Here is a 117357-nt window from a genome sequence, read left to right as displayed (position 1 = left end):
TCCCCGGCTCAGCCCCGCCGGCAGAGCACGAACTGCGGCTGGAGAGAACTACTCGCATCGCTCCCTGGTGGTCTAGTGGTTAGGATTCGGCGCTCTCACCGCCGCGGCCCGGGTTCGATTCCCGGTCAGGGAAGTTCCCTTTTTGCCGCGCTCTGCCCGCTTTTCCGCCGTTCCCGCCCCCGCCCACCCGGGGCTCCCCCCAGCCACGCAGGACGCGCTGCGGCCGCGGCCCGCGGCGGTGGGGGCGCTGCGTGCGGCCTGCGCAGGCGCGGCCTGGCCCCTCCCCTGCCCGCCGTCGGCGTCGCCGGGTCCCGCTCGGTGTCTGGCGGCGGCGGCGGCGAGGGACCGCGCCGGGACCGGGGCCCGCTCGACGTCGGGAGGAGCCGCCCGCGCCCAGGGGCCGCCCCCGCCCGGGGCTGCCCGGCCCCCGCCTGCCCGCGGGGCGCAGGTGAGCGCGGCGGCGGGGCTGGGCCTCGGCGGGCCCGGCCCCGCGGGTGGAGGCCAAGATGGAGCTGGTGCCGCCGCCGGCGGGGGGGGGCGCCGGGGGCGGGTCGGGGCGCGGAGGAGGAGGAGGAGAAGGGGGCCGGGGGGACGCGCTGCCCCGGGGGGGCTGGGGGTCCCCGCCTGGCAGGGCACGGTGCCTCCCGGGACCCTCCGCCGCGGGGGGGCGGCCCGGCCCCCTCCCACCGCCCACGGGCGCCTTCCCGCGGGGCTGCGGGCTGTGAGCGGGGGGAGGGGAACACCCGACCCCCTGATCCCCCGACCCCCCCCAGGGCCTGGGAAGGTGGATTCTAAATGAAAGTCATTGGCGTTGGTGCGAGCTGCGGCTCGCCGGGAGTGCTGGGGGCACCTGGGTTGGCTTTCCCCCCCTTCCCTTTCCTTACATTGTTCTGCTTAATTTAAAAAAAAAAAAAAATCAATTTGTAACTGCTCAGATTATGATGTGCTTAATGAATGACGTATTAGCGGTGGGAAGTAAATCCAGCCTTTCCAATGAGAAACTTGCACCGGCAGCATAATTCCAGCATAATTCCATGGGTTTGTGCTGTCTCCCTGGATCTGACATTAAGGATGCGGGTCAGGTAGTTCTGGGGGGGATGCAGGGAGGGGGGATGCAGGTGGGGGGGATGCAGGGAGGGGGGATGCAGCGGGACCGAATGCAGGCGGCCGGAGCACGGATCACCGCTAACGCCTCGCTCTTGCTTTGTGCCTGCCCAGCACCTTGGTGCTGTGCACGCAGCGACACGCTGCTGCTGCCTGTATTGCTGGAGCATGTTCCCCGGTGGAGCCCTGTTTCCCCCGGAGAGCAAGGTGAAGCCAGCCGTGCCCAGCGTTTTTATCTTTCCTAGGTTTGCTTTTCTCAGGGTATTCATTTTCCTGCGTGGTAAGATGCTGTTGGCAGGGCTGTGTGTGCTTAATAGTCTCTCTCCTGCGGTAAAGCGTAAAAATCCAGCATAAATTCAGCACATCATCTTGCAGCAGTATGGAATAATACATAATACAGCTCTCCTGGCTGATGGCTGCCTGATGCCCCCGTGCTAGCTTAGCTTAAAGAGACGGGGATGTTATATCTGTGCTTAAATACCGTATTAGTTTGCTGCTGTTGAAGCACAAACTCACAGGCCGCAGTCGCCGTGGCTGGCCGCTGGTGATTCACCTGTTCGGTTGGGTAAATTGAGCCATCGGAACTCCGCACATCGGAAAAGGATTTCCCTTTGGAATGCGTCAGGGTCGTACCTGTTCTAATTCTTCACTAGTAGCAGCCACCTTTAAGTGGAATTCATCATTTTCACCACAATCTCAGTAGAGGCATTTCCAAATTCTAAGGCGTCAGTCGGTTTCAGGCTGCCGAGGATCAGCGTTTGCATTTTGGTTTGCTTTTGTTAGAAAATGAGAGTTCTAATCTGACTAAGAGATCCTGAGAAATAGATGCCAAATTCATCTGCATTAATGAATTAGCTCTAATAATTCAAGTACGCTGTGCTCTGGGAGGGAGAACAGAGGGGAAGCAAAAACTAGAGTGGAAGAGAAATTGACTTTAATATATAGAGCGTAGGATGAAAAGGAGTTTATTTTTATTGAGCAGCTTCCTGTGGTTTTCTGCTGGTGCTCTAAGGACTTTGGAGAAAGTTGTCACGATGCTGGCTGTGTGGGTTCTTGCTTTGTGGATAACCCCCAGTTTAGAGAGGAGACTTCCATTCAAACAGCTTTTTATAAGCATATATAAATGCTTCTTTCCCTCCCTGCTTTATTTCATTTTGGTGATTGTCCGTGGCATTTAAATGAAAGGGGAGGTGCTGCAACGTGGTCATTTTCCTCCTAAATTTTTGATGGATTGATAAATTGCAGGCTGTAGCGCCAAAGTGAAAACAAAGTAGAGATTGTTCAAACTCACAGGGTAGCTGCTGTGTGCCGTATTAACTGTCTTCTACCAGTGAGCATCTGTAAAAAGTAATGTCTTTGTATCATGCTTTGTCCCGTAGCGCAGACCTGATACCTGTGTTGATTATTTTGGAGGAGTATAAAGGCTCTTTCAGCCTTTCCTGCGTGCGAAGCGATGCGCCGGCCGGCCGGTTAGTAGCACGCCATGTTTTGCTGCTGGATCATGGTGTGATGGGGTGGTGTGCTTGGTGGCAGAGGTGGCACTGTCACCGACCTGACCTCAGTCATCACGCTGCCCAGGGTGGTCGGAACCTGCCGGAGACTTGGTCTGCAGCGGGTGGTCGGAGCAGGGATCAAAATCCAGCTGCGTTATGGACAGGCTTTTCTTACTGTGCCACGGGAAGGCATCGGGCACGTCGGCGGTGGCGTTTGGATCTTCACACTTAAGAAAAAATTGGGTAGTGCCAGAATGTGACTTGGGAACCTAGCAGCAGGGATGCTGATTTGAGACCGTTGGCCTCGTTAGCAGGTTACGCTGTTGGGGAGCTGGTGGTCAGCAATGATGCTGTTGGTCATCGTATTTCTACTCTTTATGAGCTTCAAGAAGGATTTTTGTCTGTGTTTAAGTATCTTGACAGTGGATACTAATGGAGGCCTAACTGGATTGCTTAAGAAATCATGTTTTAGCTTAAATGTAAAAGTTGCTGATAGGACTTTTTTTTTTTTTTTAAAAAAATCTATGAATTCAATTGCCAGACTCATCCTCTTTGGGAAAGTGGGCACAATTTCAGACTGGGGGGTGGTTCTGCAAATCCCCACTGTTTATTGAATGACTTGACGTAGAATAACAACGCTCTACCTGGCCTGTGGTAATTGCCCTGTTTCCCTCTTTTGATCCGTTTGCCAGCACCTTCTCTTTTTTTAAGTATCGTTAATGTTAATAACCAGATCAAAATATTTTAATATTTTTTTCAGTCTGGGAAGGGAAGGGGTTGGCAGAACTTTTCTGCAAAGCTTATACGTAGGACTGAGCACTCGTGTCCTCCCCGGAATGTGCAAAATGGCATCTGCCAGCATTTTCACTGCTCTCCGGTCACACACACGTAAGTATGGGGAGTAATTTAAGGTGACTTTTGTACACTGACTGATTTCCTTCACAGTCTGATCTAGAGCCGTGCAAGTCCTCCTTGTTTGGCTTTGCTCTTTGCAGTTCTAGCTGGGGCTCTGCTGCAGCTCTGCTCACAGCCTCCCTTCTCCAGGTTCACCTGCCGAGGTAGGAGATGAAGTGGCACTAGGGAGGGAGGATTGCCTCCGCTGGGGAAGATGTGGCTCTCCTGTTGCTCCCCACTGGTCTGAGGAAAAGGCATTTTCAAGGAGCGGGTGTGTGCAGGTTGGCCAGCCACTTGGTGTCCGTGAGGTGACCCCCAACCTATCAGCAGATGGCACCGAGGGCTGCAGTGGCCAGTCCACGCTCTCAGGAAATGGTTGTGTGGCCACCCGTGCCGTAAGGCAGATGGGTCGTGGCAAAATGCGGAGGGAGGGATGAGGAGCGTGGCTGATGCTGAGGACCAAAGTGGTGCATTGCACTATTATTTTATTTTTACGTGAAAAAGTTATTTTCCTTGTACTCCAATAATTGAAGTAATTTGAATTAAGCAATATTGGTTTAGAAGTGTCCATGTAAATATTTTTTGCATATTTAACTCTAGCTACCTGTGCTGGCCACTCAAAGCTGTTCCACGCATTCAGGGTGACATGGTGACTGACTGGACATGTGCACAGGAAAAGACTTGGATGACGAGGAGGAACTGGAGTGATCATCGTGCACCTGGCCAGCTTTTGCTGTCAGCAGGTTGCCAGTGCTTACAGTCCCTCAATAGCTGTTTGGGAATTCTTACCCTGGTTTTAATGTGGTTTTTATTCTTAGGGGTTTGTTACTATGTCAACTACTATGTCTTGATGCTGGTTGGTTAACCAGTGACCGCTTTTAATCTTGAAAGACAGGAGTTTGAATGGTGCTATACCTTAAGATTTACCTAGAAGTTCAGTTAAAGTGTTTTCTTAATAAAAACATACAAAGCACAGTTGCTAGAAAGTACGTGTTTTAGCTTCAGATGCGCTTTGGTTCCTATTTCAGGCAGTGTAAACTGATACCTAAGAGCTGCACTCCAGAACAAAAGTGCCTCAAAAGATTGTTGGAGTATTTTTAATGAAGTGATGGTAGCTACCAAAAAAGTAAAAGAAAGATTTTTGTGTGCATGGAATAGCTAAATAATAATAATTATTGGTGTTAGATTGCAGGGGGTTTAGTGTGTCGTTAATGTGTAGTTTTTTCTTGGAAGAACGTGAGTAAGATGACTTGAGCATCCACTCACATTGCTTCTGTCCTGGCAGCTTCTCCTTATTGCACTTACCTTGTATCTGCATTGCACTAAAACGTGCCTTCTTCAAGTCCTTTTCTGCCTTCTTCAGTAGTGCTGAAACACTTTCAGTGCCAGCACGTTGTAGGGCCAACTGTACAATTTCAGGGTGGTTTTCTTCCAGGTGCAGGTTTTTTATCCTTTTGTGTGTGCAGTGATAGAAGGAAATGGAAGGTGCGTGGTGTGCAGCAGTGCTCCTGTGCAAATGGAACGAGTCTTCTTGGCCCAAGTTAACTTAAATCAGCAGCTGCTATCTCCTCTTTCATCATCTGGTCAAGGATTTTGTGATGAGAATAGGATTTTTCCCATGAAAAATACTTTTTTACTTTCTTCTTTGTAATATACTTCAGTACCGTGATCTAAACTTTGTTAGGTGAATGGTTGAGCAAAACAAAAAACGCAGTGGCATTCAGTTACTTCTTACCAAAGCACGACAAATTAATCTCTTTTTTGAATTTATTTATTCTTGTGATGTGATACAAGTATGCTTTCATTAACTGGTGTTTATGTGATGGTCTGGTTGCTTCTGACAGATGAATGAGGCAAGTGAGTAGTTCTGTAGATGTGATTGCAACGACAGGCAGTACCTCGTAGCAGTGGGGAGAAGCTGATAGAAGAGCACAAACCGGAGATCCAGGCAGCACCCCACACTTCCCCCCACTTGCCTTCCAGGCTTCCTCTTCCCTCCAAGAATATGTATTTATATATCTCTTAAGAACCGTTTTTTAACTGCTTGCTCTAGGAACACTGACTTACACCATCCTGCTTTTGCTTTTGTCACACGGGACTTCCCAGTCCTGACCAGGTTGCATCTGTGTCTTACTTAAGTTGCGCTACGTTGCGGTGGTAGGGATCCCGGAGCGTTTGTGGCTTTTAAAGAACAATCTGTAGAAGAAGTGAACATATAGGACCTATAGGTTGATAACGTTTTGCAGCGCAGATAGAAAAAGCCCAAAGTTTGCTGATGTCATTGCAGTAGCCAACTACGCAGTTACAAAATTAGGAACTCGCATAGGTTTTCTGTTTGCTTTTCCCCTTTTATGTCTAAATTTTTGGCTGTATTTCAGATGAAAATATTCTTTTCCCTTCCATCTGTCATTACATATTTTATGTCTTAGCAGGATTTTCTGTTACTGTGATGGTAATACCTTAGCAATTTTATTTATGCTCAGAAATAGTTTGTAATTTAGTGTCTTGGTTCCAGTGTGTGGTGCGTAGCACAGGCCACCTCCTAAACTGGGTCAGCCATTACAGAATTTTCCTTAGGAAACTTGTTCCTTGTGGCATGAGGATTTAGGGACACTTACTGGAAAAACATAATGAGGTTTAAAGCTGCTTGTAGAGAGGAGAAGGACTATGGGAGCCCAACTCCAAGGGTGTTTGTGGGCAGTTACCAGTGCCAGTGTCTGCAGTAATCTTGAACGTGCAGGTGCAGGATATTTATCCTACCAGACAAGGTTGCATCAAGTGAGAAGTCTACAATTTCAGCTTGCATCTAGCATTCCTTGATGGTATGCAATTGCAGGAATTTATTTAAAAATGTGTTGAGAGATGTCTTAATTTTTCTGTGCTTCCCTGTAGGTCAGCAGGGAGGTTGGTGGTCCTGCTTCTGATGTTTAGAACTAAGAGAACGGGGGATCAGGGGAAAAAAATGAGCCACGTTAGGATCTTGTTCAGATACCGGAGCGTGGCACTGTGTCTTTGGGAGACATGTGATGTTGTGATACAAGTGGGTAGAAGGGGAATAAAATTAATTGAGTGTTCGTGTGCTTTTGCAAAGGGCATGTGGGATCCTTGTGAAATCGTCTGGTATCTGCACAGGGAATTGAAGCAGTGCTTTTCCTTTTTCTTTTTTTTTTGTTGTTTGTTAAAAGTTCTGCTCTAGTTCAGCTCCATCAGGGACTGGAGTTATCCTGATGCAGTTCCAGGTCAGGCTGATAACTGCTTTGATTTGAAGCAGGCTGATCCCACATACCTCACCTGACTTAAGTACGTGATGCCTGGGGCTGGGCGCCTCGCTGCGTGCTGTGAGCTCTGGAAGGGGGTGAGATGTTGAGTGGTTCGTGGGACCTCGGTGGGAGCAGACACCTGTTTCTTTTCCCTCTTCACCTGCATGGTTTACTTTCGCTGCTTCTAGATCCTGTGTTCTTCCCCGTGCCGCTGGCATCTCCTCACCTGCTCCTCCCTGAGCGGAAGGGAATGGACCATGAAACTGTTGGGTGCCTGCAGTGACCTGTGTCTCGGAAGCCATAACCAGCCAGATTTCCTGTTCTAAATTGTGTTAAAAAAACAGATTCAGTTTCTGTTCAGAGCAGTGAATTGATTTAAGTTCCAGGTTATTTCTGTGTTGCTGTTCTCTGTGAACTTACTATTTTCCATCTCATAAGTAACAAGCTCCATTGTGCAGGGATGCTGCTTCTCTGCATGTGCACGGTCCTGATGTGTGTCTTGAGGAATTACTCTGGTCTGAGTGCTGAAAGAAAAATAGGGTATGAACCATGTGGGTTTTTTTAAGAAAATTTCTTTTATTGTCATTGGGGTTTGGTTTGAGGGATCGCTTGTCAGTCAGTCATTCTTTTGAAGGCCCTAACATTAATGCTGGGAAATAACGTTCTTGCTTTGAGTAGACCATTTTTGTCTCCAAGGAAAATAAACGCATAGCGAACAGAAATATTTTGTCTCAATGGTAATTAGTGAAAATACTTATCTTCCTTAATAACTGTCTCGCTCTTTCTTTTCCTGCAAAGCTCCCAATTCCCATACATGCTCGCTTCATTCTTGTTGCACTTCTAAAAGTTACTTTGGCACAACATTTGCTATTGGCAATTAACTTGGGGAAACCAGGCAAGCAGAGTTAATCAAAAGGTGTTTGGAAGGTGCATAGTTACAATTTCCAAAGCATGCCTTGCTATTTCACCGAGTGGTTTGGATAGCAGGGACAACAATCAACATGGCTTTATTTTTTATTACTGGTCCTAGATGGAATATAAGTTGAGTGAAGTATCTTGGATGAGGAAACCCCAGCATCTTCCATAGTTGTCCTCTAACGTGCAACTCCTTCCCCAGGTTTCCTGCATCTTATCTTAAAATCATGTTTCTTCCAGTGACTTGTTCTGTTGACGTCTTCTGTATGAAGCCCAGTTAGTCCATCTAGTCTAAAAGTTTTCTCTCTATGATGACTTTCACTCTTCCTTCCTTGCTGTTTTGAGGCTGTTTAAATCTGTAGACATATAAAATATCATTTAAAAATAACCCTAAACGAGGAAAAGTGCTATTTTGTGACTATTTCTGTTTCTGCTAAGGGTCTTCAGGGTGGCGTACTCTTGTTTTGGGGAATGTGCGTAAGAATAACACGGGTTTAACATCGCATTGACAGCGTCACATCATGTCTACAGGCAGACTGAAGAGACATCTGTCATGGCCTGGTGTTGGTTGAGATCAGAGGGAGGAATAAAAGTGTCACAGTCACAAAAACCAAGAGTTTTCTGGCTTTGTTCTGAGTTACTACTTTAGGAGGGAAAAAAGACTAAATATGATAATTCTACACACTGAGACGACAAGGCATGTGCATTGGGAATGGCAGGGATTAAATGATGCATCGATATAATAGTGGCCTTCTCAGAGTCCTCTGAAGTGTGATACCAGCCTGAAAACGTAGTTTATAAAATCCATACGTGGTTGGATGTTCTATTTCTTATCCCAGTAATAACGTTAGAAACCTCTGTTGTAATTAAAGTCTGGGACATGGTATTTCCTTAAGTGCCAGGTTTGCAACCAAGTCTGGGGTCTGAAATTCAAGCTGTGGCTTTTCTTGTAACCGCTGGTGAGTTAGTGGGAAAGCCAGTAGGATTAACACCGCTCTCAGTTGCGTTGCTGCCTTATTTCTATATTGTAGGCTGGCTTTTTTTCTTTTTTTCTTTTTTTTTATTTTTTTGTGTTAAGCAGCCACGAAATACCTTTGCCAGATTGAACAGCAGAACTGAGTACACACTTCGTCATGCCATTTGCAGGTTAGATGTGTGCAGAGAGAATGGTGGAAATAAACTAGTGTAAAATAGATCTTTTTGGTGGTGAAACCACACTATTGTTAGAAGGGGCCAAAGAGTTTTATCTCCTGTGAGAAAATAGTGGTTTAAATTAAAACCACTTTTAATCGAGCCCCGTGATTTGTTCGGATGTTTCTAGCCAAATGAGCTGGGTGGAGATGATGTATTGAGCACCTCATGATCCAGACAGACACGAACACACGAGTTCTATACTGGTTGATATAGTCTGAGCGTATGTGGGGATGTAGCTCCATTAGCAGTGCGTTCACAGCGTCGTCATTCAGTGCCATGAAAACTTTAGGTCGCTGGGGAATAACTGTCATCTGTCCCCAGGTGTGTTGTGCTTGGTTTGCTGTGTGTGTGCCTGGGGACGTGGGCTCTGTTGTAGCCGACCTGAGAAAAAACAAAAATCCTTGCCCTGAAGTCATGCCCCTCCGGCATTGCTCGGTCTTCAGAAGAAAAGGAATTTTGTGGTGTTTTCCTGCCTAAACAACAGATAAAAATTTGAGTGGTAGAAGCTGTGCTGGGCAGTTCGGATTTTATCGTGAAAATCTTAAGTCTTAACTGCTTTTACGGGTCTAAGTGCCCATTGCTGGGGATTTGCATGAGGCGGGGATGAAGCTCAGCACCTCCTGCCTCTCAAACCATTTTCTGCAATGTCTGACACAGCCAGTGGGGAGGGATCTGTGGGGTGACGGTGACCTAAGGATGTCTTGCATGTAAAAAATATATATACATACTTCTTGTTTGTAGCCCTTAGTTTAGCAAATCTGTGTTTTTGACCTGCCGTTTCACTTGCAGTTTTTTCAGGTCTGTTCTCCCCCTTCCGTGGTTGATAGTTCCCATCTCCAGGATGGAGAGCTTGAAGGTGCTGGGGCAGTGTTGGCCTTCGTTCGGATGAGGTTGGCCGTGGAATTAATTTTAACTTTTTTTTTACGATTTCTCTGTCAGTTGGCAAATTGACTTCTGGGCAGATGTTCCCTGGGGGGCTGGAGGTGGGCTGCTTGGGGGGGCTGGGCTGCTTGGCGGGGTGCTCACCCCCTCATACGGTGTTCAGGAGGGTTGTGTCCAGACTGTGTAATTTGCAACTGGGGGACCACTTATTCCTGGTGATGTGTGTGGTGGTTTTGTTTGAGTTTTTTGGGTATGTTGGGTTTTTTTTTTTTCTTTCTCTTTTTATCCTTTTTTTTTTTTCTTTTTTTCCTTTTTCCCTTTTTTCTCCCTTTTTTTTTTTTCCTCCTTTTCTTTTTTTTTTCCCTTCTTTTTTGAGGTTTACCTGGCTGGTGGCAGGCAGTACTTGTGTCAGTATTGCAGCTTGCTCCCACTGCTTCCGTTCATGCATAGTCTTGTGATTCTAGGATGGAAAAGAGCATGCATTTTATTGCATTGATTGGGGTGATTATGATTTTAATCAGTAGTTTCTCAAAAGCAGTGGTTTTGGGGGTGTCTTTTTAGCGAAAATGTTATTTTCAAACTTAAAACATATTTTACACCACCAGTTGCTCCGTCTTGGCACATTTTTCTCAGCGGCAGGGCTGCGGGAGCCACTGTCTGTTGTGTTTGTGATGTGTGGCACAGGGAACGGTGACAATTGGTGCCCACCGGCCACCGGGTCGTTATCAAAACTCATTATTTATCGGTGTGCAGGCGCCCTTGCTGGGCAGGGGGGTTGATCCCCAGCACAGCTCCTCTCATTGCTGCTGGCGCTGCTGGAAAGCAGCGTTGGGAAAGGACAAGGAGTGGTGGTTTGGTTTTGGTTGGGGTTTTTTTGGTTGGTTGGTTTTTAGTTTTTGTTTTGTTTGTTTGTTTTTGGGGTTTTTTTTGTTGTTGTTTTTTAACATTTTTGTTAGTATTCAACCTTACCTGAAAAGGCAAATCCGTTGCGCTGGTTTTGCCCTTTTTTTCTTTATAATCTAATAAAAAAGGCTTGAAATGTGTGTTAGAAGCCCATGTTTTCTGTTTTTTATGGGAGGAAATGAAAATGTTATTTTTCTGGCAGTTTCTGTGAGGAAGTGAAATAATGAAACAGTGACGTCTCTTCCCCACTCCTCACAAAAAACTGGGGAAACACAGTTGAGCAATTAGAAGAAAGGATTTTTAGCTATGCTTAAGTTTTAAACTTTGCAAAAGAAAAAAATCTTTGGAGCTAAAGCCTTCACGACTTAACTGAGCGGATACAAGTGCTGCTTGAATAATTGTGCATCGTCTTGGGCTGGGAGGACCCGATCAGATACATGAGGTAAAAGTAAATCAGGGGAAAAAGAATGCTTTTCTGCCTGTAATATTAAATAAATAAGCTTATTTTTGGAGTAAAATCTTGTAGTCTTCAGTAGACTACTCTGTGGAATAGAGAGAAGGGTTCAGACGTTGCAGGGACAGTTCCGTTGGGTGCCGGGTGGTCCTATAAAGCCATTTTTGCTTTCCTGAGCTGGGTGCTTGGTAGGTGCTTGTTTCTAGAAACTTGGCTTTATAAATTCTGCTGTTCAGTTCTGCTCATTTTGCTTTTTTATTCATAACTTTTTAAGAGGATGATTTGTGTGCTTGGTGAGGGAAAAGATAGCTGTTAAAGAGCTGCGTGGCAGAGATGAATAACCTGAAAACACATGGTTTCTCCAAGGGAAGCGCCAGACCTGATCATTTTAGATCAGGTTGAATATATACATGAGTTACCTTCTGCTGTTGGTACAAACTGGTCTTTGTTTTTGTTTTTTTACCCACTAAAAAAATAAACTATCCATTTGAAAGTCATTAACAAAGACCGTTCATGACTGAAACTGCCAAGAGCGTTTATTTGACAACAAAGCTATTCCAGTAATGACGTAGTGTAAAAGAATTTTGCTCTTTGTAAATTTTTTTGCAATTTGTAAAACCATACTTCTACATTATTTAATTATTTTTTTTTTGGGGGGGAGACCCCATTATTTACCTTCTCATCTGCCTCCACATTTGATAGCAGAAGAAGATAGGATTTTTTTTCCCCCCTCCATCTCCTGCTACTGTGTACAAGTGCAGAGGGTAGTCTTCCCCTGCCTGTCCAGTTTAATTTCTGATAAATCTCTTTGCCAACCAACTTGTAATGTGAAGGATGTGTTTAGGTCCGGGAAGATCATTGCACCGTTTTTTTTGCCTCTCGGACTGCTGACACGGCTGTGTTAGATGTACTCTGTAACCTGTATTTGTTCCTTCTTTTCGACCAGGCAGATGCCTGTGCTGCAGCAAGGCGCCGTAGCCTGGTGCTAAAGCTGCTGTGCATTCCTCTGTGTTTATTGTACAGTTACTGTCCGTGCCGCAGAGGACTCGTCCCTACCTACCCAGAGTGGCAAAGCATTTGGGGCAGGCTGTCCAGAGGTCGGTGGTTGCATTTTGACGATTGATCTAAATGCTGATACTTTTTGTCATTTTTTTTTTTGTTCTTGTTGTTTAAAAGCCTTTAGTTGCCTTCTTTACAGGTGTGGTATAATAGTATCAATCCCATTTTTATGTGCGTAAACCAATCTGTTTGTTCAAGACTTCTATATTTTAAAGGTTTAATACTTTGACTATGTTGCTATAGCCATTAACAACAATTTTTTTTTTATTGTTACGGTTTATTCAACCTGCCTTGCACAAATGGCGCTGCGCCTTGCACTGCTGCTTTTGAAGAAGTTTAAGATCCTTCTCTAGAAGAAATAAGTGGCATCAGTGTCACACTACCTGCAACTGAACATTGTGGGGTTTCTGATTTGTTCTAGTGAACTTGCATGCTAGTTACAGCGATGCAAACACTGCATGGATTTATATAGAGAAAGAATTAAGAGTAATAATGAGGCAAGCAAACAGAACTACTGATTTTTCATAAATTTTTAAATAGCTGAGTAAGTAGATGTAGGGTTTTTTCACAGCTATATGCTGTTTGTGACACTTGCACTTTGCCATATAAGCTACCGTATAAACAATAATTTAATTTTGCTGAAGGATTTACGTAGGAGCCATGAAATCCTAAGTAGGGAATCCATTAAAAAAGCCAGGATTTTAGAGAGGTACTCCTGTAGCTGAGGAGAGAGGATAGAAAATGTGAATCTAATACTTTGCTCACCCCCCCCATATTGAATAACTTCTTTAGTAGGTTTGAATCTTACTCTTGTATAGGGTACAAGGTCACAAGTCTTTATAACAGGTTGGTCAATCAGACTTAAATGGCTAAATTTTAATCTGCTAAGCTTATTAGAGAAACAACACTTGTATCCCTGTAGTTAAGTTTCTCACAAGTTTCAGTGTAACCTCTCTTTTGGTTGTTAATGATGCATGTTGCATCAATTTAGGCTTGAATTTAGCAGAGAAGTTGTGTTGTCCCGGATTTAATCTATTTAAAAGCTCTGTGTTTCTATTTATAATAACCAAATTCCTGCTTAAGAGAATTTAATGAAGATTTTAGCATTGCAGTCTTTCACTGTTGGAGACCTGTCTTCTGTTCCCAAGGCACATGAATTTGGCCATAGTAAGGTTCATTTTTTCTGCGTTTGAATTAATTCCCTGGATACTAGTTTAGCTTTACATCAGGGTTTATATGTTAAGACAGAATGTTTTTATTGATATCAAATTTCTCACATGACCTTTAGTAAAAGGCTGCAAACCGAATAGCAAAATTTAGCTAAAAGGCTTTTGTGCTGCAATATTAAAAAAGAAAAAAGCAAGCAACATCAAAACACTCACTCTTGGATGCTTTAATGAGATAGTAAATGTTAGTGCTTCAATTAATAGCTTAAAAATTCCTATTTCAAGACAGCTAGGAGAATGTTCATGAAGAGTGCTTCAAAATAGTAGTAGTCTGAGTGCACTCATTAGCCAGTTTGCTTTACCTTCAGCCCTTTCACATCATTTTTCCAGTGATACATTTTGCAAGTGATGTGAGCAAGTAAGGATGTGAAAGTAAAGACTTGGGACTTTGTTTTGTCTATTGATTATTTTTTTTATTTGCCTTAATTGCAGCATTATTTCTTTAAGTACTTGATAACTATGATATAGCTCATGTACATGATAGAGATGGATTATGAAGCAAGGTATCCTAAAGATATTTTTTGTTAACAACATACGGAGCAGGATGATGACAATTCTGTTAGCAGGATTGTTAAATAAAAATGGTTCTCCTGCATCTGTTGGAGGAGGTCAGGATGGACAGAAGAAAGATACATACTTTTTATCAAAAAGATCTGAGAATGTCTGATTTCTGTAAGGAGAAAGGTAGTATATGTCTCTTGGTTAGAGGAAGAAAAGGTGCTGAGCACTATTTATGGTCGCAGTAATATGGGGAAAATGCACTATTAGCTAAGTGGGATTCAAGTTTGCAGGACAAAAGAGGTTGGAAGAGCTGGGTTTGGTATGAGCAAAATGCTGGTAAGAACAGGCAGACTTCCTGAGCGTATTTCTTCATTTGTGTTACAAAACTTACCACAATTTTAACGTGTTGTTGAATGTAGTTTGCATTTGTGTCACTTTGCTTGCTTTTTATCTTCATCATTCTTTAATCTTTTCTTATCTTCATATTTATATATGTACTCTGTCTCTTTAACCAGTACTTATTCCCTTCCCCAGGTATTTTTTTCCTTTGACTTTTTGTGGTTTTTGGAACCAGGTAACATCTATAAATCTTAATTTTCAATGCTTCTGTTTCTTTTCTGGCATCTATCCTTCATTTTCTCTCCTTTTTTTTGTGTTGTGAATATCGTGTAATAAGGAGGGGAGATATTTACGAGTAATTATAAGCAGGGTATTATGTAGAGCTCTGGGTCAGTGGATCTGGCCTGCTGAATAATGAGATTGGATGGGTAGATCAAAACATTCCTGAGTCACTAAATTAGAATTGCCAGTCGCAATAGAAATTGCACGAGTAAAACCCCCAGAAGATGTGCTGCAGATGGCTGCTGTGCTGGCGGGGAGGATGCGGTGATGAAGAGATGATGTGAACTAGCTGGCGTGGGTTTCTCATCTATTTAGATTTTTATAAGTAGTAGTTTCCTTTGGAATTTATTTTTGTCTTGTTCAGTTATTTCCAGCTCTAAATCAGGCTTTGTGCGGCTAATGAAACTTTGTGTTGGGGTAGCTGGGAGACTGAGGAAAATATTGCTGCTTGCAGCCATGTTAAGATAAAAATACTTTTCTATATATTCTAAGTTCTGTACGTTATTACCTATGTATGCTGTAAAGAATAGACTTTTTTTTCTGATGGAGTTTTGATGAGGCCTGAGCCAGAATCTTGTATTTGAACTATTCGAGGCTTCTATCCCCGCATCATTATATCTTCGTTTACTTCGTGATATGCCAAATGCCGGCTTTAGCAGGATGGCTTATTTTGTCAGAGGTGAGCAAGTACAGTCAAACCTCCAAAGTACATTTGGTCTTTGCTTTCTTGCCCTGTTTCTCTCACAGGTTTCCAGCTGTGTGCAGCGGTAAATGGAGCGCACTGGTGCTGTTTTCTCAGTTCATCAACACTTCTGAAACATCAGTTGCCGTTTGAAACGGAATTAGTGGTAATTTTAAAGATGGTATGAAGGCAGAGATTATTATTGTTGGGGGGGAAAAACAAATGACGATGCGTCTGCTAGCTAGAGATTGAAGGAGAAGTTTTACAGTAAGCGCAGGCACGACTGGCGGACGGGTCTGCGTGCGTCCCTCCTCGTCCCGGTGCGCTGGGAGCCTGGGCTGGAATTCCGACTGCGAGCCCCGCTAATGCCCACGGCTTTCTGAGGGATCACTCTGGAAGTGTTCTTGGAGCTGTGCCTCTGTGATGAAGGGAGCGGCAGGCAGGGCACCTGGAAGCTTCTACAGGTTCACAAAACAGGACATTTCTCACCTGAGCGAGAGCCTGCCCTTGAACATTGCATACGCTCTGTCTGAGTGGGAAAGCTTGAATTCTGCCTGTAGCTGGTGCACTCCCTGCCTTTCATTTTTCAGGAAAAGTCCTTTGATGGTATCTCTCAAATAAACTAAATAGATCCATTAACAGTAAGCCGATTATGTAGTTGTTGGTTGGTTCGTTCTTAGTCATTTATGGGTTTGCTGCTAAGATGAATCAGCTTCTTACAGCTGGCGTAAAACAAATCCTGCGGCCGGCAATGCCAACAGCTTGCTGGGTGTGTTCCCAACATCTCTGTTTGCTGCACCAAACTTGCAAGTTCATGAAAGGCGTACTTTTTAATTGAATGGGGAGTTTACTTCTCAAATGCCTTCGGAGCTTGTTCTTTGGAATCTGTTGAAAGGGTTTGGTTGATGATTAAGCAATGACTTGCCGGGTAAAAGCTGCTCTGAAGTTTATTATTATTATTATTCACGAGCTTCCACTCGTGAAGTTTATTGTTTGGTAATCTAATGCGTAAGTAAGTTTGTGATTAAGCAGGTACAGGATATATCTAACCCATGCCATTAATCAGAAAGGTATTTTAACATGTTGCAGTGATTTTCCCCTAAATGTTCCCATAGGATCATCTAGCATTTCCTAGGCTCCTCTTGCCCATTCATTCTTTTGTTTTCCTGTGGTCGGTGGGCTGGAGCAATCTGTCCTGCTGTGCCTTGGCTGCTGGGAGAGGGGGGCTGTGCTGCTGGGTCATCTCGGGCTCTGTTCCTCCCTGCATGCCGCGGTGAGACTTGTGTCTTCTTTGGGTGATCTCCTTCAGGAAGAGGGAGTGGGGATGGGATAACACTGGGTTTTTCTTGATGGAAATTTGTCCTGGCAAAATGAGCTGGTATTGTTGTGCAGTTTTAAGTTCCACGAACCAGTTCTGCTGCCGGGTGGAGTGGCGTTAGGAACGGCACAGTGGCATTCCGCTGCTGCGTGCTTTTGCACGTCTGCTTCATCTTGGTGGCGGTGCTGTGCATAACTTGTGAAGAAAGGTGCTGTAGCGGCGATACTGTTCTTTCTATTGAAATAAATACATTAAAAAATGACTTTTGAATGTCACAAAGGTGTGTGAGCACCGCGAAGGCGCTCTGGGCTGCGGCATGGGGCGCCCTGTGCCGGAGCCCGGCAGTGTGTCGGGGGAATGCGTCGGTTCATTTTCTGTAGCACGCACTCTCACAACGCTGCAGACTATCAAGGCTTGGAAAACACACTTCTCTTGTTTTAAGTACAGATATTTCACAAATGTCCAAGTTGAAAAAGTCCCAAGTCTTAAACAGATAACGGTTGTTAGAGTTTCTGTGCAGCTCCTATCTTTGAGATAAGTGTGCGTCTTCCACATGGGGAAAGGTTTGGGAAAAGAGGCTGAAGCTGCAGATAAAAGCAGAGAGCCCTTGAATTTATATTTCTAACTTACTTCGACAGCTAATCCATTCTAAAGATAAGTATTTACATTGTGGAGACTTGCTGTAGTATAAAATATTTTGGATCGTGAAAAGACTTGTGTTTTACTCTGGACTTTCATATCAAGGTGGCATTTGAGTGGAAGCATCATGAAAATGCTTAAATGCAGCCTTTAAAACGTGTTCACCAATGGCCCTGAGGGTGTTGGAGGAAGGTGTGTGCCCGCTCAATGCACCCAGACGGCAGTGTGCCCCCACGCTCCTGGTGGCTTCAACACTTACTTGCTTTAAGTGAAAATTCTATATAAGTACGGAAATGAAATAACAAAAATGTAACCTTCTGTCTTTCCTGTCTTTAGTATATTACGAAGGATTGTCAGAATAAAATAACGTGATGATAATTTTGTAATGAGCCCTCAATGTAAGAGCTATTGAACAATTGATTTGCTTTTTTTTTTGTCTTTAGGAGATTCAGTTTTAGAGGTGTGTGGAGGCTGTTACCACTTACCTTAGAGTATTCAAACGACACCAGGTGAGTACTGTATTTTTTTGATTTCTGGTAGCTACTCATTTAAATGTAAAGTAATGCCGAGGAAACGAAGTTCCTTATAAAAATATCTAGTACCTCATGAAGCCAAGCTTAAAAGGACTCGTATTTTTCTTGATAATACAGTCTTTGTTGGTTGGGGTTTTTTCCCCTCTGTCTCCCCTTTAAAAATGATTTTATTTCTTTTTCACCCTTGAAAAATACCAGATTGTGAGATTGACTCTAAATGAATCTGAGACAGACGGACAGGATGCAGAGGCCAGTGGTGTTGCTTTGTTTTGGTGATAAAACAGTATTTACTGAAGTGTTTTCTGGCTTGGTGTTTTTATTTAGACTTTTACTAGTAAATACTGGTTGAGATAGTTCAGTTTAAGATTAATACCTATAGTTATTTTTCTGCACTGGAAATCTTTGAAAAGGTAGTAATCTTAAATTTAATTGGCATTATATTTTACCATGTAGTCAGTAACCAGAAATGCTTCGCCACATACAAATCTTTCCTAAAATACTCCAGCGCTTCCTGAAGTTGTATAATAAAGAATCAACTAGACGTAATTTTTGTTAAGAGCTGGCAAAACATCATTTCCAAACTAGGCTCTTTAATCATCTGCTAATATGCTCTTCAAACCACAATTGCAGAGAGCTTGGCAGTGTTACAGATAGTTTGTGTTGAAGACACTTGCAGGGTTGGTGCCGTGGTGGTGCTGGGCTGTGCTGGGGCAGCAGCCCACCGCTTCTGTCCAACGTGGCTGTGAGTTTGTCTTTCACATGCCTCTTGTTTCTTGTTTGTCCCTTTCGGGGATTTCTCTGTTCTCTGTGTTACTGGCTACGTATGGAAAGACTGGGAAGCCGGTTTGTTCATCTGGTTTCAACCAAACTCGTTTGCAAATGTGCAGTTTGGATAGAGGGTATCCATTGAGGTTAATGACCTGCCGTTATCCCGTGTGCAGTGGGTAAGTATCATTTACTGGGTTAGGAGGTGGCGGATTTTGTCTGTTAAAGCGGGATTTCACTTTTTGGAACAACTGTTGACAGGCAGATTCCCTACATTGCAGATAAACACTTCACTAAAATTGTTGTGAACAGCACGTGTAAAGGTCTGTGCATTGGTGCATGGTGTGATTTATCGCCCCTGCCCTGCCTTTTACAGTAACTTAAACTTAGGAATGTACAGGTATTAAGAACATTTAAAATTCTGGTGAAGATTGGACCCCAGTGTCCTGCTGTAGTAGTATTTTTGAGTTAATATTTTTTAGTTTCCTCTGCCTCTTCTGATTTCCATCAGTGGCACTGAGCAGCCGTAACTCCATTCAAGAGCAGTCAGGTGGGCAGCTGTGCCTTTCTCACAGACGTGGGAAAACGTGCAGAATTAATGGGAAGTGTGAAAAGTGATATTTTAGGCAACTTGGTATTTTAGGGTTTCCAGAGGTTTGTTCACAAAAAATACTTAATGCAGCGAAGTGAAAAGATCCGCTGCTAGGCTGCTTTTGGATGTGAACGACTGAAATTTTGTTGATACCCTGTGTCAAATCAGCCCTGCATCCCTCTGCTGCTACAAGGCGGTTCTGTCCAGCAGGGATGTGATTCGGTGTCGTTAAGAGCGTCTGCTCCCTGCGTGAGTGTTGTCGGTAACCTCCGTGCTCTGTCCTGGCGCACAGCTGGGCATGTTTCCTTGGAAAAACTGGTCCCCCCTCGCTGCCCCCTTCCCGTCCAGTTCTTTGCAGCATCTTGCAGTGGGGTCAGGTGGAGTTCCAGCCCTCCCTCCATGCACCGGGCCTACTGCCACCCTTTTTGGGGTTGGCATTCACTGGGATGTTCTGTGGGTGTTTAATTCCCTAAACTGGCAGAGAACTATTCAGTTCTCTTGGCTGTAATAATAGTTTGCCATTTTAAGGAGTTAAATACAATTTACAAAAGGGACAGCAGACCTGGCAGAAACTAAGATATCACCAGTTTCAGGAAACTTGATAGGCTGCTTTTGGGAAGATAAAAAGAAAATTAGTCTTTCTAAGGTTCAATTTACCATTGATGTATTTAAAACATTAAGGCTGGCTTCCATATATAACCTGTCAGGTTTAATCTAAGTCTTTTCAGCACAGTGGTACCAATTATACTTACCTGGTCATGCTGAAAACTGTTGTGTTTTCTGGTGAAGCTGGCTAATGCAGGATATTCCGGTACACAGGTGGTTAAAAACTGTGCTGTTTAATCCAGGGGATTACCTTTCTTCAGAGCTTTCCAGAGAAACCTCTTCAGGGCATCCTGCTCGGTTAGAATGTGTAGCAGATGGCTTGTTGCTGCTGAACACAACACTTCTTAAAAATACAGAGCCGCTTTCAGTATTGTGAATTAGAGCCACTTGTGAAAACAGTAGGATAGATCATATCCTGGCTTATGAAGCACTCTGAACGTAAAAAACTTTCACCTTTATTCTGTTTCATATTTGAAATGCCAAAGGTTGCATTCCTAGTAATAATACGCTTCTGTTCCCTTAAATAACAAGCTTCCCAGCTGAATTCCCATTACCACCTCGTCTTCCACTCTTCTGCCAAGGGCAGCGTGTCCATTTCATACCCATTTTGAAAAATAAATGCCAACACCCCATTACAGCCAACTTCCAGACAGCCTGAGCTGTTCAGGTTGAAGCGATCAAAGATTGCAGCAGCGTGGACTTTTATTCCTGTGCTTGTCTTTATCCTTGACAGGCAGCCTGCAGACTGATAGATATCACCTGGCTCAAATTGAATTAATTTTTATTTAATAAATTGGCCCTAATTTAACAGTGGAGATGTTATTAAGCAGAACATGGTGTATACCTGTGATCTGCAGCATCTGTGCACCGAGGGCACGTTGGATTGGTGTCGAAGGAAGCTTGTTCTGCTTAAAACAGAGCTACAGGCTTTTAAAGCAACGCAAGTGTTCGTAACACCTTGGAAGCTCCAGGGTGAGGCAACATGCCCTCTTTGGAAGAGCTAAATTAACGTGCCAAATCGCAACTGGGATGCTCCCCCCTGTGACTTCAGATGAATCCCACTGGTCCCTGGTGAGGAGTCGGGACAGACACCCTTCCCGTGGCGGGCGCAGTGCCGGCGTGGTGGGGAGCTGCTGGGGAGGCTGCGGGTGGTGGTGGTGGCGAGGGAGCAGGAGCCGATGCCGGGGCAGCGCCGGAGCAGCCCTGTGTGATTAGCTAGATTACTGGATAGACGTCAGGATCATAGGTCTTTGACCTCAGCACTGGGACTGCTGGGGTGGGGGGGGCTGGGAGCCTGCAGCCAGCTTGACCCGTAGCTGCAGAAGGGAGAAGGCAGAGGGTTGTGCCTGGTGTTTTCCTCCTGGATGGAGGATTTCTTTTCTGACTTTTTGTGGTTTTTTTTTTTTTTTTACTTTTGGTGAATCAGATTGTGCCCAAGTGAATGAGTTGTGTTGTGTCTTGCAGCACTCGGCGATTTTCCTGTTGTAACCAAAGCTTCTGGTAGCTGAGCCGGATCCTTTTGAAAGAAAGGGAAAGATTTCCCTTCCCTACCCGCACATTCACCTGCCAGATTCAGGGTATATTCTGAGTTCTCAGGCAAAGCACCTTTTATTGTTAATAATTTATAGCTTCCTTTTTAGGTAGCTTTTAATTAAACTTACCAGAGCTGCCAAAGACTTTTTGAAGGAAATTGGATGAGTGTTTAGTAGTTTAACCGGCGTATTCCACCTGAAGGAACTGGACTAGTGTCCAGGGTTGGACTGATGTAAAGCTGGGGCGGCCAGATGTGACAGGGTAGTTAACAGTAGGCTCTGATGGAGCAAGACAGTTGTGATGTCTCTGTCCACATCCTTGCCACCTAGTCACACTTGTGGAGGCAGGGAGATACCCGGTGCTGGTACAAACAGAATGGTGCTGTGTGTGATGGTCACACCGGGAACTGGGCAGGGCAGGGTGCGGAGCCTGGGAGCGTTCCTTCCATGGAACCTTTTAAAAGCTGAAGTTACTAACTTTGTTATATAAGATAAAGAGTTAAATTAGAAAAGTCCGGGGCTTTAAATATCTTTTTCAAAGACTACATAATCTGGTGTAGGCTAACTGTAATGACATAATCCAAAAATAGCCAATAGTCCGGGATGCTCATCCTTGCGGCAGTTCTGCAGCTAAAGAATGGCAGATGCTAAGCTGCTCAAGGTGTGAGGGGACACTCCATACCCGCCCCTGGCATGGCACAGGGGACGCCTCTGGGGGCTGGCACGTTGGGTTTGGGAGCAGGGGGTTAATCCATGTTCAAGTAGCGTGATTTTAATTACGGTACATGTCAAATGTTTGATCCGCGCCTTCCGATGAGTGCGGAGGTCTCCTAAGTGGGCGGGCGTCTCCTCTTCCCCAGTGGGATGTACGGGCCTGCTCACCCTGGATTTGTCTAAAGGATTCTGCTTGACTTAGTGTCAGTGGTAAGGTGGGAGGCTGGGGTCTTGGGAGGTGCGTGGAGATTGGGGTTTGGGTTTGGTTTTTTTTTTATTTTAAATGCAACAGCGTGTCTGCAATTGAAAATGCGAATGAAATCATTTACCCCTGTGCAAGCCTGGTGCAAAAAGGCAGCTTCCATGTAATAGCAACCCCTCTGCTGTCAAGTTTCTGTAGGTATTATCACAAGTGAGTTATCTTAATACTATGAAAGAAGATGGAGTAGCTTTAGGGATGTTATGTAGTACGTAGCTGTACCTTAGCTGTTGGTTTGGGGTTTTTGGAAAGAAGAGTGTATACAGTAGTGACTCTGAGGTGCCTGCTGTGCTGGCAATGTAATAGTTGTTTTCACTGATAATTCACTGAGTTTTTGTAACTTTTAAACTTCCACGTGTTAAGAGCCTTTTTTTTACAAAGCACATATAAACCTTACAAAAGATGGATTTTCACATGCAAACTCTGTTTCTAAGGATGATTTGATTAATGAGACCCGTGTTCTTCTTTGTTTAAGCGTTTCTTAATCTTTTTTTGGCAGGGGCCAGTTCTCTCTTCAGGTTAGTTCGAGATGGCAGACCAGAGGCAACGTTCGCTCTCTACCTCTGGGGAATCGTTATACCACGTGCTGGGGTTGGACAAGAATGCCACTTCAGATGATATCAAAAAGTCATACAGGTAAAGGTTCAAGTTTTTACACCTGTTGCCCAAATAGCACAAATAGCTTTAATTAAGCATTCAGCAGATGGGCTGTTTATGTATAGGCTTGCCTTGGTTTGCTTAAACCTTTTGGAAGAAAAACGTGTAAGAAAACCAGGTGAAAATATGGTTGCTTCTTGCGAAAATTGGTGTGAAAACACACCTAGGCTTTGTATGTAAGTGCTGTTAAATATTTACATCTTGCCTCTCTAGTAAGTTAAATTCTCAAATACGCAGTATCATTCTAAAAGGTCTTTAGATAAAGTTGAACAGAGTTTTTAAGTCTGTGATCAGTTAAATTCTCCATGTTACGTAGCCTTGTGTCTGGCTCAGGGACCACAGCTGTGCAGTACTGCCCTTTTGTTCATCACTTCCAATTCTGGCACAGTGAGGTGTAGATTAAAGGTGCAAATAAGGATAAAAACTTGAGTATCAACAATGCCTTTTTTTCTAGAAATGAATTCAAAACTTTTTACTCTGTGTGGAGTTACTATTTTAAAAAAGGATTTTTTTTTTTCTTTTCTGGAAAAGTTAAGACACATGAAGTGGCTTCATACTGACAAATAAACACAACAACAAAGAAAAGGAAGAGTCCTGTAACATTCCCCCTTTCCACATTTCCCCCAAAATTGGCTTAAATGCCATTGTTTCACCTTAAGCACGAGCTAGGGTCCTGCAGACTGTTTGACAAGTGACAATGTATTTAACGTTACACTAGGGGTCAGCAGTAATCTTTACATGAGGATACTCTTCTTTTTCAAAGTTGTTTTCTTTTAGACTTTAACATTTACCAGAACTTTTTCCCTTTCAAAGTTACATTTTAATACTGATGGCAACTGCATGGTGAAATGTATGAATAAACAGGGTGCACGGACTCTCCGAAATTAGCTGTGTCTTCCTAAAACCTTGAAGTGGAAGCTTGAATCTGTAATCCTCAAGCCTTGGCAACTGGAAAATAATTTTACCTTCTTGCAGGGGAAAGACTACAACAGTTTTTCCTTTGGAGGAATGACTCAGTTGGATCCTAGGGTGAAAAGTAGCTGTTTCGTACTTACCTGAACCTTCGTCGAATCTTGTTTCATCAGCTGCTCCTTCACAGAAGTTGGACTGACCGTCTCTTGCTTTCACTCTGTTTGAACATCCTTTGCTGGCCTGGGGAGCATGGGGTTTGTGTACCTGTAGGAAATGGGAAATGAAAAATGGTTTTCTATTGCGCCCAACGGTAGCTAAGCCCTTTCTAGGTTTATACAATTTCCCTCCAATTATAAAATCAGTGATTGTTTCAGTCCTCGCTGAGGCTGTGGCATTAGTGGCAGCCGTGGATGTTATTTACCCGAACAGCATCATTCACAGTTTGAACGTTTCACTCAATTTATTGTTTGACCACTGCAATATACTTGCATGCACATCCAAATGTGTGCTTGCACAAATCTTTATTTTATGTATGTCTGAACATTTCCCTACTGCAAAACTGAGATGCGTAAACATCTGCAGGCTTCTGTGTATTTCTCAAATAGCAGACTGGGGCAGTTTTCTCTAGGAGGACAAATACCTTTTTGGTGGAGGAGTACTCTTGGCATACTGTATTGTTTTTCTACTTGGGAGTACATTTTTTCTGTTTATAAGGAGGTGTTTAGCCACTTATTTCTACTGATTTCTAGAAATAGCCTGGGCTGTGTCAGAACTAGAAAATTTATCAATGCCTAATCTGATCTTTTTGTGCTAGTTCAGAGACCTCTGGGGACTGTAAACTGCTGTCGTTTAGTTCTGAGAGATCTAGCATGATTAAGGGAGGTACGTTGTGATTTCCTGATGTCTCAAAACTCTGAAGCATTTTCTGTTCTAGCAAGCCTTGAACTGAAAAGTACTTTGTTCCTGCACAGGAATTGGCAAATTAACCACAAGTGATTGTCTATTCTATTTTTGTGTTCAGACGCTGCAGATTAGCTGTGGCAGCTTGCTTTTATTTTGTCTTTGGTACTATATACTTAGACTTCTGGTGTGTCTTTTTGCTGTTAGCTTGGTCTTTGCTTTAGCAGGAGCAAAACTTATTGGTGGAAATTGCTGGAAGTAAGGGGTAAAAAAAAAAAAAAAAAAAAAAGAGGAGTACTACTTTTCTTCAATGTCTGTCTGTCTTTTTTCCTTTGGATTTCTGAGGGCCAAATCCAACAGTCTGAAGTCAATCCTGTGAACTAAGCTCGGCACTGCTGCAGCCTTTTGTTATCATCTAAAGGAGAATCATCAGGGAAGTTGAATCACAGATGAAGGAAACCAACTGGAACTTGAAAGTCTGCCTTGAGTGATAGGCTATGGAATTAAAAAAAAATAAATACCAAAAAAACCCAGAAACCCAAATCCCAGTTTTTAATCTATAACCGTCTCTTATTCTTTCTGCAGGAAACTGGCATTGAAATATCATCCTGATAAAAACCCTGATAATCCAGAGGCAGCAGAAAAATTTAAAGAGATCAATAATGCACACGCAATATTGACCGATGCCACAAAGCGAAACATTTATGATAAGTATGGTTCCCTGGGTCTCTATGTGGCAGAGCAGTTTGGTGAAGAAAATGTGAACACATACTTCGTGCTATCCAGCTGGTGGGCAAAGGTAAATAAAAGTGCAAAGACAAGTTATTCTGGATTGGCATTTAAAACTCTTAGAGAGCTCCATTTGATAATTGTGGGTTTTTTTTCTTTTGGAAATTGCTGAATTTCTGACACCTGCTAATTAAGCTTCTCTTACTGTGTGGCAGCTTCTGGTTCAGTGGAATTTTTCTATCTTCTTTCAGTGATACAGGCCTAGTAAGCCAGACTTAGGTTGCTGAAAGAAACTTGGACCTTTCTAGTGGATTTAAAAGTGATGAGGCTTTGGGGTGTATTCTCTTTGTGTTTTCTGCTAAATTTTTGGCAAAATGATTTTGCAAAAGAAGTCCTGACTGTGAACCTGAGCTCACACGGGAGATCTGTTCAGAAGTATGCTTACAAGTATGCTTCCTCAGAGGCTACCCCGAACAAATGCCACTTCTTCAGCGCTTACCCATCCTTGTTGGTTGTGCACGAGAGTGTCAGCACTATACCAAAACTACGCTGCAAGCTCACGTTTCCTCACAAATGTGTGCAAAAAGCTGTTAGAAGGCACTGCATGTGTGCAGGAGGTGTGAGAACTGTTGTACAGATGCCTTCTAGGAATCTGCTGCCAGTACCAAGGAATTACTCCATTTCACTGGACTTGGAGTTATTTTTAAGCGTAATATGCTTCGTTCTTTTTTAAGTAACACATCTTAAAAACACCTCATTTACTCAAAAGTGAAAAAGCCCTCTACGTTGTACGTTACCCGTTTCTCATGCTGAAATTGTCCAGGCTTTTGCGTTTCGGGCTGCTCTGCTTGGAGCGAATGTAATAAGTAAAAGACGGCACGACTGTGAAACTGAAGTATGAAACCTTAACTGCAGCAGCTGGCTTCTTCAGTGACATGACATTGTTCACAGTGCTTTATGGCTGACGAAAATATTTTCCTAGTCTTGGCATTTCATTTCATGGGTTCATTTTTCTAACCTTTACCAGCATTGTCTCCATCTCTCAACTCCCCTGCAGTAAGAGAGTAGTTATATCACTGTGCTGATTTGCCATCTTTAAAACTATTTTTTCCAAACGATTGCACAGGGATCTATATGAAAATTATAAATTTTGCCCGCTGACACTGTGACAAGCCCCTGGCAGACTTGGCTGGCTTCGGGGTGCCTTGCTCACGTATGGGTCGCATCTAACCTCAGTGCCCCGAACCTCGGTGTGGTGAGCCTTGCAGCCGTGCCTGCAGCCTTGGGTGGGATGACGTCCCTGCTGTAGGTACATCACCGCCTGTGTGTCAGCTAGCTGGTGTAAATCTTTTTCGGGGTTATTTTTATGCAAGCTACAATCTGTCCTAAACCGTTGCACCACAGGATTTTAATACAGAGGCACTCCTTAGACCTATATCTTCTTCCAGGTATAGCAGAACAGCCCACTTAAACCTAAACTGTAGGAATTCTTCCAAGTAAACCAGGTTGGCAGTATTCACCTCAGTGTAAAATGTAGCCAGTTTCACACACATTTTTAAAAATATCTTGGTGAGGAACTATAAAACTGTAGCTCGGAAGTTGTGTCTCTGCATTGTTCCACATTTGGTTTCCAGTTTCCCTACCTGAGTGTCACAAACACCGTGGTCCCGCTGCGGTAGGCACAGGTTCTGAATATTTCTTCTGCCTTGTGTCCTCTTGCAGGCCTTGTTCGTGTTCTGCGGGCTCATCACGGGCTGCTATTGCTGTTGCTGTCTGTGCTGCTGCTGTAATTGTTGCTGTGGGAAGTGTAAACCTAAACCTCCTGAAGGGGAAGAGCAGGAATACTACGTTTCTCCAGAGGACTTGGAGGCACAGTTGCAGTCAGATGAAAGGGGTAGGTAGAAACGCTGTGAGCTTTCTGGAATGACCATCGGTCTCGGACTGGGCGCTTGGTTGGGAGCGGCTCTTGTGTAGAGATCAGCGCTGGGCTTGTAGGTGATGGTCAGGGAATAGCGGTGGGACAAGAGTTAGGGGGGTAACGCTGACACCAGGGGTAAGAGTTGCTGAAAACACCCAGAGGGTCTTCACTGAACTTGGTGTGGCTAGCTTCGGAGTGGTTGGTGACCATCGTCTGGCCTCCGTCCCGCAGCGCTGGGTAACGTGCCAGCCAGACCAGTGTGGCTGGGAAAGGGCTCTCACCCAAAGGGTAAGGCTGCTGCCCTGCCAGCTGTCTCTGATACTGGTCTGTTCTGATCTGATCCTCTGATGTATGAGGATGAGGGTACAACGCTGTTCTGATCATTTGACAAACTGGAGAGCCTTGTGGGTGTAAGGGCTACATGTTCCACATGTGGAGTTGAGCCTAATGGTACTGTGTGCAGACTGGAAACCAGTAAATTAACATCATACTCTTAGAGGAGCGTAAAATTACATTATCAGAGTGTTGTAGGGAGATGTAACTTTCTGCTTACCAAAACATACGACGCTGTTTCTTTTCCTTGATGTGCTAAGACTTTTGTCTTCGCTTTCCAGAGGCCTCAGACGCACCTATTGTGATACAGCCAGCATCAGCCACAGAGACAACCCAGCTCACAGCTGACTCTCACCCCAGCTACCACACTGACGGATTTAATTAAGTTAAGGAAACACTGTAATTAGAATGGATAAAAAAAAATACATGGCCAACTCAACACTAGAATCATGAACATTAGACGTAGAGAATGGGGAGGGGGAATAATTCTGCCACAGTAAGAAGGCAGCTTTCCAACCTGCCGAAAATATTTTGTAATCCCTTCAGCCTTTTGTCACCTCTCAGTGTCGTATCTTGATGATACATGAAGTGCTGTAGCATGCAGTATTTAAAGCAGTTTAGCTACGGTCTTATTTGTTTCCTTTCTTTCCCCCCCCCCCCCCCCCCATCTCTTTTTTTTTTTATAGCATGTATGGAGTTATGTTAACTGTCTGTGGTGTAATGTATTGAGTTGTCACAATATCAGTGTGATGGAGACATTCTGCATTTTAAGCAGTGGTACTGGCCTAAAAATGAGATTTAAAAGAAGCCACCGTTCTTCCGTACAGCTGAGCTGTCAAAGACCTTTAAAAGTTTGTGATTTTCACTTGAGTGCAACAAACCAATTCTTTTATTCTTCCTTCGATTCCTGATTGTTATCTAAGCAAGTTTACAAAGCCAAGAACCAAAAAAAATGCCAATCCTGCAGAGCTGGAGTTCTCTCTAATGCTGGTTTTCAGCTTAAATAAATCTACCTTGGAAAAAAAAAAAGGGAGAGTTTCCGATCTTTGAACAGTAAATTGTTGAACAGCTCTTTGTGTGTAAGGTGATCTTCGGTGACAATGTAACCGCAAACTGTAGTTTGCCACAAAAGCAACTGTGAATGGGCTTACTTGGTGGTGGCAGTGGGATTTTAACTTCAAGCACAATTCTGTTTTGGTTTAAGTTCAGCCGTTGTCCTGAAATGCTAAAGACCAAATAGTGCAGCTTTTTTTGAATGCCTGAGAATCTTACAGTGAAACTGGTTAATTGGTTTTCATAAGCAAGTGAGTAAAATGCAGACAGTAGGCAACAGCATAAATGTTTAAAGAAAATAGTGGGGTTTTAAAAACTTGTTCTAAAACCTTGAGGTTTTAATAGACAAATGGGATATTACATGTCTTTTTTTAAAGCTTTTGTAATACACTAGCCCTTTAATTTTCTCATGAAGATGCTTGTGGAGTGCTTAAATGGATTTTTTAAGAACAAAACACCTTTATTTGTGTTTGCTTTGTAGAATTTGCATATTGTCTTGCATTTAGATTTGTTTACACCAGTGTTTTTCTTTTCCTCGGAACAACTGTGGGGAAACCATTGAAAGGTTTCCTGTACTATGTTGAAACCAAATCATATTTGAACACTGCTCTAGAAACTGTGGTTTATTTAAAAAGGCGTTTTAGGTAGCTGCTGAATTGCTGGTATATTTTGTTGTTAATAATCCTGCTTTAGACGATACAGAGTCAGGATCTAGAACAGCTACCAGAGGACCTACACTTGGCACTTTTAATGGTTATTTACAATTTCGTTTTGATCTTTATGGTTTTATATCACAATGCCTCTACTGTGCTTTGTATCCCCCGTCTCCCCTTTCTGTTTTTCACCTGTTTCTGTCGAGAGGCTGTTTACAGCCACTGTGCACTGCTCTCCTGTAAGACCCTGGTGTTACTTTTGAAGGGGTAAAGCCTGGTTGGTCCATAAGAGAACTACCAGAAAAGGAAGGGACTTTCCTGCCAGAGAATTGTTTTGATTATATTTTCACGCTATCTTTGCGCGATTTGAAATGATGGAGCACGTAAAATCTGCTGTGAAACCATGTTAAACGTTCTGGGTAGAACAAAATGTCCTCAGTATGGTCTCAATGTGAAGTGAGGGACATTTGCAAAATCAGGCTTTCCAGTAGCCGTTGGTACGAGCACATGATTGTTGCCTGCATGTGAGCTTGTTGCAAATAAGCTTGCTTTTGTTGCCACATCGGGTTCCGAAAATTCAGAAAGAAATGTTACTTTTAATTCACTGGCTGGATTTCAGCAGCACAGTTAAGTCATTCCTTCCTTGTCAGTCATTGTTTTAGACCTGAAACTTGGTGGTTTACTGGAAGATACTTTTAACTCTTTCAGTCTGGCAAACTCTCATGGGTGGTCTTGACGACAGTCGTGGATGATTTGGCTTGAGGTCCTTCTTCAATTAAAGTCTTTGTTTGACCCCTTGGAATGAAGAGCAATTTTTAAGCTTAAAAAATTAATGTCACATTGGGCGCCCTTGTAGATTTTGCCTGAAGCCTGTTCTTGATGCTGAATTGCATGCTGGAGTATCTGCAGGCTGTGTCCCCTGAAAACTCACTGGTTAAAATCGCCCTTATCTGTGCAAATTAGGTTTTTGGTAAAAAAAATAAAAAGAGTTAGGGATTTTTTGGCTTTGTAGATGAGCATAGTTGATCGGAGTGACTTGGTAGAATGAGGCGGCTGTTGCCCCGCATGCTGTAGTTAGTTACACCGTGTGGCCCCATGTTCATTCAGATGGGTGGCACAAAGTTTTGGTGGTTGCTCCACTGCGGAGCAGCTGTGACCCCTGATGCTCTGGGCTGGTCGTCGGTGTTAATTTGGAATGATATTCTTATTTCATAACCCCTCTGGGCTACTTCCACTGAACTAGGAAGGCTGGCGGGAGGTTGTGGCTCTGTGTAACACCCCTGGAGTCGCTCTGCAGTCTCCTGATGTTGGAACCGAATTGTGGGCAGCAAACGAGAGCCAGAGGCGGTACCACTACCCGTGTTCTGTGCTGTTTGGGAAAAGGTGACATCCAGGATAAATCTGTTGGTTTAGTTCTTTGCTTGGCAAGGGATGAGTTTGAGAGACTGCTTTCCTTTCGGTTGTGTCTGTGGGTGGGGTGTGACTAGGAAATTAGCCTGTGTGCTGTTACGTGCCAGAACGACGTTAGATGCTCCAAGGGAAACTACTCTGAGATCCCCATTACAGGGAATGGTGGGGAAACAATGTTTTTAGATGAATATTCATGGGTTTTGAAACTGCTTTAAGTTCACCCATGTTACTCTTTAATCTCTGTATGTAAGGTTATTGATTAATGCAGTTCTTGAGCTATATAAGAAAGCCATTCAAACGTTGCTGCTTTAAAACAAGAATTGTGTGATAAGTAGGTTAATGCCCTCTTCTTTTTCTGCTCTTGTCGGTAAGGTACAAGAGTATCCCGGGCTGTACCATGAGTTGCACTTCAAAATGGCCAAGTTGAATCCTAGTAAATGCAAAGTCATATTGGAAATAACGGTTAAAAGTCTGGTGCAGAAGATCACTCAGCAGTTCTGAGCTCGGGCGGACGGAGCTGCGCCGTCCTCACTGGAGCTGCAGCAGCGTGGCATTGCCGGCACCACAGCCCGTTACCTGGTTTACATGCAGAATGTTTCCTTCTGAAATCAAACCTGAGCACTGTTGATCTCTGTTCAGCGTGTTGCCAGAATGAAAACTTGAGCTCTGATTTTGTTTGTTTGTTTGTTTGTTTGTTAAAAGTTGTATCATTTTTTACAAGTTGCCTGAGACCTCAGTTTCTGTAGTTTGGCCACTTCCATCTAGCTCATCGAACCTCTTCAGCACCGATTCTCTTGGCGCTTGCGGCTCCTCCTGATGAGGAGGAGTATTGGGGTGAGTGATCTGAAGAGCTTCCTCTGGCTGGTGTTAAGGACCACTGACTTTATTCCTGAGCTGTGTTGCGTGGAGAGCTGTTGGTAGCTTCAGGTGAGGAGCTGCCACAGAGCTGCCGAGTGTGCTCGGGTACCATCCCTCCTGGCCGCGGCGGGGCTGCTGGAGGAGGAGGTGGTGCTGGACCCAGCGCCCGTCCTTCCTTCCCGGGGATGGGGAGATGCCCAGCACACTGTAGTACAACAAATCATACGCTTCACTTGAAGTGAATGAAGGGGCATTGCACCCGTTAAATGCCAGTTTCATTTTGTTAGTGACGTTTGTAGGAAATTCTTAAAATATTTATCTGTATATAAATTTGTTTATGTAAACCTCAGTGGCGTCCGATAGGGTGTAGATTTCTGCTGATCCCACGCAGTGATGTTTTAGAGCCATGTTACCTTTCAGACTTATTTTTAGATTTGTAATATTTTTAAACTGCTTTAGATATTAGTGCTCATAGTGTTCTTACAATGTGACGCTCTGTGAGGTTTGGGTGAGCACAGCCTGCAGTCTGACCAGAAACACCGAGGAGGAAGGCTTGGGCGCACGATGCGGAGAAACACCGCGTCCCGCAGCAGCACCACCATCGGGGGATACAGGTGTCTGACCCCTCCGTGTCAGCCTGCAGACACAGCGGGTGTAAGCAGGGCAGGAGCCTGACGGGGAGGATAGTCCTGTCCCATCCATAAAGCGGTTGTGTGGCGTTGCGTAGAGGGACGCCGGTGTGCTTGGGGGGGTTATATCAGAGCAGGTGTACCACGTGCACTCCTTCAGGGGGGTACCCGCTTGTCTCAGCTAGTGTGTGCCCTTGGTCTGCCCGGTGCCCTTCGGTGTTCTTGACATTTCCAGGTAATTTCGGAAATGTGTTTGTGCCGCAGGTTTTTTGTACCCGACGCAACTGGATATTGGCGTCCTGTTTAACAGACGACTCCTGCAGGGTGGCCAGGGAGGCTTTCACAGCCCCCACCTCATGTTAATAATTCTGGATGCTCTTTAAATACGTGTTAATCTTACAGCACTGAAACGTACCCCCCCCCCAGTACAATTGTTCATAGCGTAAGGTCGGTATAAATTTAACATGCTTAATCATTTGATGCCACTTCTCTGTATTATAGTGGAAATCATCTAGTTTGTAGTGTATCATTACACCAACAACTGCTTAAAATATCTCGGAAGAAATGTAACCGATAGCGAACAAGGTGGCAGGAAAATTGTCAGTGTTCAAGTCCTGCAAGAACTGTGGTCCGCTCCACGTGCTGCGTTGGGAGGCTTACGTGCTGTCTGGGACTTGGCGAGACTGAAATTCCTGTTTCCTTCCAAGAAGACGCATTCTTTACAAGAGGAAACTGCGCGAGGGAAGCTGCCTGTCTTTTGACGTTTGCACAAGCCAAATGCCATAAATCTGGAAGACAAACCTTTGTTTGAAAATCAAATGCCAATGCTTCATGCACAGTTAATTTTGTTGTTAAAAGGATAGACGCTGGGAATTTCTGGTGGTGATATATATATATATATGTATATGTATAGAGGAAGCTGTTATATAAAATGGCCATTCATTCTCAAGTGCTGTTGTCTCCTCTGCTCCCTTTCCCCCCCAGCCAGCCGTGTGGGTGTACTCTTGCCATCTGTGAGCGGTTGCTTGTCATACTTTTCCAAAAATGTACCGATCTACTTGAATTCTGCGAGCTGCCCCGTGTCCCTGGCCCCTCCAGCCGGAGCCAGGCATTGCCTGCTCCAGCTTTCCTTCGGAGGAAGGAAGGGAAACCCAGCGGTAATGAGGGCAGGGGCCGTCTCTGGAATGACTCGGACTCGTGCAGGCTGCTCCGTGGGGTGTTTTAAATGTGGTCGATGTGCTCATCGCTAGAGGTGTGGGAGGACATGTTGATTTGGGGTTCTTTTTCCTTACGCTGCTTTTCATCACGTTGTACTCTCCGAAGTGGGACTCGCTGAGCTCACAGAGCAAGGTCCAAACCCACGCTGTAGGCTTTGGGTTGCAACATCATGTGTGTGTATGTATGTATATATGCACATATGTATATATTTATACAACAGGTGTGCACCTAGTATTTGCTGCTGTTTTTTCTTTGGTGGTAAAACCGTGGAATTTGGCTCAAAGTACTGCTGGGAGCTCTCAGCCAGGCAAGCGGAGGCGTGAGCTGCGTGTGTCCGGAGCTGTGCTTTTCCCTTTCGGCTGCAGGAAAAACCAAACGACACCTGTCAGGCGAAACGACCGGCGAAGGCATCGGTGGAAGGATCCTGTTGTATAAATACAGGGGTGGTACAGGGGGGAGAGCTGTGCTGTTTGAACAGGAGGAGCAACCTGCTGCCAGGGCCTTTCCCCCCGCGCAGCAGTGAGCTCGTGTGCACAGTGCGGCGCGCTTGCGGCGTCTGTGTTGGTCGCTTGACTTACGGTGCTCGTGGGTGGGGCTCAGGCAGGTTTGGAGTTATTGCAAGTCTTAAAAGATGGAGTTAGGTGGTGGTGTGTGTAAAGGCACGACTGGCCAGCGCCTGTGTGAGCACCAAACCCCTTCAGTGCGAGGGGGAAGAGCCACCGCTGGCCCTGCGCGGGCTGTCCTGCGGGGCTGCTCCCCGACACACGGAACGGGGGTTCTGCTTCAGGGCGCAAACGGGGCAGCGCTGCACGCTTGAAGTTGTTGGTGTCCGTCAGGTAGATGAACTCTGAGGTTTGCACATCCCAAACACCGGCTGTGTCCGAGCCCGCCGCCGTCATTCCTCCCTTCCATGTGTCCCCACCTTCGCTCCCCCGCAGCTGGCTGGGGGCAGTTCAGTTTGTGTTGCTGCCGCCATCTGAGGCAGTTTATGTTCATTTTGCATGTGAGCAAGGCCCTGAACTAAGTAATTCATCGTGGGGTTTGGCTGTGTTGGCCTCTTCACAAAGCTTGAGGGAGCTGAGGACGCCAGAAGAGAACACGCTCTGTGTTTGCACTGCACTTCAACTTGGGGGGAGGGGGGGGGGAGCCCATCTTTAAAAAAGAAAAAAAAAATTGTAAAAAAACCAAAACCAAACCCCACCACAATCGAAGTATAAATGCATCTGAAAAACAATTATAATATAGACATATATATATTTTGTTATGTTACTAAAGGACCATACTTTGACTTGTATGTAAGTAGATGTGGCTGTCTGAACTCTGTGGATTGTAACACTCGATACTACTGAACTCCTGTACATACACGCAGTTACGGCAGAAGGAATTATTTTATGTTTTAGCATGGTAATTTGTGTATTGTATGTCTGAATATAAACTAAAATAAAGATTGCTAAGTTATCTGAAACCACTGTTGTAAAATAAATGTTTTCAATGCAGAAAAGTGCATCGGCTTCTTTCCTTGTTACTAGAGGAGGGACCTGCGTGACCGAGGGACGTGGGTAGGTGGGATGTGGGACAGGTCTGTCTCCTGCTGTCCCCGGACGGACACGTCATGGTGCGCGGTGGCTCCCCGGCCATGGATGGGTGCGGGGTCCCTGGGACAGGGGCTGCACGGCTCCTGCTGCCCCCTTGCACCACCGCCGGCTCCCCGCTGTGTTTTGAATGTTAAAGGCCAAAGACCTTTATATGATGCTGGACCGTGGCAGGTATTTGGGGTGTAAGGACAAGTTCCGAGCTGCCAGGTGGTGCGAGGAACCATCCATCACCCGGCCGCGGGGCAGGGGCCGGCCGCTCGGGCTGCATGGTTGCAGCAGGAATGGCCTTTCTTGCAGGTCGCGGTGTTGGGGACGGGGTTTTTCTCCTGGCGTTGCTGGTGGGAGAGACAGAAGCAAAAGGAAAAGATGTGTGAAGGCTGCTACAAGACTCGTCCCCAAGCCCTGCTGGTCGCGGTTGGTGGCTGCCCTTCCTGCATGGTGGCACCAGCAGCTTCTGTCACCCGCACTGGCTTCCCAGGGATCACGCATTCTGGGAAGGTAAATTCTGTGTTTGGTGGAAATCTGCTGGGAGGAGGGAAGGACAAACTCGATGGTTCCAGCTTGGCCTCTGCTCCCTGGCGGGACTTGCCGTGGGCACAGCTGTGGTTGTGCCCAGTCCCCCTCCAGCCGTTGCCCAGCAGGACGGGATCCCGGGGGAGCTGCCTCCCACCTCCCGCCCCTCACACCAAAGCTGGGCCATGTCCCGGAGCCACCACGACAGGGCACCTCAGTGGCCCTGGGCAAGCTGTGCTGACAGCCGAGGATGGGCCCCCATCGCACCGTGCCCTGCGGTGGGTCACCTGTGGCTGGGGACACCCGGCACGGCGTGGGCAGGGCACAGAGGGCAACGCTCCCGCTGGCCGCCTGAGGTTGGACACATCAGCAGAGACCATTCCGGCTGCCTTCTGGGAAAAGGTGTCCCGTCATCGGGCACCTCGTGGCTGCACTGCCCTCGGGGTGCTGGGGGAGCAAGCTGGGGGCTGGCTCTTTAGATAAAATGCCATTTTCTTCTGGTTATGTATTTATTTTATTTTATTTATATTGGGACTTTGGTTACTTTTCATTGATTGTTTCCCCCTTGTAACAAATTAAACCCCTTTACCTGTCGCTTCGGGGTTTGCATCATGGGCCACTTCATCTTCACCCCAACTCGGGACAAGACCTGGTACCCGCCCGTGGCCCTTCGCTGTGGGCAGGCTCCTGCTCTCACCTGCAGCGCAGCGGGGCTGTTTGCTTCCACCGCTGGGACCTGCTGCCGCCTGCGAACCTTCGATTTCCCGTCACTTTGAAATGCTAAAGGCAAACGGCGGCCCCTGGGCCGGCGGCTGAAGGATGCTCTGCCCGTGTGCCAGCAGCTGAGTGATGTCCTACCTCTGCCTGCCTGCCAGCAGCGTGTCCTCAGCTCATCCCGGCCGGCACAACTTGGGAATCACGCTCTTAGGGACTGTGGCAGTGAAGTTCGGCACCACATAGGCCAGCCGGAGAGGCCAGGGAAGCACAGGGTCACCAGGGAGGGTGGCTGGGCAGGGGCGAGGACGCCACGATGTGGAGCCAGGGCTGGAGCGGTCTCTCACTGAAAGCCAGTGTTTGGCTCATGGACTGCCAGCTGCTGTGGCCTCACCTGGAAAAGGCACTGCCGGGCAAAGGAAAATTGCTGCTGGGGCAGAAAATCCCTGGGGAAAGCCAGGCCCGGGCGCAGGGCCTGGGCTGGGCTCACAAAGCCAAGGCAAAGCTGTTCTGTTTGGGCACGTGGTCCTCGCCGGCGTCACTCTGCCGTGGCACCTCTCCCCTGCGCCCATCTTGGCACGGTCCGATCTTTTGATTTCTGTCCTAACCAGTCACCAATCCCTCACTGTCCCCTCCCTGATGTCCCTGGGGTGCCAGAGGTCTTCTCTGTCTGTCCCCAACCCAGTCGGTCACCCAGGGATAGGCTGGCCGTGGGGAGGGGACACCGAGGACCCACAGTTTGCAGTGGGCTCTGTGCACCATCCCAGGACACTTTTCACCCTTCTCTCAGGGGATGCGGCAGAGCAAACACCCCACCACCATGGGCCATGCCCAGGAGCCTTCCCCAAGCCCAGCTCAGCTCCGTCTTGCCCCAGTGCTGCAGCACAGCCCACACCGGCAGCACGGGCACAGCCTGCCGTGGGAACGGCCGCTCTGGGCACGGGGCTGCGTTTGGGGAGGGGGATTGAGGTGCTGGGGGGGTCTGTGCCCCAGTGCACACAGTGTGAGGAGGGAGGGGGCCAGGACCCCTTGGTGGGGGCTGTGATGCTCTTGCTGCTTGATGCAGTCAGGAAATCTCTTAGACGGATGCTCATCTTCCTCCAGGAGCCACAGGCTCAGGCTTCTGTAAACCTTGTCCTGAGCCGCCAGCTGTGGCTCCGAAAGGCGCAGATGTGCTGCGAGGCCAGGACGCGGCGGTTTTTGGAGCCATTCGCGGCAGAGCTGAAGGAGAAAAAGCCCTGGGAGGGCTCTGCGGCTGCAGGACATGCGGCTGCTCCTGCCCCAGCTGGCCGACACCCAGGGATGGGGCCGGATCCCCCGGGCACTGGGAGCCACCAGCATCTGCCAAGCCACTGTCCCCATGCAGTGTCCCAGAGAGAAACGCCCCATACAGCCCCCCTGGGATGGACCCACACACCCAGCTGTCCCCCCACTCGTGTCCCAGGCTGCTCCCTGAGCGCTTGTCCTGCCTTAGGCTGCTGCTGGCAGCCAGCACCCTGCAAGCAGCAGAAATCCTCCTCCTCATCTTCCTCCTGCCAGGTCAGGAGCCTCAGCTGACCCCCATCCTGCTCAGCGAGGTCCCAGCTTTCTGGAGAGGGTTAAAGGTGCTCCTGAGCCGCTCTGGCTGCCCCAGGCTGTGTGCGGTTGCCTCTGGTCTCCGTTACCTTTTTTTCATAATGAGAGAAAATGCACCTTGACAGAAACCCCCACCAGCCCAGCCCAGCCCAGCATGCCACTGCAGTGCATCAGCAGTGCGAGGAGAAGCTCCATGCCATGTAACCACCAGCTTCAGGGAAGATTGAACCTGCTTTGAGACCCAAGGCTGCTCTCCAGGATATTTTTGGTTGTCGGCATCGGAGCCGGTGCTAGCGCAGCCCTGGGAGGATGATGAGGGACCTTCAGGTCCCTGGGGGATGCTGGTGCCTGGCTACATGGGTGATGGCAATGGGCTTGTAGACAGTGGCGATGGGCTCACGGGTGATGCCAATCACTCATGGGTGATGCCAACGGGCTGTGGTGGGACACAGTCACCAATGGCACAGCCCAACCAACTTGAGACCCTCCTGCAGCACTGACCACAAGCCCCTCCGCAGCACGCATGGCCCTGTTCTGGTGCAGAGAGCTGTTTGTGCAACCGCACTTCTTATTGTGCAGCTGATGGTGGGTTTTCACATGTTTTCATGTGAAATGCATGTGTTTTCACATGCATGCATGTGCACACGTGTTCATCCTGTGCTCCCATGGCTGCCGAATGGCGCAGCTTCTGCTTCTCCCACCAGAGAGGCACGAGCTGCACACTCAGAGCACTTTGTGCTTGCACCTTTCATGTAGGGATGCATCTGGGATTGCTCCGGTGGTTTTGGGGAGACCTGGTTTGGGTCCAAGGGTGGTGCTAGGGACTGAGCAGCTCTGGGAGGGGAAGGGGTGCTCGCTACCCATGACTGCTGCAACACTGATATGTCAAAGCATTCCCAAACCCTGTGTCTGCAAAGGGGACAGATCCAGAGGGCTCAAAATCAAGGATACCCCCTGCCCCCACCCCCACCCCAAGAGGGAGCAGAGGAAAGGGTCACCTTTACCAGCCCCACGTAGGATGCAAGAGCACGGCAGGTGCGAGGGCGACTTTAATGCACAACAGCAAGAGCAACACGCAGGACGCAGCAATTGGAACCCCGCTGGGCAAGGGGGGGCTCCCTGGGCACGGCTCCAGCCCCTGGCTGGGCAGCAGCATCCCCCCCTCTGCTCTGCTCTGCCATGGCTGCTCGCTATGGGGTCGGTCTCCTTCATTCCCCCCCACGACCCTCCCTCATTTTCCTATACTCTGCAGCAAGAGCTTATTGCTGAGCGCCTTCTGGGCCAGTCTCTCCTCCCGGGACATCTCCAGGAACTCGCGCAGGAGGTGGAAGGTAAGATCCAGCGAGTTGGGTTTGCCATCTCGCCTCTTGCCGGTTTGCAGCCCCCGTGCGCTGCGGGGGGCCGGGGTGGGCTCTGCCCCACGGGGCTGGCACAGTCTTTGGGGCAGGGGGCCGGCAGCAGGGACCGGGGATGGTGGGGTTCCCGGCCAGGGCTCCCAGATGGGCTGGGGGACCAGGGTCAGCCTGCGGGACGGGCCGCGGGGCCACTGCAGGGGCGAGCAGGTCTCCGAGGGCAGGAAGAGCAGGACGAGGACGGAGGCAGCCGAAATCATCCTGATCCGCATCGCAGCCGCTCCGGGGCCAGATGCCTGCAAGAACCCCCCCACCCCAGCCCCCCGCACCCCTCCGCTGCAGTCAGGGGGCACCCGACAGGCTTCACACCATGGGAGTCCCCCGCCCCAAGGGTAAGACCCCCTGGGGATAGAACCTCCCCGGGACGGGACCCCTACCCCCCACAGATGGAGCCCCCTCCCTCCCCGCAAGTCCCTGGAACAGGACACCCGGGCGCTGGAAACCCCCCCCCCCCAGGTATGGGACACTCCTGCTCCCGAGTGGGACAGCCCTCCCCCCCCCCTTGGACCGGGTCTTCCCCCGAGCATGCGACACCCACAGAAGCTGGGACGGGACCCCCGGGACCTGGGACCCTCCCGGGACCTGGGACCCTCCAACCCCGTCATGAGACCCTCATACCCCCAGGACCGGACATCTCCCGGGGGTTCCCTGTCCTGGGTCCCCGGCCGCGCTCACCGCTCGCCGCCGCTCCGCCCGGCAGGACGCACCGCACCGCGCCGCCCGCCCGCCACCGCGCTATATAGGGGCGGCGGCGGGACTCACGTGACCGCGCTATACCGGGCGGCGCGGGGCCCCGTGACGCGGCGCGGGGTGGCGGGAGCTGTCCGCGGTGCTGAACGGCCGCGGGGGTGGGGGGAGCCCGGCGGACACCGGGACCGTGGGGGGAGGGTCTGGGGGACGGGGGGGGGATCAGGGGGAGTGTCTGGGGGACACGGGGGATCGTGGGGGGAGGGTCTGGGGGGACACGGGGGATCAGGGGGAGTGTCTGGGGGACACGGGGGACCTGGGGGGAGAGTCTGGGATGACATGGAGGATCAGGGGGAGAGTCTGGGGTGGGACACGGGGATCGTGGGGAGGGTCTGGGGGACACAGGGGATGCTGGGGGTAGGGTCTGGGGGACACGGGGGATCGGGGGAGGGTCTGAGGGACACGGGGGACCTGGGGGGAGAGTCTGGGATGACATGGAGGATCAGGGGGAGAGTCTGGGGTGGAACACGGGGACTGTGGGGAGGGTCTGGGGGACACCGGGGGTCGTGAGGGGTGAGTCTGGGGGACACAGGGGATTGGGGGGGGAGTTTAGGGTGACATGGAGTACCAGGGGAGAGTCTAAGGGGAACATGGGGGATCATGGGGCGTGGGTGTCTGGGGGGACATGGGGATCACAGGAGGAGAGTCTGGGGTGACACAGGGATCCGGGGGGTGCAAGGGTAGGAGTCTGGTGGGGGATGCGGGGTTCATGGGCATTTGGAGAGAATCTGGGGGTACACAGGGTATGGTGGGGTGAGGGAGGTGTTTTGGAGCTATCGGGGGGGGGCATGGGGGGTGGGAGGTGTGCAGGGTGTGTAAGCAAGTGGGCACAGATGGTTCAAGGGGGTTTCTCTGTGTGTCAGAGGGGTGGGGGTGTTCAGGAGATAAGGGGGTTCCAGGAGGGGTCAGAGGGGGTGTGTGGGGGTGTGTGTGTGTGGGTGTGTGTGCATAACAGACCCACCGTGTACAACGATGGTGCAACAGGACCAAACCCTCGTTCCCACATCCCACTGGGACGTGTTTCCAAGCACTCTGCCACAAATCCACACTCAGTCCCCTGGAAACCCCCACGGAGCCCCCCACCCCCCGCAGGGCCATGCATGCCATGTGGGGTACACGCATGGGATCAGCCCGGAGCTCTGCACCACTTTGTTTCGCAGGGAAGGTTTTCCCCACTGGTGACTGCAGCTCCTTTGGAAGTTGCCCAGCAAAGCCAGCCCCGACACCTTCCCCAGCATCTCCGAGTGATTCATCCAGTGTTGTGCAGATGAAAACTTCACTTCAGAAGCGTAAATGTGTTTCTGGAGCACCTTTGGTGAAGCAAAAAAGGCACGCTCCTTCCCTGGCCTGATCGCCCAGCAGACGCACACCTCTGGGTGCAAATCGGGGTCCAAGGGATTCATGCATGTGATTCATTTGCCTTTTCCTCCCTCCCTGCTGGAGCTTTCATTATTCAGCACTTGGAGCTCAGCAATCACTTCATCTTGCAAAAGTGCTGCTGTCTCTAAAACTAAAATTCCCTCATGAGAAATAAACATTTCAAGAGAAGGGGAAAAAAACAAAGCAACCCACATTAAATAGAACTTGAATGAATAGCAAGAACCCCACGTCCTCCCACAGGTCAAGAGCCACCCAAAAAACATAGGCTTTGCTGCTTTCTGGAGGGTCACTGGAAAGGGTGAAGGGGATTTGGTGGGGGGAGGTGAGCTGGGGGTCCCCCCACACCCTCTCAACTCCTAGCAGAAGCAAAGTGGCCTTCGGGCAGGCAGGAGCGGGTAGCATCTGCCTCCCACTTGCTTTGTGTGTGGTGTATTTTGTAAGTCCTTTTCTTTACTGAATCATCGAGAACAGCTGTAATTTCCAGCGCTCCACCTGAGCCTGCTTTTCCCTCTGTGCCCCAAAGCCTGACCCCGTGCCGCAGCTGTGCCAGGCACTGAGCCGGTCCCCGCCGCGCTGCAGGAGCCCTCGGATGCGGGCTCCTGCTGCCCTGCCCACGGTTCCCTGGGCATCTGCCCAACCTGCTGGGAGCTGTGGGCAAATGTGACCCCCCAAATCCCATCAGGAGAGGGGAATGGCTCCACCAGTGACAGGAGCCCTGGCCCCGGGGAGTGCCAGCACAGGGGAATGGAGCTGACTTGTGGGGGTCCTGGTATGGTTTTAAGTCTTCTTGAAGCTGGGTCAGGACTTAGCGCATGCTGGTGCTGCCCTGCCAACCCAGCTGCTCCCCTGCCTGCCTGGTGCTCCCCTGCCTGTCCAGCTGATCTCTGTCATGGGGCAGCATTGGTATAACACATGCAAGTGAATCTGCAGCTTATTTTTACACAGGTCAAGCACGAGGATAAGTGACCCCAGATGTCTCAGAGCTGCGGGAGTTGAGGTGGCAGAGCCAGGCACCGACAGCCAGGGAGCCCTCGGTCTTAGGGGCAGCCCATGGCCGGGGGTCCCAACAGCAGCGATTTTGGCTGCCCCCTGCAAGTGGGGCTGGGCTCTCTCTGCAAAACTCTTTTTGCCCCATGTCCTAGGGCTGCTCTGCAGAAACAGCACTCAGGAGGGCCAGGGGCTTCAGGGGCAGAGCTGCAGCAGGAGGGGCTGATGCCTGGAACGTCACCCGTGGGGCTTTGGGGCCACCCTGGCTCGGGAGAAGCGAGCCAGCGGCTCTGGGCAGAGAGAGCTGCTCCTGCACTGACAACCTCACAGCCAGGTGCAGACATGGGGAGATGCAGCTCCGTTCATCTGTGACCCCCACGGCCAGCACTAGGACTGCTAATGCTTTAGACCATTTTTTCTTTCAGTTCATGTGCTTTAGGATTAGTCATTTAATTGTAGAAAAGTCAGTGAATCCAACAAGTGCGTTTTGTCCTTGTGTTTTATTTAGGAAGCTCAACTTGGAAATTTTTTTTAAAAATAATATCTTTTTTCCTGCTCCCTTCATAAATTACTGACACATTCAGCACTGAAGGGCCCCGCATGCTGCCTGGGGATTTATTATCGTCACTTTTAGGGATGTCACTGTCTCTTCCTTTAGTCAGGAGTGCGAGGAGCGACGTGTTAATGATGCTTTCAAGGATGCCAAATTCACCCCTCAGCTGCGCTCATTGGCTCGCAGAGGCATGGATCCGGCGGCCTCGCAGCTGGTGGGAGTCAGAGAGGTTCCTAATTAGGCGCTTTTAACTCTCAGAGCCTTCTGTCTCGTGAACAGCAAGTTGCACGCGGCAGCTGCTGTTTCACCGACCATGACAGCTTTGGAACTAAAGCGTGGCCGAACTTCCAGCAGCTTCTCCTAGGGAATGGGTAGGATTTGCCGGCCACTTTCCTCCCTTTGCTCCTTGGGGGCTGGCAGGCACCCACCCCAGTCCTTCCCCACCGTCACAAACAGCCGTGCTAGGGCTCATGCGTGTATCGGGGAAAGGCGGCAGACCAAGCTGTGGTGCCCCTCTGCTCCCCGCCGTGCATCCCCATGTGGCAGGTGGAGGGGGTGGCTGTGGGGTGTTGGTGGGGGCCAGCGCTGCCCATCCTTGCTCTGGAGAAGACATCTCATGGGCTGACGAACCTGAGATTGACCCTTATGTTTCACCATTCTCAGGTTAGACAGTCCTCGAGGTGCCCCTCGCTTGGGCAGCCACTGAACCCCATGCCTTGTGCCCTGTACCCCATGTCCTGTGCCCCACGCCATGTGCTCACCCAGACCCCCCAGCCTCTGAGCAATTTGGAAGACAAAGCAGAGAAGCAGCCCCTTGGTTCTGCCTTCCCACAGTGGCACTTCAGCTCCTTTCCAGCCCGGCTCAGCCCCTGGACTCTCCATGGAGCAGCCCCTTCCCAAAGGGATGCTGGTGGGAGTTTTTCCCCTGGAGCCACCTTGATGCACGGGGTCAAGGCTGTTGAAGAGGGAAAGGGGTGTCTGGCAGGGCTGAACCCCTGCCTGCACACTGCCTGAGCTGGGCTGGCAGCTTGCTCCCCATGCTTTCACCTTCATTTTTGTTCCTGCCATTGCACATTGCTGGGGTGGCTCACAGCAGCATCCAGGACTCCTTCTGGGCTCGGCATCCCAAAGCAGGTGCTAGAGGAGCAGCAGGAGGGATATGTCCCCAGGCTGGGGACGTGCAGCCATGGGCCAGCTGAATGGCCGCGTCCATGGGTTTAACAGCCAGCAGTGGATATTCTCGTCTGTGTTCACAGGCGGCATTGTGACTCTGATTTTATGGTGGGGTTGCCTGTGGGACCTACCCGATCCTCCTAACATCCCCAGCCAGCTGGCCCTGCATGCTCCCATGGGGGCTTTGAGTTACTTGATCAAGCCAAACTGCTGCAGCACATGGGCATCTCCTGATTCAGACTGAACCAGCCAAAGGCCTTTGCTCCTGTCAGGAACTGGTTGCGGCCCTGCAGGTTTTTGCAGCTGCAGAAGGCAGGCAGGAGGGCTCATGCCATGCATACAAGACTTGGAGCCGGGCCCCTCTCCAGCCACCGATGCAAATGGCAGGAGGTGCCCAGGGCCTCTCGGAGTGTGAGTTGCATCATGCAGGGACCCAGGGAGAGTGGTCGGTGCGAACCAGCTCCAGTCAAGCCACATGCATGGGCTCAGCGAGGTTGGGAAGAAGCAGGGATAGTCACGGCCTTCACCGCTGAGCGTGGGACCCCGTGCCGTGCTCCTGAGCAGCCTGGGATGCACAGGGTCCCATGCTCAGCGGTGGAGGAAAACTTCCCTCTCTACCTTGATGGGAGCAGGGAGGAGGGTAGCCATGTGAATGCAGGCCCTTTGAAATCCTGGCCCTACTTCTCTCCTGTGTGGAATCTTTTTTTTTTTTTTCAAAGAAAGGAGGTGCATGCCTGGGTGCACTGCAGCCATTGGTAAGCACATGATGGGGGCTGTACAGAGCGGGAAAGCTGCACACCTGCTTGAACAGGCATCGGCTGCATTTCAACATGCGTAATGAGTTGGGAACAGCCCAGCTCGCCTGGTGCAGAGGTTTGCATCTGGCTGTGTGGGGCAGAGCACTGGGCTCCATGAGCTGAGCTGAAATCACCCAGTGCCACTGTTAAATGGGGACATGGCAGCTCAGGGATGCAGTGCCCAGGGTTGGGAATGTGCAGAACCACATATGGGGCTGCAGGGGACCGAAAAGGTTGGGCTCAGGATGGGTCTGAGCTTGGCACGGGCTGTGTGGTTAACTCTGCCTTAACGATTTTTGAGAGCTGCCTGTTCCTGGGAACACCACTAATGGAGAGTCTGCCTGCACCCCAGGAAATTCTCTAGCACCTCATTATCTTCAAATAATCTTCACTCCTAATGCACTTCCCTTGCTGTGTTTCCTTGGGCCATCAGCATCCGAGAGAGGGAAGACAGCTGTCCTTCCCCTCCGCAGCAGCCGCTGCCGTGGTTGCAGACGGCAGCACCCATGCAAGCAGCAGGAGCGTCAGGGTGTGCTTCTGCAGGGTCTGCCCTGGATTTGGAATCTCAGTAACACAAAAATCTTCTGCCCATCTCTGCAGGTGACAGGGTGGGTTTTTTTGGTTTGGCTTCCTAATACTATGGGATGGAAAATTGCTTCTCTGATGATAGGGATGTCTGGCTGCTGTATCTGGCAGCCTCACGGCAGAGTGATTTGCCGTAAGTGTGGAAAAATGAATGTTAAAAGCTCATCAAGTAAGATGAGTGAACTAACTACAAAGACAAAGGGAAGGATTTTTTAAGATCGGCACTGACAAGCTCCGTGCAAGATGTGAGCGGGCCTAGAAAGCTGTCAGAAAAAGGCACAGAGCAATCTGTGATCCATTTTCAACCCCTTTCGGGATTTCTTGCTTTGTTTGGATCCTAACACATTCCCACGTGTATGGTATGGACTGAGCCAGGTGCACCTCTAGGTACCCCATACTCAGCCAAGACTATTTCAACAGAATGATTCTGGATTTGCCCAGGAGCAAAGGAAAGAAAAATCTTTCAGGCAAGAACTAAGGGAACTGCAGAGCCACAGCACAGCTTTAGCTTCTCAAATGCCTGTGTTGGAAATCTGTGATGGGCTGTTTTTAGGGGTTTGGGGTTTTTTTAAGCTTTACATGATAGGCTTGCAAAGACAAAAAAAAAAAGAGGAAAAGCCAAACAGAATTAGTTTCTCCAAGCAAGGTTAATTTTTAGTAAGTTTGGGACAGAGCAATGAAGCAGCGGTAAACTGCTCCCAGCATCCCCCATTGCAAGAGGGAGCTGAGCAGAAACGCAGTAAGGCCTTCTAAGAATAATTAGAAATCATTTCTGCAGAAGGGAGAAAAAGAAGACGCAGGGCAGCACCTGCCTTACCTGCAAACCCACGCTGTCCCCGGGGAGGCGAGGCAGAAGCCAGCTCCCCTGCGCCAGCTGCCTGGCCCCTCTCGCCTGCTCTCCTCCACCCTGCCACCCCCATGCTGGCTTTTATGGCCTTTCGTGTCACTCGGCTGAGTTGAGCCGGGCTACAGCGAATTGCCGCACTTTCTGCTGGCTTCCTGTTTGTTCATCGCGAGCGTCTGTGGTAAAATTTCCATTACACGATGGACAGACAGGGCGGCAAAGAGAAGTGAAGCAAAAAAAAACCCCAACAAAAACCCAACCAAAAACCCAACCCAACTCTGCGTTTTAGTGGTTCTCTTGACTCATTTGAAAATGAGAAAGTGCCCGGCCCCTGTTAGATAGAGAGGGTGGTGAGGAGGGATGCTGTGGCTGCGGGAGCTGCAGAGCATCCTCCAGTGTCTGGGTCCACCCTGGGCATGAAGCTACTCTGCTTTCCACTCTCTGTGCCCCTGAGGGGATGGAGAGGTCTAATTCCTCAGTTCAACAAGCAGAAGACCCTCATTTCCACCCAACCCACCAAAAAAGTGTGTTTCCTAAATGCTGCCTCTGAATGAAGCCTGAGCACAGGCAAAGCTCTGTCCTGCTCTGACCAAGGGCTGTGGCGTATGTCTACATCCCCCTCTACCCTAAAGCCACACCAGCTGAGGTGGCAGAGGCCAAACCCAGAGTGGAGAGCAGCCTCTGCACCTCACGGCTTTAAAGAGAGCAGATCTGGAAGAGGAGTGATTGATTTTGATCTTTCATTTATCCTTGGTGTGCCCGAAAGAGCCATTTTGGTTGTAGAACAGAGGAGAGCAAAGGATAAGGCGGAACACTGCCTGCCATGAAAATGGGGATGCTACCAAAGGGTGCAGGTGCACCTGAGGCAGTGTCCCTTGGTCTGGAGGGGCACAGCACATTTCTGTGGAGCTGGAGCAGTGCGTGTATAAGGCAGGACACACAGCTGTGGGGCAAGCTGCGCTCCTCGCTGCCTCTGCAAAGGGTGGTTTCCATCGGCCACTGCAGAGTCTCTGACAGCTCCTGGTGTGCTCCAGCCTGTGTTTCTCCCTCAGCCCCACCAGTGCCCTGGGCTGCCCCTGTCTCACTCTGCTCGGTGCTGAGCCCTGCTTTTGAGGGTGTAAAGAACCCCATGTCCTGGTTTCTGAGCTGAAATGGGGCTGCAGAGGTAAGCAATGGTGGTGGTGGAGAGGGTCAGTCTGGTGGCTCAAGGACCTGGGTTGGGTTCACCATCTTCTTCAGTGCCCCTTTCCAGGAAACGCTGCGTGATGGCAGAGGGGTTGTGGAGCTGCAGCCCAGCTCTTTCCAAGCTCCGTGTGACAGTGCCATGTTACCCCTGGGAAAAGCTGCGACACTGGGAGCTCGCTGTAGCCTTGGTGTAGGTATCTGCACAGGATCTCTTTGGTGGGAACTATCTGCAAAACCTCCTCGGCTGCAGCGTGCAGCGTGTGTGTCCCTCTGCACCAGCAAAGGCAACGATGAGTGCAGGAAATGCCTCAGTACCAGCACCAGTGGTATTTGAAGGGTATATTTATAAATATGAATAAATAAATATATATATTTATATTTATATATATTTATAAATACATATAAATATACCAGCTGGCCATTTGAAGGGTATATTTAGCCAACCAAGTCACATCCTTCAAACTGGGCTCAGAGTGGAGGTCCTGGTGCCAGAGTGGCTCCCAGGTGCAACAGGCCCAGGGTCCTGCTGCAACGAGTGGAGATCTCCTCCTTGTCCCTGGCTCGGGCTTGCCTGTTCCCGAGGGATGGATGCCTGCAGGGAGGCTGTGAGCCCATCTCCTTCCCTGCATGCTCTGCCTTTCCAGTCTCACTGCTCAGGGCTCTTGTTTTCCTCCCTGTTTGTGTCACAGGGGGTTACCTCAGCCCGGGCTGCTCAGGGACTAGGCGATACCTGTAATGAACTCATCAGTGTGGCCCAGTGAGCTTGGAGAGGCTGCACTGCTCAAACCCTCCTTGTCTCTTACCGCTGCTGTTGTTTGCATGAGAAAAGAAGGAAGGGGGGCACTTGCATATTCTTCTGTTTTTTTCTTGCACTTAATTAAAAGCAGAAAAGGAATACTCATGATCCAAGATGTCTTCCTCTGCTCTGACTGTGTGTGTTTTAACACCTGTGCTTTCCCCGGAGCACAGCTATTTAGTGCCCGAACTCAGCAGTGGTGGGATGCACAGCAGGTCCTAGCAGGGCAGAGACCTCTGCCCTTGGTGTGAGCCGACCTGCTCCTACCCAGCAGGGAATCTTGCATCTGCAGCCCGCACCCATGGGTGCTCCATACTGAACCTACCCTTCCCCAGCACAGCTTGTGGTGCTACAGAGAAAACATGACAGTCACTTAAATAGCGCGACTCTCAGTAGCTGTCTGTCTTCCCAGCTATGGTGTGCGAGTGTGCTGCTGCTTTTGTACCTAAGACTGCAAGGTGTCATTAGCACAACAATATTTTTTCCCATTAATTAATTAAAACAATTGTTTCAGCAAGGAAGACAGGCAAAATAGCACAATTTTGCAAATGTATTTGCTGAGCACTGGGAAATGAAACAGTATTTGATAAACTGCTGAAGCCCTTGCTGCTGCTTCTCAGGGATGTTGCACTGAGTTTCAAGGTGTATGTAATTTTACTGGCTAACGAGCCATGTAAGACACTAGGGATAAGGCTTAGAAAAGAAAGCCAGATGAGCTTGGACCGGCTGCTAAAAGCCACCAGATGCACGCTGCAAAACTCTCGTGCCTGCCGTTAACCAGACCCCTGCTCCACCCAGCCTGCTGCGGCCAGAGCCCCAGGCGTGTGGTGTGGGGCAGCCCCCGGCCAGCGGTCGGTATGGCTCTGCCATGGTGGCTTGGCCACAGCAGAAATGTAGTGCAGATCATTTCAGCCCCCAGATGTTGCTCTCCACCTGCACAAAGCCACTGAGAATGGCAGGGCAGCTGCAGAGCCCTGCTCCAACCAGGACTGAGACATCTGTAGCCCTGGGCTTGTGAAGGACTCCCAAAACAAGGAGAAGGTTCCCGAAGTGCTGCACTGTAAAATCCTGATGGCTGGAAGCTTGAGCTGCAGCCATTTTTTTCAAATCTTACATCGGAGATCTAGGGCATATTTTTTCAAAGAAACACAATTCCTAGTTTGACATTGCGGACAGTTGCATGTCGCGTCTTTCTCCTGCGCTTTGGATCATTTTATTGAACTCTTTCCCAGCCCTTTCTCTTCTTGTTGCAATTGTTCCGTTTGGCCAGAGGGGTCAAAAAAAGCGTATGTTTTTTTGAGGTCAAATAAAGTCTTCTAAATGTCTCTGATTTTTATATATGTCTCTGTGGTGAGCGAGCTTGACCAAGGATTGCTTTCAGCAACAGGCAGTGTGAATTTAACTTAAGGTTTCGGTGAAAAATTTTCCAGTGGCCTCAGGTAAACACGTTAGCATATAACGTGTCGGATGTATTGTCTGATCACCGGCCTCAAATACTCCTCATACAACATTTCCATTGCTGTTTTGATAAAAACTTCTGAAAGAACGCCTCTGTTAGCAGAGCAGTGTTTGCAATGCGAGCCTCACCAGCAGTTAGTTGCAACACATTTTCTCGTTTATAACACGCAGAAATTAAGCATTTTTTTTTTACAGTTGGCCAAGATGGTACCCTGCAGAGCTGCAGGCTGGAGATGCCAGGTCCGGAGAGCTGTGGCACGCTGCTCTGCCCAGATCCAGGTGCTGCGGGGTAGCAGCAAGGCTGCTGCTTGTGCTCGTCGGTGCAGCCCACTCCTGCAATGAATGCCAAGTTCTCAGATGAGTGGTGGGGCAAGCATGCACGTTTCAGCCCACAAGTTCTGCCTCTTTCTGTACAAATAGGAAACAAACGGTAGCAAGCTCAAAAGGAAAATGAGTCGTTTGTTCTGACCCGATTGATCACAGCATTGCTTTCCAGCCCCAAGCCCTGGAGATGCCTCAGGCAGTTACCTTTGGCTGGTGACAATGACATATTTCATCTGTTTTCAAAGAAAACCAAGCCCATCTGCAGCAGAAAGAGAAAATACAACCTGAAAGCTCTCCTCTCAGGTGCTCCTGCCTCAAAATGAATGTGTTTTCTCTTTGATGGTCAAGCAGATATCATTCTCGGCTTTTTGTGTTTTTTGGTGTGTTTTTTTTAACCGCTTCCATCTATTTTTAGTGACAAGGAGGTGGTGTTGAAGAGCCTCTGCTGCTGGTCAGATCAGCTGTGGTTTGGTTGCTCTAGACGCTGGGCAGGAAGCAAAGCAAAGCCGGCCCAGGCACTGTGGGCACTGCAGGCACCGCGGGCTCTGCTGGGGCTGGCGGTCCTGCAGCAGGGGGGAAGGACCCCCATGATGGCTGATGGCGGGGGGCTGCAGCCAGGTTTGCAGGCACCTTGCAACAGCAATAAATCAAACACCTTTGGGAAGTTTTTTCGGTTATTTTAACAGGGGAGCTGGAAGTGTGGCGTTGCCCTGGTGTGTAATGAGAAAAAAGGGATTTTTTTCCCCCCTTTTCCCCTGTATCCCTGTGTTTCAGAAGGCTGTGGCTGCTGCAGGGGTGGCCGTCCTGCAAGCTGTCCCTGCTGCTGGTCAACAGAGGCGTGAGCTGGGGCTGCAGCAGTGCTTGCCTCTCCCAGCTGTGCCTGGGAAGCATGGTGCTTGCGGCTCAACAAACCACGACATTTTCTTCTTTTTCCGCTTAATTAAAATGGTGTGACCCTCGCAGGGCTGTTTGGGCTAGCAAGGAGGGCTGCAGTGGTGGTGCGGGCAGCACTGGCTGCCCTGCTGTGGTGTAACCTCATGGTCGGGGCTGCCTAAGAAAGCCTTAGATCGGTATCTTGGCAAAAAAAAAGTGGTTTTTTTGTTCTCGCTCTCACCGCCCCAGCACGATTGGCCAGCATGGCCGGCACTGGGGTGCACATGTGTGTCCCGGCCAGGAGGGCAGGGCGGCAGAGGCGGGGAGGGCAGCCACCTGCCTCCCACGCAGTGTTTCCGACGTGGGATGTGGCATGTTTGCTGCCAGCAGTTTGTCACAAACAAAAGAAATTAAATTTTATAGCGCTGGTAATAACAGGGTGGGAGACAGGGGCCTGGAGGATGCTCCGGACCGTGGCCACGGAAGGCTGAGAGGATCCAAGATGGTGCCGTGACCTGGGCATGAGGGAAATGGCAGCGGTGACGAGGCCACCTCCGGTGGAGGCCACCAGCCACAGCTGTTTGCTGCTTAGTTTACCATCGTCACCTCAAGTAGGGCGCAGAGGAGGGGAGGGGAAGGCGCCATGTTTTCAAGCGGCGGGAGCAGCACAGTGTGGGCACATGGCTGGTTTGCTGAGGTAAAATATGGCTGTGGTGGCATAACCTGGGTTAGCCAGTGTGAAATGTGGATGTGCTGAGGGAAATGTGGATCTATTGAGGGAAAATGTGGATCTGCTGTGGGAAAGTGTACATCTTCTGAGGCAAAATGGGCATCTACTAAGGAAAAATGCACATTTACTGAGGAAAAAATGCAATCTAGGACAAAAGTGGATGTACTGAGGAAAAATGTGGATCTGCAGAGGGAAAGTACAGGTCTTCTGAGGCAAAATAGGGATCTACTTGGGAAAGATGCAGATCTGCTGAGGGAAAATGTGGATCTGAGGAAAAATGTGAACCTGCTGAGGAAAAAAGCAGATGTTCTGGGGAAAATTATGGAAGTACTGGGTTAAAAGCAAAAGTTCCCCTGGATGCAAAGTCCCAGAGACCTGTGGGCTGCGTGGTCCCTGTGGCCATGCCCATGGGACAGGATATGGGTCACTTGGACCTTAATGTGGTGGCAAGGAGAGCCGTGCCATGCTCTGCCGTGCCAGCCACTGGCCATGGGTGCTGGGGACTGCCTGGGTACGTGGGTGGCATTCAGCAGCCTGGAAGTGCTGCAAAACAAGACGTGGCAGTCTGAGGTTCTGGTGATGCCTCCTCCTTCCCACACCCTTCGCACCAGGTTTTGTCTTGCCCTCCTGTGGCTGAGTATCCCACGGCTGCTGTCTATGCCTGTCGCAGGCTCACTGAGGCCATGGGTGCAGAACACCCTCTGATGGTGGTGGGTCACAGCCCCATTGCACCCAGAACTTCTCCACCCACATGCCTCCCTGGGCCACTTCCTACATGTTACCCATCGAAGGCTGTATCCACCGTGTTTCAGGGAGTCTGGGTGTGTGGATTGGGATGAAGGATGTTGGGAAAAAAGAGATGCTTTGCCCTCCCATCCCCCCAAGGAAGTGTTGTGGGATCTTCATTCCTATGGTGGACCCTGGGGGCAAACCCTGCTCAAGACACACACATGATCTCGTGTCCCTCAAGGAGGCCAATGGCACTGCTTAAACAAGGTCTGCTGGGGTTTTGTACATGAAGGATGACGGTTGCATTCATTCATGGGGTTGAGCATGGTCTAGAAAAAAGACATCAGGCTCCTCCAGCACCAAGCTCTTGTGCCAGCGGCTGCAGCCCAGGGGAAGGGCTGTGGGTGCAGACATGCTCCTCCATGGGCCTGGTGATGCTGCTGTCCCTTGTCCCACCACTGCTCACCTGGTGCCCCAGCCAAAACCCCCTATGTCTGCCTATCCTGTGTTTGTGCTTATGAGCTCTCCTTCCACCTACGCAAGGAACTATTTTTAGCAGACACTAATCAAGTGTCAGTGCTGGCTCCGAGCGTGGCTTTCAAGCCGAGGGCTCATGCTTTGGCCAAGCACTTGCAGGAACTCGGGCATGTGTTTTCTTTTAAATTTAGTTGAGAATTTATACAACATGCCGCAGAGCGGTGGCAGTTATTTTGGGCTCATCACACCTGAGCCCACACTGAGTTATCACCAGGCGACTCTCCACTTCAGCAAGGGCCTGACAGAACATCCCCCTCCCAGCCCCACTCCCCTTGCCGCCGGCAGTGCCTGCCTGCCTTGCCTAACCCCTCAGAAGCCAGGTCCAAGCCAGGGATGCCCAGCTGAGGGGTAGGTTTGCTCCTCCTGGCCCATCTCCAGCACAAGGATGTTGCATTGGTACTTTGAATCATGCAGGAATGGAAAATACTCTGTGCTCATCCACAGGATCACAGTCTCCCCTGACTAAATCCACCTCGTGGGACTGGCCAGCTCCCCTTCCGCTGAGGTTACTCTAGCCTGCTAACAGCTTCCTGGAGACGGTTACGAGCCCCGCTGCTCACCACATCTCGAGCCGCTCTGATTCAGCCAGAGCAAGCTGGTGTTTGGGTGAGCTATGTTTCACTTCAGCGCTGAACTGAAACAGTGGCTTGGTGCTTTTAAAGCTAAAGCATGGCATGATCTGAGCTGAACTTCAGCTTCTTTGCAGACATGAAGAACTGCCTCTCCTGTGGTACCAACCTTCACCGGGATCTAGAGCATGGTATTGCCTCCCCAGCGCATGGCAGCAAGAGCAGGGAGCTGGGGAATGGAGGCAGTGTGTTTTTCTCCTGCTCACAGCCCTGTTGCAGGCAGGAGACTCTGGTTTGAGTGGTGTTATCCTAGCCTTGCAGAGAGGCTGCAGGCTGATCTCTGTCCCCACCAGCTCCCACGGGGTGAAGGCTCCCTCCCTGCCTCGGTAGCGTTAGACAGAGCAAGCGCGTCCTGTAGGGTAGGCTCTCCCTGGGGTGTAAGAGCTTCAGTGTTCAGCAAAGAGAAACACGGACCAGCTGCCTGTAACCAGCACAAAGATGGAGCCATAAAAACTGCTCCATGGCTGTAGCATCAGCCGCTCCTCAACAGCAGGGTCTCGACCTCCCACCACCACTCACAGCATGTCCCTTCCCAGGGCAGCAATCCCAAAGGGTGGCAAAACCTTCTGGGCACCAGTGGGAAGTGACAAAAGAATGGCTCCATTCAAGAAAACCAGAGAAAAATTTATTATTTTCCTTTATAAAATATCTCCAATAAGTTATATAGGCAAATATTTAAATTAAAATAAATTAACTCCACTCTACGCTGGGACATGCGACTGTCCACAATGTCAAACTAGGATTTGTGTTTCTTTGAAAAAATATGCCCTAGATCTCCAATGTAAGGTTTGAAAAAAATATCTATGCTTGGTGAGGAGGAAGAAGAAATCTGCAATGGACAGAAGGGGTTAAGGTGCGGTGCTGAAGCTGCCTGGTGCCAGCGGCATCTCCACATCTAAGTGCTAAGAGCGTCTTCATCATCGCTCCAGTCCGGAGGAGCATCTGTCCCGAAGTACCGATCACCAAAGTTCCCTGCGGGGAGAAAGAGAGAGAAGCAGTCACAGCTCTGCAGGGAGCCCTGGGACTGTTCTCCAGCCTGCCCTGGCCCCAGCAGGCACGGAAACCAAAGCAGGTTTATCTGACAGATTGAACAGCACTAAAACTCATGTAGCAGCAGATCTGGAGCAGCCTGGAGGCTGTTTTAGCACCCTGTGGCAGGGGTGTCTCCTGGCATAGCAGAGGTGAAGACAGAAGAACATAGTGAGCTTGTTTGGGATGAGCTTGTTTAAGGTGGCAGCTTAGGGAATGAGGTGAGCACGGGTCTGCTCCAGATGTCCCAGCTCAGCTTGTCCAGGTGGGGCTGGAGGAGGCTCACGGCATGTGGCATGGCTCCCTCTGCCAACAAGGCTATGGCTGCCCGACAGCTCTCAGAGCGTGTGTGTTGATCCCAACAACCATGCAGCAGCAGGACCCAAGAGAAAGGCACTGTGTCCCTGGGTGAAATAGCAACAGACCTGAGCTGCTGCTGACAACCAGGGCTGGTGTGTGGGCCAGAAGCACCAAAATTCCCCCTGCAACAGGTCCTTCCTACCCAGATACTCACCGATGCCAGGGATTATCCGGAAAAGGTCATTCACCTTCTTGTCCACAGCTGTGGTGATGATCTTCACCCGGGGGAAAGCATAGGCGACAGAGTGGACACCCATCTCCGCCATAAGCAAGGACAGGAGGAAGATCTTGTCTTCTGGGACATCATGATCCTGCAGGAAAGACACAGAGACAGCCCGGGGTCAGGGTATCCAAGACTTGTTATGGCCCGTTCCTCCAGGGAGCAGCACTCCAAGCACTCCCTTCCTGGAGCCACTTTTTCTCCTCTCCTCTCTGTGGCCAGCTGGGGTTACTGGGCACAGGACCAAGACACCAACTAAATCCAGGCTGTTGCTACACAAGGAAGGGGTGACTTTGTCAGTGCGTGGTTACAGAGTCACCCCAGCTTGTGCTGTCTCCCATGACGCTCTCTTTCACAAGGAGGAGCCGGTTTCAGCACAGAGCCCCTCAGCATGGCTGTGGCTGGTGTTTGGCATGTTACTTGCGAGCAAACCACCCGTCCTCTGCAGCGTGCCCGACATCCTCCGTACCAGCAGCACCCTCACTGCCATCATGGCTGCCGCGCCTGTGGAGACCGTGCAGTCCATCAGGATGACGTGGTCTTCGCTGATGTCCTTCGGCAGCCGCAGGTAGTGGAGCTGGGCAGGGGAAGAGAGATCAGCTCAGAAGCTGCAGATTGAAGGTGAATGGAGCAACCAGCGCCCTTCTCTTAGAGAGGTGAAGGATCTTTCATGCATCTCTATCTCTGGGACCCCAGCTGTCAGCTTGGAGCCAGGCACTGGTGCAAACACTTGGGACAGCAAACCAGTCCCTGCATGCACAAACATGCTGGCAAAGCCCACTTCAGAAGCTTTCAAAGCACTCACTCCCTGCCAAGACCAGCTCTCAGATCACTGAAGAGCTCTCAGGAAATACCTGAGTCACCCCCTGCATGCAGGCTAACACCAGGAGATGCCCTCAGCAGGCCAGGGCCCCGGGCTTTACCTCTGGCTCGCCTGTGTTGCAGTTCGTCTGGATGAGGATGGTCCCGATGCGGACATCCTTGCACACTGCTCGCAGCGCTGGCTCCATGGTCTCCCCCGCTCGCAGGATGGACACCCCGGTGATCTGCAGCACACAGCAAGGGTGAATGGGAAGACACATGGCAGGAGGTACGCGCCACCCCAGTACGGCACTGGGTCTCGACAGTGGCAGACTCTAATGGGTAACCCCCAAGTGCATCCCTTCCAGAAAGGTTGTGCTGCTCCCAGTCTGAGCTGTCTCCCTCAGTGGGAGGGCAACAGTGGCACATTGCTGAGGACACCCTTGGCTGCCTGTCCCCATGCTATAGGGTGTCATATTCACGAGAGCAGGTGCCAAATCCAGGCCTGATGGAAACCCTGAGAAGCCAGGATGTCCTGCCCCTGCACCCACAGGGCTTACAGTGTAACCCCATGGGGCAGGTCTGAATAGTACTTTTTGCTTCCACTTACTTGCTTCCCGCTGTATGTCCTCCCTTCGTAGTCCTGTCCCTGAGGGGTCTGCACTGTGCAACTCTACAATGTAGAACCATGTGAGAAGCATTACCAGGAGCTCTGATGCAGCTCTCAGGGGTGCCCTGGCACCAGGGAGCCAGCCAGCTGCGGGCTGCTCTGGACCATTGGAACATGAGGCTGGACAAAGAGCTGTCATGCAGGGCCAGGCCATTCCTCCATGGCCTCAGGGAGCCCTGCCCCTTTTTATAGAATCACAGAATCGTAGAATCATTAAGGTTGGAAAAGACTTTAAGATCACTGAGTCCAACTGTTAACCCAGGACTGCCAAGTCCACCATTAAACCATGTCCCTAAGCACCGCATCTACACATTTCTATGGAATCACAGGAGAATCTAGGAGGAAAGGGCTGATACATGGGGAAGGTTGGAGGAGCAGCACCAGGACCGTGCTGGCTCCCTGGCAGTTACAGGTTAGCAATCGGAGAGGAAACACAGCGCCCACTGCCCACCCTCCCAGCTACACCCCTGAACCCACCTGGAACGGGAGCAAGGAGAGCGCGTGCTCAATCAGCAACCGCATCAGCCTCTTGGAGTAGAAAATGAACTCATCCCTACTGGTCTCCTTGTTTCTGGAGGGGAGGGAAAAGCAATGTAAGCTGTGGACCAAAATGTACCCCAGGAGATGCTAACAGAGGTCAGAGGTTGCATGCAGGAGGGCAGCCCCTGCCCCTGTCTGGCTCTCAGCACCTTGTTTGCACAGAGGCCACTGGCTGAACCTGGAATTGTGGTGGCAGTTTTAAGGTAAAAAGCAGAAAAATTCTGGCAAGACCAGGGAGCACTTACAGCACAGCTCCTCTGCACATGGCCCACTACTGTCTGCCCTCTCCCATGTCCCCAAGCCACGAGGACAGGCACAAGTAAGATTCGGGACTCCAAAGCAAGCTGAGCTCACCCCAGCCATCAGCCAAGCCCCATCCCACCCCAGGAGGCTGCAGCGATGGGGGCTTTACCTGATGATGGTGTGCATGCCCCTCACCTGAGGGGTGCTCTTCAGCACACTGAGGGTCTGAGGAAGGGGGTGGCACTGGTGCGCAGAGGCCAGGGCGGCCCTGAAAACCAAACACATGGTCAGCAGGTCTCTGGGCAAGGCTGCCCAAAGGCTGGTGCACAGTACATGGCCGAAGCCATCCTCCCAGATGTCACCTCACACTGCAAACGCACACCAAGGCCATCCAGCCAAGCCCAACAAGCGGCCAGCCCTGCCCAGTCCCCTGCGATGGCAAAGGGACCTGCTCCCACGAACGGGGCAGGCAGCGGGTGGTCGGTAGAGCCAGCAGGACCTCGCAGCCCAAGGACAGGCGCTTCCCTTCCCAGGCAGCTGACCCATGGTTGGCTCATCTTGGTTTCGGCTGGTTGGGAAGAAAGCGGAAAATAAAATCAAAACCTTCTCCAGAGTCTTGTGGTGGATCCTGAACTGATGGGGTGAGGAGGAGCTGTTGTGGTTGCCTCTGTCCTACAAGTCAAGTCACTGTCCCCATTCAGGGATAGTCAGATCGACACCAAATTGGGAACAGCTTCAAGACTTTTATGGCTGAACAGGACTGGCTTGTGTGACTCATCTCAACATAACTAATAGGGTTGGGAGCTATTCTTGGATCAAGGGAACACCATTCATGGGGAAGTGCACAATGGAGCCCCATTAGTCACCTCTCTCTTTGACAGCGGCAGTAATGAGATGAAGGTCACATCTATTTGGCTTCCATAAGGCTGGGCAGGATGGACAAGCAACTTTGTCTGGGAGGAGGGCTGGGGTCCGAAAGCCACACATCAGATCACACACATGCCAGCAGCTGCATCCCAGTCAGAGAGATGTTGGGGAGGAGGAGAAGAGAGCAAACAAACAAAAGCTCCAGGTGATTAAGATTTCAAATCAAGCAGAAACCTGCATTAATTGCACACACAGAGGCACACAAGCGGAGAAGACAGAAGATGACTGGGTAGGAATGGAGGAGGGCAGAGCTAGATGACTTGAGGCCTCCATCCATGTAGCCATCTCCTGGTCTTGGCTGACCAACACCAAATGAGACATTCCCAAGGCCTGTGGGTACTTAAGGGCTCCTTCTGGTTTTTGCCAGCTCCAGTCTGGCATAGCAGCAAAGGGAACACTCCTGAATCCGAGACAGCTGGTGCCCACGTGGAGTGTGTGGGATGGGTTGTGCTCCCAGTGCAGGCTTGCCCGCTGCTGGCAGAGCCTGGCTGGGCTGGGGCCGAGCCCAGCGTGTCCCGCTGCCCGCAGACCCCACCGCCTGTTTGGGACAAGCAGCCCTCAAGGCCCTGGACCTGTTGTCAGTGAAGCGAGCTCACTCTGTTAGTCACTGCTGCTTGGGTTGGCTGCCTTTGGAGATGCTCCCACGCTGGGGCTGTGCTGCTGGCAGCCCCAGCAGCTCTGCCCCCACAGCCCCCCGCCTCCTTTCTCCTGCCAGACCTGGCCTGGGGACAGATCCTGGGGGCACAGCCCCACCTAAAACCCTCCTGGCCCCAGGGGTGCAGACCCACATGGTAGGTGAGCACCTGAGCCCTGCCTTTGGCAGACGCTGGTGCCCACACAGGGGCTGCCTGCTTGCCTGCTTCTCGGGGGGCAGAGATCAGCCCCCCAGCACAGAGTCACACACCCTCTCACGGCCCCAGTTGGGTTTGCCAAGGTGACAAACTGCTGTCGCCCAAACCAGAGGAGCTGTGGTGGCCGTACAGTCATAGCCCACAGGGCTGTCTCCTACACACCACAGCCCACCCAGGGGCACAGGCCTGAGCTTGGCACGGCACCTTTCCCCTCTGTCACCACCAGGTCCGCCTCACAGCATCCCACCATGCCAGAGGGATGGGCAGCCGCTCTCCTGCCCTGCTCTCCATGACGCTTCAGGTGAGATGAGGTGTGACCTGGCTCCCGCTCCCTGCCGCAGATGCCAGTGAGTGCTCCTACCTCCGAGAGCAGCCCTGTGTGCCTGGGAACACCACCCCTGCACCCCGAGCTGTCAACAGACCTCCGGGAAATGCTGTCAGCATTTTGTCACCGAGCTTTCCGCACCTTTCCTGTGACACCCGCGCAGGGGCTGGTGCTCAGCGCAGGGATGGGAAGGTCTGGATGCCACCCCACTCGGCCCCTGTTCCTGATGGCAGAGAAGCCACTGAATGCTGTCAGGTCCCCATGGTGCTTTCTGGGGGAACTGCGGCAAGTCCCATCTTTGGGATCGGTATGAACATGCTTTCCCAAGCCCCCTCACCCCGGTTGGGTATGCACAGCCCCAGCAAAGCAGGACCCTGTGAGCTGCCTGCTCAAAGGCCCCCAGTCTGGGTTAGTAACGCAGCTCACCCTGCACAACCCTCGCCCCCATTCCCCAGCGTTAGTGTCACAACCAAAACACTGCCATTAGCATGTCTCCTCACATATCCCAGCGCAGCTTCCTCTGGTCACCAGGTGGGAGGGATGTTCAGGGGAGACAAGACAAGGAAACATGAGAGTTTAAGGGGAGAGGGACAAACATGACATGAAACAAAGGAAAAAGCACTGTCATTAGTCAAAGGGGGAAAAAAAGCGCCCAAATTGATCTATGGCTCCGAGATGTGCCCAGTGTGTGGGCCACCACTACACAGACCCCAGCACACCTCCCTCAGGGACCAAGCCATGTCACTGCCACACTCCACAGCACCGGCTCCACTCCTGGCTCCACGGGGAGAAAGCTCCATCTGATCTCACCGCCCCAGAGCCACAGCAGAGACACTGTCCCATCCCTGTCCCAGGTGGTACCACGCTGCAACGCCAGCTGCAGCTCTCAGAGCCCAGAGGAAACGCGCAGCTCTCGCCCAGTGCTCTGCTGCAATCCCAGAGCAAGCACAAAGTGTTCAAGGTCAAGCTTGCAAAACCTTCATCCAACCTGCCCTGCATGCAAACTGCTTGTGGGCTCACAGGGGTGTCCACCTCCTGGCACACTGGAGGGATGATCTGCTCAAGCCTCGGAGAGTCTGGAAAGCCGAGAGCGCTGGGAACACGGGGAGAAACCCAGCTCTGAACTGAACATCACTGCCCGACGGGAAGAGCTTCCTTCCCCCCAGTTCACCTGGACCTGCCCTCAGATCACCATCCCTCGGAGAGGGGCTGCAGGCTGAAGACGAGTGAAGAGCTCAGCTTCTCCAGCAGCTGCCCGGCCACAGCCACGTCACCTGCGGTGGAACCCCTTGCCCATCTCTGCCGGGAGGGACAGAGCGAGCAGGGCTCTGCTGGCTGCGAGCAAGGCTTCCTGTCCCTCCCCCTGCCAGGCAGGACCGCGACGGAAAATTCAGACAGGCAGCCATGAGCACGTCAAGAAAACGTCTCATTTTGGAAACTTATTTTTTTGCCCCCTAGAACAAAAGCGTTAAAGGAAAAAAAAAAAAAAGAAGAAAAAAAAAAAGAAGAAGAAAGAGAGAGAAAGAAAAAGAGGAAGGGGTGACCATCTCTCAGGAAGGCTTCAGGGAACATCCTCAGCTCTTTGTTGAGCATGCTATCAAGCAGGAAGCAGACAAGAAACATCCAGCTACAAAGGAGCTAATGCAGTCAAGGCATTTCAAACACGTACAGCAGCTGGCTTTCATGGCTGACATTTCAAACAAGGGCTATTAAACTGCGCCACGGGTTGATATTTAAAGACACAATTGGCAAAGGGCATGCCAAGATGATCGAGACCTTGGGGGTGGGGAATACTGATTAGTGAAGGGAATCAGCTGAAAAGAACACTGGCTCCAAGAGCTGGGCTGGCTTCTGAAATCGCATGGCAGAAGGGATGGAAACCAGGCTCAGCTGAGAGCACTGTGCCTTGGTGGGCATGGGCTCACCGGTCTGGCTCCTGCTGCTGGGCTCGAGGAGAAATACTCACCTGGGCACGCATGGGAAAGGAGTGCCTGTATGTAATTACATGCCCAGCACACACACCATTAAACACGTGGGAAGCAGGACAGGAAATATTCCAACTGCAAGGACGCTAAGGTCTGACCTGTGCTGAGGGAATACAGAGGAAGGCAATGATGCTCCTCAGCAGCCAGGAGGAAAACAAGGCTTTCAGGTCCAGGGAATGGCACCAATTTCTTTAAACTCCTCAGAATTCACCCATTTGATCAGCTGAGAACTGGGGAGAAGCACTCCTTGCCTGTCCCAGCCACCTGCTAGGTCAGGAAAGGCAGCCCAGGGCCAGCCTGGAGCACAAGAGCCAGAAAAGCATCTCGGACTGGGGCCAGATCTAAGCATCCAGGTTTCATTCTACCAGCTACAAAGGCCTCATTGCGTCCCTACGGCCGCCAAAAGGCAGTGACATCAGAACAACAACTGTGACATTTAGATGAAGCCATTCAAGACAAGCGCATAGGGAACTGTTTTAGATGAAAAGCTCCGTATTTGCCAAGCGCATCTCACTTGACATGTGTGTCTCTGTCCACCTCGCTCCTCTTGTGAGTGCAGAGCCACAGAGGAGCTGATGGGAAACTGCCGCAGCAGTAAGAAGCACTGGGACACCAGGAGCGTAAACAGATTTTTTTCCAGGAAACTTTTTCCAGACTTTCTGGCAAAGGCATAAATGGGAACCATGAGCCTTAAACAGAACATAAAAATGTCTGTGGCTGTGGTCATCATGGAGTTATTTCTGGAGGTCAGAGTTATCTTTCTAAACACGCTATCATAAAACTACTCACACTTTCCTGACGTGTTATTAAATACCTGATTTTTAAGGTTCACAAAAGGATCGCCTGTACTGAGTACTACTTTGATTAGAGTGAGAATCACTGGAGAGAAAGGAAATTTTATACATGTGTATACTTATATACATACACATGGACATATATACATACACACAGACATTAGTCTACTCTCTAATGTTACTCCCGTAATTTTTTAAACCAACAGACTTCTCTCCATGCTAAAGAGCACCTTCCCACCTGGACCTCCAGACACACAGGAAAGCTTATGCTGTCTGTATGGAAATGTCAGGCCCCATGGTATTAAACAAGCAAATGGAAATAAAATAGAACATCCAGCGCCTAGTCTAGGAAATGAATGGCTTCAGCAGAAATAAGTAAAGCAGATCCTTTTCCCTGCTCATCTTAGGTATTTTAAAAGCTTGTTGTATGTCAAATGTAAATTTTAGGGTTGCTTGCATTAAGTGTCTCCACGCAATGATGGAGAACTAAATGAAAACCCATTTGCAGTAATGCATCCCTTCTGCTTCCTACAAAAACACCTAGAAACTTAGCTGGCTGCTTAATGGAAGCACCAGCGCTAAAGTCCCATCTGGATCCACATACTGGAGAGGTGAAGGTAATCAGCATACACTTTATAGCATCCACCTGCAGGTACTGAGAAATTAGAAATCCTGCTGGATTAGGGTATAAGTATTTTCTTGGTCCCCAGGCAGTTGCTGTGTGGCCTTTAGATACCACAGGAAGGCAGGCACCTCCCGCCACGCCAAAGCTGCTGCGCTCCTGGGGGCCATCAGGCTTGCAGCCGAGAGCCTCTGCATGCTGCAAGGGATCCAGGGCTCCCACCACCCTCCAGCCACTTTGGTTAATCAAATAATAGGTGTTTAATGATGTTTCATCATCAGGGATGGAGAGTGGCTCTGAGCAACTGTTCACCTTAGAGGATGAAGGGATATAAACCCCAGGATGCAAAGCCTCCCCTCTTGCAGATATTGGAGGTCCCCAGCTAACAAACCTGGTCCTGCCCCAGCTTCAGGGGTCTGAGCTCAAGCTGGTGGTACCCTCACAGGATGAACACATCCCTGGGGAGCAGCAATGTCCCTGCTGGTCCCAGTGCCAAGGACAAGGTGGCCTTTTGTCAGCTTCGAGTGTGATGAGGCCATGTGCTCTGCGAGCTGTCGGTCTCAACTGCAGGTCAGGGTTAGGCCAAGCAGTGCCTGGCATTGGAAATGCCTCGGGCTGCACAGACAGGACAGAGTTAGGGGCTCTTACCTGACACTGAGTTCACGCTGCGGCAGCAACACAAAGACACAATGCAACCGGTATTAAGCATTGTCAACACCAGGGTCGTTTCAAGATAAAAAAAAAGGAAAAACAGGAATATTTTCCTGCATTCACATGTAGCCTTTTCCCCTTCTTCCCCTCCCCAGGTAAATGAAAGCCCACCCAAGCCAACCCCTCGCCTGGCTCTCAGCGATGCCCTGGGGAGGAGCTGCCGTGTTTGCTCACTGCATCATCCAGCTGTGAGCTCTCCTGGCCAGATCCCAAGGGCTGGGAGAAAGAGCCATCTCCCTCCTCCTGGCCTGTGCCCTGCGGCTGCATGCCCTCCTGAGCCCGGTGCTAGCGACAGTGCCAGGGCTCTGATCCGTTCTCCTGTGACCTAGGGGTTAGAAACCAACTTCCCAACCTGCCAGAGCTTGGGGCTGTAAATCTGGGCAGCAGGAAAGCCCTGACTGCTGCCTGCAGCCCTGCGGAGAGCAGGGTGCTCTGGGAGGGGGAACCTGCCAAGTCACCTTTGCTTAAAAGCGGTCCCTCCTAAGCAAGCATAGGTGGCACGATGCTATCGTGTGCCAGCTCATAGCCAGGGCTGAGTGGCTCCTGCCACCTGGGAGCTCAGAAAGGCCTGCAGGAATCGAGCCTTTTACTTTCAGGTGCATCCATCCCCAGGTCATGATCCTTCCACCTCCCAGGACATCACTCTGAGCATCTCCACAACTTAACCATCAAAGCTACAAACGTGGGGCAGGAGGAGGCTGTGCTGCTCAAGGAACAGCAACACACAACAGCATCATTTGGTCACTGGCTCAAACCACTGGTCAGGACTGGCCCAGGACACCCAGAAGACTTCGTTAAAGCTGGTGATGGGGAAGGGATGGAGCATGTGCCTGGAATTGGGGCTCAGCCTGCGCATCAAACATAAGACTTTGGTTTTTGAAACCCACGGGCTGCATCCAACACAGAAGTGGAAAAACGGGCTCTGGACAGAAAAGCCTGTGCAGCAGTGCCTGCAAAGGGGTGAAAAGGAGAAGCCAGAGCCAGAGAGCTGAAGTACTGCAGGGTCTGGAGCTGCAGGCAGGGAGGACACACCACAGATCACTGCAGGATGGTTGGTTTGTCCCCAGAAGACTTGCTCTCCCAGGGAGGGAAGGAAGCTGCTACTGGACCACAGCTTGCAGAGGAGCCTCGTGCTAACCTGAGCACAGAGATAAGGCAGTCTCCCTCACTGGAATGGAGGGAGAGCCCTGCAGCTCACACCCCTGGAGCACGGAGGGAAGCCAGGCTATTCCCACCTTGGCACCCAGAGCCTCCTGCAATGCCACCGCTGTGCAGGCAAGGCTGACCCCACCATTAACACCCAGAGGACCAGGGAGCTCTTACCTCTTCCAGCTGGCTGTGGACGTGCTGAACAATCAGGTCAATAGCCACTGTGTTTCCGCTCCCTGGAGTGAACCAGAAGCGAAAGACAGCCTGGTCAGGACCACAGTGCTAGCAGCGCCTGAAACAATCCTTCCCCACGCTCCCTGCCATGTTCAGAAACACACCGTACCCCTGCTTCCCCAAACAGCCCTTTCCTAGCAAAGCAGGAGACATTCCCGCTTTTATTAAATTCTTATTTAGTATTCTATTATTGAGCATCTACAAGTTGCCTCTAGCTTTTAAATTGCTAAGCTGCAGGAGCCGGTAGGGCAGGAGATGGGTTAAGGGGAAGTGCAGACTTTCCCCTAGGAACCTGCTTTTGGCCCGTGTTTGCAGATACTCAGCTAGAGGGACCTTTGCTTTGGCACGGGACAGCCACTCTGTCCTCATCAGCTGGAGGGCAGTGGGACTGGCCAGCAGAGCTGAGGGTGGAGGGACAGGGTCTCTGAGGTCCCACTAAGGACTGAGCCCCGCGGCAGCTTGAGGCAGCCCTGGGCAGGTACCTCGGGGGACGACGATGTCGGCCAGTCGCATGGTGGGCTGGATGTACTGGTCGAAGGCGGGCTTGACGAACTTGTTATACTGCTTGATGACACCCTCAATGTCACGACCACGCTCACTGATGTCCCTGCGCAGGCGACGCACCAAGCGGATGTCCGAGTCTGTGTCCACAAATATCTTCAGATCAAGGAGCTGAAACGTGAGGGGAGGGCACAAACCCCACTGGGTCAGGTGTATAACTCAAACCGACCTTCTCCAGCCACGAGAGAAGCTGAGCCCTGTGCACAGCACACCACCAGTTTAGCAGAGCTCGGCTCAGCTCTGCTTCGGCCTGGAGGGAGCTTTTCCTCCGCAGCCCCTGAACTTGAACCTGGCTGGCACTGCAGATGCTGCAGCCAGTCCCTTGCTGACACCATGCCCCTTACTCTCATGCCCCTGGAGGCCTGTCCTGCTCCAAACCCTGTCTCCACTTCTGTGCAGCTCCAACACTTTGTCTGGATGTTATTTAAGAGTGAGGAGGAGCCAAAGGAAGTTAATGCCACGACGCAGATGAACAGGTTTAACCCAGGAGCACCGGCTTGTTAACGCTGGAAGGGAGCCAAGCACAGCAGGTCAGCTCATGACACTGCCCCGAACTGCCCCAGACAAGAGCAGGGATGCTCAGGGAAACTCCAGGGGGATCTACCCAGCTGTCCACTGGAGGTCACCGTTGCTCCAGGAAAATGCAACCCAAATGCTCGCTTGGCAGGGAAAGAAACTTTCTAGACCGAGCTCGAAGTTTCTGCATGGCTCACTCCCTCCCATAGCATTTTTCATGTATCCAAATAATTCCCAAGAAAGCCTCAACACTAGGAACACCAGGCTTTGCGCAGTCAAATGACAGCAGACTTTCCTTCTGGCTGCGCAAGCTGTGGCATGTAGCGTGGAGGTGGCTATTTCTAGTCATATTTATGCAACACAACTGCCAGGGACCAGGTCACCACTGGGCTCCTCGTTCCTGGGAATGAATGGCTGAGATCAAGGTCCCTCATGAAACGCCTGATCTCCGCCAGGGGCTCCTCCCTTGCTGCTACAAAAATCTGGACTATTTCTTCCACACGGCGAAGTGCTGCAGCAGCCACTGTAACCTGGAGAAGGTCACCCCCCTGCTGCTGAACCTCAGAAGAAAGCACGCTCCCACCATCTCCTCGCGCTGGCTATGGGGGTGGAGGGCTGGTTTGTAGAGGCGATGCTGAAGCACTGCTGGAGGACAGGGTCCCATCCAGCGCTGCACAGGAGCCCCAGGGCACCCGGGAGTCTCTCTCTGTGCTGTGACATAAGGCTGCAGAAGAGGGGATTGCAGCACTCACACCTGTTGGGCTTCACCAGAACTGATTCTAAGCCCTTCCTCACCTTCAGGAGCTCCTTGTCTGCGAATGCCATGATGCCTTCAAAGATAATCACGTTGGCGCCATACAGGGTTTTCTGTGGAGTCAAAATGGATGGGGTTAGACACAGAACATGTTCATCTCGGGGAATCTCTCTGGGTTGTTAGTGACTGCAGCAGCTCAGCCTAAAAATGTGTCCTGAGCCAGTCACGGAGCAGAGGGCAACTGCATGAGTCTGACTGCAAAAGACAGAGGCTGCAGAGGTCTAACTGGCACCCTCCTCTCCTGCCTTGGCAGTCTCCCCACCCTGAGTCCCACCCTTCTCAGTGTCCCGTACCCATTCCTTCTTCCGGCTGTGGGTGGTAAAGTCATAGATGGGGATCTTCACGCTCTTGCCTTGCTTCAGCTTCTTCAAGGTGGCAATGATGAGGTCAAAGTCGAAGGCATCGGGGTGGTCAAAGTTGAAGTCATTGCTGGCTGCCTGCTCCTGCTGCTGCTTGGTCAACACCTGTGCACAGAGAAAAAGTTTGTGCACACAGCCGTCACCACCAGCAGCATTCCCTCACCACTGCCCTGCTCAGCAACCTCTGCCCCTGCTCCAAGAACCATCTGAAGGGGAAACCATGAGGCCATCACTAGATCCACGCTGCGTTTTCCCATCAGGGGGTTATGCCAAGGACATGGCAGCCCCAGGAGCCTGGCCAGGATGACACACAGCCTCACCTTGTAGAAGGAGTCCATGGACAGCAGAACCACCCAAGGGACATCAAGAGCCTCAATGATCATGGTGGCCACTGTGGTCTTCCCAGAAGCGCTGCCTCCTCCCAGGCCTGCCAGGGAAAAGGGGATGAAGTCACCAATCCCACAATCTGCCTTTCTAGCCACAGGCTAGAGCCCCGGTCCTGCTCTGTTACACTAAATTGGAGGGACCTCCCAAGAGGGAGATCAATAGGCACTACAAGAGCAAGATTACCCTTGAAAATGTCAAATGGCATGAACTGTAACTGCCAGCAATGCGCACAGCAAAAGTGGGAAACCCATCGTTAGATGGCTGTGTAACAAGGGGAGAGCTGACATGAGAACCAGCCTAGACTAAATCCCTGGGAACTCGTGACAACACAGACAACAAAAGTTGAGGGAACAACAAGCAAAGACTGCGGTCTGCTCAGTGCCTGCTATAATCGATCACCCCCATCTGCAACCTCTGAGCTTCTGCCCGACCCTACAGCCTGCCCAGCATTGGTGACTCTCCCTGCTCCTGGCCAGGCTGAGCAACTCACAGCTTGGAGTCTGGAGCCAACCTCAAGTTTCCAAAGAGGCTGTGGGGCAGGATCCCCCCAGCATCCCCTGGAGAGCCGTGGGGCAGGCAGCATCGACACTGCCTGCGCTAGCCTGCGCCAGCTGAAGTGCAGAGGTGGGACAGAGCCCGGACATGCGCTGCCTCTGCCTACCTATCACGAAGGCCTCTTTGGACTGCGTCCCATGCTCGTTGTACCATGGTGGCCGGCCAGCTGTGTAGATGGTCCTCTTGCTGGTCCGCAGCAGAGGTGGCTCGGACTTGCACTGGCTAGTGGTCCGTTTTCGGGGTGGCTTGGTGGAGCCCACTGCAGGGTACAGCCGGTCTAAGGATTCGGCACTGCTGTTGCTGGGGATGGGGAGAGGAAGGAGCTCAGTTACTGGTGGTGGGGAAGGGCCAGCGTCCCTGGTGCGTGGGAGTGGGGCCTCTGGGGGATCCCACACTGTACAGGTGGGGGATGCAATGGAAAAGAGGGAGAGACAACCACAGCCCTGCTGCGGCACTACCAGCACCCACACCTCTGTGACCCCAGGCAGTGGCCAACATCAAGGAATTCTCCCGCAGGACCAATTTTAATCTGGAAAAGGTGTAACACAGGCATCGCTTCCCACACACCTACTGCTTGGGGAATGTCTGCATTACACAAACACGCCAGTGAGCTCTGGAGCACTGAGGGGAATTACTACAGAGGGCAATAACCTGTCCTAACGTGCAGAGGGACCTTGCTGGTGGATGGAAGCCAAACACAGGGGCTACAGCTCAACCGCCCTTGTTCCCCCACGCACAATCCCCTTCCTCTCCCCACTCTGAGCGCTCCGCTCCCACCCAAACTTCTAGTTCTCCCACCCTTTAGGCCTGAAGCCCCTGGGGACAAGCCAGGCCAGAGCCCAGCAGCCAAGCCGTTTGCATCTGCTCTGTGGTGCAGCCGAGCGGAGCACGCCAGAGCCCCGTAGCTGCTAAATGCCTCTCTCTTATCTCCCCTCCTGCCGCAGCCCTGGGGAGGGAGAGGAACAAACCACCCTCTGGAGCCCTTTGCGAGCAGCGCTGGAGGTGATAAGTGGCCCCTGGCCAGGAGATAAGCCGCAGCCGCGCTGCTCGGCCAGCACAGGGATGGGGGAGGATTATTTATACCAGCTCCTGCTCCTCCCCGCTAGCTGTTTCGCTGCCTCGGGAGAGATGTCTCCTCCCTGTGAGAAGGTGCAAAGGGCTCTCCCTGCTCATTCTTGCTTCTCTCCCTAGCCGTGAACCAGGCTGGAAATGAAACCTCTGCAAGGTCAGAGAGCCCTGGGCACTGAACGCTCCAAACACGGCACCGTTTGGTACAGCCCAGCCGAGCTGGTGGGGCTTTCCTCCCTCTCTGTTATTTTTTGCTCTTGAAAGGGCTTAAACTGCAGGGCTTTACAGATTTTGGCTTGATTTTAAGCTGTTTTGGTATGAAGACTAATTCCCTTCCTTCCCCTAGCCCTTTTTAGAACAATTTAGATAAAGATCAAAATATGAGACCGACCATCTGTACGTAAAGCGTCCCAGCAAACCTCCTCCCAAGCACAGCGGGATGCCCCTGGCACACCATCTCTACCTCCAGCACTGGCACATCCCTGTGGAGCCGGCAACAAGACAGCAATTTGCCTGGCTTTGCTGGACCCCTTAGCGAAAGGTGGGCTGCAGCCTCTGCCCCTGTGCCCGGTCATCTCACACCGATGCTGACCTACACGTGGGCACCTACAGAGCCACCCCGCAAGAGCCACTAACACGCCATCCCTTGCATGAGCCCATCGGCACGCAGGGCTGGCATCGAGCACCGCCGGCCTCCAGCTCACCCGAGAGCCATAAACACCCCAACCACTGCTTTTAAAAAGCAACATCAGGAGGTGAGACCCATCGGGAAAGTCTTCTGGGGTTTCTTTCTGTGCAAGGATGGCTCCTTCCACCAGAGAAGCTGGAGAAGCAAACCCAGATGGGGTATTTCGGTCGCCTCTCCCACCAGTGATGCTGCAGCAATTAGCCACCGCGTGCTATTCCCAGAGCTAGGCTGACATCAGCCGACAGTGCCGGTGCATAAACAAAGTCATTTTGGCTTGATAAAAGCAGAGATGACAAAAACACAGTTGTTTACCAGAAAATAAAACGGTTCCTTTCATCTATGTCCCAGCCCCTCTCCCGGGACTGCGGTTACTCGCGAGCCATGCTGCTGGCACTGCTGCTGAGGGCCGCTCAGCTGGCTTTCCTCTGGGGATGCACACCCATCTCCATGTGACAGGCAAGTTTTTCAGGATGCTCTGCTCCTTGGTGGAACGCAGTAACTTTGGTGTAACCAAGCTCTCCTGTGCCAGCCTCCGCCCACAGATCCGCGCACTGTGATGCTGACCGAGGCCACGATTCCCAAAGCGATTCAGAGTTGGGCAAAACTCTGGGTTTTGGAGCTGGAGTGAGATGCTGACCTCTGCAAGGTCCGCTTGCTGCTGCCTTCGATCAGCACCAACATGACCCAGCTCCTGGCAGGGACAGGGATGTTAGGACCATGATGACTCTGGCTGTGCCCAGAATTACAGGCTGTGGTCAGAGCTGACATCCCACTTTCCCATGTGTCACCCGTCCGTTCCCTGGGGTGCCTGCAGGACACCAAGTGTGCTGGCACAGAGGGAACCCACCCTGGGCACTGCCGTGGGATGCAGGGACACACACAGGGATGCAGCAGCAGTGCAGGGCTGGCCCTTGGTGAGAAGGAGAGCTCTCCCCTCCACGCATCTGGGGCCACTCAGATGCAGCACTTGAATCCTGTTCCAAGAGTTGGCCTGCTTTGCCTCTTTTCATCCAAATACTTCTGGATTTTCACCTAAATCCTGTTTCTATAGATATCTATCTATACCGTCTGTATCTACACAAGAAGTAGATACTCTACACCTCCTAAATCAATGTTTCCCATGATTTATTTCCAATAAGCACAGCCGTGGGGAGGGCTGTGGGGCTGTCCTGGAGTTCTGCAAAGGTCATGCATTTTCTCCTAATGTTACACTTCAAGATCTGTAGATGTTTTCCGTTGCTGCCTTTGCCAGGAAGGGCCTGTCCTCCCCTCTGAAGGAACGGCTGATCCCAGCCCTCTCACAGCCATCTCACTTGGCCATTTCTTCCTACCACTTTTTAAAAATTCCATGCAGCAGCAACAAAGCCCATGCAATGCCCCTACCCACAAGGCAAGGCCCCCAGAGGAACGGGACTCTGTTTATTGCCAAAGTTAATGCCACTGCTCCAACCAAAGGATGTTCTTGCCCCACGCAGACCTGCCTCAGCCTTCCCAAGCACAGCGCACCCGTTGGGTTTCAGGGGCACGATGCCATAGTAAGGTGAATATGAAAAAAAACATTGCCCTGGGCTTGGTAACCCCTCTCCTGCAAAGCCTTCCTGGAGGGCTCGGCTGCCACCAGCTCCCCGCACACTGTCCCCAGCTTTTGGGGATGCGTTGCCTTCCCCACAGCCAGTGCTGGAGCCTGCCTGCGCCCCTCCACCAGGAGGAAGCCTGACACCGCAGGGATGCCCGGCGCTGGGGGCTGCTCCCCGAAGGAGCTCGCCAGCCTCGCAGATGCAGTGGCACAAATGAAGGAAGTGTTTTACTCCCACTTACCCCAAGCACAGCTTTACTGGGGTGAGAGGGGGACCCCTCTCCCTTCCCCACCGCCGCTCCCATCCCTGTGCCCTCTGTGCTAAGGCTCTGCATCCTGCAGCCCTCTGGGACCCCCGACCATCCCGGATCCGTGCTGGGCTGGGAGGGGAAAAGCAGCAGGTCCCAACAGCTCCCACAGCCAGCAAGGAAAAACGGGAAAGCCCCCAACCTGAACCTGGAAGCAAAAAGGAGAGCACATCCTCAGCCCTGGCCCTGTAAACTACACGCCGACTAAGCACCCGCCCTGCACATCCCCACGCCAAGCCCCCCACAGCCTGCCAAACGGCGCCAGGCTGGCTTCATCCCATGGCCCAAGGGAAGCTGATCTTTCCCCCAGCTGCTCCCTGCACTTTTGAAGCCCTCAGCTGGCTGCGAGCTGGGGACTGGGACCGGGGGACCAGGACCAGGGCTAGCGAGGGCTTGCTCCAGCAAGCCCACGGACTGAAAGCAAACAGGTGAAAAAAAAGTAAAAACCCACCCAAAACCAAAGGAAAGGAGGAACTCACCTCCCATCCGGCCCGAGGGCCCAGCAGCCTGATATACGGACGCTGGAGAAGGCCGGGGGACTGCTCATGGCCACCCCGCCACGGAGCAGGAGGTGATGCCGGGTGTCACCCCCTGTCCCTGCCCGTGCGTCAGCTCCTGTCCCCCAACTTCCCAGTGCTACCGAGGCAAGGGGGCAGCTGTGCCAGCGGGGCTCCCTGGGCGAATCTCAGTGCAAGGAGCCATGCATGGGAGTGTGTCCCCTGGCACAGGGACGGTGGGCTCCCAGGGGGACAGGGAGATGCAGACCCCCTACCGCAGCAGATCCCGGGGGGCTCCGGGCTGGAAGCTGGAGGAAGGAGAAAAGAGCGCTGCCAAGGAAGCGTCTTTTGCTGGGAGCTGTGGAGCGGTCAGCACGCATAAGAGGATAGCTTAAGCTAGAGATTACGTTCATTACCTGATATTAATAGCACTGGCTTGATTAAAGAAAAAGCGGGGGGGTTGGGGGGGCGAAGTGACACCTCCCCTCACCGCCCCCTGTGCAGGCAATAAACACTGGCCCCCTGCGCCTCTGCTCCCTGGGACGGGGGCTTGCTCTGCTGCCTCGGAGGCGGGGGGCTCGCCAGGGCAGCAGGGAGGGCAGCTCTGCCGCCCACCTGGTAAGTGTGCGGCCGTGAGCACCGGTGAGCTCCAGCACCGGTGGGGAGGGGGCTTCAGGGGGGCAGGAGGGGACGGCCGCGGGGCAGGGATGGAGGGGGTACCCAGCCAGAACGCTTTCAGCCGATGGAGCCGGCTGGGGCTTGGGGCTGGGGTGCTGCTGGCCGTGCCAGGGGTTTTGGTGTGGGACTCACCCCCTCCCTTAGCACCCAGCGGTGGGAGGTCTCGCCGCGAGCCCCCCGGTGCTCAGCTCCCCTGGGAAGAGTTGCCCCTTGCCGTCCCCTCAGCCCTGGAATAAACAAGTGGATGAAACTCAACACCCCGGGGCTGCGGGAGGCTAAGAATAACGTCCCTGCCTGCTCGGCCCTGCGATCTGTGCTCTCAGCCCTCCCCTGCCAGCTGCCCGCTGCCCCCCCGGCCATTCCCGCTCCTCTCCCAGTGCCAGGCTCGCCAGGGAGGGCAGGGAGCCCGGGCACCCAGCACCCCGCAGCCCTGTGAGGAAGCCAAGCAGCAGCCAAAGGGCAGGACACCTGGCGAGGGGTGGGAGATGGCCGGTAGGTTGGCAGAGGGGGTCCCAGGCGGCCCTGGAGCACAGAGGGCAGAGCGGCACCCACCGTGCAGCAGGTGGCTGGTGTGGAAGGGAGGAGGTAGCAGAGGGCACACCAAAACGCCAGGACTCTGCCAGGGATACGGCCCATCACAACCAGGTCCCGCTGCCACCGAACGAGCCCCCAGCCCAGCCTGGCACTGCAAGATGAGAGTTCAGCTTTGGCACACCCACCTCCGACGGGGTCCAGGGAGGATGCTCACCCCACGCTTAGCATCAAGCAGGGCTGAACGCCTGGCAATGGGGCCAGAGATGGGGAGAAGATCCCTTCCTCCTCCTCCCTGAACACCAGGGCTATTCCAGGGACACCTGCTGCATCCTGGCATCCTCAGCAAACCCCGGCTGAACACTGGGCATGGCCACAGCAGCCCCCTCCTGCTCCTGTCCAGCAACGGGACCCACAGGACAGCATCACCCTGGAACGTGTCTTGAGTGACTACAGCACTGACGGGAACCAGGGACAAGGGACTGGTCCCCAGACGGGGCCCACAAGAGGAGGGTTTCAGAGGTGACCCGTCCCCAGTTCGAGCTGCAGCTGCCGCCCCAGCAATGCCAGGGAAGTGAGCGATGATCAAAGGAACCGTTGCCATCCTGTGATTCCAGCACGGACTCCCCTTTCTCCACAAAAGCTCTTTCAGAAGTTTAAAAATAAAATTCTCTTCCGCAGCAATTTCTATTCTTTCTCATTAAAGAAGCAAAAAAGAAAAGGGACAAGGAACTTGGCAGCGAGGAGCCCTTGCCCTCGCCAAGGTGACGTTGCTCCTTATCGCACGCTCCCCGGTGCCTTTTTTCCTGCCTTTGTTTAAAACATCCAAGCGACGGGAGCAACTCTCCCAGCCGCTCACCTGACATCCCAGGTGGGACAGGAATCGCCCGCAGCGGCTCTGAACCCCGGCAGCAACCGAGCCTTCCTCCCAGTACGTGCTCCTCCACAAATCCCCTCCGCTTCCCAACTCCCAGTTTCTGAGCTCTTGCACAAGCCAAAACTCCTGGGGTTTGGACTTTTTTCCTTCCAGATGATTTTTAAGCACAAATCCCTCCTCTGTAATTGCAGCCTGGATTTAAAATTGGGAGAAATAGGGGTGCAGGCGCAAAGGCTGGGGTGCCCTTTCCCTTCCAGCGACGGAAAGCTGCTCAGTGGGTTTTCCTTGGGATTTAAGGATGGAAACCGAATTGCATGTGGCTTTTCCACGTTTGGGTGCTGTAACTTGAATATTGTCACTGGATCTGTGTAAAAGCCCAGGACACGCCAAACCCACAGCAAAGGGGTGTCTGGCCCTGTGGGAGAGGGTCCCTTGCCCAGCTCCCACCCCTGCGGGCAGCACCCATGGGTGCACAGAGTCCAAACCTGCCTCGCTCCACCTTTGTTGGGCCAGACCCATGCGTGCCCTTCACCTCCTACTGCACCTTTTAACTTAAGCCGAAAGCGGACGCGCTGCAACAGCCTGGTGGTGCAACAGCCACGTGGGGCCCAGCGCCAGGACTCCCTGGCCAGGGACCAGGTGGGCAGCCCAGGCCGGGGGATGAGTATCGTGCAGGGAGTGCACAAGGAAAGGCTTCAGGAGTCCCAAAGCCTTGGAATGAAGGGACCCACCCAAGGGATGGAGGAACCTGCACAAAGGATGGAGGAACCCATCCAAGGGTGGAAGAACCTATGAGGAACCCATCCAAGGGATGGAGGAACCTGTCCAAGGCATGGAGGAACTTGCCCAAGGGATGGGGGAACCTATGAAAAACCTGCCCAAGGGATGGAGTAACCCATCCAAGGGATGGAGAAACTTGCTCAAGGGATGGAGGAACCTATGAGAAACCTGCCCAAGGGATGGAGCAACCTATCCAAGGGATGGAGGAACCTATGAGAAACCTGCCCAAGGGATGAAGCAACCCATCCAAGGGATGGAGGAACCTATGAGAAACCTGCCCAAGGGATGGAGGAACTTGCCCAAGGGATGGAGTAACCTATAAGAAACCTGCTCAAGGGATGGAGAAACATACAAGAAACCTGCCCAAGGGATGGAGCAATGCTCGCAAGGGACGGAGGAGCCTGCCGGGATGGAGGAACCCGCCTGCCACCCCACTACCAGCAGCTCCAGGTGTGCCAGGACGCTGCCCAGCGGCCCCACCACGCCGTGCCCACGCCGTGCTCCTCTTGCAGCCCCATCAAACATCGCCCCTGGCCCTCCCCAGCCTGGCACCCAGCTCTCCCACTGCCCCACCCCGGCCAGAGCTGCCACCAGGCACCCCGGGCCGCCGGCACACAGGCTGCTCTTCCTGCTCCGTGAAGGACCCCGATTCCCCAGGAGAAAAAACATTTCCCTCTTCAAACCCGATTATCTCGCTGCTGTTTGCCCGGCGCGAGGGCCTAACGAGCCAGCCCCACCGCTCCACGCGGGAAGGGGGTTCAACACCCCCATTCCGCATCTCCTGCCCGGCCAGCGTCACCAGCGGCAGCTCCTTCCTCCCCTGCTCATCCTCACCCTCGCAGCTGCCTCACACGAAGGCGTCACCATCGCCGCCCGCATTCAGCTGCCGAAACAGGCGGGTTGGTTCGGCATTGACTCGGTTGGTGCCACGGGGATGCCGGGGTGCCGGGGACTGCCCCCCCCCCCCCCCCCCAAGGGATGCTCGCACCCCTGCAACCATTTGCCACATCAGCAGTGCTCTGGTGATGCTCTGGGGCTAATTCCCGGGTTTTTGGCGTTTGGGAGCGGTCGTGCTCCTCCATGCCTGAGTGTTGCGCTGGAAAAAGTGGGAAATAGTGGGAAAAAGCTGAGTGTGGGGGGAAAAAAAAAATAAATTCCCGAGTGGGTTTTTTGGGGGAGTAAATTTGTAGGTTTTGCTTGCCGGTGCTGATGTATGTGCCGGCTGGGTCGCAAACGGGCGCTGCGGTGCCTGTGCTGCGAATCGAGGGTGAAAAACAAAAGGGAAAAATAAAAGAAAACGAAGAAATTTCAAAAAAAAAAAAAAAAAAAAAAGAGGAAATAAAAAAAAAGGGGGGGTAAAGAAATTAAAAAAAATACGAATGAGGAAGAAAGCTAGTTTGGAAAAATGATGGGATGAAGGGTGATGCTGCGCGGTGGGATGCAGGAGTGTCGCTTGCTGCGGGGAGGGGGGGGAAGCAAAGGGATTTTGGGGGGGGAAAGGAAGGAGCGATGGGATCGGGAGGCCCCACTCGCGGAAGTGGCTTCGTGGGACGGGACCGGCACCGCAACGCCCCGGAGCCGCCGGTCCCGGCGGCTCCGGGGCGTTGCGGTGCCGGTCCCGTCCCCGGGGGTGGGGGTGTTGTAACGGGGGGGGGGGGGTCTTACCTGTCGTGCGGCTCCGCCGGAGCCCCCTCGGCCACCGGGGCCGCGGCCATGGTGCTGCCGGGGAGCGGCGGGGGCGGGCGGGGAAGCGGCGGGGGCGGCGCTGCCGCGGGGCTCCCCGGGACTTGTAGTGCGGGGGGCGGGGCGGGGGGAGGAGGAGGGGAGGGGGTGCCGGGGGGGCAGGTGGGTGCTGGGGGGTATGAGTGGGTGCTGTGGGTGCGGGGGGGGCAGGTGGGTGCTGTGGGGGAAGATGGGTGCTGTGGGGGCAGGTGGGTGCTGTGGGGTGAAGATGGGTGCTGTGGGGTGCTGTGGGTGCTGTGGGGGCAGGTGGGTGCTGTGGGTGCAGGTGGGTGCAAATGGGTGCTGTGGGGGGCAGATGGGTGATGTGGGTGCAGGTGGATGCTGGGGGGGGCAGGTGGGTGCTGGGGGGCAGGTGGGTGCTGTGGGGTGCAGATGGGTGCTGTGGGGTGCTGTGGGTGCTGTGGGTATGGGTGGGTGCTTTGGGGTGCAGGTGGATGCTGTGGGTGCAGATGGGTGCTGTGGGGTGCAGGTGGGTGTTGCAGGGACAGGTGGATGCTGTGGGGGGCAAATGGGTGCTGTAGGGTATGAGTGGCTGCTGTGGGGTGCAGGTGGGTGCTGTGGGGCACAAGCGGGTGCTTTAGGGTGCAGATGGGTGCTGTGGGGTGTAGGTGGGTGCTGTAGGCCTGAATGTGTGCTGGGGGGGGCAGATGTGTGCAGATGGCACGGGAGGGTGCTGTGAGCACGGGGGGTGCTGTGGGGCAGCTGCCCAGGAGCACCCATGCCCAGGAGCCAAGGGGTGCAACACCCAGCGCCCCACACCCCGCAGAGCTGGGGGGCTGCGGGTGGCCCCGGGCTGTGCAGCAGCCCCTGGGTGTGGGGAGCGCAGAGGTGGGGGGTCCCGGCACCCCGGGTAGCAGCAGCGTCTGGATTTACTGGGCATCACGCTCCCTTCTCGCTCCTGGGGTCCCCCGGGGCTGGGGTTTGGGGGGGCCGGGGGTTGGGGGCCTGGGCAAGCGCCGCTCCCACGGTCCCCATCAGGCCCTGGGGATCCCAGCCCACCCCTCGGGAAACGCGGGGTTCACGGGGTGACCGGGCCACCGGCCTCAATCCGGTGCTTACATGGGGTCGACGCCAAAAAAGACATCAGGAAGCGGAGCAGGATTCATTCCCACGCTGGGGTGGCCGGGGGGGCCGGGTCCCACAGAGCTCCCCAGAGAGGGGAGGGCCCGTGCTGGATGCGGCCCCTGGGGCTGGGGGCTGCTGGGGGGCATGGGCGCCTCGGGGGGGATTTTTGCTGTGAGAGTGGGGGCGGCCGAGCATCACCGGGGACCCCGCGCCCCATCCCCACACCCGGCTGTGCCGCCGGGAGGGCTCCTCGGCCACCACCAGCCCCCCCCCCCCCCCGGGGGGAAGGACAAACCTGGAACCCTCCCACCGAACTGCAAAATAACGATGATAATAGTAATAATAAAAAATCAATAAACATTTATTCGATACAGCTGTTTTTAATACATACAGTACATCGAGTTACCCCTCCGCGGTGCTCAGCGGCGCAGCTCTCCGCGCTGCTGGTACAGTACTCTCCAACTGAGGATTTGTCAATGATTAACAAAAGAACAGATCGTCACAAATCGGGAGTTTATTATAAGATAGTTTACTGTTAAAACAATTTTATTTTTTTTGCAAATAAACACTTTTTAATATATATATTTATATATTTATATATATGGTTACAAGTGATAAATTGAAAATTCTTTTTTTTTTTCTTTTTTTCCATTGTAATTTTTTTTTCCCCAAAATACACTTATGCACTAATAACTGGCATCGATGAGAAACATTCGGATATGCCGTGGGATGGGTGTCACGAGGAGAGAAAGAAAAGAACAAAACGCTCCCAACATCCGTGGGTGCGAGGGTGCTCTGGGCTGCCCCCCCCGCTGGGGCTGGCCATGCCCTGCGGTGCCGGGGGGTTCGCCCACCCGCGCAGCCCCCCACCATCCCAGCCTCGGGGACGGCTCCACGAGGCTCTGCCGTGGGCTTGCAGCCCACCTGCCCCGACCCCATGGAGGTTTAGCCCTTTCCTCAGGGATGTGGCCAACAGGGCGGTGGGTTTCTGCAGCGGTGGAGGCGTGGGGGCCGTGGGGGCCGTGGGGCCATGGTGTCATGGTCCCCGGGGTGCTGTGGGGGCAGATGCCAGTGGGGGACGCAGTTGTAGGAACCCCCCCCACAGCCTCCACTGTGCCCCGAGCCCCCCTGCACTCCCTTTTACCTACCATGAGCACCCCAAGCCCCCCTGGGCAATGGGCTGGGACTGGGGGTGCCACCGTGCCGCAGACCCCTGCCCCCCACTCCCCTTCACGGGGCTTTACATGAACCGTAGGTTATTCCCCGCTGCCGCAGGGGGTGCCCTGCAGCTTGGGCCCATGGCGGGGCAGGGGGTGCCAGGCCCGGGGGTCCCACGCTGCCCAAGTCCCCGTGGGAGAGGGGACGGCAGGGGAGAGGGCACGCTTGTCCCCTGTCTCGCCCCCCCCCCCATTAAGGTGAGCTGCTCCCCTGGCCGCCGCCTCGCTGGGAGCACCTGAGCCAGCACAACCCGCCGGGCTCCGGCGATGCCACCCCGGTGCCGCGGGGCAGGCAGCTGCCCGTACCCCCGGCATCGCCCCGGAGCCTTCCCGGAACAGGCAGAGAGGAAAGGATGGCTCATGGAGAAGGCGGCAGTGGGAGAACGGATTCCTCTCTGAGTGATGACTAGTAGGGGAAAAATACTTTTTAAAAGGAGGGAAAAAAAAAAAACCCTGAAGATTTCACTTTTTCATAAAAATTTCCATGTGCCCAAGGTGCTGCTGTCACATCTCCCAGCTCTGAGGGTGATGGGGGACAGCCCCCGCACCGGGACTGCCGTGCCCACCGCCCTGAGCCCACCACCTGCCCCGAGCCCCCAGACTGTCCCCGTGGTCCCCTCCGGGATGGTGTCACCCCCGCGAGGCCACCGTGGCTGTCCCCACTCCTCCCAGGACACGTGTGTGCCGCTGCTCCCGTTACTGGAGCGGTAGGATGGGGTTTGAGCTGGACCCCACGACGACCCCCAAGCCAGCCCTTCCCCAGGTCTCGCCCACCCCCAGCAGCCCGTGGCCGAGCTCCTGCACCGGGGCTTGCCCCCAGCACAGAGCACAGTGCTGCCTGAGAGTTTAATCAATGAGAAGCCGATTAATCGCATGTTAATGAGAACTGAGCCCCGTGCTGTCCCCGAGGAGAGGCAGCGGGGATCGTAAGGTCAATGCCCAAAGCGGCAGCCCAGGCCACCCGCATCCCCCCTCCCCGGGCCAGGGCACGGAGCTTTGCCAGGGGCTTTCCCCCACGGTGGGACATGATTTCAGGATCCAGTGGCTCCCTCTGTCCCTCTGTGGCCATTTTGGTGCTGAACTCTGTGCCGGGTCCCCAGCTCTGCCTGCTCCACACCTCCTGCCGCTGCCTACACCCCCCTGCCAGCCATGGCACGTCCCCCGCGCCACCCGAGCCCACCTAAGGCGTGGGGTCCCTCCTCACCAGCCCCCAGCGGCTATTGCTTCGGCCGGTGCCATCCCACAGGCTCAGCACAGCAGGATGCCATCGCCCAGGACAGTGTCCCTGCCATGACATCTGGGAACGCAGGTCCTACAGTTCCTGGAGCTCTCCACCCTTCCCCAGGGAGGCAGGATTTGCACCGGTGACACCACCAAAACAAAGATCGGTGACACGATCAAAACAAAGATTGGATGAAGCGCCAGCAGCGAACCGGCAGCGACTGATTGAGCGTTCTCACTAACTGCTTCCAAGCCCGGCACAACCAGCAGCCCCCAGGCGGGTCCCTCACCCCCAGCCCGTGGCCAGCTGGCGGCTGAGCACACCGGGCGATGCCAACGGTGGCACCCGGCTGCCGGGAGCCATGGCCGGAGCAGCAGCACCCACTCCCCGAGAAGCTGCCCTGGCTTTGGACACCGCTGTCCCCTCCCTCCCTCCGGGGCTGTCATAACCTGCCAGCGGAGAAGGACATTAATTATTACTGAGCGGCAACTTGGAGCAGGGAAACGATACTGAACCTGCAGCGGGCGGTGAAGAGCAGTGAAGGAAACCGAGGGTTGAGGTTTTAATTGATAAAAGTAAAAGCAGAAGCTCTCCTCCCCCCGATGCCACCTTCCCAGCTCTGCACAGGATAAAAAAAATTGAGTTAAGGTTTTCTGCTCTGTTACTGAGAGAAAACATGCCTGTTTCCCAAGGACCGAGGTAGCCTGGTTTTTGTCTGGAGACAAGACATATCCCGGTCTGGGGATGGCTCCCTCCAGGCCGGAGCGAGGTGTGACGACGGGATTAGTACAGGTGCAAAGAAAAGCCCGGTGCAGGAGAACAAGCAAGGGACAGCGACAGCGCACCATGCAGGGACGCTCTGTCCCCCCAGGGAGATGGGCACAGGCTTGGATGCATCTTGGGGGAGGCGAGGCTCACCCCGTGGCGGGTCCCAGCCTGGAAGGACAAGGTGAGTGCAAGGTGCCTGAGCAGCGGCTGGGACTCACCCGAAAGCAGGACCCATGATTGTCACTTGATGCTGCCCACCGTCCCCGCTACACACCTCCTGCGGCCACAGCGGGGTGACCAAACCCCACTGCTCCTTCCTGGGCAACCAGCACCTTTGGGACGGGGCATGAAGGGGACCCTGAATCTGCCAAGTGGACCCCCCGGTGCCGGTCAGGCGGCTCAACAGCTGCTGGCTCACCCTGACCCCGCGCTGCCATCGCAGCATTGCCGCTGCTCCGTCTCCATTTGCAAAGACAACTCGAGCACCGAGGCACCGCTCCCCCACCGCACCCCCTCCCCGCGGTCTCACCGGGATGCTCCCCGGTGCTCACAGCATGCCAACGACTTTCGGTTAAACCCTCCGACCTGACCCACCCTACGGCAACCCCCTCTCCCACTGACTCCCGGGGTGCTCACACCCCCCGGCCCTCGCAGCCGCAGCCATCTCGGGGCGATGCTTCGCCAGCCCTGGCCACGCTCCCTGCCCGCTCCTCTGCCTGCACCTGGCACCGCCGAGACAAATCCCTGCACCAAGCCGGCCGCAACGCCAACACACCACGGGCCCGTCCCTGCCGAAGCAAGTCTCCTCTCTGCCCCAGGCCGCGGGGAAAGCGCTACCAGATGCCCCACAGCATCCGCTGCCAGACCCTGCTGTCCCCCTGCCCCTGCCTGGCCGCTTGCTCGGTTCAAACATCTTTGGAAACATCACCCTGGGAGCAGGGATGCAGGCGCTGCCCGCACCAGGAGGCTGGACCCACCGGAGGCTGCCCGCACAGGTGGCAGCGCAGGTGCAGACAGCCCCCCGCCCCGGCACACAGCCGCGGAGAGACCCCGGCCCGGGGTCCCACTGCTATTGCACTTTTCTTTCGCTCAAGCGTCACCAGTTTGGCGCAGGGGCTATGACAGGGGGTCACGGGCAGGGCAGGGGGGACAGCAGGGTCCTGCCGGGCAGGGGCGCGGGCAGAGGGGTATGTACAGGGGCAGGGGGTGCAGAACGGCCCAGCTTGCTTGATCCTGTTTGTTTTCCAGTGTGAAACAAGGTCCGTAACTTGTTTAAAGTGGTTAATTGGTAGTTTCAGTCTCTTTTTTTTTTTTTTTTTTTTTTTTGTAAAAAGGGGGTGAGTGGAGGGTGGGGGGGTGGGGGGGATGGGGGAGGACAGAAAACCAGGAGAGACCCCCACCCTGTTACCCTGGGCTGTAAACGAATCCTCGGAGATGAGTCTCTGAGCTGCTCATTTCTCAGGCATCTTACTGGCTCCTCCCTTCCGCTGGCTCGGGGGCTTGGGGACACGCTCATCCCCATCGGGGCTGCCTCGGGGGCCTTCCCAGTGCTCAAGGGTTTTCTTGTGATTAGTCTTTGCTGCCACGCTCTCTTTGCCCTTCGGGGACATTTCTGGAGGCCTCTCTTTGGGTTTCCTCCCCCTTTTCTTCCCGCTTGTGCTTTTCTTTTTCTCCTCTTTGCTGGAAGAAAGCTGTTCCCTGCTTTTCTTTTTCCGGCTGGCCTCTGCAGAGGTTCGGAACCAGTTCTGTGTCCGCAGGGTGACACGGGGGTTAGTGACCATCCTGGGTCCACGCACCAGCACCGGCACGCACAACCCATGCCCGAGCCTGGACCACCCCATGCCCTGCTAGCATCACCTCCCTGAGGGCAAGCTGGCCAGCTGCAACCAGCCTGGAGGTGTTGGGGACCCAAAGGGGGACAGGGAAGTCCCCCACAAGGCTGCCACCGTATTGCTGATGCTGCTGGGAGCTGCTGCGCTCCGCGCTTGGCAGACAGAGATGAATGGAGCAGAGCAGCCCAAGGATGGGCGACTTGGAGCAGGGACCAGCCCAGACCAGCCCCAGCTGCTTCCTTACCTCCGAGTGAGCCTTGATGATGTGGTACTTGACCCCGCTCTCTGAGCTGAACTCCTTCTGGCACAGGAGGCAGCGGTACTTGCCCACTGAGTGGTCCCCCTGCAAGACAGAAAGAGCATCCTCCTGCAGCCCCAAGCAGAGCTGAAAACGCCCTGGAGGGGTGGCTCCCCCCACCCTGCTCCCCCCTGTGAAGGGACGTTGATGCAACAGAAAATAAATGCTCGTTTCTAAACCACCAGATCTCTGCCGGCCCTTGGTTCCAGGCCAGGAACTCACAACTGCATCTTCTGCTCTGAATTTCAGCCCGCGCCGGTTGTGTCACAGCAATGTTGGTGGCGCTGGCTGTCGCTGCACTGGGCCAGGCATCAAAGCGCTGGGTCCTACGAGCTCGGAGGGCGGCGAGCGGCAGGTTTTGCTGCCTGTGCATCCCCAGCACCGGCTGGTACGTTACCACTGACACCGTGTGTGTTCCCGGGCATGTGGGAGGCTGATGGGGCCAATTGCCCCATTTCTTCACTGTCAGATTTGTGATCTCCTGAGAATGAACCACCACCTAATTTATGTCCAACAGACTCACCTAATTTTCCTTTAACGCTGTCAAAGAGACGCAGCAACTGCTGGATTTCTGTCATTAGAGCCCTTGTGGGGATGACTGATCTCCTGGCTCTGCCACAGTTCACGGCACAGGGGAGATAATGTGCTCTCTACTGATGAGGGGTTTATGGATGGGCCCCTCCAGGCGATATATATGCTCCCTGGGAATTTCTCCATAGCTGGCTCCATGCTGTAAATCTGGAGTTAGACAGATTTTTCATTTCGGGAACAGGCAGGATGCAGGCAGGCCCGGGCCGGCTGCAGGTTGGCTTCAGAAATACTCATGCAAAAATCACCTCGGTGCATCAATCCCCGCTGAGGACAGGGTGCTGCCTGGGAGCATCCTCCGCTTTCAGTAAGGCTTGATGTGTTTCAACCAATCCTGCAGGATTTTACAGCAGAAATCACAGGCCAGCTCTGGAGGGGCTGTGATTTACGCCAGACTTGGTGGTGCACGTGTCCGTGGCCGAACTAAATCCTCTGTAAGGGCAAGAGCCCCGCTGATGGCTGTGCCGGCGGGACACAAAGCAGCAAACTCCCCCAGTGCCGATCCCCAACACTCAGTCCCGGCTACGCCAGACTTGCCGGACCTGGAGGGTGCAGCTCTGCGGTTAAAAAAAATGCTCGTGCAATTGCCCAGCTGCTTTCTGAGCACAGAACCAGCCAGAAAATGGCTCCGTTTTCTCTCAGAGACCGTTTGCTGGTGGGCTGCCTGGTGCTGCACGCTTTGCAAAGGAACTGCCCTAGTCTCCTGTGTTTGCACTTTTATCCTGCATAAATACAGCTTCTTCTGCCGGATCTCTGCAGCCTATTTTCTAAATGATCTCATTAAGGCTTGATGTTCCAGCTAGTGTTGGAGGAGCGCGGGAGTTTGTGTTTTTAATAACCACGGGGTATGTATTGGAGCTGCCTCCTGGAAGCTCCATTCAATGGAAGCTGCAGCTGGAAACGTTTCAGGGTATAAAGCTTTACCAGCTCTTACTCAGTTCCAATTTGAGGGACCTACGCTGAGCTCCCAATGCCTCCCCCGTGGCAGCTGCAGGCCACCAGAGCTCACTGCAGCCAGCAGTGTTGACGCTTTGTCGGGAGAGAGGGACTGGTCCCTGCAGAGACCGGCCTCAGCTCCACCTCCACGAGGCACCGCACCAGTGTCCCTCCAGCTGGGGAAGCTGCTGGGCTTCCCGAGGTTCTGCAGGGCTGCCCAAACCAACAGAAAGACTCTCGATTCCCACCTGCCTTGGGAAATGTTCGGCTTCCAACGCTCAGCTCCCTGGTTCTAAGCTGCCGCAGTCGATGCGTGGCTGCGTGCAAGGTGCTGGCCACGCTGGTTAGCCGAGGGCTTGTGTGAGCGACTCGGGGCTGCAGGAGCCACGCTGGGTGGGGGCTGCTGCAGGATGGGGATGCCGAGGCGGGAGGATGCGAGGCAGGCAGGCTTGCTCCCGCTGCCACATCTCCGAGGCACTTTGTGTCAGAGGTCTGGGCTCTGGGGTGAGAAATCTGCGCTGCAAGACCTCTCCTCCAAAGCTGGGGTGGTAGCTAAATCCTCCCCATCGCGTCTGCTTGGCTCAAGCCTCTCTGCCTTCATTTGTCCATGGCTGTGGATTTGATCCTGCTCAGGAGGACGATGCTGAGGCTGAGCAGCCGGACCGGGATGGCGCAACAACGGGGCTGAGCGGTGCCAAACTCAACAGGCAGCAGCATTGCTCGCCCAGCCCTCCCAGCGGCCACGATCCTTTAACCTGTACTGTTGTCCCTTGGCCTGCTGCTTCCAAACGAGCCAGGGGGGAGAGAAAACCAAAACCCAAGCCCACACCTGAGCCGAGGCTGTAAAAGGAGGGACCCACCTTGTTGCAGTTGGCCAGGTGAGCTTTCAGCCCTGAGACGCTGGAGTAAATGGCTTCACAGCACTGTGGGAAGAAACAAAGCAGGGTTTGCCACAATCCCCCCTCGTCTCCATGCCTTCCTCTGCGCCGGGGCCAGGAGCCCGCTGCGCCAGCAAGGCCACCGGTCCAGGCTCAGCAGCGTGAGGTTAATGCTCTGTGAGATGCGGAGGGCTCTGGTCACACGTTTCCTATTAGTGCTAATGGGAGTCATGTGGCCACATCCCTCTGCAACGGGCTGAAAAATGTCTCTCCTCAATGTCTCCGTGGAAAACGTACATTTGTGAGCAGTCGGGAGGTCCTGCTGGGCTACAGGAGTTCTTGGAGCCACAGCAGACGCTTAACAGAGAAGAGAAATCACCCGGGCAGCAGCATGACCAGTTTCTGAGCAATGTCTTTTTCAAAGTGCCTGTGTATGACATTAATTAGCCAGCGCGTCTCCCCCCGGCCTTGTGGTAACAGCCTCGTTCAAAACTCCCATTAGCAAGGCTTTGTTTCAGATGATAAATCAACAGCCCAGGATGAGGGTGGAGTTCACCTCCCCGCCAGCTCAGGCCAAGGCTGCGTTTTACAGCAAGATGAAGTGCACGCACCACGTCCCCAAGGTCTTTGCCTGTCACAGGGCTTTAAAAAGAATGGCTTAAAACCAGCCCCAGCTTTAGTCTGGGAAAAGCAGGTTCTCTGCATAAAAAGGCTCTTGAGCACAGAGTGTGCAGCCTGCGCCTCGTCCAGATCTCGGGAGCTTCCCAAAGGCAGCTTCAGAGCCTGAACCATCAGCCCAAGGGCACCCGGGGACAGGGTGGCCCAGTCCCCGGGCCCGGTGGCTCAAGCACACCAGGACGGTCCCAAAGGTGGGACACGTTTCAGCCAGGCACAGCAGCAACCCCAGGGAGAGGAGGCGGAAGCGAGGGTCTGAGCATCACTGCCAGCTTCACCTAGGGCCCAACAAGAACCTGGCTTTGGTGGGCTTCTGCCCCAAAACCTCCCCCCTCCTCCTGCAGACCGAGACCAGCCAGCCTGGAGAACAGAGACAGTCCTTACGTTGTTGGGACAGTTGATGCGGCCCTTCTCCTTCACTTCATTCTTCCAGTTTTCCAGCAGCCTTGGATTGAGCTTTGGAAGCCCAGGTCGGGTGTAATTGAGCTGCAAACAATACAAGACATTAGCAGAGCTGCACACGCCAGCCCAGTCCTTGGTGGAGTCCTTGCTCTTCACGTGGGTCTTGCCTCCCCCCAGGAGAAGTGAATCGGAGCCGAAAACTAGCTGGGGGGCTTCCCCCAGCAATGCCACCTCCCCCCCCCCCCCCAGGCACTGCAGAGCAGAGGGGTGGCTCTGCCCGCCGCTGTGCCCCTGGCCAGGGGGCAGCTGGGCTGGGGGGCAGGAGCAGGGCAGGAGCCCCCGGCACCGCAGCCACTCCACACAGTGCTGGCAAACAGGAGAGGGGCTTCTGCTCCCGGGTCTGCACCCCACCGCGGGACCAGGCCTGCCCCGGTGCGTTTGGTGCATCGTGTCGGTGTGGCCCTTCAGCCGCGTTTCATAACCGGGAGAATAAACAACGCCGCGCGCTGGGCAGAGGGGATGGACGCCAGGAGCCTCCATGGCTGCCTTCCACCCATGAATGGGCACAACCCGCTAAACAATGAAAGGCTCTTGTGTCTCTGCCTCTCCTTCTGGCAGGGCTGCTCTTTCCAAGTGCTTTTAATTACCACTTTATTAGCGACTTTGAGGTTTAGCATAGCAGGCCGGCCTTCCCAACTCCATTTCTGCCTGTTCAGCACAAGCAAACGCGGCTGCGGCATCTCTGTGTCTCCCGCCTGCCGTGCTTGGCCCTACCTGCGGGCTTCGTCCCTGCCTGCCACCGTGCCACCACGACAAGGTCTGCAGGGGACACCAGGCTGCTCTGCCTGCAGCCTGAACTGCCGGTCTGCCTGCTGCACCACCGCATCAGCACGATGCCCAGCCCAAGCCAGCCAGCTCTGCCAGAACTGAGGGATGCTGCTCGGGTCCCAAGGCCCAAACTTGCCCCAGGGCGAAGCAGAGCTCGCACACAGCGAGGACAGGCGCAAGGACCACGGATGCTGCTCTCCATGGGCACCTCTGAGCGTGGGGCACAGCTGCATCAATGCATCCCTGCTGGCCAGGGAGGATGCACAGACAAGCAGTGCTCCCAGAGGTGCAAGCCCAGGCTCTTGTTTTTGAAATGTGCCCCTAGGACTCGGAGCTCACCGTTCTGACACGGTAGAGATGCAGCTGGCTGGATTTTTTTTCCAGCTATGAGTTTTCCTGAACGTGCCAATAAAGCTGCAATTCGCCTTTGTCCAGCTCTTCCAAACAGGCAGTTCCCAAACCTCCCTGCAAAGGGGAGCGCCCACTGAGGGCTTGGACACTGACCACTCTTTTCCACTCAAATTTAAGTGATCCACAAGCCCGTGCAGCCCCCACCTCAGCACGTGGCAGGGACCGCCGGAGAAGAAGGGATCCTGGGGAGAGCCAGGGTCCGTGGGAGTGGCAGGGGCAAAGGACCTTGCAAAACGGTGCTACGAACGCTGGTAAGGACGGATGTGGAAAAATCCCCCAAGCCCCAGCATGCTGCTATTCCGTCATGCTTTGCGGCTGGGGGAAGATGCCAGCAGAGCTCTTTGAAGCTCTGGGATGGTGCATCTACCAACTGCTTGGTCCCCCACCCGGGGAAGGCAATGCCACCTCCAGGGGAGAACACAGGAGTCTTTTTTTTTTTTTTTTTTTTTTTGTCATTGATACTAAGAGCTGGGATGCCAAACGGCCTCCTTAATTAAAAACCAATCAATCCCATGAATGAGCAAACACTAATGGTAACCGCACACAGCCCCAGCAACAACCTCTCCCTCCATGCATCCCCAGGGAGTAGATGAGGGGGGATGTTCAGAGATGGGGACTCTGCTGCTCTGGCTTCCCACTCAAGAGAAAAATCCCTCCCCACTCTCCTCCAACAGCCCTGCACAATAACATGCAAATCCCATGTCTTCCCGGGGCGCTGCGGTTCTGGGAATGTCAAAGTCATCTTTATGTCTCTATTAAGAGGGAGCCCCAGGCATGGAATATTTTTTTTTTCCATTTATTTTCCTCAAACAGCCTGTAAGTGAAAATCTTCATGGCCAAATAATTAAACGACTACAACTGGTTTTGGCTGCAGCCCATCTCTTCTGAACAGTCGAAGGATGCTGGGGTGGGAAGGCTTGTTTTCTTTGACTGACGGTTTTATTTAATTAACTTTCATATTTCAATCCTCTGCACTCCCTAGACAGCTCTCCCCTTCCCCAAAATATATCGCGGTAAATGAGAACCATGCAGGCTGCCTCGGCCCTGGCCAACAAGCACCCCTGGAAGCTTTACCGAGGTCCCCAGTGCGAGGCACAGCTCTCCCATCACCCTGTGGAAACCGCGGCTGGTACCGGCCGGGAGACGAAGCCAAAGCACACCCAGGGGTGCTGGCCAGCAGCTGGGTCCCATACGTGGCTCCGGGTGGCTGGGTCACACCATGCCGGTGCTGCCGAGCCCAGGGAGGAAGGACAGACATGGCCTCCCTGAGCTCCGGGGCTGCAGCTGGAGCTGGGCTCCGGTTTGGCCCACCAGTGACGTGAGTCCGCAGGGCTGAGCCTGGCTCCCGCCCCATCGCAGGGCTATCGTCTTGGGGGACAAACCTGAGCCAGGCTCTTCTGCTCTGGAATTTATCCTGGATCCAGGATGGGGTTTTCTTAACTCGAGCCTGGAGGTGGCTTTTCCCCTTTAGCTTTATGACTATGTCAGCTCTTTGCTCCAGGCCCCCATCACCCTGCCACGCGGCAGCCAGGCTCCATGGGGATGTGCAGCCTCCGTGGCTGGCCCCAGCCCTGCAGCTACACTCAGATCCTGAGCTGTGGGGAGGTGACCGGGCCTCCCTTGCAACCCACAGAGGACCTCTGCATCCCTCCCTGTGCAGCACGGTGGCTGCCTGGGCTGCGGAAGCCCACCACCGTCTCTGGCACAAAGCTCGTGGCACCTTGAAACAAGCAACCCCTGCTCAAACTCTACAGGGAAAGCATCACACCATGAAACTTGGGATTTCCATGGCATTTTCTCTCCTCTCATCCCTTAGATGCCTCTTCCCTCTGCTCAAGGAGGTTCTCTCAGTTCGGCCTCCAAAATGGGGAAGGGCATCACCCCCCGTCAGATCCCAGAGTCCACCACCGCCTGCCCACGCCACCAAGCTGGGAACCTGTCGGTCTCTCACTTCTTCTGCGGTGGCCCCAAGACTGCTCACGGGCAGGCGATGGCCCCAGCAACGGCCTGAGGAGGTTGAGGACCGGATTCATCTTCATGGAGCTTCTGGAAAGGGGATTTTTCCCAGAAAAGCAGCAGGGGTGTGCCCTTCCCCATCTGACATCCCCAGCAAGCAGCCGTTGTGAAACACTCCATCTGTTTCAGCTTATCCAGAGGCAAATAAAGATCGGAGCGAGAAAATAAGACTCCAGTGTATATTTAGAAATGCTGGATTTGGTTAGTGCAGAATGAAGGCAGCGCAGGGCCTGGGATTGAGCAGCAATCGTTTATTCTAATGCCATAGCTTTGGTGCGAAGGAATCCGTCCTCCTGGGGAAAGGCGAACACATCCCACCATGGGCCACCAACAGGATCCAAACCCAACATCCCTCTCCCCGGCTGGGACTGGTTGCCACGTGGCCATAAGGGCAGGCCACGGTGCGGGGGCTGCAGTGGGACCATGCCTGCCAGGAGGCTGTGAGCCCCTGTACCCCATCGGCTTGCTGAGGAGCTGTTTGCCTTCCCCTGTGGAAAAGCTTTGCTGCCTGGAAAAGGGATGGAGAGGAGGGATGGCTTTCTTCATCAGCTCCCTTAAAAACCACGTTAACTGCTGGGACCGTGGCGGTAACTGGACAACTCGGGGACAGAGCGAGTCCTGTGCTGCAGCAAGCCCAGGTTACAGACCGAGCTGGAAAGCATCTGTCCCTCCAGGACCGTGGAAATCCCCTGGTCCTGCCGAGATGGTGCAGAAGCAGTTGAAATCTGCTGCCGATCCCTGACATCCCACCTCTCTCCAGGTCCAAGGCAGTGGCAGAGCAGGGGGTGTCTGTGTGCCTGGCAGTGTACTCCCAACAGCTGGATACGGCCCGTGGGAAAAAAAGAGGTGGTGGCATGGCATCTCCTCTGGGAACCATCAGTCCTACTGCCCTGGTCACGGTTAACTGGCGCTTGTCCTTCTGCCACTCTGGTGGCTCTGTGTGTCCGCTCCCTTGGAGGGATGGCCATCATGCATGCTCAGCAGGGTGGTGGCACTGGGCCACGGGGATGCTGCCCACTCCTCCGAGCCTCCCACGCTGCCTGGGGCTGGACCTGCCACAGAGCTGTGCTGCCAGCACGGCTGAAGCCAGTTCTGAGGAAAAGGCTATTTTTGGGGCTGTAACAGGGTCAAACTGGGCGCTTGCTGGCATGTTTGAGTCACTTGCAGTTGGGAGGTTTTTTTTCCACACCCTGAATTAAAGCAACTTGTAAACGCAGAGCAGTCCTGAGCGATGCAAGATGATGTTCAGCAGAGCAGCACCACGCGTGCTGAAGTCAGCAAGCTCCCACCAGCTTCCCCAGGCAGAACCTACCTCCCACCTCTTTCCAGCATTGCTCGTCGAGAAAAAATGTCATAGACTGAACAGATTATATTTTAGAGTGTTGTCAAGGGAACGTGACAGTCTCACAGCTACACACATTCGCCCACCGCACTGACCTCCCCTGAAATCCATCTGTGCGACACACGGCCAGCACAGCTGGGGAGAGCAGCCCATGCAGGACCCAAGGTCCCGATCCTCCAGCCCAAGAGCCTTGTTTTGCCACCTGGAAGCCGGTCCAGCTCCTCCCTTGCCCACCTTCAATGCAAACCTGCTTCCGCCACCCTCACAGCAATTCTCTTTGTTTTTCTAACACCGAGATGGAGCTCAATTAAACTCTGAACACAAGAAGTCTCATAAAAAAAAAAACAAACCACCACAAACAGCATTTCACAGAGCAATTACGCCAGCGGCTGAGACCTTTACGATGCCTCTGTATGTCAGCTTGCACATGGGCCCCTTTGTCCAGGCCTGGGAGTCCTGGCTGCTCCCTCAATTCAAACAGAAAATACCCAAAGTAAGGGGAGCTATTCAAAGAGGAAAGAGAGGAATGCAAGTGCTGAGGCTGGAGGGGGGAGAAGAGAGCACCACACCTCTTCTCCCACAGTATTTGAAATGAAACAGCTACTTTGGGTTTGAATTTTTTATGTTATAAATGCATTGCAGCTGAAGTCATCTGGAAACCAACAATGACAACACCAAGCACTGAGGAAACAAAAAGCTTGCAACCAGTTCTAGACCTAAAACCCCCAGCTCTGCTCCAAGGTGGATGGCAGCACCATGGCCGGATCCCTTTCTGCGCCAGCTGCCTCACCGGGATGCCAAGGTGGGTAAAGAAGATACTGGTTTGTTTGTGTGCTGGTTTTTCATCTGCCCACTGCGTGCAGACTGGGAGCTGAGTCAGGCTGAGCTCCTCCAGGTCTCTGCAGGAGGATGGTGGCACTTCTGCCAAGAACATACACGTGCCAGGACAGTGTGGGACAGGCTGCGGCAGTGGAAAGGCATTTTGGCTGAAGCTTTCCTGTTTTGCCACCCATTTTCCTGGAGCGAGCCATATCACTTCTCTAGGCTGACTCTGGGACTTGGGCTGTTTTCCTGGCTTGAGGCAGGTCCTTTGGGCTGGGGCTCTCCTGCACTCTGCACGCCCACGGCAGAGGCACTGCCACACTCTCTGTGGCAAAGCTTTAACCTGCTGCCCTCTGCTCCTCACTCCGATCTTTACAATGTGCCCAATTGTCCCACCCAGGGTGAACTTCGGAGCACTGGACAAGAGATGCCCAGGACTGTTCAGAGCAAGGAAAACAGCTGGTACCTAACCACAGAGCTACTTGCTCAGGAAACAGGCTGCAGCTTGTGCAGAGACTTGCAGGATGGCTCTGCACTGAGTCCTAGCATGGGCCAAAAAGTATCAACCATAGGATTATAAAACTCTAGCCCTCTCTCATTTTTCACTTTTACACTGAAAAAGTTTATGACTTGCTGCTGCTTCGTTCCTTATATAGTCCAGAAGGAGCACTCCTGCAGGGAATATCAGCTCTGGGACATTCCCAGGAATCACCACCTCCCACAGCCAGGAGGGATGTTTGATTTAACATGTTACTCCAATGCCTCCATGAAGCTCAAGACCGCCAGGGCACCAGCGTTCACTGCACAGATCCCGCAGCACCAGGCCATGTGTGCACGGCTGCTGGAGACTGCAGGGCTCAGCCCTGCCTCCACGCGCCGGCAACGCTGCAGGCCCTTTACCTCCGGCAAAGCATCTCCCAGAAATTAAGGAAGAGACACAGAAGGGAAGAAATTCCGCCTGGGGCATCTTTGCTCTCTGACAGTGCAAGGAAGATGGTTTCAGATCCAACCTCTGCTCTCTTTGTGTGCTCCTCTTGGCTGCCAGCCCCTGCTTCACTCCTGAGCACAGACCAGAACCGACCTCCCTCCACAATATCCTCTGGGCTGGACTCTGACCTTTCCACTGCCCACAAAGCACCACCTTTTGCTCCATTTAGACTTGCGTCCTTGCAGCGGCAAGGGCAAAGCCGCCTGCTACCAGGCTTGTACAGAGCCTGCAGACCTCTGCTGGGTGGGCTCTTTAGCAATAAATTCGCCATCACATCTAAGCGATTTAAGGCACAAAAAAATGAGAAACACGAGCTCTCAGCCAGCTGAGGCCACACTAGCATCCCAGGATCTCTGTGTACAGCTAGTGAAAAAAAAAAAAAAAAGGAAGAAAAAAAAATAAGAGAAGTAAAGGCTTCTCACCCGCTTCGTTTCAGGCACCAGGTCGTCCTTCATCCTCCGCTTGGTCCAATCCTTGGCAAGCTCGTCCTCCGCTATCTCCTGAAGGTGGAAGACAGCTACTTGGGCTGACGTCCGACGGATGCGGCCACTCGGGGTCCTTTCAAAATCTTCTACGGGGCCAGGCTCCGGCTTCACCTCTGGCTCCTCCGAAGGCTACAACAGTCAGGAAGGGCACAATGAGGGGAGAAGAGGCAAGCTCTCTGGCCCCGGGATGGGCATGTGGGGGCTGGGCTTGCGTTTGTAGACCTGCTTTGTGCAGGCAGAGGCTGCAGAGACACCAGCGTGGCTCTGCACCTGAGCAAGGGAACAAGGGGAGCACCCCCACCTCCCCCTGCCCAGCAGACAGCCATGTGTTAAGACTGACTGTGTCCTTTCGCACTCCCACGTGTAAAAACGTCTCCATTTATTAGAGTTGGGGAGTTATTAGCGTCAGATGCACTGTCATTAGGAATCAACAGAACAGAAAAGGATGCTCCCTAGGGACAGATCCTGCCACCCCAGAACTGGCAAGCAGCCGGCACTTGCTCTCTGCCAAGGGAGCAGCCCGAGCTCTGTGTTTGTTCCCTGCAGAGCATGGATGCAGGGTGGGCTGCAGCACAGCCCTGCGGGCACCAGGGAAGGGAAACGCTGCCAACCACTTCACTCCCGTAAACGCAGCAATTCAGCTTTTCTGGAGGGGTGGAGGAGGCTGCAGCCCATTCCCCATCCCGACACCGCATGGTACAACACACGCGCGTGGTGATGCGAGGGAGAAAACAACATCAGTCCGACATCTGCACCTGCCTTGCCCGGCCCGGCCCTGCCCGGCTCTGTCCTGCCCGCAGGCTCTGCAGCTCTGCAGTCACCCCCAGGGGGGGATGGCCCCACTCCTTGGGCTGTGGAGGCGTCCAGGGGGCTCACCGAGGCCATGTGTTCTGACCGCACATGGTAGTCGTGGCCAGCCTTGGATTTGTACTTCTTGCCACAGTGTGGGCAGCTGAAGACAGGCTTGTCGGCCTCGGCGAGCTGCTTCCCGCACCGCTTCTGGTGGTATTGGTAGCCCATTAGGCTGGAGAAATTGGCCACGCAGCCCTGCGGTGACAGGGAGAAGGGGAGGGTTAAGGAGGGCTGGGGCTTCACGCACCCATGTCGAAACAGTCGGGGTGCCATTGCTCCAGGGAGGAACACATCCCAAGGAGACCCCTCCACAGAGCAGCTCTGTCAACCCGTCCCCTCCCAGCGACGGGGGATCGCTGGCCAGCCCCTCTCCCCCAGAGAGCCACACAAAGGCACAACAGCAACGGAGGGGTGGGGGGAGTGGCCCCCACCCCTGGCGCTTCTCACCCCAACACACCAACAGAGTTCTTGGGAGAGAGGCCTGGTGGGCAGTGGGAGGAAGGCATTGGGCAGGCACTGCCTGCAGAGAGTAAAGCATCTGTGGGGACAAACCTCTGCCACACACCTCCATTACCTGGTCGTGACTTGTCTGCAACCGGTTCGCAATTTTACCCTGTGCCCAGGACAGCGCCGGCCGTGCCCCCTCCTGAGCTCAGGAGGCAGAACCTGCCCTTCAGCGCTCCTCAACCTGCCCTATGCCCACCTGCCTGCCGGGATGGCCCGCTGCCGGAGTGCACGGAGCCAGCAGGACAGGGACTGGGATGGCGGTGCTAAGGTGAAAAAAATCGAGCACATGCCAAGGGATGCCTGGAGAGCGCACGCCCCCCTCTGCACTGGGACTCACTCCTTCCACCTTTCCACAGAACGAGAAACAGGAATTGTTCTCGTACCTCATTGGGACATTTCAGTTTTCCCATCTGCTTTAGCACTTTCCTCAGCCTTTCCCGCTCTTCCTGTTCACCAAGTCCAGCGGTTTCCACAGGAACAGGCTGGAAACAAGGAAGTAACAGAAGCGACAGAGTCAACCATTCACTCATGTCCTCTGTGCCAGGAGTGGGTGGTAAACCTCTGTCTCGCAGGAGCTGCCCTTGCCCAGGGGGAACCTCTCGTTAATGGAGTTGGATCTCCCACTGCTTTACTGCACGCCAATGCCTTCGCTGTTACGTGCCAGATCTGCTCCTGCCTTTCCTGCGTTTGCACCCAAAAGGCCAGCTGAGAAACCCAGGAGCAGCTCCTGCACGGAGGATTCACCAGCCAGACTGAAGAGCAGGAGGTTAATGCACAGGTAAAAGACAAGTCACAACTGGTAAGCACGGGACACACAGAAATGTGGTTATGCCTTGCCCCGTTATCTCGGAGATGTACATGACCAGATTATTAAGAACAACATCTAAATTAGTGCCTGCTAGATTTTATTCAGGTAAATTTGTGGCTACTTCTCACATGCACGGTGGAGAGCTGAAGCCTAGATTTTGAGATTTGTGCAAGGCAGAACCTATCAGTCCCAGATTTGCAGGCACAGTTTTGGAGGCAGAGCTTTGCCACTCAAAATTCGCCTCGCTGTACTCACTGAATCTTCCCCCATTCTGGGATTTGAAACACTTTTATTTTTTCAGTCCTCTGCTCTACTCCCCAGGATCAACATGAGCCTAACTAGCCACCTGGGAAGGGATGGCTTTCCTTGGCAGGGACGGGGGAAGGCCACCGTCTGCATGAGCAGTATGTGAAATGCTGCAAAGATGGTGTTGTGAATCCTTCCTTTACAAAGACAAAGGAAAGCGGGCTGCCGATCGCTTCGCCTTCTGCAAGACAGAGAGAAACAAGGTGCGAGACAAGAGCAGCCCAGCGCTCTTACCTTGCTGACGTGTTCAGCCATGGTGTGGTAATTCAGCCCAGCCTTGGACTTGAACTGCTTTTTGCAGTGCTGACACTTCAAGGCATCCTGCAGCTGAATGAATTAAAGGCAAGTCACCGTGGAGGCCACAGTCCACCGCTCATTTTCCAAGGGCTGCTGCCGCTTGTCAATAAGCCCCATGGGTAGCTGTTGCTGCAGCAGTACCCGGAGGTGGGACCCAGCAGGCAACGTAGCGACCCCGTCCCCCATCCCAAGCCCAGCCTGCAGCTCAGAGTTTTCTCTCTGTTGTCCTGGATACTGATATCAAACCCACATGCCCCAATTTTTTGGAAAACATTCCACTTTGGATGTAGATTTAAAGCCCCACTGGCTGGAAACATCTGGCCCTGGTGTCTTAAGTCTTCCTATTAAAGGGTTAGGAAAGAGAAGAAGCTTTGATCTACCAATATGTCAGCGGACTGTGCTCTGCAGCCCTATTAACTACAACAGATGCTGGCGTACAATACGCTTTCTGGGCGCCTGGGCTGTTTGAAATTAAGACGCTGCTGGACACGATCACAGCAGAATGCTTCCTGCCTCATACTGCTCTGCTGTTTGACCCAACTTGGCCGCCCGAGTGACTGGGGAGATGCATTAAGTGCACACACCGACGTACAAGGGGAACTCGCAATGACAGTAACCAGATCATGACTTTTACTGGCGCATGTACCAGAATTTATTGACTCAGGAGCTGAACGCTCTGGGAGAGACAGAATGTCCAGACAGGGAGCCAGTGCCTGGACGGCCATGGCTGTTCCTGCTTCTCCGGCCCAGCTGATGCTCCACTTCCCCTTCAGTCAAGCCTGGACTAGAGGCTGGAGAGGGAATGAAGATGGAGCTGCAAATCCCTCCTCATCCTGGAGCTCCAGGAAAATGAAGAATAAATTCACTGCAGCCAGCTGGGCATGACTCACTTGTACCTGAGCTCCCATCAGTTAATGTTGTTCCAGACCCAAGTGCTTGAACCTAACAAGGTGGATGCTAAAAGCTCCTTACCTCATCAGATGCCAACCTCAGCAATTTGGGGTTTACTCCTCCGGTCAACACTGAAGAATGTGCCATGTGTATATTCTAACAAGCCCTCCCACCTGGGATGCCACATACTTCTTATGTTGGGGGCTCCAGAGCTGAAAGCAGCACTCTAGGTGGGAGTAGCTCTTACAAAACAGCTAAAAAAACCTAAGCAACCTAGACAGATTCCATTGTCCCAGAAATTGTTAGCTTTGTATGGAATTCAGACTTTATTCAACTGACCTATCTCAAGGATATACCTGCCCTCATCTCCTTCAGGTCTGAGCACGTTGCAACTGTCCCCATCCCTTATTTCCTTTCCAAAACCAAAGGGAACAGGGCAGACTGCTTAGTGACAAGCAAGGAATGGAGAAACCGATTTCTGTTGTTTTGTAAGAGTTTCAGGAGCCTGCACATCCTTGCTTCATTGTCCAACTAAGAAATACTTCAGCCAAAGCAGAGAGCAAGCTGAGAGGGTCACTTCTGATGGGGATGACATGTACCTGCACAGCAGGGTCTTGCTAATGATGTGCCAGATGCTCATCTCAGAAGTGAAATGCTGAGAGCTGGACCTGTGGTCACACACCCAGAGCTTGGGGACTGTCCTCCCTGCACCACAGGCTGCTCTGGCAGGGATTCTGTCAAGCACCCCAGCTCCTGGAGTGGCACAGTGAGCCCTGGCAAGGACCGTCCCTCCCAGGGAAGGGTGACGGAACACCCATTCCTTGGGCTGGAGCCCTGATTCCTCAGCTGAACACCCACTGGCCTATTTATAGCAGGGAAGACATGCCTGACTGCTCTGGCAGTGTCGTGCTCGGCAGGCTGTCTGGCCATGCAGCTCACGTGGAGCCTGCCTGGTCTGGGAGATGCTCCAAAGCACAGGAGATATAAGCAGCAATGGCCAAGATCCCCACTCCACTGAAGCCAGGAGGAAGTCAGAGGAGGCAGGACTGCCCGGCATCGATGTAGTAGGGGGGCTGAAAGGGAGAGTAGCCTCCCACTGCTGTATAAATAGCGAGGCAAAAGCTGAGGAAGCATTTACAGAAAATGAATGTGGAATCAAAGCCGAGCCACATATTTTCAAAGCAGGAAGCATCGATCCCACGTTGGCTTTCTGTGGCGATGGCTCTGCACCACGCCAGGTGACAGATGAAGATGTAATCCTGTGCTCTGATGCATGGCGGTGTGGCAGAGAGACAATTTTTCACTGCACCATTACTGAACTCCTGTGTCTTGACAGCCTGCCTGAGCACATCCAAGCTCAGTGTCTCCCCGCGATGTGCTCTCATTCAACCACAATTTATTTGGCCTGACGCAAGGCATGGCACACAGCGAGATCCCACAGCCAGGGCTCTGGAGGAGGCCAAATTAGAGACAACCCCAACAATCTCTCCAGCCTTAAACCCATTCATTTAGTTACCAGAAATACCTGACTCTGCTGGAGACACTGGGGCAAGGGGCTCAGACCACAGAGGGATTCAGAATGGCTGAGAATTAGGTGTCCAAATTCCTCTGAATCGATGTGAGGCAGCCAGCTCTCTGAAGCTGACCATCAAGAGCTCTATCAAACATAGCCCAAAACCGGTTTTAGGAGCATCAATACACATTTATGAGTGGCACATGTACACATCCCTTCCCCTCCAAAATCCACATGTGCGTGATTGAATAAAGCAAGTCCTTACCTTCTGGCAGACATCCATGTGCTTTTTGAGCCCCACAACAGTCTTTCTGGTTATAACACTGCAGGTTGGACAGGCAACTTCTCCCTTCTCGCTGATCTCCCGCTGCCACTGGTCCTCGGGGTTTGCTGGTGAGGGAAAGGAGAGAGATGTCGCACCGAGCTGCAGAGACCACACGGCCTGCCTGGGCTGCCGGGCACGACAGCCCTGTCGTAAACCTTGATTTGCTACGTTGAAAAGCACTGAAGTGGGAAAAGTTCTTGATGTTAAAACCAGGTGTGCCATCCCGGGCATGGGCCAAGCCAAAACCAGACACAAACCACACAGGCACCTGCAGGTCTGCCTACCCCACAGCTGCCTGAGCGAACTGGGTCACTGGGCCACTTTGCATGGAGCTAGCTGACCTGCTGGCAGTTCATAGGGAAAAGGAAGTCTGCCTTCCCAACCTCACTGGTATCTTGTGCACTGGGAGATAAAACATGATGATGCCCTTAGCCACTTGATCTTACCCCATGTGGAATAACTTGCCCCGGCCAAATGAAACAATTAGCAGGAATGAAACAAAGGTGAGCATCTTGGCTCCATCTGGATGCGTGCCTGGAAAACTTCCCTGGCAATCCTCTTCCCAGCAGACAGACAGACAGCTAGGGGAGTGCTAGCTTCCAGGCATCTGTTTATTTGAATGGCTGCGACTGGCTAAAAATCCACCCAAAATAAGAGATACGTGGGGCCAAAACCTGCTCTCAGGTCCAGAGTTCACACCACACTCTCAGCGGAACAGTGCTGGGCTTCCAGCAAGGGAAGTCCGGTCCGAATAAAAACTGCCAAATCTGTTTATTTGGATGCTTTTGCATGGCTGTGAGATCAGAGTCATTTATTTGAATTTGAAAGCAGTGCAAGGCACTGCAGCTGTGTTTATCTTGCACATCCTGCGTTCCTCCTGCTGTCAGAGCTCCCAGTGAAAGTCAGCAACCTGCACTAGGGTGTAAGCTGCTCCTCGGAGGCTTCGGGAAGACATAATCACACCCAGAGTTATGCACTGGCATCATTCATGGAGATTATGTTAGAAAAATGTCATCAGCCCAGACATCGACCCAAACTGTGGTCACAGTGAAGCCAGGGGGAACCAGGATTTGGCTATCAACTCCCAATACTAGCAGCGGTCTGTCCCGGCAGTGAAGCCAAGGTAAGGTATCCCCCTTTCAGGGTATCAGTTGTGCCTGCACCAATATTTTAGGAGCAGTAGTTGTTCCCACATCTGAGCTACACCTCAAAAGCTGTGTGCTCCTACTTCTGATTTTGTGCTGCTGCTGCTTGCAAACCTGCTAGAAAACAGCTCGCCGGGCCAGGAGGGGTGTGGAACCACAGGCGGTGGGTGAAGTGGGGACTGTGCAGGCTTGGAGCAGAACAGAGGATAAGCAGCTAAGCTGCACCCAGAGTTGCTGCTTGTGCTTTGCCTCCACCAGCTCACCTGCTGGTAGATGTACAGCTGTTTCCTTCTTCACACCAGCTCCTGGAGGTTTCTTTTTCAGCTCCTCTGTGTTGGTGTTACCCTCTAACTTCTTGGCTCGATGAGCTTTCGCTTTGTCCTCTGCTTTAACAAGACCTGTAGAGGTAGAGAGGATTTTTTTTTTCATTTGGTACTTGCTTTAATACCCTCAGACCAACTCGCATGTAGCAGGTAAAAAATCTCTACCTCTAACCCAGGGACGCTGAGCTGGCTGTAGGTCTGCCACAGCTGTATGTGTAAGATCAGCTCTGTAATTATGACAAGCAATATCGTAACAGCTTGTGTTGTTTTATAAACAGAATCTCTTCTCCCAACCCAGACAGTTTATGAACTATGGAAATGCCATGGCAAAGCAGGGTAGGATGCTTCTAGCCAGGCAGACTGTGGGAAAGGCAGGCTGGGGTGAAAGCAAAAAGACATTTTGCAAGAAAGTGAAAAGGGGAACTGGAACAGCAAACTCGGGGTATAAAAGTGGCGTTCTTGCTAATGCTCCTGCATCAGAAAGGCTTTCTAACTGCTTGGGCCAATGAACTGGGGTTCCCCTTAGAAAACCGGGCAAACTTTGGGATCCCAGACACCAGATCCCACAGGACCTTTCATCCCTGGATCTGTATGATGACATACCATCATCGCCACAACGAACACAGGTCTCTCCAGGGACTGCTGGGTGCTGGGAAGGGTCAGGAAACAGGAGGAGAGATGGGGTGACTGGGTGACAGGCACATGGGGAGCTGCTACCCTGGGTGGCTGGTGACTGTCACCAAGCCTGCCTGCAAAGTGGCGAGGAAATCGAAGCCAGGACTCTCCGTGCAGGCAGAGTGCCAGGCTCTCAGCCAGCTTCTCCCAAACACGTCCATCCTCCCACCTTGTCTGTGCCTCACCCCCACACACTTGCACCGGCAAAGCGTGTGCTTCCCATTCAGCCTGTTAAATAGATCGCTGCTGACCACTGAAGCTCCTCCCTGCACTGAGCAGGCCAAGCGAGCACATGCTGAAGCGAGCACACGCTGAGAGCATGCCAGCAGCAGTGATGCGCCCGAGTCCCCTCTGTCACGCAGAATCCCTCGGCAGTTCCTGGGCTGAGGTAAGAAATGGAAAACCTGACTTGTAAACGATGCTTTGGAAAGGCTGGCAAAGAGAGGAGGGGGCTCTGCCCTGGGTCCACACCCTCCCTGTGCTTCCACAGAAGGTGCTGGAGGCAACATGGTGAATGCCAGGGTCAGATCCACACCTGCCCCACGAGGGTCCACGTCCCCCTGAACTTCTGGGTCGTGACACTTGCAAAGCCAGGGTCTGAATGGAGGCAAGCACCCCGTGACGGGCTGGTGTCACCTTGTTTCTGGGGAGCCAATTGCCACATTGAGCCCAGGGGATGTAGGCAAAGCCTGCCTGATCCTCAGTCTCCATCTGAGGCAGCAGGTCACCAGGGGCACCAGTTATATTCTCAAGGAACTCACAGATGTTTCAGTCTACGGCAGTGCCTCTGTGGGGAAGTTAAGGGAAACAATCCCGACTTCCCAGGAGCCAGGGGAAAGGAAATCGCAGATACCACACTGAGCCTGCCCTTCAGGAAGTGTGTAACTCCTTCAAAGCCACCAGTGCCTCTCCCTGAGTGCCCCTTGTACTAGAAGGTGCTGCCTCCTGCAGTGCCTGGAAATCTGCTTTTTATGTCCCTGATAAAATGTATTTCATAGCCAGTATGAATCCAGTTGCTCTCACACCGGGGATACTCCAGGTTTCTTCCCTCCTTTCCAGCCCAATTGGGTGTATTTACAGAGCATGACCACAGTCCCACTCACTCCTGCTTTGCCAGGCTGAAGCAGGCAACTCGTGAGCCTCCTCTCAGAAAACATCCCAGTAACGCATCTCTTTTCCCCTGAATTCATTTTCTTGAATGTGGGCGACCAACATTGGAGACAGTCTGAGGGATGGATGCGTCATCCAGCCTTTCTACGCAGCAGAAATCCTCCTTGACGCCATTGGAAATACTGTGACATCCCTGGATGGTGGGATGACGATAAGATGACGCTTCTCATGTCTTGCTTGTGCCAGCAGCTCATTACTCTTGTGTCACAGCTGGACATACCTGGATCCTTTCCTCTCTTCTCTCATTTCCCAGCGACAGGTTCCCAAGCAGAGCAGACAGGGTGGTTCTCAGTGCCAGCTCTGCTGCTGCCTTTCACTGCCTTTATGACACGCTTATGGTAAAAGGCACCAGCTCCTCAAGTGTGATATCCCCAGGCTGCAGGTGGCTGCCATGCATCTCCACCACAGAGAGGGCTCCTGGGGCCTCACGTGCCCCAGGGAGAAGCTACAACCCTGCAGGTGACCAGAGTCGTCCCTGTATTACCTTTCAGTCCAAACGTCCCCGAGATGGACGGCTGCTCCCCCGTAAATTTCTTAGGAGTTTTCTGTTTCCTTCCTGACTCAAAAGAGAGAAACAGAGAGAGATTTGGTCAAATAACTGTACTGCCAGGGGGCCTTCACCAGTCCCAGGGCATGAGGTGGGCACACGCTCCGTGTCAGGAGTGGATCACCTTGAGGAGCCTTTTACCAGTGTGAAATACAGGGGCTGTCAAACGAAGCACCCGCCCACCAAACAGTAACAAGATGCTGCTTCCCACTCCAAAAATACAGGAGAGATAACGGTATCCAGGGCTCATTCAATGAGTGGAAGTGGTGTCTCTGTCTAATGCCAAAAACTGCGTGGTTTCCACAGTCTCAGCAGCTAAGGTGGCTGGTGGTGGTTCGCTTTGGTACTGCAAGCAGTGTAAACCCATGCCACAGTGGGGACAACCATGGTCCTGCCTGCCAGCCCTGCAGTAAAGGGGCAGAGTGCGCCTCCTGACCCTGTCCCAATCCTCCAGGAAAATGGGTTTGCCAGAACGACCCTAGTTTAAACTGCCACACTTGGTGAGGACAGATGGGCTGCCACAGCAGCCTGCTATGCTGCAGGGAACTCAATCCATTGCCAGTCCTATAGGTCCTATAGAAATACCTCTACCACAGCTGCAACTGGTTTTTAACTCCCAGTGGAGCTGCAAGAACCTGGGGGGGGGGCAAATTATCAGGATGCTGAAATAAGGCTTGGATGTACATTCAGAGAGACACTCGCAGCAGCGCTGGCTGGTGCGGAGCCCCTTCCTGCGGGACACCCCTCTCTGGGCTCCTGAACCAGCACAGCCCCAGGCTCTAATCTTACTGTGCTTCATCCTCTCGGGGTCTTCCTCCTGCAGCGAGGCCTGGCTGCCCCGCTGCTGCACAGCATCCTTGCCGCTCGAAGACTTCGCCGTGGGGGTGGCGGCTGCCATTGCCTCAGCTGCTGCGATCTGAAACTCCTTGCTCTCCCGGCTCTCCGCCAGGCACTCGCCATTCTCGGCGTGGTCCTGGGCCGCAGCTTTTTCCGTCTTTGCCTGTTTGGGATGGATGGTGGGGCAAGCTGAACTCTCAGCAGCTCTAGGGCAAAGCACAGAGGGCTTGTTTAAAGAGGGGTTGTTAGACAAATGTCCTGACACCTCTCCCCCCTCGCCAGCCCAGATTGTGGGAATGGAGGCGGGCACATTCCCCCTCTCCCAGCCATCCCTACACCACCCCCACCACACAGCCCAGCCACAGCCTGCTACCTTTTCTTGCCACTGCTCTTCCCAATGGCCTTCGGCACTTTGTTTTCTGCTTTGCTGGTTGGCACTGGCCGGTCCAAGTGATTCCAGAGCCGATGCTTTTCTAGCTGGGTTTTGGAGGTGAAGGCAGCTTCGCAGTACGAGCACGAATACGTCAGCTTCTCTGAGATTGCACCCTGTGTGGAGCAGGCACGCACATTAGACCACAAAAGGGACAGGCTTTTTCTGACACAGGCAAGATGACAAACTGTATGTAATCCCTTCTGCCTCTCCGAACAGTTACCAATGGTCCGCAATCCAACCAGGCCAGACCTTACACTGAGCTGGAGGGACCCAGCTCCACTCATACATACCCATGAACCATCCCTGGCCCATCTGTGCCCTCCCCATTTTATTCTCCTGGGGTTTGACACCTGAGAGGGGCTTTACCCTGTAGATGGTAACGTAAGAGCTGGCCACTGGGGAGGACAGACAGCCCTCCAGTCTCCTTACCCCTTGGCAGCGTTGATAGTGGTACTTCAAACCATAAATGCTGGGGAACTCCAGCCAGCAGCCTGAATTGGGACATTTCACCCTGGAGTGGGCTTTGAATTCGTCCTTCCACTGGTTCATCAGGGGGAGCTGGGAACAGGAGTGACAACAGGTATAGCTAAGCGAAGACCCACTGCATGCCCATGTGAGTGCCAGCGCATCCCGAGGGGGCCACACGGGACCTCCCATTATTCCTGTTCACCCCTTCCCAGCAGGCAGCTGCAAAGCGGACCCCAGGGCCGTGCTTCAGTGCAGCGGTGCTCCCCACAGCAAGAGGTGCTGGGACAGCCTCTGCAGGCTCTACAGGCTAATGATTCCTTCTGAGAATTTACCTTGCTGTGCCTCCCAGAGCACACACGTGCTCCCGGTGAGGCTGGGGAATAAATCAGGCCAGAAGTCACCTGGGTGATTTAATCACCTCACATTTCATCTAGTCAGTAAATCACCCCATGCCCATGCTCTCATGACAAACTGCTCTGTGTGTTGTCCCCGCTACCATGCAGGAATTAAACTGCACAACTCCATGGGGAATAAATCATCCCTTTGCCGGTGCTGCCAGATCATTAGCCAAACCTGTCCTGGCTGTGAAAGAATCCAGCTCATCTGGGCATGGCCCCAGCAAGGGGAGGCTGGAGGAGGGTACTGTTCCCTAACCAGGGTTTCAGAGGATGCTGCATGGAGGGGATTGACAGGCCAAGATCTTGCCAAGCCCAAGACAAGGCTGGTCTGAAGATTAAACCACCAGGAAGGCAGGTTTAACCCTGGAGCGGGGCTGGCTGGAGCACGCAGCACAGCAAGACGCAGAGGGCAAGTCAGAGGGAGCGAGGCAGGGAGGGCATCAGGGATCAGAGCGTGTGGGGTCTTACGGGGATGTCTTTCAGCGCCTGGTTCTCGGCCTTGGGTCGTCCTTTCTTCCTGCCCTCAGTTCTGTCACTGGTTGCATTTCCTGCAAACAGATGCAGTGCACGTCACCCGCCGTCTGGCCAGCCGTGCCAGAGGAGCCGCTGTCCCGGCAGTCCTGCTGCCTGGCCCCCGCCTCCCCCCACCCAGCTGGCTCCCTCGCTCCACACAGGGTCTGCCTCCACCCTGGCAAGGACAGAGATTCCCCTTTGGAAGGCAACGCCAGCTACCCTGCAATTCAGTGCACAGCCCCTACACCTGCAGATATGTGCACGGAGACGGCTGCTTCTCCTGGTGTCTGCTGATCCCTCTCCTTTCATTTACACGGAGTGGTCTGAGCACAGCTGGGGCTTGCCTTGGAAAACTGACATTCTGCTTGGGTCGGAAGAAATCTTTCAACAACTATGCTACTTAGCAAAAGAAATCTGCGTCTGGGTCGGCACGCTGGGCCTTGGGTAGGCTGTCCAGCACAGAAATCCCCCATGCTCTTTGCTCAGCCAGCGTGGCTGAGCAGCCCCAGGGCTCGAGGAAGACACTGGCCCAGGAGATGTGTTGAGCCCATGGGGAGCAGCAGGGATAGGGATGGCTGGGAGGCAAGGAAGGGCAAGTCAGTGCTTGGGAGACTTGGGTGGGGAGGAGAAGCCATGGGAACACCTTCATGAGGGATGACAGCTCTGTGTGTGCTCACAGAAGACTCTTGAGGCGTCCCAAGCACGAGCTGAATGCTAGCAGAGCAGGAACGTGCCCAGTTCAACCAGACACCACAACCAGGAGATATTAAGAAGCCCCTGCTGTTGTGTGGTGGGGCACACCAAATACAAGCACGCTAAACTGCCAAGCCCCAGACCAGACACTTTGGCTCACAACGGCAGCAAACTCCCCAATTTCACCTAATTCACACCCAAAATGGATTGTGCAAAGCGGGGGCTGAGTACAGTTCACCAAATCAATCCACTTTCACATCCAACCTCCCATCACTCCAAGCAGGAGCCAAGCATCCTGGTCACCCCGTGGGTCTGGAGAGCCTTGGCAAGACTCCGCTCCCTTTGCACAGCGCCGTCCCCCCACAGCTCTGCACTCCTGGCAGGCCTTGAGCTGCATTTTGAGGGCTAACCTGTAATTTTAAGTGATGCTGGAGTCAGTGTAAGCCAAAACCAAACTGGACAGATGTGAGCAGCCAACGGGAAAAGCAGTGTACCGAAAACTGAGACTGAGATCTGTGAGGGCTTAATGAAAGCGGCTGGGAATAAAAGCCACTTGCTACGAGAACAGAAACAAGTCAAAAAGCATCCCTGAGAAGAAAACCCAAAACAGTTACAACAGGAGAACTGAGATTAAAAAAGCTAAACTGAATCTGTAAAACGCCCTTCTCTGGTGAAAATCAGGTAAGAATAAGAGGCTGGAAGCCGAGCCAGCAATCCCTCTAGTTCCTGAGAAACTGAAGCTCAGCTCCAAGCCTGGCACTGGCTGTACTCAGAAGCCAATCCAGGATTTTTTTGGAACAAGGGAGATCAAACAGAAAGCCAACCAGCTACCTACAAAGGCACTGCCAAAACCACACACCCTCTCCCTTTTCATGCCTTCTTCCCCAGCAGCCAGGGGTAAAATAGTGAACAAGACAGTTGGCTCATTTATTTCCAGTTGCCTGAAGTGATGCCAGCCGGTTTGCTCCACTTGGATACCCATAAAAGCATCCACTGGTGATGTACCATCCTTTGGGAATCCCTCTAGCCCAGGTGGCCTCATCTGCAAAAGGTGGTGACCTCTACGGACTACAAGAAAAAGTCCAAAAAAAGCCACTTACACCCCCCAGCCCCCGCAAGGCAGCCTCTAAGCTGTCCCTAAAACACCCCGTTCAGTTTGGATTCCTACCTGCCTGGCTCCTGCCCCTAAATGGCTCATGGTCCTAAAGAGAGTGGAGGGGTTTGCAAGCTTGGCCCCAAACCATGCTAGTTCTGGAGCAATAGTGATCCAGAACTTTCAAAGTTCTCAGTGAGTGCCCAAGAACGATGTCTGTGCATCACAGTTTCCCTCTGCATTTTGTATTTTCTCCAATGCTCCCACGCACACACTCAGACCAGGCTTTTCCTCCACACTTCAGGTAAGCGAGGGCCTCCCCCTGCACATGAAACGGAGCTACAGCTCTTGCACATCAAGGGACTGCAGGAGCTGGGAGTTTATGAAAAAAACCCAAATTACGCAGAACTTGAAGCGAAAGCTCACAACACTGCAGCTACCTGCTCATTACTCTCCTTGGTTTTCACTTTTTCTCCTAAACACTTCAAAATATTCCAAATTTGAAATGTTCCACAACAGCACGTCCCTGCCCCTCCAGGCAGCTGTCCCCGGCACCCCAGCATGTCTGGGGTCACGGCTCACGCAGAAGCTTGAGCAAAAAAAGCTCTCCTCTCCTTTTCGCAACTTGCACAAGTTTCAAAACTTTCGGCAATGTTTCGTGCCAAACACAAGAGCTCCCAGTCCAGCCACCCCTCATTCAACTGCTGGCTGGGGACAGCGAGAACAGCGATGGGAGGAGCAGAAAATACATGTCCTCTCCCGACACCTCACTCCTGGCTACCAGCTGCTGTCTGTGTGAAACCCTGACCCTTACAGGCACCTGCAGGAGACACAAACCTGACAGTGCTCAGCGTTACGGCTGGTACTGTGGCTGGGCACCTCTGCAGCAGGTTACTGCAGTTTTAGGCTAAATCAGCCAGGTGAAAACATCATGCTCTTCAGAAACAGGGACTGGAGGTGGCCTGCCAATAGACTCGAGGCTTCCCTGGACTAAGACCTGGCTTGGAAGGGATGCTCCATGCGCCAGCCGGGCTGCTGCATCTGAGGGAGGCCAGCAAAGCGACTGCAGGAGGCCCCTGTCTTCACCCGCAAGAAGTGAACCCTGGCGGACATTTCCACCTCCAGCACTTTCCCAGGGAAAGCAATGAAATACCTTCATCACAGAGTGTCCTTTACTCCATCACTTTCAGTCCACCTAAACTGAAGGAAGGGCAAAAAAAAAAAAAGGGCTTTTCTACTTTAGAAGGTGCTGATAAGATGTGGCGCAAGGAAAACCACTCTCCTGAACACAGGTATGTTCATACTGCGGACAGCTGGAGCTCATTCCCCTTAGCAATAAGTTACACTCCTCTACGAGCAATTACGGCTCCAGCGCCCTCAGGGGAAGAGCGGCATTTGGGAAATATTTAGTGCACAAGCATTTCCCCGCCAGGCCACTGATTTTGGGTGCCAGGTCTGAGATACACCTCTGAGGTCTGACGTTCGCCCCAGGTGCGGGCATCCCTCAGCACCCAGGGCTGCCGTTAGCAAGGTAAAGGCAGCGAAAGCCCCTCCGCACCCACAGAGGGGATCTCCCAGCATAAGCACACAGGAGAAAAACAATCTCCTTGGGCCTGGAGATTCCTGGATAGAGAAATCAGCTATCCATCAGAGTGACAGCCCTTAGCAAGCGGGTCCCCTGGGGCTCGTATGCTTGCAAGCCTCCATCCCGGGGGCCGCGACACGGGAGACAGCAGATGGTCTGAACTCATTTAAGCCTTTCCATCCTTTGATGTAACACTTAGCTACCAACACGATAAATAGGCGGCGAGACACCCATCTCGTTAAGCCAGACGCACGCCTCGCGAAAGGGAGAGACCATCTCCATCCCTCCCCTCCAATTCCCAGGAATCGGCTCGCTGCAGCTCCAAGGGCCTGGGGCTTTTTTTGCCCAGCACAGCCCTCACCAGTGGATCGAAGTGAGGAGCAGAGGTATGCTGAGACTCGATGCACTCACAACCCCCCCATTTTGGCAGCTGCCCCCCAACCCCCCCCCACCAGGTTCACCCCCCCTGCCCCATCCAGCTCTGCAGAAACTAAAAACCAGTTCCTTACCGAGCTTGGGCAGCTCTGCCGGTGGGTTTATCCTTGTCTCTGTCCTGCTTTCTTTGCTGGCAGCGGGTTTGTTAGAGCCTGCAGTTTTCCTTCCACCTTTAAAGGTATAGGAATCCGCCATCTCTGAAAGAAGCAGGGGAAGCGTTAAAATTCACTCCTCGGAGCCAGGAGCAACACATGCTGAAAGCAAGGAGAGCTGCTGAGGAGGAAGGGAAATTAGAAAACTATCATGCAGCTTAAAGGTTCCCACAAAGAGAATAAACGGGACGTGCTTCCGAGTATTTGTTCTACGGTCGAGCAACACCATGGACATGGCTGAAAAGCTGCTTTCATTATATGCTGGTTTCCCCCTCCACATATAACTGCAAAGACTTTATTAAAAATTATGGGCTGACTTTGCCCAGAGAAGTAGCGAATAAATGGCTTTTCCTCTTCGTTTATTTCTCTGCTTTCATTTAAGACACCAAAAGAAAAAAAAATAGTGAGTTTTAATGAACAGATGTAGTGATAAATTTCCAATTTTCCTTATTAATGGGAAACTGTTATAAACTGAGAATTGTTAATGTTATCTGAATTTTCCGTATTAATAATTCAATTTGGCTTCTCTATAAATAATGAACGTGAGGAATTATTGCAGAAGGTCCAATCTCACTCCTGACGGAAGCCGGTAGCAGGACACCCCTCCACGTCGGCAGTGCCAGGAGGAAGCCCATGGTGCGGCTGGCTCTGCCCTGGTTGGTTTCAAGCACCTTCCTCCCCTCCTGACAGCACAAAGACACATCTGAGGACAGCAGCTGCATCGGGAGATGCAGCTGGGCTAAAGGTGTCCTCCACAACAAGAGCATCAGGCCCTTGGGAAGTGATTCCCTGGACCACCACGGCCTTGAGACCCTGGTCGGGATATGATGCTGATCCTCAGCCAGGTACCGGCAGCGTGACTGAAGGAAGTGCCAACCGCTGCTTTCTTCACTTTTGCTCAACACTTCTCTCCCACACACACAGGTTTTTTAAAACACATTTGACGCGTCACTCCCAACTCCTCCCATGAGATCACGTCCAGCATCGCTTAACTCAATGGAGTTGATGCCCTGAGCATCCAGACTCATCCCTCCCATCCTGGCGCCCAGAGACAGCAAAGGTCAGGGGAAGCATCTCCTGGGTGCCCAGATCGCTGGCCAGGCCATCAACACATGGGACACAAGGGCCCAACAGCCCTGTCTGAGGCGTCCCCAGGGACTTTCCATGCAGCACTGGGCACCGTGCATCACATGCAGCCCAGATGCTCCGTGAAGAACTGGCAAAAGCTTCCGGCTTGTGTTCGGCTGGTGACACATATGTGGTTGTTTGCATAGACACAAAGGTTAATCGGATCAAGTGAGAAATTCCAGCCTTGGCAACAGGTTCTCTAGCATTTGGTGCTGAGCACAGGGATCGTTTATTCAGCTAATTTGGGCTCTTTTGGTGGGAGACCTTGGTAGGAGCTGCAGCCTGACTGCCTGTGGCTCCACTCCTTCCCAGGGACAGCTGGTCTCCAGAACAGACAGGGGTCCCTGCAGCCCCTTCCCAAATCACAGCTCCATTCTCACCCACGCAGGCACTGCTACTGTCCCAGATCCGCCAGGAACGAACTTGCCAGTCCCCTTCCTTCCTGTGCTGCCTCCTGGCACCTCTGAGCAATCCCCAGGCGAGTTGCTCAAAGGAAAAAAAAAAAGGGGAGGGGGAAGACTCACGAAAGACTAGTGAACGGAAAACTAAAGACTACAAGATCTCTGTGCTTTATAATGTGAAAACCAAGGGGAAACCCACCCAGCTAACACATTTACCCAACCAGGGCTAGCACCAATGCAACCGTGCCATGGCTTTGCCCCCTGGGCCGGCACATCCCAGCGGGAGGGGAGGGAGGGCCAGCGCTGGGGCGAAGGCTGAGCAGGGCCTCCCACACCAAAGAGCGACCACCAGCACACTTGCACCCCGAGCAGCAAGATACCCTGATGCAGGCAGGCAGGGCTGCTGTCAGATGGGCTACAGACCACAAAACCTCCGTGCCCGCCTCGCTAGGCAGCTCAAGGACGACTTGCAAAGACTGACAGGCAGGGCAGACCCCGCTGTTGGCCAAGGTGCCCACCTCCTGCGCCCTGGACCCCCCATGGCAGCGCACACCAAACCATGGGAGCTGGGACGGTACCGAGCACCACCCTGCAATGCTCCAATCCCAAAACCACTGCAACATTCCAGGTGCCCAGCTCAGTCTTGCTCCCACAGCTGGACACTCCTCATTCCTCTTAACTCATTCATCCCCTCAAAGGGACCCTTTCTGGCCAGCTTAAGAGGTTTTGAAGGCCTTTTTGTTTTTCCACACCAAATACTTCTTTGAGTCCTCTTCCCTTCTTATTTTTCGGCTAAATGAAAAATAAAAATCCCATAAGCCACTTAGCGAGAGCCAAATTCTGCTCCCTGGCCACCGATACAACCCCAGGGATCCCAGAGGAATTGCCCCGGAGCCAGAGAGCAAAAATCAGTCCATTGTTGGTAGTTGTTCTTTTTTTGTAATGTCCAAACTTCTCACTCATTTTTGAGTTACACACGCTGAAACCCGGCAACAGCCCACACCCTTCCATGCTTTCGTTATGTTTTTGGTGACAACCCTTTTGCAACAGGCAATGGGAGGAAAAGACTTTGGCGGGTCCTGCCTGCGAGCGGGGCTGGGATGTGGTACAGGAAGGTTGGGATTGGCAGCATCTTTCTGATGAAGCCTCCAGCTCTTTTTAGTTAACTTTTTAGAAGTTCGCGGCAGCATTTTTGAAGTGTCCAACTCCAATTCCAGAAAAAAAAAATCCCGTGTCAACACAGGAGCCAGCATGGGATGAGCAGAGGCCAAGTCGGTGGTGCCAGGAGCAGGGGTGAGGAGGAAGCCCGAGGCTGCGGGAAGGGGGGAGCGAAGCCTGGGAACCCACCATGCCAAAGGCACCGCTCCCGAGCCACTGGCAGCTCTGCCCGGCCAGCACAGCCACACGCTCCTCTGCCGGGTTTGACAAGGGACAGCAACGTCCCAGCCACTCGCAGCCCCAGCAGGCTCCTTCCCTCCGGGACAGATCCCTCCCGTGGAGCTGCTGGGCTCTGCGGGCTGGGCACAGCCTGGAAACTGGGCATGAACTGGAAAAGGGGGAATAACTCCACATATAAATGCCCATCTGTGACATTGGATTAGGTCCGTGGGAGCACGCGTGCAGCCAGGGATGGCCTCTCAGCCCCATGGTGTCCTTATGGCTACAAGGGGGAATGTCACCTGCGGGTCCTGACCACAAATTCTCCCGCCAGGATTCCAGCCCCAGTGCTATGGACGCACCGTGCTGCACGCCAGCCGGCTCCATCACCCATCGACCTGCTCATCAGTTACCAACGGCTCCAGATGTAGGCAATGCCAAAGAGGCGAGCGAGCCGCCCGCTCCCGGCCCGCGGTGCCCGGGCATGAACGGCATGCCAGGCAGGCTGCCGGCAGAGATGCCATGAGGCCAGTGCAGGTGACGAACACTGAAGGGCACCGCCGCCACTGCCGGAGGAGCCACGCCGCCTCCCACCGACTCCAGGCCAAACCAGAGCCACAGCCACACACTCGGAGAAACTTCCCAGGAAGGAAGATGAGGAAACGGCGGGAAAGACTTCCTCGGGAGGGAGCGGAACTGCCCTCGCCGGAGGATTCCCGGAGAGGGAAGCACGTGGCAGGTGAAGCCCCACGACCCGCTGCGTGCCCGGGCTGGGCGGGTGGCGGGGGGACAGCGTGCAGCACAGCCCCGCGCCATCGCCAGCCCGGGGCAGCCGGGTGGCTCTCCCGGGGGGAAGGACTCACCCCGCGGCACAAGGCCCCGTGCTCCGGCCGCCCAGCGGGCTCCGGGTGTGGGCGAGGCGTTTCGGCGCTGTGAGGCTTCTGTCCCGAGCACGTTAGCTGTCCCCTGTCCCTGTTGTCCTCCCCCCCGAGACACAGCAGCCAAGGGGAGAAGCCCCTGCTCACGCCTGGTGGGCAGCGAGGCCTCGCCATGCCGAGGCAGGCACCCAGGCGGGCACCGGGGCACCCTCCCCCGGGCATCCCCGGGGCCGAGCGGGACCTCAGCCCTGCCTGGTGCTGCTGTCACCCCGCCGCGCCGGCCCCAGCCCCTCGGCCGCGCCACCTCGCTGTCACCCCCGCTCCCGCCACCGTGCGGGCTGGGCCGCCCCGGGCCCGCCACCCCCCGGGCCCGAGCGGGGGCCGCCGTGCCGCCCCCCGGCCTGCCGCCGCCCCGGGCCCGGCCGCCCCATCGCCGGGAGCCGGCCGGAGCTCGCCGCCCGCCGCTCGGGGCCCGCCGAGGAGGGCCCGGCCGGGCCGCGCCGCCGGGAGGGGAAGAGCGAGCGGCAAAATGGCGACGCGGCGGCGGGCGGAGCGGAGCTGGGGCGCGGGGCCGGGGGGTGCGGGTGTCCCCGCCGCGGCGGCGGGCCGGGGGGGCCGGGCCGGGCCCGCGGCTCGGTGCTTACCTCGGCGGCGGCGGGCCGCGCTGCGGGGCGCGCAGGGCCGGGCGCCCCCCGGCCGGCGAGGCGGTGCCGCCCGCCGCCCCCGGCTGCGGGCCGCCGTGCGGGGCTCCCCGGCGCGCCCACACCCGCGGCGACGCCGCGCTCCGCTGCCGCGCTCCCGCCCGCCCGTCGCCGCCGCCGCCGCGGCTCATGCGCGCTCCCCGGCCCGCCCCGCCCGGCCCGGCCCGCCCCGCGCTCCGCCGCCGCCGCCGGCCCGCGCCGGCCCCGCGCCGGTGGATCTCGCGTGGCTCCGCCGACGGGGCCGGGGCCGGGGCCGGGGCCGGCGGGAGGGGGCGGGACTGGGCAGCGTCCCCGGCCCGGCGCGGTGCGGTGCGGGCAGGTGCGGTGCGGGCAGGGCAGGGCCGGGCAGGGCAGCGCTGCCCCCGCCCCGCCAGGGTGCAGGCAGGGATGCTCTGCCCGGCAGGGGGTGGGCAGCGTGCCCTGCCCGTTATCTTGCTGTGCGTGCTGCAGGCAGGGTGCCCTGCCCGTGGTCCTGCCCTCCAGGCGGCAGGCAGGGTACCCTGGCTATCTTCCTGCCCTCCGGGTTGCAGGCAGGGCATCCTGCTTGTCGTCTTCCCCTGCAGAGTGTCATTCCCATCGTCCTGCCCTTGAGGGTGCAGGCAGGGTGTCCTGCCTGTCTCCTCTCCACGTTGCCCTGCCCGTCATCCTGCCCGATGGGGTGCAGGCAGGGAGCCTGCCCACCCCCACCCCCCCAGCCCCGGGATGCAGGCAGGGTGCCTGGTCATCCACACTCCCCAAACCCCAGGGTGCAGGCAGGGTGCCTGCCCATCCATCCCCTGCCTCGATCCCAGCATGCAGACAGCTGGAAGGAGGCTCCGGGTCCCTTGCAAAGCCACCCCAGCTCCTGGAGTCGATGCTGGGTGCCAGGCCAGCGTGGTGCCTGTGGAACAGTTAAGTTTTCCCAGCTCCCAGGCCTGGGGTGTCACCCCTGCAGAGCCAGCAGCACCCAGAAAGCAGAGCCAGCCTCAGTTACTGGCATAGGGGACACACAGCCACACTGGGATCCAGCACCACCATGCAAGTGGCCACAGCAGCCCAGAAATTAGGGCTAAATGGACAAATTTTGCTCTATGAGAGCAAAGCCCAGACCAAGTGTCGCTGTCAGGGCTGCCTTGCGGCACCATCACCGGCACGTGGCTCACGCAGTGCTGCCAGGAACTGGGAGGCCCCATGGCATGGCCACGCAAAACCAAAGCCAAAAAATCCCCAACCCAAGTTGGGAGTTTCCCTGCGGTTCCCCTCTTTGTCTCCGTTGCAGGGAAAGAGCTTAATTAATGTCTGCAGCGAGCAGGGAGAGCTTTGTGTAATTGCTAGGTATTATTATCGGCAGAGCGGAGGGTGATCAGTGGGGTGGGAGGGACAGGCACAGCCCACCTTCTTTGTATAAAATGAGGCATATCCGAGGCAGCTTTGCTTCCCAGCCAGCGAGCTGCCTGCCGGGAGAGCGGTTAACCTGTGGCAGGCAGGGAGGCAGCTGCCTGTTGGGGCTGGCAGGCAGCTTCCCATGCCTGCACGGACCAGGCAGCATCTCCAGCACCTTCACAGTCTCCTCCACCACTGCAAACGGTGCCCCGCTGCTTTCGCTCAGCAGCATCCCAATGGCCACCCCGGGTACACGTGCATGCACGCACACTGTGTGCAAAGCGCCGCCGCCTTCATTTTTTGTACCTGCAAAGGACAATTTTGCATTTGGAGGAGCAGGGTGAGGGTGAGAGAGAGATGCTGGGGAGCCCAGCCCCCGGGAGGTTGCACGGAGGCTTGCAGAGTGGCTGGCCGCGGGCTGGCTGAGGCACACAAACTCTGAAATACTGCAATATAAAGGCCACCACAGTTGCTACCTTCAGGCCCCGCTGAGGGGAGGGGGCCAAGGAACGTGCTTGAGAACAGCAAATGTTGAACAGATGCTGAGGAGCGCTTTGTTTCACGTGCTTTGTACCGGTGTGGAAGAGCCGTGCTGGAAAGAGCGGGAGGAGGAGGAGGAGGAGGAGGAAGAGCAGTGAGGGCAGCAGTGCTGCCTTTCTCCACGTGCTCGTGGGAAATTATCGCACTCCTCTTGCATCGTGGCTTTGTTGCAGGGGTGGGTCGTGGATGAGAGCTTGTCCTCACAGATGGACATGATGCCGTGGTGGGGACAGGGCCACACGTGCCAAGTGGCAGTCGCGCTGGCCCCTGGGTCACCGTTCCCACTGCACAAGGCAGGAGGAGGCAGCCCGGCGCACGCCGTGGCTATAAATGCCAGAGAAGGCACTTGGCAGCAGGGACGAAGCAACGCAGGCCATTGAGCATGTAAATTAAATTGATACGGACCCCAGGAAGAGGTGAGGGGGGAAAAGCAATTAAATAGCCAGGATCAGATAAATCTTGGTGTGCAGACCATGTTGCCAGGCTTCCCACAGAGGCCATTTCACTTGGCGCGGCTGCTCCCTTGCATCGCCTCTGCCCAGCTCCCACATCAGGCTGTGCAGAGGGCAGGGGCTGCAGGCAGTCGTGCAGGCAGGGGGAGACCCTCTGTCTTCTCAAGAGGGCAGGGAAAATTCAGGTGTATTGAAGGCAGCCTTTACCAGTTCTGGCAACCCCGGCCTTGTCTCCCCATGAGTGATGGAGGGAGTTGAAACAGGGCAGCCCAGCAGGGTGTCACCCAGGACAAGCACACGTGTGCCCTCCCTCCTCTTGCTGCTTATCTTGGTTGGTGACACTTGACAGCCAAGTGTCACCAAGAGGCCAGATCCCTGTGGCTCCACTACCCCCAGGGAGGCACAGACCAGGCTCCACATCCACCCAGGGACCCCAGCTCTCTTGAAGACCCCACTGCTGCCATCAGAGCAGTCCCCGGCCGGGCTGTGTGCTCAGAGAGGTGCTGCCATCCTACGCGTGCTCCGGACATGGCTTTCCCAGCCTCTCGTGCTGGTGTCAAGCAGAAGGTCTCCCTGAAGCTGCCCCTGTGTCTGCCAGGATGCAGCTGGTGTGGTGACACCCACCCACGAGCCAGCATCCATCTCAGGTACCCCTGGCAAGGGTCACTCCTGGCTTGTAAAGATACCTGGCCCAGAGTTAAAAAACACCATAAATGAGCAAAAAACCTCTTACAGGAAAGATGGGAAATAATCTGGTTTTCTGCCTGCAGACCCTCCTGGGGTGCTGGGACCTGAAGGCAGGACCATGCCCCTCACCCAGCCTGGGGC

The 117357-nt window shown here is 53.2% G+C and overlaps 4 protein-coding genes and 2 long non-coding RNA genes across 25 annotated transcripts; 3 read left to right on the top strand and 3 right to left on the bottom strand.

Moving 5' to 3' along the window:
* Positions 1 to 264: 264 nt before the first annotated feature.
* DNAJC5 (DnaJ heat shock protein family (Hsp40) member C5) lies at positions 265 to 33147 on the top strand. 7 transcript variants are annotated; one of them, XM_080404445.1, is made up of 8 exons: positions 265 to 448; positions 9650 to 9750; positions 17589 to 17654; positions 18510 to 18622; positions 22646 to 22782; positions 25201 to 25414; positions 27067 to 27238; positions 27877 to 33147. In XM_080404445.1, the coding sequence occupies exons 5-8, from the start codon at positions 22676 to 22678 to the stop codon at positions 27978 to 27980; spliced, it is 597 nt and encodes a 198-aa protein (XP_080260571.1). In that variant the 5' UTR covers positions 265 to 448; positions 9650 to 9750; positions 17589 to 17654; positions 18510 to 18622; positions 22646 to 22675; the 3' UTR covers positions 27981 to 33147. The 7 variants fall into 7 exon arrangements, with proteins under 7 accessions (XP_080260571.1, XP_080260567.1, XP_080260569.1 ...); XM_080404441.1 differs by lacking the exon at positions 9650 to 9750; XM_080404443.1 differs by lacking the exon at positions 18510 to 18622.
* On the bottom strand, positions 28237 to 40085 carry LOC308070489 (uncharacterized protein). The gene has a single exon (XM_080404459.1). The coding sequence runs from the start codon at positions 39828 to 39830 to the stop codon at positions 39045 to 39047; it is 786 nt and encodes a 261-aa protein (XP_080260585.1). The 5' UTR covers positions 39831 to 40085; the 3' UTR covers positions 28237 to 39044.
* A 2741-nt stretch (positions 40086 to 42826) lies between these two features.
* UCKL1 (uridine-cytidine kinase 1 like 1) lies at positions 42827 to 76957 on the bottom strand. Of its 6 annotated transcripts, none has more exons than XM_080405770.1 (16): positions 76874 to 76957; positions 68312 to 68505; positions 67584 to 67690; positions 67198 to 67368; positions 66886 to 66957; positions 65496 to 65685; positions 64954 to 65015; positions 60019 to 60038; positions 57585 to 57683; positions 57110 to 57203; positions 56573 to 56635; positions 56085 to 56207; positions 55631 to 55738; positions 55096 to 55252; positions 46265 to 54524; positions 42827 to 43103 (listed from the first exon to the last, which is right to left on the bottom strand). In XM_080405770.1, exons 1-15 carry the CDS (start codon positions 76921 to 76923, stop codon positions 54448 to 54450), a joined length of 1587 nt encoding a protein of 528 aa, XP_080261896.1. In that variant the 5' UTR covers positions 76924 to 76957; the 3' UTR covers positions 42827 to 43103; positions 46265 to 54447. The 6 variants fall into 6 exon arrangements, with proteins under 6 accessions (XP_080261896.1, XP_080261894.1, XP_080261892.1 ...); XM_080405768.1 differs by lacking the exons at positions 60019 to 60038; positions 76874 to 76957 and adding exons at positions 63568 to 63584; positions 72325 to 72629; XM_080405766.1 differs by lacking the exons at positions 42827 to 43103; positions 46265 to 54524; positions 60019 to 60038; positions 76874 to 76957 and adding exons at positions 54531 to 54985; positions 63568 to 63584; positions 71780 to 71993; positions 72325 to 72460.
* On the top strand, positions 72790 to 74235 carry LOC308070965. The gene is made up of 2 exons (XR_013930943.1): positions 72790 to 72960; positions 73358 to 74235. It is a non-coding gene; the product is annotated as an uncharacterized lncRNA (long non-coding RNA).
* A 79-nt stretch (positions 76958 to 77036) lies between the features above and the next one.
* Positions 77037 to 80642, top strand: LOC308070320. The gene is made up of 2 exons (XR_013930703.1): positions 77037 to 77073; positions 77401 to 80642. It is a non-coding gene; the product is annotated as an uncharacterized lncRNA (long non-coding RNA).
* Positions 78357 to 116669, bottom strand: ZNF512B (zinc finger protein 512B). Of its 9 annotated transcripts, XM_080404015.1 has the most exons (18): positions 113460 to 114095; positions 109613 to 109735; positions 106690 to 106835; positions 105688 to 105767; positions 104783 to 104911; positions 104294 to 104466; positions 103873 to 104126; positions 103021 to 103092; positions 100632 to 100766; positions 99164 to 99288; positions 96432 to 96524; positions 95467 to 95565; positions 94484 to 94771; positions 93662 to 93853; positions 86815 to 86916; positions 85738 to 85800; positions 83300 to 83398; positions 78357 to 82968 (listed from the first exon to the last, which is right to left on the bottom strand). In XM_080404015.1, exons 3-18 carry the CDS (start codon positions 106820 to 106822, stop codon positions 82675 to 82677), a joined length of 2331 nt encoding a protein of 776 aa, XP_080260141.1. In that variant the 5' UTR covers positions 106823 to 106835; positions 109613 to 109735; positions 113460 to 114095; the 3' UTR covers positions 78357 to 82674. The 9 variants fall into 9 exon arrangements, 8 of the variants coding, with proteins under 8 accessions (XP_080260141.1, XP_080260142.1, XP_080260143.1 ...); XM_080404016.1 differs by lacking the exons at positions 106690 to 106835; positions 113460 to 114095 and adding an exon at positions 114119 to 116669; XM_080404017.1 differs by lacking the exon at positions 106690 to 106835 and having other exon boundaries at positions 111199 to 114095.
* Between the last annotated feature and the right edge of the window lie 688 nt (positions 116670 to 117357).

This window comes from Falco punctatus (genome assembly GCF_963210335.1).
Source record: "Falco punctatus genome assembly, chromosome: 10".
Classification (NCBI taxonomy): domain Eukaryota; kingdom Metazoa; phylum Chordata; class Aves; order Falconiformes; family Falconidae; genus Falco; species Falco punctatus.
This window is presented reverse-complemented; position numbering and strand designations above follow the sequence as displayed.

What these genes read in the sequence shown, in the direction of transcription:
- DNAJC5 (XM_080404440.1), top strand. Translation starts at nt 22,676, where the DNA reads ATGGCAGACCAGAGGCAACGTTCGCTCTCTACCTCTGGGGAATCGTTA. An exon ending in TATCCAGCTGGTGGGCAAAG is followed by an intron (nt 25,415 to 27,066) that starts GTAAATAAAAGT and finishes GTCCTCTTGCAG; the next exon opens with GCCTTGTTCGTGTTCTGCGG. An exon ending in GTTGCAGTCAGATGAAAGGG is followed by an intron (nt 27,239 to 27,876) that starts GTAGGTAGAAAC and finishes TTCGCTTTCCAG; the next exon opens with AGGCCTCAGACGCACCTATT.
- ZNF512B (XM_080404015.1), bottom strand. Translation starts at nt 106,822, where the DNA reads ATGCAGCTCAAGGCCTGCCAGGAGTGCAGAGCTGTGGGGGGACGGCGC. An exon ending in CCCCGAGAGGATGAAGCACA is followed by an intron (nt 103,093 to 103,872) that starts GTAAGATTAGAG and finishes CTTTTGAGTCAG; the next exon opens with GAAGGAAACAGAAAACTCCT. An exon ending in TCATCAAGGCTCACTCGGAG is followed by an intron (nt 82,969 to 83,299) that starts GTAAGGAAGCAG and finishes CTGCGGACACAG; the next exon opens with AACTGGTTCCGAACCTCTGC.
- UCKL1 (XM_080405765.1), bottom strand. An exon ending in CCATGGACTCCTTCTACAAG is followed by an intron (nt 67,369 to 67,583) that starts GTGAGGCTGTGT and finishes CTCTGTGCACAG; the next exon opens with GTGTTGACCAAGCAGCAGCA. An exon ending in AGGAAGCTGCGCTGGGATAT is followed by an intron (nt 57,684 to 60,018) that starts GTGAGGAGACAT and finishes TTTGGTTTTCAG; the next exon opens with GGCCGCCCTGGCCTCTGCGC.
- LOC308070489 (XM_080404459.1), bottom strand. Translation starts at nt 39,830, where the DNA reads ATGACGGGGTTGGAGGGTCCCAGGTCCCGGGAGGGTCCCAGGTCCCGG.